At 38.4% G+C, this 144,179-nt stretch overlaps 5 protein-coding genes across 5 annotated transcripts; all 5 read right to left on the bottom strand.

Moving 5' to 3' along the window:
- Nucleotides 1-87,785: 87,785 nt before the first annotated feature.
- Nucleotides 87,786-88,710, bottom strand: LOC126184052 (uncharacterized). The gene is made up of 3 exons (XM_049926412.1): nucleotides 88,608-88,710; nucleotides 88,164-88,559; nucleotides 87,786-87,835 (listed from the first exon to the last, which is right to left on the bottom strand). Exons 1-3 carry the CDS (start codon nucleotides 88,708-88,710, stop codon nucleotides 87,786-87,788), a joined length of 549 nt encoding a protein of 182 aa, XP_049782369.1.
- A 7,429-nt stretch (nucleotides 88,711-96,139) lies between these two features.
- Nucleotides 96,140-97,022, bottom strand: LOC126184051 (uncharacterized). Its single transcript, XM_049926411.1, has 3 exons — nucleotides 96,962-97,022; nucleotides 96,518-96,913; nucleotides 96,140-96,189 (listed from the first exon to the last, which is right to left on the bottom strand). The coding sequence occupies exons 1-3, from the start codon at nucleotides 97,020-97,022 to the stop codon at nucleotides 96,140-96,142; spliced, it is 507 nt and encodes a 168-aa protein (XP_049782368.1).
- A 7,472-nt stretch (nucleotides 97,023-104,494) lies between these two features.
- On the bottom strand, nucleotides 104,495-105,419 carry LOC126184050 (uncharacterized). Its single transcript, XM_049926410.1, has 3 exons — nucleotides 105,317-105,419; nucleotides 104,873-105,268; nucleotides 104,495-104,544 (listed from the first exon to the last, which is right to left on the bottom strand). Exons 1-3 carry the CDS (start codon nucleotides 105,417-105,419, stop codon nucleotides 104,495-104,497), a joined length of 549 nt encoding a protein of 182 aa, XP_049782367.1.
- Nucleotides 105,420-112,393: 6,974 nt separating this feature from the next.
- LOC126184049 (uncharacterized) lies at nucleotides 112,394-113,318 on the bottom strand. The gene is made up of 3 exons (XM_049926409.1): nucleotides 113,216-113,318; nucleotides 112,772-113,167; nucleotides 112,394-112,443 (listed from the first exon to the last, which is right to left on the bottom strand). The coding sequence occupies exons 1-3, from the start codon at nucleotides 113,316-113,318 to the stop codon at nucleotides 112,394-112,396; spliced, it is 549 nt and encodes a 182-aa protein (XP_049782366.1).
- Nucleotides 113,319-120,280: 6,962 nt separating this feature from the next.
- Nucleotides 120,281-121,205, bottom strand: LOC126184048 (uncharacterized). Its single transcript, XM_049926408.1, has 3 exons — nucleotides 121,103-121,205; nucleotides 120,659-121,054; nucleotides 120,281-120,330 (listed from the first exon to the last, which is right to left on the bottom strand). The coding sequence occupies exons 1-3, from the start codon at nucleotides 121,203-121,205 to the stop codon at nucleotides 120,281-120,283; spliced, it is 549 nt and encodes a 182-aa protein (XP_049782365.1).
- Between the last annotated feature and the right edge of the window lie 22,974 nt (nucleotides 121,206-144,179).

Here is a 144,179-nt window from a genome sequence, read left to right as displayed (position 1 = left end):
TCCACAAGCGTGACAAGATCATCCAAATCGTGATAAGTTCTTGTGCAGTCCGAAAACAAAATTACGCCGATCTTTTTTATTAATGCCTTGTAGGATAGTTGCAACAATTTCCCATTCAGGTAGTAGCAAATTAAAGGCTACAGCAGAAGTATGGGCGTCCTGGACGGACTTAGGCAAACTCTCGTTAATCTCCTGAACATGATAGAAACGTTCGTTAACAAGGTCACTTTTGACTGTGCCCAATAGATGCTTTCTGGGTACGCGTGCACGCAATTCCTTTATGGACCCACTTTTGACAAGGACCTCCACATTTATCCCCGCCAAGGACCCTTGATACAACGGATATAGCAACAGGAAAACGGTCTCCCATCAGAGCTCGAAAACACTAACTTGCTGCTCCAACTTGACAATAAACAACAAAAACTCAACTACTTCTTCCTGGATATCGTCGCTGAGCCGCTCTATCCCACGCAACACCTGCAAGAAAGGAGTAGGTAACTTAGCGAAGGGCACGTGCGCGTCCTCCACCTCCCGATTTCCTGCTCCCGGAATAACTACCTCCCTCCCGACAACCTCAGGATCTGCCTCCCCACCAACCTGACTGCCTCACCACTCTAAGTTACTCAAACCAATTAGCAAGCTAATTATTTTTCTATGCTGTTACTTGAATATTATTTGAACTGGGATTGGTAGCAAATGTGACTAGGGCCCGTACCCTCCACAGCCAGTGCAAAATTCGAGCTCGCGTATGGTAAATCTGATGATGTAATGGAACACTATATTTTTAAAAGGTTCACATTTTTCTCAAGTTTGGATAGGGAAGTGGCCAGTGCTGCATGGTGACGCTTACCTGACTTACGAGCTCCACTGTTACATGCACCATAATACCCATCGCCGCCCGCAGTCGCACTGATAAGTCGAAAACGTCCCCATCATCCGAAAGGTTTAGGATCTTACATTCATACGGAAGATGTTCCTTTATGAAACAGACCACTCCAATTACGATCGAGGCTCCATTGAGAAGGCAATCGATCTCCAACACCAAAGCCCACAAAAAGTATCAACATTGCCTAGCTACAACCAACAATTATGCAAAGGAAAACTTGTATGAATAATGTCTAGTACCGTACAACTCTCTTATACCCAAAGACAATAATTCTCTGCTATCAAAATGTTACAGTGGTACTGTGCGGAGTTGCCTGGGAAGAAGAGGACTAGGCCAAAGTAAGGGTTGAACATCATTCATGACTAAAAGTATTTATTGAACAATGTATGCTTAAAAGATAAATCAAACCAGTTAAGGAAAATTTACTTGTAAGCTTTCAGCAAGTAATTAGAAATACGTGACGAGCAACAAAAAGCCTCAAAAGTGATAAAATTTCATAAATATGCACATCCCTGATCATGTACTACAGTGTTTACTTTGGATGCAAGTAAGACTTTAATACACTGTCACACTGACCCACATTGTATTGTTGAAAACATAGGAAACCTACAATGTAGTATATGGTTATGAAAATCTCTGTGTTCAAAGACAACACATGAGCTTTTCACTTAACTATCACATTTATGGAATTAAATACTTTCAGCAACCCACATTACACAGACAAAGAAATCTGTTGTATGTCCTTGAGAATTATAATCATTTATCACAAAGTTTCAGTTCTTATAACGACGTACCATGTAATTATTAGGGCACATAATTTTTTTTGTACAAGCTGTTGACACAAAAGAACGAAGCAAAAATTTAATACAGTATCTATACTTCGAAACGACAGCTACAAGAAGAAAAAATTGTGACAAACAATTTAGCAATTCATCTTATCGTATTTTCTGATAGTCTGTTTAATGATTTACAATTGCTTGGTATCACTGAATGTTCCTCGACACTACTGAACAAGGAAATGAAAACTTACTAAAATAATGAACTTAAAATTTACATTGTTCCCCAAAAAGACACACATATACGTTTTAAAAAATACATACTTAAAAAAAAACCAAGACAATTACAGTGTAGCGTCGAGGAATTTTTTGGGCCACAGGAGTACTGTTGATCAAGAGGCAGCGCAACCAGCGACCTCAGAAACCAACCAGATGTACCCTGGTACTTACCCAGCGTAAATCAGATGGGGACACCTCCCGCCTCGAGACAATTCATCACTTGGCGCTAGTAACAGGTAGTATAACCTGGCAAGAAAAAGTTCAACAAATAATCAGATCATAAATGATCTTTAACCCCTTAATCATGAAACTGAACACAATGTGGCTAACCAAAATCTCAACAAGGAGTAAGAAGAATGGCCTGCCAACTGCAATTCTGCAATTCAGGGGCGGCCACGCGGGACGGAAGATCAACAAAATTTGAATGGATGCATATGTTTGGCAAACGACAGTACCTTAAAATGGATGCATATGTTTGGCAAACAACCGTACCTTAAATATCAAAAATTTGCCACGAATCCTTTCCTCTGAGAATTCTAACAAGGTAATTTAAATCGAAGACCACAAAGGCAACAACACAGTACGTCTTAACGACAGAAAATCACAAATTTACGCTGGTAAAACAAGAATTTGGTAGAAAAATGTGCAAGCCTCTTCACTTCTACTCAATGCACCCACAAACAGGGCTTGAGCAAGCAGGAAGGTTGAACCAGTATTTTTATAGTTCCAATAGCAGTGAAGGTGGGTAAGGCACATATGCAGACAGCGGCGCACTGTGAAAGGCAACAAGAAGGAACATTTTGAGAACCTCACGCTGTCCCTAAATTCAGTCAACATACTTAAGGTACCATACCATAATTCTAAGACAGCACACTTCCCACTTAACCAAGTGGCCACAGCCACGGGCTTCCCCAAGAGAAATAGTCTCCGCCACCTCTTGTCCTTCGGAGCCCCCAGGATGAAAACTTATTCCCGGACAAGTGGAATACTGAAGTTCATTCGTCTGACAGAGAAATGGCATGGCTCAAATCATAACAGGCCATGCCTGAAGAGCACTTCCTGCTCTGCTGCCTGCCACCGAACAAATCACTCCTCACACTCGCTACATTTGCAAAATAGTTCAAATGGCTCTAAGCACTATGGGACTTAATATCTGAGGTCATCAGTCCGCAAAACTTAGAACTATTTCAACCTAACTAACCTAAGGACATCACAAACTTCCATGCCCAAGGCAGGATTCGAACCTCCGACCGTAGCAGCAGTGCGGTCACTTCGTTTGCATGTGACCAATCTTCCAAAAGACGAAAACCGAACTTTAGAAACCATTTTTCGCTGTCATTTTACATGTTAAGGTCTGTTGCGGATTTGCCAGCCCAGTTAAATATGGCCTCTGAAAACAGCTGATCCAGTTTCTGATTCAGTCAACACAATACTTATTTCTCTTCACTTAAATATTACAGGTAGACAGCTTCATGCTCAGTTTAACATTTGTGCTTCCCCTTCACTGCACAGTAAATCCATATTAACCGAATATTCTGAAAACAAGACGTAAGTGAACAACCCAAGCACGTTTCAAAACCGGTTCCGTTTACATGGGAGCAAAAATCGACTGCAAAATTGGAAAACCGGCAACTAGAATTGGATTTCCAGAATCAGTTTTGAAGTGTTTACATGACAGTATTGGGGCTAGGCCAGTTCTGTTCCAAAGTACCGTTATCCAAGATGACGGCCGTCACATCATTCAAGATGGCGGATTTGGGCGGGAAGTTTGAATTTTGGTGAGAAAGTGACACGCCCCCCTCCCCCAGAAAAATGGCGCGAATTTCAAATTTCAACAAGATAATGCATCACACCAAGAAAAATAGCAGGAAAAAGGGACATATCTTTATTATTTAACCAGTTTCAAGCATGTGTGTTCTCCATGAGCTCTAGAGCCCAACTGGCTTACCTGATATCGTCACCACCAGAGAGCGCCACCGTCACGTCATCCAAGATTGCTGATTTCGGTGGGAAGTTTGTATTTTGGCGGGAAAAAGGTAAATTTGGATACCTCCACTAACATAACCCCTTCCCCAATAAAAATCGCGCAAAGTTCAAATTCCAACATGATAATGCGGCACACCCAGGTAAATGACGGAAAAAATGTACTTGTCTTTATTATTTAACCAATTTCAAGCAGATGTGTTCGCCACTGAGTCTGGACTGCAACTGCCTTAGTTCATATCCATGCCATCAGAGGTCGCCACCATGACACTATGCGAGAGAGAAAGCTGGCGACCTTGAGTCATCTCCTGACGTCACAGGCCCGCGAGCAGCCAAGCGCTCCCTCCATACACGCTGTAGACATTGTATTTCCTAGATATTCTAACACTCACATCCCACATCTAATGTATGAATTACCCAAGTAGTAAATTCCACTTCAATTTTAATGTACCACTTGCATGTTCAATGAACAAATGACAAGTTTCACTTTTTCCCACTAGGGGTGCTGTGGTCCTTCATGACGTACCAGCCCCCACCCCTAGAATGCTGCTCTCCTATTCACTACTGCACTAGTCTCTTCACTCTACGTCATAGAACCTATATAAACCAGACCACAACCTAACTCGGCCTTACTCTGCTCCTATACTTGGTCCAGTGCATTTATCGTCATTAGCAAACTTTCAATATGAAGCGATCAGGATCCGCCAGTAGCACTGACAGTGCCAGTGGAAGCAGCAAAAAAAAATGGTTCTGAGCACTATGGGACTTAACATCTATGGTCGTCAGTCCCCTAGAACTTAGAACTACTTAAACCTAACTAACCTAAGGACAGCACACAACACCCAGTCATCACGAGGCAGAGAAAACCCCTGACCCCGCCGGGAATCGAACCCGGGAACCCGGGCGCGGGAAGCGAGAACGCTACCGCACGACCACGAGCTGCAGACTGGAAGCAGCAAAGGATCCCACTTAGAAGAACTTACATTACTTGGTAAGTACGTTTTCAGTGGTCCGATATCTGTACTCTTTAACTCTGTGTATGAGTGCTACATCCGTTTTTGATCGCTCTCTATAAAGATTGTTGCATATTTTAACGGATTGTGTGTGTTCTGTGTTATGTCCATATTCTAGTGCTCTCTATAAAGATTGAGCTTATTAGTGACGTGTGTTTCTATGTTCTGTGTTGCCTTGGACCGCATTCTGTACAAAATGCTGTGTCATTTAACATATTCTTTGTTTGTGCGTCTCTATCTTGTATATCTGTATTGTAGCCCATTCTACCCAGATTGATGTGTCATTTAACAGATTTTGTCTTACTTGTTATATTTGTTTTGTAGTGCTCTCTATAAATGTTTCATTTGTTTCCTTCTTTGCCTATATGTTCTGGTCTGCTGCTTTCTGTAGCACATTTTCCTTTCCATACTCGATATTATACTCAGTCTTTTCCATCTTTCTAGATTTCATCCCTCAACTGCTTGCTGCTCTAGACCAGCAGCTCGAGATGGAGAGGGCAGAAGCACAGATCGAATGCAAGTACATTTCTAATAAAAACGTAGTTCTTAGATCAAAATAATTTAATCTAATTTGTATATATATATATATATATATATATATATATATATATATATATATATATATATATATATATATTGGTATACATTCAGTCTTTAGAGGAAGAGGAAGAGGAGTTCGACCTACCTGACTGGTTTGGGGGCCTCGTTGAATGTGGCAATGAGTTGCTCAAACCATGGAGCCAGAGCGGAGAAGGTGAATAGTTTTGAAGATTAACATTACTGCAGATAATTACCATTATTTACTCTTATTATTATTTATCGCTCTTTTAAATCTAACTCATTAAAGTAATTTTTTTTTCTTATTTATGTTACTGGTATATCACACGGTGTAGTCTGTGTACCTTGAGCTGCGGTTACGAGGGCGGGAATCCAGGGCGCACAGCCTCAAAGACACACGGTGCCTTGTATAGCCCAGATCAGGGCTGCGCAAGATGCGGCTGAAGGCATGAAAGCTCCGCCCCCAGCACCGGCACTGCCCCTCTGGTGTCCGTGGGCAACTCAACAGGTTTACTGCGACCGAGAAGAAGAAGAACAACAACAGTCCCCCACGCCACAGGCAGGTAGCGGCAGCAGCAATGCAGCCCCATAAGCCGTCGCCCCAGCTCGGCCCTTCGAGTCGGCTGTCGCCACCTCCTCTTACCAAACCAGCTCGCCTCCATTGTCCTCCCAAGTACGCGTTCCTACACGTATTCTCCCCCCCCCCCCCCTGCAAATGATGACGACGCACCATTGCCAGCCCCTTCATCTACCGGATGGACCCCTAGCTGTAGTGGTAGTAATAGTAATTATCCTGTGGCTCGCGGTAGTTCTCTCCCCCGTCCTATCGATAATGATTTGGATCAGAATCACATAATGACCCCCTTAGAATATTCACCAGTAGCTAGGGCTTTTGAAGGGTGAATCTCATCACTAGAATTTAGAATCTGGGCGGAGGTATCGCGACCCTGTTGGGTTTTTACAAGTGTGCCTCTCTGTCTTGGAGACCAAGCTCCTCAAAGTCCTACAAGATCCGGGAATTAGCGCCATTAAATGCACTACAGTGTTATGCTGTGAATTGAGTCACCCATCTAAACATCAAGGTGACGTGGAGACAAGGACTCTGCACTGTATATGGGGTGATAATGGCGTTATTTCTTGGAGCACATTGATTGCTGAGTGGTAGCGAGAATCCACCTTGAGCACTATTATGGCCCTATTTTCCGAGATGGGAGTACGTGGGTCTGCTAACGCGCTTAGCAGTGTACCACACCTCTACATCCATATACACCCATATCCAATAAATGGAGGGTACAGTTATATTAAACTTCCTAATGATATTGAGAAAAAACATGCGTGCATTAATGTTCAAAATCAGCATGATAATGCTTGTTTTGCATGGTCAGTTCTGGCTTGTCAGAGAAATTACAATTACAAACATCATCCCGAGCATCCGGGCAGTTACAAAGTCAAAGATACTAACAGACAGTATAACTTTGATGGAATAGAGTTCCCTGTAATGATCCAGGACATACATAAGTTTGAGGCTCAGAATACCAGGATATCGGTCCACGTTTATGGCCTGGGGATAAAAAGGACAAGTCAGACGAACAGGACAAGCATACAGTAGTAGGTCCCCTCCATTGCTCAAAATTTGCAGGTGAGCGAGAACAGCATGTAAACATGCTGCTCTTCTCTGAAGGTGATAATTACCACTACATGTGGATCAAAGACATGTCCCGACTCCTCTCCACCCAACTATCAAAAATTTACCATAAAAGCATATTTTTTAAGGTGTTTGTATTATTTTTCATCTGAACAGTTCTTAGTGACACATCTACTAGACTGTGCTTCCAAGGATGCGGTACGTGTGATTATGCCCACTGAAGAACATAATTCCATTAAATTTCAAAATGCTCACCACCAGCAGCGTTGTCCTTTTGTTGTGTACGCCGATTTTTAATACTTGTTGGCTCCTATTACTCATTGTGAAGGAAACACCATAGCCTCACACACAAATTTCACACAAAACATGAACTGTATGTGGCAGCGTTCCAAGTTGTATGTAGATATGATTCTAAACTTAACCGCTATCAGTCTTATGTAGGTAACGATCCAGTGGTTTGGCTTCTCACTGAGCTTGAAAAACTTTCATGGGAAGTTGACAGGCTCTACAGCACCAACATTCCCATGATAAAATCAAAGGAAGATGATGAAATGTATGAAAAGGCTGGTCTTAGATAGAAAACCGGAAACTCCTCGTAGAGACCACTGTCATCTTACGGTTAAGTTCCGCGGTGCAGCTCACAACGAATGCAACTTGAGGTATCAGTTACCTCGACACATACCCGTCTTTTTTCATAATTTGAGCTGGTATGACGCTCATTTTCTCGTTGAGCACTTGGCTACGTTCGGTATGAAGAATGATCGAGTCAGTGTCCTTCCTCAAAGTGTTGAGAAGTACATATCTTTTTCAAAACAAAGGCCGCCAAAAATTACGCTCTGCTTCCTTGACTATTTATGGTGTATGCAGACTTCACTCCAGAAACTGGTTGAGACTTTACCTCAGAATGATATGCATATCACTCGATCTGCATTTTGCTATGAGGAAAAGTTCCAACTTGCGACTAGGAAAGGAGTTTTCCCATACGAGTATGTTGATAGTATGGCAAAACTCAATGAAACCAGGCTTCCCGACATATCTGCTTTTACCAGTTCTCTTACAGTCGATGCCATAACCACTTCAGATTATGAGCATGCTGTAAATGTCTCGCGGGAATTCAACATCCCCAATTTGGGAGAATTTCCAAGGTTATATATGGACACAGATGTGCGTTTGCTTGCAGATGTTTTCGAAAAGTTCCAGAGTGTATGTATGACCATGTACTCTCTGGACCCTGCCTTTTATTACATGTCACCTGGGTTGTCCTGAGACGCTATGCTCCAAAAAACGGGCCGCAGCATTGAACTTTTGACAGATCCTGCAATGCTTCTATTCTTTGAGCGAGGGATGCCTGTGGGACTTTGTCAATGTGTTCACATACACGCCAAGGCAATTAACCCACAGATGGGTCGCGAGTTCAACGCATTCCTTTAGTCTAGTTACATTTTGTACTTCAATGTTAACAACTTATATGGGCACGCCATGATACAACCACTGCCGGTTGGTGGGTTTAGATGGCTGTCCTAAGACGAATTGAAGGGATTAGGTGGACAAATAATGGGTCTTGCAGCTGATTCTGATGTAGGGTATGTGCTTGAGGCAGACATCGGACATGCTAATAATTTGCATCTCGTGTTCTTATGGTCGAGGACTATTTGCAATGCCTATATAGTCACAGCATTGAAAGTGCTCGTCCACACATGGTTCAACAAACTAGCATTCGATCACGAGCTCATGAGGTGTACACTGTGCTACAGTCTAAAGTCGGATTGTCTCTTCATGACGATAAAAGAGTCATTTGTGAGGATGGGGTGGAAACCCACCCATAATCACACTATTTACTTGAAACGAAGTAGGGGTGGGGGACTCTGGATGACAGATAGAGAGGGAATGAGCATGTGAATGCTGTGAATGGGGGTTATGCATGGTAATAGTATGGCTCTTTTTATCAAAGTGTAAATATTGGATGAGAGTGTTGATTAGTGTGTAGCACTTTGCATGCTTCTGTGTATCTCTGAGTGTACGAATGAGTGTGGGCGCCTGTGTACCTTTTATGTGTATGTAAATATATATGTTAATTATTTTTGAAAGAAAAATGATAAAAATGAAAAAAAGAATTAAAACTGAAAAAAAGTATATTTATGTAAATATTTTTTGACCAGCATTAGTACGTAATATATGAAGAAAAGGTAAATTTTCCCACTTGACTTGTACCTCCTATATGAAGAAAAAGTAAACTTTTCGCACTTCATATGTGCTTCCATTTGAGTGGTTATGGAGATCAGATTTTAGTTTGTAAGCTTCACCTACTGCTAGCCATCCAGTCAGACCTAGTTATAAGTATGTGAGTTCCACCAAATAAATTTTTTATATATGTTCACTTGCTTGTTGTAGTGGAAAAATGTTTAGAGGCATCGAGTTCAATGAAAAATATACATATTTTCACCTCACTCTTGTAGCGGAAAATGTTTAGAGCCACTTTCTTCAGAGAAATATATTTTCATTTGCTCGTGGTAGTGGAAAATGTTTTTCGGGTGGAACTTCACTAGCGATAGTATTTACGGTGTAAGATATGTATTATTAGGTTGCAGTACCTCTGCATTAGTTGTAAAATTATATATATACAGAGTGTTACAAAAAGGTACGGCCAACCTTTCAGGAAACATTCCTCACACACAAATAAAGAAAAGATGTTATGTGGAAATGTGTCCGGAAACGCTTCATTTCCATGTTAGAGCTCATTTTAGTTTCGTCAGTATGTACTGTACATCCTCGATTCACCGCTAGTTGGCCCAATTGAAGGGAGGTAATGTTGACTTCGGTGCTTGTGTTGACATGCGAGTCATTGCTCTACAGTACTAGCATCAAGCACGTCAGTACGTAGCATCAACAGGTTAGTGTTCATCACGAACGTGGTTTTGCAGTCAGTGGAATGTTTACAAATGCGGAGTTGGCAGATGTCCATTTGAGGTACACTTCTGTGAATGGTTCATCCAAAAATGTGTCAATCCCCATTTCAGTGCAAATGTTCTCTTTACGGATGAGGCTTCATTCCAACGTGATCAAATTGTAAATTTTCACAATCAACATGTGCCGGCTGACGAGAATCCGCACGCATTTGTGCAATCACGTCATCAACACAGATTTTCTGTGAACGTTTGGGCAGGCATTGTTGGTGATGTCTTGATTGGGCCCCATGTTCTTCCACCTACGCTCAATGAAGCACGTTATCATGATTTCATACGGGATACTCTACCTGTTCTGCTAGAACATGTGCCTTTACAAGTACCACACAACATGTGGTTCATGCACGCTGGAGCTCCTGCACATTTCAGTCGAAGTGTTCGTACGCTTCTCAACAACAGACTCGGTGACCGATGGATTAGTAGAGGCGGACCAATTCCATGGCCTCCACGCCCTCCTGACCTCAACCCTCTTGACTTTCATTTATGGGGGCATTTGAAAGTTCTCGTCTACGCAACCCCGGTACCAAATGTAGAGACTCTTCGTGCTCGTATTGTGGACGGCTGTTATACAATACGCCATTCTCCAGGGCTGCATCACGCATCAGGGATTCCATGCAATGGAGGGTGGATGCATCTATCCTCGCTAACGGAGTACATTTTGAACATTTCCTGTAACAAAGTGTTTGAAGTCACGTTGGTACGTTCTGTTGCTGTGAGTTTCCATTCCATGATTAATGTGATTTGAAGAGAAGTAATAAAGTGAGCTCTATCATGGAAAGTAAGCGTTTCCGGACACATGTCCACATAACATATTTTCTTTCTTTGTGTATGAGGAATCGTTCCTGAAAGTTTGGCCATACATTTTTGTAACACCCTGTATATACACTGCCGGCCTTAAAATTGTTACACCACCAAGATGACGTGCTACAGACGCCAAATTTCACCGACAGGAAGAAGATGCTGTGATATGCAAATGATTAGCTTTTCAGAGCATTCAGACAAGGTTGGCGCCGGTGGCGACACCTACAATGTACGGACATGAGGAAAGTTTCCAACCGATTTATCATACACAAACAGCAGTTGACCGGCGTTGCTTGGTGAAGCGTTGTTGTGATGCCTTGTGTAAGGAGGAGAAATGCGTACCATCACGTTTCCGACTTTGATAACGGTCGGATTGTAGCCTATCACGATTGCGGTTTATCGTATCGCGACGTCGCTCCTCGCGTTGGTCGAGATCCAATGACTGTTAGCAGAATATGGAATCGGTGGGTTCAGGAGGGTAATACGGAACACCGTGCTGGATCCCAACGGCCTCGTATCACTAGCAGCCGACATGACATGCATCTTATCCGCATGGCTGTAACGGATCGTGAACCCACGTCTCGATCCCTGAGTTAACTGATGGTGACGTTTGTAAGACAACAACCATCTGCACGAACAGTTAGACGACGTTTCCAGCAGCATGGACTATCAGCTCGCAGACTATGGCTGCGGTTACCCTTGACGCTGCATCACAGACAGGAGCGCCTGTGATGGTGTACTCAACGACGAACCTGGGTGCACGAATGGCAAAACGTCATTTTTTCGGATGAATCCAGGTTCTGTTTACAGAATCATGATGGTCGCAGTGAACGCACTTTGGAAGTGTGTATTTGTCATCGCCATACTGGCGTATCACCAAGCGTGATGGTATGGGGTGCCGTTGGTTACATGTCTCGTTCGCCTCTTGTTCACATTGATGGCACTTTGAACAGTGGACGTTACATTTCAGATGTGTTACGACCCGTGGCTCTACCCTTCATTCGAGCCCTGCAAAACCCTATATTTCAGCAGGATAATGCACGACCGCATGTTGCAGGTCCTGTACCGACCTATCTGGATACAGAAACTGTTCGACTGCTGCCCTGGCCAACTCATTCTCCAGATCTCTCACCTACTGAAAATGTCTGGTCAATGGTGGCCGAGCAACTGGCTCGTCACAATACGTCAGTCACTAGTGTTGATGAACTGTGGTATCGTGTTGAAGCTGCATGGGCAGCTGTACCTGTACACACTATCCAAGATCTGTTTGACTCAATGCCCAGGCGTTTCAAGGCCGTTATTACAGCCAGAGGTGGTTGTTCTGGGTACTGATTTCTCAGGATCTGTGCACCCAAATTGCGTGCAAATGTAATCACATGTTAGTTCTAGTATAATATACACTCCTGGAAATGGAAAAAACAACACATTGACACCGGTGTGTCAGACCCACCATACTTGCTCCGGACACTGCGAGAGGGCTGTACAAGCAATGATCACACGCACGGCACAGCAGACACACCAGGAACCGCGGTGTTGGCCGTCGAATGGCGCTAGCTGCGCAGCATTTGTGCACCGCCGCCGTCAGTGTCAGCCAGTTTGCCGTGGCATACGGAGCTCCATCGCAGTCTTTAACACTGGTAGCATGCCGCGATAGCGTGGACGTGAACCGTATGTGCAGTTGACGGACTTTGAGCGAGGGCGTATAGTGGGCATGCGGGAGGCCGGGTGGACGTACCGCCGAATTGCTCAACACGTGGGGCGTGAGGTCTCCACAGTACATCGATGTTGTCGCCAGTGGTCGGCGGAAGGTGCACGTGCCCGTCGACCTGGGACCGGACCGCAGCGACGCACGGATGCACGCCAAGACCGTAGGATCCTACGCAGTGCCGTAGGGGACCGCACCGCCACTTCCCAGCAAATTAGGGACACTGTTGCTCCTGGGGTATCGGCGAGGACCATTCGCAACCGTCTCCATGAAGCTGGGCTACGGTCCCGCACACCGTTAGGCCGTCTTCCGCTCACGCCCCAACATCGTGCAGCCCGCCTCCAGTGGTGTCGCGACAGGCGTGAATGGAGGGACAAATGGAGACGTGTCGTCTTCAGCGATGAGAGTCACTTCTGCCTTGGTGCCAATGATGGTCGTATGCGTGTTTGGCGCCGTGCAGGTGAGCGCCACAATCAGGACTGCATACGACCGAGGCACACAGGGCCAACACCCGGCATCATGGTGTGGGGAGCGATCTCCTACACTGGCCGTACACCACTGGTGATCGTCGAGGGGACACTGAATAGTGCACGGTACATCCAAACCGTCATCGAACCCATTGTTCTACCATTCCTAGACCTGCAAGGGAACTTGCTGTTCCAACAGGACAATGCACGTCCGCATGTATCCCGTGCCACCCATCATGCTTTAGAAGGCGTAAGTCAACTACCCTGGCCAGCAAGATCTCCGGATCTGTCCCCCATTGAGCATGTTTGGGACTGGATGAAGCGTCGTCTCACGCGGTCTGCAGGTCACGAACGCTGGTCCAACTGAGGCGCCAGGTGGAAATGGCATGGCAAGCCGTTCCACAGGACTACATCCAGCATCTCTACGATCGTCTCCATGGGAGAATAGGAGCCTGCATTGCTGCGAAAGGTGGATATACACTGTACTAGTGCCGACATTGTGCATGCTCTGTTGCCTGTGTCTATGTGCCTGTGGTTCTGTCAGTGTGATCATGTGATGTATCTGACCCCAGGAATGTGTCAATAAAGTTTCCCCTTCCTGGGAAAATGAATTCACGGTGTTCTTATTTCAATTTCCAGGAGTGTATGATTATGATGAATCGAGGTGCTTCCAACTGCACTGGTGTTTTGGTAGCCCAAGTATGTGTGATGCTGTAGGTAGGACTGGGTATTCAAAAAGTTCCCATGATCAGAATGTTAGTGGTAGATAGCTGCCGGCATTCAGAACTTTTAAGAGCTTCAAGCGTTCCTCGTCAGCAACAGTGATGTGAGGCATTTTCCATACTATACTATTAATCTTGATTTGAACATTCTCTGCAGCTGTTTGAAAGAATGAATTCGTATCACTTGCACTCCACACCAAAATAAGCTCCTGCTTAGCTTTCATAATAATTCAATGCACGTCCTCAAAATAACCCTTAAGCATTTTAGTGGCACGCACGCGGTAAATCTGCTGTATCCCCCCCCCCCCCCCCCACGCCGCCATCCGGCGCATCTATGAACCATCCCGCATTTTCCAAGCTGTTTGAATCACAGGCTGAGGCTGAAACGTATGTTTTAAGAGTTGACATTATGCCGACATTGTGTGTGTGTTCGCTTTCGATACCGTTAAGTTCATACCGTATCTTTTGAAACAGGAATGCTAGAGCATTTCGTGTGAACTTCGAGAGCATTACCACAGTGCCGTCAGCTTTCTTAAATGTACAGTCCAGATACAGGAAGCTCTTGCAAGGCAGTGTTACGGCGTCCTTATGCTGGAAAACAATCCTAATTTCATCATTTTTGTTAAATGTGCTTGAGGCGTACGATTTGTGTGAGTGGTATTCATCACGTATAATCCGATCATCATACTCTACTGACTGAGTTACGTTGAGCGACGTCATTTTGCGGTTTGAAACCTGCTGAAATAAGGAATCCGTAATTAAGGCGTGTTATCACCTTGCGCTTCCGTGATACACTGACGGGTTGTGAGCTCGGTGTGCTAGCTTTATACCTTACTCCCATCCCGCCTTAGATGCAAGCGCACAATGATCTCTTCTCCTCGAAAGTTAACAAGCTGATTATTCTGGATAACGGTACTCAGTTATAGGTAATCCAATGTCTGAACTGTCACCGGGGGATATATAGCGTTTGTAGGGGCTTGAACTATTTTATACCCAGTACCGACTGTAGGGAAGAATTCGTAAATTGAGTGAATCAAGTTATCTGTGAGGTATAAGTTTGCGGCAATATTGCATTCAACGTAGATTGTGCTGACTGGAAGTATATCTACAGCTTGAACCGATGCGTAAAATTTACTGGTGTCCTTCACCAAAACACAATCCCTTGCAAAACCTAGCAGTGGACCTATTGAATCTCTCTGTCTAAAGTCGATCGTACCACTCTCTGTCCGTATTTCAGTTTTAAGGGTATTAATGTTTGCCTGTAGTTCAATACCTTTTCCTGACTGTTTTAAGACTTCGTATAAATCATCAGTATCGTAGGCACCATGTTTATTTGTAGAATCTCCTTCCGACCTTCAATTTCCAGATGCAGTTTATTGACGCTCTTTGTGATATTTGGAATGCTGTTATACGTCTCCAGACCAATCAGCGCAATACTCCAGGCCCCTGCACTTATATCAATCGGTGGAAAGTAACTTGCACGTAATACTGATCCTCACTCTTTTAAAGTCAGAGTGTATGACATTGCATGTAAACCTCAAATGATGGGCGTGTGTTCAATGATGACTCTTTTATATGTGTGAATGTTTGCACACCAGTTATGACGAGGATAGGAGAAAGCGCACATTCCAGACTTCTCACCGCTCGGACTAAATATAGCGCACATTCCAGAGGTTCGCTGATGTGGGCGAAGGCTAATTTGCCATGGCTGATGAGGGACATAACGCAGAGATGCCCAGACATGTATGCGTTAAAGCCCTGATATCGCCAGAAATTGTAGAAGACACGTCTTTTGCTGGTGAAGTAGCGTCGTAATTCTTCAGCCGGCTGTAAATCTCCAAATAAATCGAAATATTGTACTGTATTTGCAGTTTTCTTAACATACGCCACCGAATGGGTCCCTGGACCCGCAGCAACATCTAAATTTACAATTCCGCACTCAATAGTCCACCACATGGTTTTCGGTAATGTATCCCGCATAAAGACCCCACAGAATCGAGGAATGTGAAGTTTTTCTTTAACAATATTAACCAGATCTTTATTCGTGAGCGCTCGATCGGGTAGGATAACTAACTGACTTTTTTTTATTTATGAAGAGACCTAAGCCGGGTTCACATACGCAACGAAAGTATCGCCACAAGTCAAGTCATTCTGAAGTGGCGCTGTGAGCTACCGTTCACACAGGACGCCACAAATTCTTCGTAATTGTGCAGTTTGCAAAATGGCGTCACCTGTCTCAGCTGATTAAACGGCTGTACATATTACTAAATAAAATGTTTTGGAAACATAATAAATGTAAAATATTACTTACCAAAGTGTTTCTCGTCTCTCTTGTCTCGACTACATGTTTTAAGAACCGTTCTGCAGCTTCAAACCAAGCAAGGCTGGGTTTATAAATACCGTCTGTAGACGCACCACTCTTAAGTGACTTCAGTGCTTTTTTATGTTCATTCATGTAAGCATTTAGAATGCTTCGAATTTTTAATTTTGTTGTAGCTACATCAATTCCAGGTACATATTCACGCACACTGTTTACTATTTAAATTAATGCAGCATCTCTCAAATTTCTTTCTTTGTATGATTCGCTTTTGTGGTTCCAAAGGCATTCTCGTTCTTGATACACCTCCAAGAATCTCATAATTGTCGCTGTTGACCACTTTTTCGACAAACGCACAAACAAAAGCACTATCTGCGAACGAATACGCACTAAAAAGGTTTGAATCCAGCCGCGAGGTAGCAATAGAACGACGTTATTCGATTGTGGAGAAGGCAAAATGGCGCAACAAAGTAGAACCAAGTTCAACTTTTTGTGGCGTGACAAAAGTTGAGCTTCTTAAATGGCGCCACCGAAAACTAGGTGTTCACACATGCATCTACAAAGGAACTGCAGTTCGCCATTAGCAGTGGCGATACTTTTGTTGCCTGTGTGAACCCGGCTCTAGTCATTTCCTGTATGGTTTCGAGTAGAGACCCTTTCCGATAGATGCTGCTTCCATGGCCCGATTATGTCTTCTGGCTTCCTTTAGTAGTGCTTGTGCATTCTGCGCGTTTTTTGACCGTTTTGGCTACAGCTGCAGCCCCACCTGTAAGGAACCTACCGCCGACAGAGCTGCAAGTGCTTGAATGAGGGACGGAATAATTCCACCTGATGTCTTTGGTAGTGGTAGGACCCTAGTTGATTTAATTTCAGTCTTCTTCTTCTTCTTGTTCTTCTTCCTCCCCTTCGACACACGTATAGCTGCACACATCGAAGTGAGAATACAGTTTTTCAAACAACCGGGTTTCTTCTTCTTCGTCCTAAAAGCTGTTCGCGCTGCATTCTTAATACGTTTGAAATGCATCACCCCCAATCCAAACTCAATTTTTCCACGCATCGTTTTATCAACTACGAATGCAGCAACGCGCTGACCTATTCCGAGATCTTTTCTTCGTCTTATTTGCTTAGCTTTATCGGGTAATATTCGATCGGCAACGTGGCTTGCTGGGAGATCTTTATTTGCAGCGTATGCGAGGTCGTGTTTAAGGCAGGCTTCATCTAGTAGGTTAATACCTTTATCACCGCGTGCCAGGCGTTTCTGAAGCTTTGTTCCAGGCCCAGAGATGTTATATCCGGGAATGTGCAATTCAACAGGCAATTTGTCTATGATACCACCTCCACCTCTTATTATGGTGTGCCTGATATCATGCATGGTACGCTACTGATGAGATAGAGGTCTACACGCCCTGTTATATACTAACTCGTCAGCGTCAATCCAACTGTTTTCTGATGATGGAAATCCTAACCATTTAACTAGCGTTCTATTCCTGAGACGTCTTATCACGCGTTCGATGGGAAATACATCTGGTTCAGAGCTCTTCTGCAATTCCTCCGTGTAAAAGCATCCTGCAATTTTTTCACCCTTGCCGTCCTTTAAGATATATGTCCTAGGGTTGGTTCTCTGCACTTTGGATACTGTGAATATCTCCGCTGACCAAATTTGGTAAGTACGATTTCTCGAATGCTGTCTCGTGTTTTGAAATACGTACTATGTCACCTGTTTGCAGGGGTCCAGCATTTTAATGCTGGAATATACTGTGCCCATGAGTGAATTATCGCGAACATCGATCGGTCTCATTTTTATTGTACTATGTTTGGTTCGATTATACCATACAATTATCTGTGGAATGATATGTAGCCACTTGTACGAACCGCTAAGATTAAAACGCATCCACATTTGGGCTTTGACTGTTCTGTTCAAACGCTCCACGAAATTAGCTTTCAGGTGGGTAAACGTGGAGTAGTGGTGTATCCCGTTCTGCTCCATCACAGTCGTGAAATGTTCATTGTAAAACTCACCACCATGATCGGTTTGAAGACTGTTCGGGCATTGATTCGTTCCTGTCTGCAGCAAACGCTCAAACACTACAGCAAAATCTCTACCCGTTTTGGTTTTGACAGGTAATGCCCATGCGAATTTAGAGTATGTATCAATAACCATTAAAATGTATTTGAATCCATTATTCTCATCTGAATATTGACTCATATCTACAAGGTCGGCTGCCACAAGTCATCCAGCCCTTTTATCATAACATGCCTGCGAGGGTATGTTTTGCGTGCTGGCTTGTGAAATTCTCGAACTACCGCCTCCATACTTATTCGATGATACCTCTCTCTCGAAGCTCAGAGATTATCGAAACAACCTCATTCGAATGAGCCGTATTGCTCGCAGCAGCCGAAGCCATCAACAGTCGAAGTCTGTCAATTAGTTCATCTGGCTCATCGTAATGTATATACTGTGGGAGTTGATTGCTCACGCCTTTATGCTGAAAGTCTACACCCTCACCAATGCTTTTAGGTTGCTCATTGTGAAAGATTGTGTATTTAGAGTTTTGCGGGTTTTTCAGTGTTCCGTCAGGATTTTTATAAAGCTCAGTCAATTGTAGTATTTCACTATACACTTTGCGATCATTGGTAGAGTATTTTGAGTTTTTTGAGGGCCTTAGGAAGATTAGATTCATTAAGCCAGGTGTTCTTTTAAACTCTGTATCCCTGATGTGTATCCGATAAACTTATAGTTTGAGAGCCTAGCATGTACGGTCTCTCCCTGCTGACACCAAATGTTCTATCTATCTTACCCACCCCACACTGGTTGGTGAACTCTGTGATTGGATCATTATTACGCGAGGCCATCTTACTGATAGATTCGGTAACAGGTTTAAAAGTTTCTCTTAGTGTTTACTCGCGATCCATATGTCCTAACCTCATCAAACGTAATTTCTCTCGAACTGTTTTGCGCGCCTGAATGACTTTATGTTTTTTGTCGAGGTCTCAGAGCATACCAATCAGAGCTCTGCATATCTCGTGGTTTTATATATGCTTTGTTGTTGTTCTTCTTCTTGTTTTCTACACCTCCTTCTTCAATAACAACAACCTCAGCTTCTATCTTCCCCTCAGTTGCGCTAATTCTATTCTCTAGACGATTTTGGTTAAGTGCAAGAAGTTTCTGAGTGTCCTTTAATTCCCTTACAACCTTACTGAGTCTTCCCTGAAGATTCTTAAACTTCATATCGGTGTACATGCGAGCATTCTGCCTATGCACACCTAACCTCTCAGACTGAGCGTCCGCCATGAGTGCGAAATTGTCCATGGTGTAGTGTCTACTGGCGCACTCAGCTATTTTGTACGTTTATATATGGAGAAATTCCTGGTAGTTCTGCCTATACCTACCGTCATAGAGTTTCCGACTTTTATCAATAACGAGAAACCCGTATTGTCAGTGGTTCCAACAATCAGCACATATATTTACAAATTCATTGTATGACATGTCGGTCTCTACTTGAGCCTGGTAAATGTGTTTTAAATTGAGATTGTCTTGTTTGAAGGCTATAATGAGGTTGGCGTTATCCCTCACCAACTGTTTTGGGATCCTGGAATATGTCTGACTCAGATAAAATACAGCAACACCCATGTGACGACCAAAGCAGAAATGTCTAAGGATTTGATCCTGCTTTTCAACAGCCACATCGTCAAATATGAAGACATTGTTAGGCTTTACCTCTTCAGGTAGGAGGATGTCGTCGCTTTCACTGAATGCTCTGTACGTTACACCATCTACCGCCTCTAATATTTTCTGCAGTAAATGGTACTTGGGTTGAAAGAGTGTTTTGGAGAAGGCGAAAAGGTGCTCGAAGCAGACTCCGTCTATGTGCTTTAACAGAGCCATGAGGACATTTGTCTTACCACAGTTGGGAGGACCTACAATTATTGCTCGTATGCTGTCAGGAAGGAGTGCTCCATTCTTCTTCTTCTTATTGGTCTTCTGGTCTTGGACATCTTCACAGGACCAGTCACATACAACAAAGTCCTCGCGGCGAGGGTGCTTCACCCAGCCTGCCATGATACCTACTGTGCTAGGTACTGGCGTGCAATAGGCTTTTATATGACAAATAATGTGTGTGTGTAGCCACTATAGTGCAGTCACCTTACCAACTGAGCTACAACGGCTACACAACAGAATGAACTCCAAGTGATATATTTAAAGGGAAGAGTGTCACATACATTTATGTACATAAACGTATACTAATGTGCATTAACATATGTAACATTTGTTGTCTAGAGAAATAAGAAAGGCAAACAGAAATTTAAATTTATAAATATATTTATTTATTCAAGATATACAATTATGATCGGAATGGAAAACAATAAGTTCATTCTTTTTTAAATGGTGCAGCAGAAGTACAGTATTTCGAAAATAGATGCTTCTTATATCCCTCAAATTCAGCACATATATCTCGTAAAGTTATAGGCGCATTGCAGTAGTCTGGTATTCCATCAGTAAATTTGAGTTCAACATTTTCAACACCTATTCAAGGAATAGCACAAGACTTCGACAGCACTGCAGTTATACAGGTACAAAAACAATGATCTATATCTTCTATGTGAAAGCTACATGTGTGAAGCGAGTTAATGATGTCACTGTATACAGCTTGAGCATATGGGCGCCCTCTATTTAGTCTCTCTATTGTTCTATTTACTGCCATGTCTAGATTAAATAAGTTATCAATAGCCGAGTGCTGCATGAAAATACTATGACCCTCAGCACTTTTAATTCTTAGCGTAGCTTCATCATACATTGATAGAATATTCACAGTTAGACTGCAGCAGTACATGTCCTGCTAGGAGTGGGATGGAGCGTATTTGGTAGTCATGTGCTTCTTGATGTATGTTTTTAGACGATAGAGTTCATCCCATTTGTAGTCAGAAAACCTAACTTTAATATTTTTGGGTACGATTTCGAGCACTAACACAGTTGACAGCCCACCGTCTTGTGAAACTTCAAGTCCTACATGAAGATGCTTTGAACCACTAAATGTTAACACATAGCATGAGATTAACAGTAAAGGCTGTGGTGCACTGGAGGTCGGTGTCTTTTCATCCACAACATCTACACCAGCACGGTTAGCCTGCTGTTCTTGCACCGATGGTTGTATGTCTCTTATGTGATGATCAATGGACGGCATGTACAAAGGAGTCCAGTACTGTGAAGCCGCCTCAAACGCAGTTTCTTGCACTGGCATTAGCACCTCGCTATCCTGCTCCAGCATGCTGAGAAACTGTACTACAGGATCCTGCGTGGAAGAGTTTGAGGTCACCACATGTGCGGGCCCCGACAGGTTGGAAACTGCTAATGATGATGTCATGGGTGAAGCTAGCGGATAAAGAAGAATATTCATAAGCATAATATTCTGCTGCTACAGAAATAATAATAATAATAATAATAGTAATTTTGCGAAATAGATACCTACTTTTCTGCTGCTTCCTCCTCCTATTCTGCTGCTGGTGCTTATGCTGTGGTGACTGACGCTTCATCTTGACTAACTGACTGATCTGAACAGAGATCGAGCAGCTGCTGAGTCCTCCTTATATACTATCCACCTATGTCGTCACGATGCCGTGTTCATATTGGCTGAATCGTGTGATCACATAACCTGTCGAAGTGCCCTCTAGTGGGAGCTCATGAACTAGATCAGTTCTTCGGTCTGCTGGATTGGAGGCAGTCATCTCTTGTGGCCTGGGAGCTTTTATGGTGCTTTTAGAAAAGGCAGACAGTTCCAACAATAGCAGATGTTTCCATCTTTAATGCATCTCACTGCAACGCATTCATTTGCAGGACTGTATTCTTCCTCTTCATATGTTCGAGCATTAATGTGCACTTCCATTCCGCGTGTATTAGGCTATGCGGGCAGTCTTCGACTGTATGCTTACAAACAACATAGCTGTTAAACTCATCCCGCTCAAACACCAATAACTCTTCGATATAACACGATGGTCATGAGGATGGGGGAGGTGGGGGGGGGGGGGGTGAGCAGATGATCATAAACGGTAGACTGAAGTGAATTGACATCAATTGGACGTCTCTTCCGTTTTGGAAGAGTAAATGCTTCATGATGAATATCTTGGCAGTTTGCGCATGCGCATGAGCATGTGCTGGTTACGATATGCATCCAGGCTCCATCCCTCTGCATTGCCGAAATCTGCTGAACAGAAGTCTTGTACTTATTCCTCCTACACTCCTCCATTATCATACTCTTCCATACATGACGTAGTGAACTGTGGCTACAGTCCTCCCTCGAATGTCTACATGTAATGCAGCTATTGACAGCTGTCTACATGTAATGCAGGTATTGACAGCTGCTCTATCCTCCACATTCATCTCGATGACTGAACTCATGACAACTGTTTGATAACGACAATTCAGCAAAGACTGAATGTGCACCACCAATTCCAGTCATCTGAGTGGATAAGAAAAAATTGTCTCCATCTTGGATAACAGTACTCACATCATTAGCTGACATCAAGACAAAATCCTCTGTGTACCAAGCCATGTGGTGGATACACTGGGTGCAGTCATCTTGAATAACGGTACTTGTGTCACGATCTGACGCCACAGTGGCGCTCTCTGGTGGCCATGATATGAACTAAGCCAGTTGTAGTCCAGACTCAGTGGCGAACACATCTGCTTGATATTGGTTAAAGACAAGTCCATTTTTCCCTCCATTTACCTAGGTGTGATGCATTACCATGTTGGAATTTGAAATTCTCGCCATTTTCTGATGGCGGAGGGAGGGGTGTTTGGTTAGTGGAGGTAGCTCAAGTGTCGTATCTTCCTACCAATACCCACCATCTTGGATGACGTCATGGTGGAATTATCTGGTGGCGACGATATCAACTAAGCCAGTTGGGCTCTAGAGCTTGGAATTTGAAATTCGCGCAATTTTTCATGAGGGAAGGGAGGCGTGGCACTTTCAAGCCAAAATTCAAGCTTCCCACCAAAATCCGCCATCTTGAATGATGTCACTGCCGCCATCTTGGATGACGTCATCGCAGCCATTTTGGATAACGGTACTTTAGAATAGAAATGGCCTAGCCCCAATACTCATGACCACCCAGAAACGGTACTGGGAAATCGGTTTACGTAATACGGTTTTGGGAGCCTCATATAAATGGGGTAAATGTCACTTACTTACATCAAAACAGCACGCCCTCCATTAGAGGCAAAGATGGCGTACGTAAGATTTACCGCGAACTAACGACATGGTACGGCTCTGTCGTCACTAAGCAAGGTGAATGTGGGAGAAAGTAGTACATCGTCTCACTCCTCTTCAGTAGTAAACTCCCTGCGGTGGACAACGCCTCTCATGTAATGTTTGAAAATGGAATTCTGAGCATTTCAGTAACGTAATCGAGCTGATCCATCGATCCGTGACGAAAGGCGCAGATCCTTTTTCCATCTTCTCTGTCTCTTTACCAGTTCCACCTGGTAAAGATCCAATGGACAGTCTTCAAGAATCGGTACAACAAGTTACTTATGTCACTTCCTTAGTCGATGAGTTACATGTTCTTACGGTTCTTACTGTGAATCTCAGCCTGGCATCTGCTATTCCAACTATTTGTCTTATGTGGTCATTCCACTTGAGGTCGCTCTGGGTGGTTACTCCTTGTTATTTTACAGTAGATACTGTTTCCAGCAGATTTTTAATCAATAGTATAGTTGTAGAGTAGTGGCTTTTTTCCTATGTATGCACAATATTTTACGTTTATTTACCTCCAGGGTCAACTTCCAGAGCCTGCAACGTTCACCAATCCTCTACAGGTCATTCTGCAAATAGATATTATCTTCTGGCGTTGCTACTTTGTTGTAGACAACGGCATGATCTGTGAACAGTTTTAAAGACCATCCGATGATTTCTACTAAATTATTTACATAGATTGTAAACAGCAACGGTCCTATCACACACCCTTAGGGTACTGCGGAAATTACCTTTACATCCGTCGATTTTGTTCCGTTAAGAGCGACGTGTTGAATTATTTCTGTAAAGGAGTTTTTAATCCAGTCTTAAATCTGTTCCGATAGTCGATAAGCTCGTATTTTATCCACTAAACAGCAGTGCAGGACGGTGACAAGAGCCTTCCTGAAGTCAAGGAACACGACATCAACTTGAACGCCGTTGTCTACAGCGCTATGAATCTCATGGAGGAACACAGCGATCTGAGTTTCGGGAGATCTCTGTTTGTGGAACCCATGTTGGTATGTACAGAGGAGATTTTCATTCCCCAAAAACGTCAGAGTTCTTGAGCAGACAACACATTCCATAGTTTACAACAGATTGACGTGTACGCTGTAGGGCTAGAATTGTGTGCATCTGTCCTACAGCCCATCTTGAAAATGGGCAATTAGCAGCATTTTTTTCTAATCACTAGGTACCCCTCCGTTGTCCCAGTATCCCGCGTTGAAACAGTTTCGGAAATCCGAATTCAGTATTTCGGCCTTGTTTTATTTATCTTTCGTTTCGGTGCAGTGTGGTCTCTCAGTGAATGAAGCCGACTCACAAGCGCCTGGAGAGGAGCGTCGCGCCGCGGCTAATGTTTGGAAGCGCCTTTTTGAGTACACTTTTTGAGAATACAGACAGGCCGTGGTATAGGGGGAAAGGGGCTCGACAAGGATGGCCCCAAGCGGCACCGCTGGGTGTTGCGCAACGACATCCACGGCATCACGAAGCCGGCGATCTACTGCCTGGCGCAAAGAGGCGGCGTGAAGCGCATCTCCGGTCTAATCAACGAGGAGGGCCGTGGAGTGCTGAAGTTGTCCCTGGAGAACGAAGTCACCATACAGTACGCCAAGCGAAAAACGATCACCGCAGTGGAACAGGCGTACGCCCTGAAGAGACAGGGCCGCACCCTGTACGGTGTCGGCGGTTATACGTTGGTGCTCTGTGGCTCTTCCACTACCAAACTGGCCTTCACACTCGACATTTGGCGGAGGTGGTGCTTTTGGCTGGAAAGAGGAGACGATTTCGAACAGCTTAGTGATTATACCTAGGACGAAGACCTCATAGGGTTTTTACTCAGATCGGCTGACAAAATTTTACTTTCAAAGTTACTGAATGCTACTCTCGTTGTTCTCCTTAAGGGGGGTAGGAGGTCAAACCATCCAACTAGGAGCAGGAGAGGAATCTCAGGACTTTTTATTTTCTACTGTCTATACTTTTACAAATAAATTCTTAAGACTTTGTCTGCATGACCAGGAAAGATTCAGAATTCACACTCATAACAGTGGAAGTGCAAAAACATAACGAAATAAATTTTTTTAGATATGAAGTTTCATCATTTTCTCACATACTGTTGGCTGCATTTGTTGCTATAGGTACATTTTTCTTTAGAAGTAAGAGAGATTCCTTGATGAATTTTGCACAGCATACAAACCATACTTCCAGGTGTATGAAACTCTAGAATTTTCCAAATCTATTAAAAACTGTAGTAAAAATTGAGATAATTAACTACAAAATTTGATTTATTTCTAAAAATAAAGTTTAAAACGTAACAGCTCATTAATTTTTTCATAAATTAAATACACTCCTGGAAATGGAAAAAAGACACATTGACACCGGTGTGTCAGACCCACCATTCTTGCTCCGGATACTGCGAGAGGGCTGTACAAGCAATGATCACACGCACGGCACAGCGGACACACCAGGAACCGCGGTGTTGGCCGTCGAATGGCGCTAGCTGCGCAGCATTTGTGCACCGCCGCCGTCAGTGTCAGCCAGTTTGCCGTGGCATACGGAGCTCCATCGCAGTCTTTAACACTGGTAGCATGACGCGACAGCATGGACGTGAACCGTATGTGCAGTTGACGGACTTTGAGCGAGGGCGTATAGTGGGCATGCGGGAGGCCGGGTGGACGTACCGCCGAATTGCTCAACACGTGGGGCGTGAGGTCTCCACAGTACATCGATGTTGTCGCCAGTGGTCGGCGAAAGGTGCACGTGCCCGTCGACCTGGGACCGGACCGCAGCGACGCACGGATGCACGCCAAGACCGTAGGATCCTACGCAGTGCCGTAGGGGACCGCACCGCCACTTCCCAGCAAATTAGGGACACTGTTGCTCCTGGGGTATCGGCGAGGACCATTCGCAACCGTCTCCATGAAGCTGGGCTACGGTCCCGCACACCGTTAGGCCGTCTTCCGCTCACGCCCCAACATCGTGCAGCCCGCCTCCAGTGGTTTCACGACAGGCGTGAATGGAGGGACGAATGGAGACGTGTCGTCTTCAGCGATGAGAGTCGCTTCTGCCTTGGTGCCAATGATGGTCGTATGCGTGTTTGGCGCCGTGCAGGTGAGCGCCACAATCAGGACTGCATACGACCGAGGCACACAGGGCCAACACCCGGCATCATGGTGTGGGGAGCGATCTCCTACACTGGCCGTACACCACTGGTGATCGTCGAGGGGACACTGAATAGTGCACGGTACATCCAAACCGTCATCGAACCCATCGTTCTACCATTCCTAGACCGGCAAGGGAACTTGCTGTTCCAACAGGACAATGCACGTCCGCATGTATCCCGTGCCACCCAACGTGCTCTAGAAGGTGTAAGTCAACTACCCTGGCCAGCAAGATCTCCGGATCTGTCCCCCATTGAGCATGTTTGGGACTGGATGAAGCGTCGTCTCACGCGGTCTGCACGTCCAGCACGAACGCTGGTCCAACTGAGGCGCCAGGTGGAAATGGCATGGCAAGCCGTTCCACAGGACTACATCCAGCATCTCTACGATAGTCTCCATGGGAGAATAGCAGCCTGCATTGCTGCGAAAGGTGGATATACACTGTACTAGTGCCGACATTGTGCATGCTCTGTTGCCTGTGTCTATGTGCCTGTGGTTCTGTCAGTGTGATCATGTGATGTATCTAACCCCAGGAATGTGTCAATAAAGTTTCCCCTTCCTGGGACAATGAATTCACGGTGTTCTTATTTCAATTTCCAGGAGTGTAGATTATAGAGTTTCAGACACCTGTAAGTATGGTTTGTATGCCGTGCAAAATTCATCGAACAGTCTCTCTTACTTATGAAGAAAAGTGTACCTATAGCAACAATAGCAGCCAATAGTAAGTGAAAAAATGATGAAATTTCACACGTAAAAAAATTATTTTGTTATGTTTTTGAACTTCCGCTGCTGCGAGTGTGAATCCTGAATCCTTCCTGGTGATGCTGACGAAGTTTTATGAATTTGCCTGTAAAAGTATAGACAGTGGAAATTAAAATGTCCTGTGGTGCCTCTCCTGCTCCAAGTCGGCGCGTTTGACGTCCTACCCCCGTTAAGCTCATTTTCGCTTCGTTCGGCGTTCTTTTGTCAGGAAGGTTTCGACTTCCCTTGAATCTGAAAGGAAGCTCTCTTTGTTTACTTAGCAGTTTTCTAACGCCGCTATTACACCACAATGGTCTTTCTCATCTCTTAAGACCTTGCTCGGAACAGCCTTGTCTAAGGCATATTGAATTATGGTTTTGATTTTTTTTCTATTTGTGGCCCATATCTTCGTCCGCATCACTTAATATTTGATGCTGACTGCTCAGATACTCCGCAGTTTGTATCCTTTCGCTCTTGCTAAGCAAAAATATTTTTCGACCTTTCTTATCATTCTTTGTACAGTCCATACAATCTTAGCACCTACACAAATTGTGTAAATGATTGTGTTGATTAAGTTTATCCAATTTATTTCGTGCAGAAAGTCAGACTATAATAAGAAACACTTTTAGGTATATCAATAAGAGAGCAGAAACGTGGCGGCGCACCTACTCGGACCGCGGCTGGCGTTCGGCGGCCGGTGACGGGTGGCAGATGGTCTGTTGCCGTTGGCAAGTGGCTGCTTTAGGGCGAGGAAACTCTCGAGCATGAACTGTTATGATCTTGACGCAACCACGATCTCTTCCACACAACCGCCTGAAGCACAGGCTGCTTGTTCCACTTGTCAGTGTAATGATAAAAGAGCGAGTGACGGAAGGACATGTACTTTGTCACCTTTTCCGTGGTTTTCCTAAATCACTTGAGATGAATGCCAGGATGGTTTCTTTGCAAAGGTCACGGCGCATTTGCTTCCCCATGCTTTCCCTGTCCTAATAACTTCGTTGTTGATGGAACGTAGAACTTTAATCTTTGTTTCTCTCCATTTTAGTCTGCATGTCGCTTTCAGTGTCTCTATAAGATTCTTTCAAGGCTAAAACTTTTTGTCAACAATACTCATGTTGATCTAAAGTTGAGAAATAACGCTATTCGTTTTCCCTTTTCTGAGATTCTTCCTTCTAATTTAAGCTATACTTTCACACGTAGTTACTGGGATTATTTTAATACAGCATTGTACGCTTCTACAATTGTCTTAATATCGTGTACGACAAGATTAAATGAATGAAGTGATACCGCACTAGTAATCGATGTCTTTCCATAGTGCGGAAGTTTTCGAATTTTCAGTTGATTATTTCCCACTAAGATTCGAGATTGGAGTTACCACGATTCGTGTACTCGCAAGGCAATCCTTATATTCTTTATTCTGTTTGTCTTAGGTCACAAAATTAAGTACGCTCACTCTGTTAATAATAAACTATCGATTGCAAATAGATGATATAAAGAAAGAGGCTTTCAGAGTTAACAATTGTAGCCAACGAATGTAAGTAATAGCGGGTGACGTATTTTCAGTCAAACATTATTATCTTTGCCAATCACGTGGACAACGTTAAACAATTTGTATTTAACGGCGTTTAGTGACGAATGCATCCACTAAGCTGTGTAAGTAATTCGTTAATACTTTCTTTCAGTGAAGAGTCTTCAGAAAGATTTCTTTTACCAGACATTAGTGGAGCTGAAATGGCGCGTTCCAGTTGGCTCATGTTTTTCTAGCGGCAACGACAATTTTGTAAGTAACGAAGCGTGCACTAAGCTAAGGAATCGGTTTAAACATTTCATTTATCACATGCAAACCGTAACAAATTATCTATTACGGTGTGTTTATTTCATGCTGTTCCTAAATTCCTGAGGCGTAGTGTCCGATGATAATACGAAAGTTATCTTTTTTATATTGAAAGTGTCTCCGAATTGTATTCCATTGTTCCGCCATATTGTATCTGACTGGTTGGTTTGTCTCTTTTTTTGTAGGCTTGCGTACATCTGTTATAAGTAGTAATGAATGTTGTTTTGAGTTAGTTCTTCCATTCTCAGTCAAGTCTTAACTGTCCGCATGTCGAAGTTCATATTTGAAAATAATAATTTTCATGTTTAGATAATGAACATTGTTTTTCTCTCAGGGGCACTTATCGAGTTTAGGGGGACAAATTTTTCGAAAATATTTTTTCTCACTTTTTGATCAGTTAGACTATATTGATCTCGAAGATGTTATTTATTTCCTTCCCCGATGAAAACTTATTAACATATCGAGAGAAACAAAATTTTTAATGAAAGTTTTTTTTCTCATTTTTTGACCGGACCACGAATATGTTATTTGCAAACGTCATTGAAGCTTTGGATCAAACCCATTTCACAATTTGATTGCAGTGTAACTCTGTTTGAGCATTTCAGACGAAATTCCGAAAGTTACTTTTGATAGAGAGTAACAATGTATTTTGTTACGAGAGGCCAGAGACTTCCTAAATGAAAAGTAAAGGTTTTAGTTATTAGTTACCAAAAAATTTCTCAGTATTTCTGACCTAGCTGCACTGTTGCTGACTATAAACTGTTAACAGAGCAGCAACTTGAATTGTAAGGTGCTGGTAGCCATCATGGCGGTTTGCAGAACATCACCAATCGTTCTTACATTCAAATACCGTAATTCATGCCTTCATTATTATAGTTTAAAGCAAAATACGCACGGCTTTACTTATTGTAGATAATGGCCTTAGCGGTAAAGAGAAGAACATTTATGAGGTTTACCGCAATTTATAGGATACATGTGCTCATGGCGTGTTTCTTCGTGACTTGGGAAATAATAATAATAAAAATTTTTTTGTCATTCGGCTGTCGATGATAACAAGTGGAAAAGTTTTTCCTCATACTCTCCGCAATTTTTGTTACTGTATCTATTGTTAACATAAAAACGATAATAATACAACTATATTTCCGTCCAGAGCATCGCGGTACTATTCAGTTGTTTCGCTAGCTTTCGATGGCTGCTTTTCTCGATTCAGTGGCAAAAAAATTGGTCTAAACACAATCCAAATAAATAAATGGTTCATTTACTGTATATTTTGTTGCATAGACCCCATAATGTGATATAACTCTTGGGGATACGAAACTAATCAAAATGAACATCACAAACGGGCTTTCACGATCAGCTAACGATTAACTGTAGCAAGTCATTTACCCTACTTTGCTACATACGTGGAAATGCTGTAAACGTAATATTCATTCATTTTCTCGCTTCTTTTTTTAACGTGAGGTGTCTGAGACAAGAAGATAAAGCATTTGTGATCACAACCCCCAGCGAGTCTTTTACGTATATTATATGCATCCTTAACTCCACTTAGTCCCCATCTGTAGCTGAGTGGTGCCGGCACGGTAGCTCAGCGTGTTTGGTCAGTGTGTTGGTTGGCCTCTGTAATAAAAAAACTGAGTGAAAGGATCAACAACGACGTTCGCAACGAAATAAATAAAAATTTTTTTAAAAAATGCTACCATGGGGACGATCCAGGTTCGATTCCCGGTACTGCCAAGAATTCTTCCTTGACAGGAGCACTCGTTCGTAGTACACGCAGCCTTCTGATGCGATTGACGAGTAGCGGCTCCAAGATCTGGAAAGTCGGAAAAATGGCTACGAGAGTGGTGTACTGACCATATGCCACTCCATACCACGTACAATCGGCATACCTTGGGATTTCAGGGCCGATATGAGGAACTCGTTTATTAACTCTTATTAAATCTTTTGGTACATATCTCCAGTACTCTAATGATGCATGTCCTGCAGTGCTTTCTATTATGAGAAAATGCCTGCTCCTCTCTACTTTTCACTTTTTCTGAAAGCTCCTTGATAGTGGACATTCTCTCTAGATAGCTGTTTGAGTCCATTATGAGATGTATGGAAAAGGCAGCTGTATGTTGAAGATGTATGCGGTGGATAACTGTCTGTAACTGGACTCTATGCAGTGTCTCAATTGTGTTCTGGAGCATCCGGATTAAGCTTCTCTGCTGTTTCCTGAAGCCAGCTCAGTGAGCCTTAATGACGATTTCTAGAACTGCTGTCTATTTTCTTCTGTCTGTTTTCTGCTCCAGTCTTAGCCAATGTGGAGTTGTGCTTTGTCACTTATGACCTCGTTATCTACAGAACATTCAAACGTAGACCAATCTTCCTGCTACAGGTGTTCGAGACAGGGCATGAATACTTGTTTTGTTTGTGGTACTTAAAATTTTTGCACTTCTCAAATATATTCATCAAGTCTGCTTACCATTATTGTGAGCAGAATATCAGAGGTGCAATCGTCTCTATGTAACCATGACTGTAAACATTGTATGTGTCTGTTGGCAACAGTTTCTACATATGTGCATTCTAGAGCCCAATTTTTTTTGGTAGGTTTGGAGGAAAAATTTTAAATAAAAGCCAACAAGGATTTAGTAATTTTTCACGTTATTCAAATATGAGAAATAATTTGGAAAGGCATGTATTGAAAAGAAGTATACAGTTAATTTAATTACGGTTTTCTCTTACAATTATTGTTGCATTAATTAATTATACAACTATTGTTTGCATGAAGTGTTTGTATGGCAAGGTCTGTGTGTAGGAAACGGCAGCAAAAGTTTTTGCACCACTGGATATTGAATCCAGACTTCCCCCTACTTCAGCCCTGAGATGACAGACTGGCTAAAGTATTTTGGCTCCATGTTTACATTTGACATGAACTTTTAATTGTATAATATATTTCAAAGTTACTATTTCTGGATTCACATGTGCAGGATTTTCTTTCAGCATAAGCTCACATTCCTTCTGTTGATGTCTTTGTCAAAATTTGTGAAAGATCAAATGTCACACATCCAAGTATGATAATGAAACTGAAGACACATATGAATTTTCATTACACATTTCTTATGTAAGCATACATATGTGATAGATTCTCCCAAAAAGGTATACCCTAAAAATTGTTATTTATTAGCTGATAGTCATTCGGATAGAAGTCTGTAGACTAAGAAATAATCCTGTTCTTTGATAATTTGATTGTATGTGTAAAGATATCCATTATGTTTCTGTTGGTTATAGAAGAAATTTGGTTGTCTATAAGTATTTATTTCTGAGCGTTCTATCCAGAGCTGGAAGTGTAATAATTCCTGTACAGTAGATGAGAAATAAAAATTACAAAAATTAAGGAAATGGCACAAGAGGAGTTAACATTTTCATTTTGAATTGTGACATGAATTACAGATTATTCTGTGCACACAAAATTTTATATCATAATTTGACTGTATGAGTCTAACATTACTGAGTGTTTGAGGTATTCATATGTATACCTTACATGAACAGGAAGATAATAGTGCTGTGACAAAGAATATCATTCTTGATTCAGCATAAAGTTGGGAGACTTATAGTACCCACTCAAAAACTGTTTATTTATTTTGAGTAGGAATATGTAAATTTTTGAATTGAGAATACTACTTGTAGTTATTAAAACTGTCAATGAGATGAGACATTTAGCATCTAACATATATATCTAAAAGTTATTTCAGTTTTCAGGTGTTTCAGCACCACCAACCCTTTCAAAGTGAGTCTTTGAAATGGGTTATAGCTGTTGCCATGCTAGAATAGCATTTGACCTGAAAGTCAGTGATGTGGGACAAATTTAACTGAAGATAGTATATCAGGTGTACCTCCTAAGACTATCAGGTGTGTTTTCTCTGATGTTTCTGCAGATGTTTGCAGTTTAGTGTTTGCAATGTTTAGCTAGATTCAGCCCAAACAAATACTGCTCATCACGTCCTTCATGTAATGCTCAGTAAAGCATTGGTGTGTTTCCTATTACAAATAAAACTGTTTTTAAAGTGGAATTTTATGTTACAATTCAACAGAGTGGACACAATTAGTCTAGTGTGGTATTTGTTTTAGCAGTACATATTAACAGCAACAGTAAAACCAGTACTTGAGCGCTACTCCTGACCTGCGCTGACTGTCATCATCGCGCATGCTTCTCAGTCGTTGCTGTAGTACTGAATCTTCATGTTTTACTGTCCACCTTGGTACTTTTCACTAAAACAAATGTTGCACTAGACTAATTTGGTACTGTTCTACTGAACTGGCATGTAAAATTCCACTTTAAAAATAGCTTTGTTAGTATTGGAAACCAGTTGACACTGGGTGTTGCACGAAGGATATGATGAGCAGTATTTGTTTAGGCTAACTCCAGCTACACATTGAAAAAAGGAAATTCAAATATCTGCCAAAAGATGTGAGAAAATGCACTTTATGACTGTTAGGAGGTGCACTCTGTTAGTAATTAAAGGATGTGAATGCTGCAACAGAAAACCTAGATGTACAAGTCAATTATGCTGGCATAATGTATTGTCTGTTACTCATTGTCCTTGCCACACTCCCCTACCGTGAACTAACAATGAACTACTACAGAAGGGCAGTGACAAATATTTTGTTGTTTTCACAGTAATTGTTTGAAATGACCAATGAAAATGCAATAACTGTTGTGTACTAAAGAACACAAAGAGCTATATTTTCAATAACACCAACAGCAAAGAAAGCAGCTGAGTGCATACTAAATCCAATTTTCATGTTGTTCTTAGTGTTCTCAAAGTCTATCCATATCACACCATATGTTAATGACTGAATTTTCAAAATTTTTAGTTACTTCTAACTTTATTACAGTGTTTGTTATGTACCTACTAGAACTATTCTCTGATGATACTTGTTTGTCTAAGGTATCACCTAATGTAACGATTGCTCTGTATGAGCAGTCATGACAATTTGGCACTGATTCTCTGTGGTAGAGTGTGCAACAATATACATTTAACTACTGTAAGATCAAGTTAGTAGATGCAGAAAGATGGTTGAAAAGTTCACGTATTTTATTGAGATACAATCTTAAAATAATACACAGTTAAGCTATGAGAATTAATTGGTTTCTTTTAATATATGCAGATAGTGGTGTATCTATTTGGTCTCTTTTTTTATTATTACATATACTTTAAGTCCAGTGTTGCTTTGCCACCAGCTTTTCTTTCTTTTATTCCAATATACATATTTGGATGATGCGCCTTCCACTGTGTAGATGCTGAGGTCAATCAGACCAAGTTTTTTATGGTTGTTTTGATCTTATGAGATACTGAAACTTATTGGCTGATCAGTAATTGACACTTTCACTTGTGCTTATTAGATTATGTGTACAAATTATGCATAGCAACTGCACATTACACCATATGCAGTTATCAGATACAGCCACATCTTAGCTACATGGTTAATTCCAAAGCCAAATAAACGCCAACCAACTTATGTTGAGTGTGGAATACAGAACACTCAAATTTTGTGACCACCTGTTTAACAGTTGCATAGATTAAAAACTTAAGGAATGGCCATAGTCCTTAGAAAATCTACTCAGTGTTCAAGCTGCATCAATTCAAATACAGTTCTTGAGCTTTTAATGGATATCTCCACCTTCATCATCAGGGTTAAAACGACTGACTGCTAGGGCTGGCATGGTTTTTCACTTACATAGCCATGACTGTAATCTCAGGCACCAATCAGAGATTGCCAACATGATGTGTGTGTGGAAGGTGAGTTGGACAGGTCATAGCAGCTACGGCCTGCCGTGGGACCGAGTTATGCAAGACAGGATGAGGGCCTGACGCCACATTTGAAACTCTTGCTCCCATCTCCCTACAAGCTTCAAGCAACCATCATTGCTTCCTTTTGACATCCACAGTCCACCCCAATGCCCTACTGAGTGCATACCCATGGTCTCTGTTAAAAATGTTGCTGTTCATTCAAATCTCAGTCTTTTCTATTATAACAGAATCCCAATATGTTGACACATGAGCCAAGACTCTCATGTTTTCAAATGGTATTTGGTGTCCGTTTTCCAGGCAATGCTTACATGTGGCCAACTTGTCAATCTGCCTGTGTTTAGTATGTCACTTGTGCTTGGAACAATGCTCTGCAACTCTGTGAATCGTCTGACCTATATAGATGTTGCACACTTTCATTTGTCAGTGCCATTTACCATGGCAACATTGCATTTCTGGACATATGTTCATAGAATCTTTTTTCCTCAATTTCCAGTCAGTAATCCATCCATAGATTTTGTCAGTTTTATTAATGTTCTCCCTGTATACTGTGAGAAAGGATATATAGTGCACAAATAATTTGTGTACTGTTTTAAATGCCCTGCTAGCATAGTAAAATGTGGCTGCGACAAAGAAAACAGAGCCACAGTTTTACAGCAGACCACAGCATAGCATTTTCTTTCTCAAAGTCAATACTAAGAAAAAAAGCTTTACATTGTTGTTTAAAAAAATATGTAACTTATATTCATCTGAATGTTTTTTAGAGAACTGTTTAAAAATTTGAAGTAAATTGATTAAGAACTTTTCCAGACTATTGTAAACAAAGTTTCCCAATTTTTATATGTAGCCTATGTTTGTCTGAGTGTATTGCAGTGACATGTAAAAATTTGAAGTAAATCGGTCAAGAACCTTTTGAGATTTTTCATAACAATCTTTACCATTTATATATTACATATATATTTGTATATTATACAGGATGAGTCACCTAACATTACCGCTGGGTATATTTCATAAACCACATCAAATACTGACGAATCGATTCCACAGACCGAACGTGAGCAGAGGGGCTAGTGTAATTGGTTAATACAAACCATAAAAAAATGCACGGAAGTACGTTTTTTAACACAAACCTACGTTTTTTTTAATTGGAACCCCATTAGTTTTGTTAGCACATGTGAACATATAAATAAATACGTAATCAGTGCCGTCTGTTGCACTGTAAATTGTTAATTACATTCGGAGATATTGTAACCTAAAGTTGACGCTTTAGTACCACTCCTCCACTGTTCGATCGTGTGTATCGGAGAACACCAAATTACTTAGGGATCCAAAGGGAACGGTGATGGACCTTAGGTACAGAAGAGACTGGAACAGCACATTATGTCCACATGCTAACACCTTTTTATTGGTCTTTTTCACTGACGCACATGTACATTACCATGAGGGGTGAGGTACACTTTCGGCGGGCGTTTCATAGGACGTGGAGGACGCATAAATTTGCCAGCCCATTCTCCTGATCTTACACCTCTGGACTTCTTTCTGTGGGGTACGTTAAAGGAGAATGTGTACCGTGATGTGCCTACAACCCCAGAGAATATGAAACAACGTATTGTGGCAGCCTGCGGCGACATTACACCGATGCAATCTCTGGTGTAATGAATGTCATACACGCAACAGTACAATTGTGTGCAGCAAATGATGGCCACCACATTGAACATCTATTGGCCTGACATGTCGGGACACACTCTATTCCACTCCGTAATTGAAAATGGAAACCGCGTGTGTACGTGTACCTCACCCCTCATGGTAATGTACATGTGCGTCAGTGAAAAAGACCAATAAAAAGGTGTTAGCATGTGGACATAATGTGCTGTTCCAGTCTCTTCTGTACCTAAGGTGCATCACCGTTCCCTTTGGATCCCTACGTAATACGGTGCTCTCCGATACACACGATCGAACAGCGGAGGAGTGGTACTCAAGCGTCTACTTTAGGGTACAATATCTCCGGATATAATTAACATTTTACAATGCAACAAACGGCACTGATTACGTATTTGTTTATATGTTCAGATGTGCTAACAAAACTAACGGGGTTCCATTTAAAAAAAACGTAGGTTTGTGTTAAAAAACATACTTCCGTGCATTTTTTTATGGTTTGTATTAACCAATTACACTAGACCCTCTGCTCACGTTCGGTCTGTGGAATCGATTCGTCAGTATTTGATGTGGTTTATGAAATATATCCAGCGGTAATGTTAGGTGACTCACCCTGTATATATCAAAAATATGATAGCCTATGTCTGTCTGAATGTTCATTAGGGTACTGTAAAATACATGGTTTGTGAAATACAGAGTTCTCAAAAATACCAGCCACAAAATGCAACCTTCAGCAACTTGAATTGTTTGTTCATTGAGGTTTTGTTGCCTTTCATGTGAAAAATTGTTCATGCCATCAACATTATTTCAGCTGAACCAGTTACTAAAAATAATGAGGAGACTGAATGACAGGATGCAACCAAAGATAAAGTGTCCACCACCATAACAACCTTGCTGGTGAACAGGCCCCAATTTTCACCCCCCTTACTCACCACCCACATCGTGCTGCTGCACAAGAAAATCATCCCTACATAGTTGTAAAATACAGTGGGAAGTTATATCCTGGGCACAAGCTTTCCACTCTTGATGAGACAGGTGAAGCACCAGTATGAACCATGAGCAAAGTAGAAAAATTATAGGCGTAGTCAAATCCTTCTGATATTGGATTTTATAAGGCACATGAAATTGCTCATCATAAGGATCCATCATGAGATGTCTTTGTTGCTGATCTGAAGCAAAGAATTTCCTTGTTCTGGCCCCTTACTTTTATGTATGTGTTCATGTGTATTTTTTTTTTTTTTTTATAAGAAACATTTGATCTGTTTTTGACATTTTTATGTGAAAGTTTGTTTTTTGAAGTGTTGTGTGTTAAAATTGATAATTTGTAGCAGGTAAAATATGTCGGTTCCATTAAAGGCATTACAACAGTGTGACACATCCACTATGGATAGGTTTATACGTAAACTGAGGAGTGTCACATTTTTGTAAGACTTTCAGTCCCAACACAGTGACACAAAACCAATTCTCCATCCCCATCTATAAGACATAGATATTTTGAAAAGAAGAAATTCAAAAGAAGAGATTTGTAGCTGTGTTGAGTAAAATTCTCAGCCTTCCATGTGAAATATATGGGTGTATATTTTGTCCATTGTCCAAAGCAATTTTTCCCAAAAAAGTCAGTTGCTTGACATAGGTATTCTGTGTGAATCATGTGGTATTAATAGTTTCTGTAACTTGTGAAATGAACTACATTTCATGATATGAGGAGTATCAGTACGATACTTACACATTTCAGGTCAGTCACAGTTGCTGCCTGAGATACTGCTCTTCATAATTCAGTACTCTAAGACAAATTTAACTCTGAAATGCTATATAGACATTATGTTGAAGTATGTAAATTATGCCCATTGTAATTTGTGATGCACTATGATGTCTCTTTTGTACTCCAGGAGATAAAGGGTGGCATTGTTGGTTATGCTAAAATGAAAATATTTAACTAACTACAACTTCAGCCAGATTTTAATACATTTGCAAGTTTTCCCAAAAGTTATGTGGCATTGCACTTAGGATCCATTATTCCTGAAAATAGTACATAAATTTCATAATTTTCATACCATTTGTAAGACAGGAATTTTCCTTAGTTTTTATGTGACTGTATAGTTGAAGTGTGGGCACATTTGTCTGTGAGAGATGATGTATGTATCCAAGAATAATATAGTTTTGCTTTATAATCTTCCAGGGAACACTAGGATCTGTAAAAGAACATAAAAACAGCAAAACAATATATAAATGACATCTACAGGGATTGAAATTCACTTTCATTTCAGTTAAAAGTTGAAATACATTGTTATAGTGCCTACACATAGTCATAGTCTTTTTAATCTATGGGTATGGATTTGTGAAGTTTTGCCTCTAATTTACCATTGTATCACATTATACATTTTCAATTAACACAGTTACCTTCAGATTGTTGGGACGGTTACTCTTAACTTCAAACTCATAATTTCAGTTTTGTGGTTGGTACTCACCCATGACACAGTCACAGTGCAAAATTGCAGGGGGTTGTGACAGGTGATATGTTAAGGCTACTGTACACGGGGCCAGAAGTGGTAGACAGTTCTGGCGATCAGAAGTGGATGCCACCAGTTTTGCCGGCCAGTAAGCTTACACACAAAACCAATAATGGCTTCCAATATTTTCTCATCTGTGGCCACCAGTGTGCCATCACAGGTGGTAGAGTAAACATTGTTAAGTGTTCCTTGGTGAAAAATATGGAATGTGACAGTGATAGCGAGTTTGAGGAGGCTTTTAACGAAGTGGTGGATGAAATAGTTGTAACTTTAAGTGAGGAGGTGAGAACCGTTTTAAATCAACATAGAGTGTGGGTAAAAGCCTGGGTAGGTCGAAGATAAACCCTTGGAGTGTCATCCACTTTGTTTCGTGAACTGTCAGTGGAAGATCCTTTAGAATACAAGAGACAATTAAGAATGACTGTTGAACAATTTAATGAGCTTTTGAGCATAATTGAACCACAGGTAGCCAAGAGAGATATTATTATGAGAAATGAAATAACCCCCAAACAGAAACTATAGGTTACGCTGTGGTATTTAGCAACTGACAATAGTTTTCAGTCTCTAGCATTATTATTTCACATACCAGCCACCACAATTTCAAGATTCATTCCTGAAGTTCTCCAGTCAATCATAAGTGGATTGCAACACTATTTAAAGGTGAGTTTTACTGGTTGATTATTGTATAATTTGATAAAAGTAGAATTTTAGAAAGTCGTCTAGGCATACCTTCTATTAATTATGTAATTATTTTAACTGATTATTTTATCAGTATTATTTAGAAACAAAAAAATCTTTATCCATAATCTACTATTACTATACTTTGTCAAGGTAAATAAAAAGTTCATCCATTTTTCCTAAGGTATTATAATTGACCCAAAATTTTTTACAAGTGAAACATTACTTTATATAAGCATTAACTCAGTCTGTATTTCTGGACAAGTTACTGAAGTTTTCTGTATAGCATATCATCATCTGTGAATAGGTCTGAGTCCAAACTGGAAAGGTCTTCCTCTTCATCTGACACATGAGAAGAAGTACTTCCATATGGTGATGCAGAAGTAAATAGTGAATCTGGCAGCAAGTATTTTAGCTTCTCATTGGTGATAAGGCTCTGGAACTTTTCTTGCAAGATTGCAGAGCTTCTGGCAGGAAGTGTTCTCAATTGGCCAGTAATATGTTGGCCAAACAGTTCATACTCATCCACAACTGTTTTTGAAGATGATGATGATGATGAGCGTTTGGCGTCATTGGCCGGGAGGCCCCTCGCGGGGCAGGTCCGGCCGCCTTGGCGCAGGTCTTATTACATTCGGCGCCACATTGGGCGACCTGCACGCCGGATGGGGATGAAATGATGATGAACACAACACAACACCCAGTCCCTGAGCGGAGAAAATCTCCGACCCAGCCGGGAATCGAACCCGGGCCCGGAGGACGGCAATCCGTCACGCTGACCACTCAGCTACGGGGGCGGACTTTTTGAAGATGATGGTCAATCTATTGCAATTTTTTGTAATTTGTTAATTGCACTTCCAGTTTCGGAAAGTTTTGAAATGCGTCTTTTCTTTGCACCTGGCATCACAAATTGGTTCTCTTGCACTGACGTTACAGTTGCTTTTACTGTGCTCTTCAGTATTTTCTTCTCCATTTTCTTGAGGCTCAGTAAGGACACTAATGAGTTCCTGTTGTCCATCATCACATTCTTCAGTGGGGCTTTTCTGAAAAATACAAATGTAACATTAAAGAAATTTTGTGATGGTTTGCAAATTTAAATAGTATATTGTTTGGTTTTGGCATAGACTAACAAATCAATAAATTATATTTTAATGTTTATTTATTTATTTTTTTGAAGGTACCTCAAACTTTAGAAGAGTAGAGACACATACAAAATAGTTTTGAGGTCAAATGGAATTTTCCATCCTGTTGTGGTGCATTGGATGGTAAACACATAGCCATCAAACGTCCACCTGGAAGTTGTGCAGAATTTTACAACTACAAAGGGGGTTACAGCATAATACTGTTGGCTTTGGTTGATGCTGATCATTAATTCATTTATGTAGATGTGGGAACAAATGGAAGGGCTAATGATGGAAGTCTGTTTAGGCTGTCTACTTTGAAAGCAGCCATTGACAAAAATAGCCTGAATTTTCCTCAAGAATTTGTTATTGCCGCAGATGACGCATTTTCCCTGTATACAAATTTGTTGAAACCATTCTCAAGAAGAAACTTGTCCTTAGAAGAACGCATATTCAACTACCTTTTATCAAGAGCACAAAGAGTTGTTGAGAACGCTTTCGGCATATTAGCAGCTAGATTTAGAGTATTTCGAAAAGACTTTGAAGTTAATTCATCCACAATTGATGTAATTGTGCAACTGCATGTACGATTCACAACTGGTTATGTACAGTATTACCAGGTTTGTACAATGAAATGGGATGGGCTCATTATGAAGACACAGAAACAGGGGTGCTGCATCCAGGACTATGGCTCACACCTGGAATGGAGCTACCATCCATAAGCAGTGTTTGTACAGCAAATGCCTATTCAAAGCAGGCATCAGAAAAGAGGAATAAGATGGCTGCTTACTTCAACGAAGGAGGACAAGCCCCTTGGCAAATGAAGGCCATGGGAATGTAAATATGGTGGAAGATGTTAAGTAATTAAAACTTCTGATTTTACCTACTTTTGTACAACGACTTAGCTCTTTTACTCTTACAAAATTAGAATTTTAATTATTTCTAATAAACAGTTCAATCTCAAGGTATAGAAGCTTGTAAATACTTTTTAGTAAATAATGAATAAAAAATTAGTTATCAAATTATTTAAAAAATTGTTTAATTTTACCGTTGGAAGTTTTTGCTTACATTGGAAAATACAATTAAACATTTCCATGTATTAACAATTTTAAAAAGCCAATTTTTAGCTATTTTCATATTTAGTAATTTTCAAGCCATGAACTTAGAATAGAATATGTTAACTTACCAAATTTGGTTGAGAGTCTTACAACGACACTGTTTAGAAACATGTCAGCCATTTTGAACCAAGGTAGCTTCAGTGTATAAACATCATCAGCTCCAGCTCCGCTACTTTTTGACATGGTAACTTTTAGTAACTCACTTCTGTATGTTGTCTTGATAGTCTTTATTCTAGCTCTCAAACACGCAACATCGGGAACAACTACATCCTGACATTCAAGGTCTTCTTTCAGTTTCAAAATACTACTTTCCCTTTTTGTTTTGTTGGAGTAATCTTCATGGTGTATATTCCACGGTAGTTCATAGTTTTGGAATGTTTCTAAAAATGTTTCAATATTATGAGGCCCCCACTTCACGTTATTCTTAGTATCTCTCTTTGCTTTTGAACAAGACATAACAAGTCACTACATGACAGCACGGCACAACTGCTTGCTCTAGGCTCAAAAACAACGGCACAGCTCCTCACATGACGGCTGAATCAGCTCTACTGGCGGCCACTACACTTAAGAACTGTTCAATAATGGCTGCCGGTAGATCACGTGACCTGCTACTGGCCGCCTCATCGGCCACTAAAATCAAACATGTTTGACTTTACTGGCCGCCACTTGCTAATGGCCGTGGAAGGCGCCAGTACCCCTATACACAAGGCCAGTAGCACCATAATTGGTGGTGGCCAGTACTGACCAGTTATAGTGGACGCTACTACTGGCCCTGTGTACAGCATCCTTTAGAATAACATTTTATTGTGAGAGGCAGTGGTGTGAGATAGGTTCAAGCTACTGGAAATGGATTACTTGCTAGTATCATATATTTATCAGAAGGTTGATTTACAGTGTGAAAAGCTTTCATGTATTTAAAACTATTGAGTTAATACATTGTCTCCCAGTATGAATCACCACCATACATCTAGCTTATTGCATAATTATGCAGTAATGCAGATGTGCAATAACAGTCATTTTTCTTCTTGTTTTTAGTGGAGTTATTATTCCAGTTGACCAATGTTACAGGTATTTCAATGCACTGAGACCAATGTACTCCAGAACACAAGGTGGTATGCAGATAGTATATTGTGGCAGTCAGCTGCAGCCATAAAAATGATAAATTAGACTGTTTGATGAGAGAGGAATGGTGTGGGGGAATAAGCCCTGCCTCCCTTCCAAAGGGCTGCCATTATACATCTGCATTCTATGCTTCCACTAAAGCAGAATGGACATAATTATCATAGTTCTCGCTGATTACTTTTCTTGTGAGAGTCTCAGTTGAATCACTTTATGCACCAGGATTAGTCCCTCCATTCATTGAAAAATAAGAAAAGAAAACAAGCAGCCCACAACATGGAACACACAAAGCATTTGATAGTGGCTACAGCATAGTCATTTCCTGCAGCTGACAGTCGTAGTTCAGGCTTGACCTCTACCAATATCTTAAACAGCGACAGTTCAAAACATTACCCACCTAAAACTGCCATACATATTTAACAGTGCAGGCATTAAATGGGGTTGCTGTGTACACATTGAACCAGATTTAGATGTTGTTCTCAGTTTTCCCAACAGTCCAGCCATGTTGCATTGGTATTTGTGATTTTAACATTTAGGTTATTACAATATTCTAAGCATGATACATATTCAATCCTCTGTTGGGAGTGTTGCAGCATATACAGCACAAATTTTAGTTTTCTGAGTGTCCACTGTCTGGTGATAGTAGGAGTTTTCTATGGTACCTAGTATGCGATTGTCATCATAGATGAGGAGTGTGTGACCTCATTTGAAACCACAGGTATCTATTGTTTAGTTACATCTTTATTAACTTCAGTTCAGTCTTTGTGGTGCGTTTGCTACTGAGTGACTAATCATGTAAGTATTTCTGAACTTTATGTGCTTATTATTTGTTACACATATTTTCTGTATTTATTATTATTTATGGTTATAATTGGTTGTCCTACGGGTACATTTATTTTGAGATAGAGTGATACTGTAGGAGATGCTGAAGACACCCTATGAATACTAGAGGAAATTTCAAAAGATGAGTTGATGTGTGATGAGTGTGGTGATGATCTTGATATGGACGAGGGTATTGAATCTGATAAGCATGGTAGTGAATATGAACAGCGACAGGTGCCAGATGAGAGTCAGAAAACTGCTGCACATGAAGTTACAGCAGGTACCTACAAATTTTATATTGGAAGAGTCAATGAAACTCTTTGGATTAGTCAGCTCCTATCTGCAGGAAAGTAAGTGCTAAAAACATTATTAGAATTTTACCAAGGCCAAAAAGGACTGTCAAAAATGCACTTTAACATCTAGATGCAATTCACCTGTCCATCAATTTGTATCTCATACTAACAGATGGATTGGAAAAAAATATAGCAATACCAACTATTTTTCAGCTTGCAATTGTAAATAAACTACAGTAGGAGAAATTCATGCACTTTGTGTTGTGTTGTTCTTAATTGGCATAAAGAAAGGATATCATGCAAATTTCTGTAAACTGTGAGCATCCGATGGCACTGGTATGACTATCTTATTATCACTTTTCAGTTGCAAATGTTTCCATTTTCTTCTTGAAGCAATTAGGTTTCACAATATAGTAACTAGAACTGAACAAAAATCTCTTCATGAGTTTCATCAAAAATTTGTAACTAACTGTACTAATGTTAGCATGTTTGATGAAATGGCCGCTTTTAGAGGCCATTGTACTTAGATACACTACATTCCAAATAATGTATAAAATGCATGTTTGACCATCAGCTGTTTTTATTTTAAACCCAAATATCGACTGGTTTCAGTCATGAGCCATGGTCACAGATAAGAGTTAAAATGGTTTAAGCCACAATATCAAATTTGTCATTACTTAAATAAAGTGTGCAGCATTCCCTGAATATCAGTATAGAACACAGGAATTTTAGAAGCAAACATTCTAATACCAAGTGTTCACAAAGTGGTTTATTAATGTGCTGTGAACAATCTACACTGTATGTTATGCTATCAGTTATGAAATATTTCCTGTGCTCCTTTATATTTTCATAAGAGATCTTATCGTTGCTCAGTTGAAGGAATCATGATGCTCAATACTGTTTTGTCTTGTTGTATACACAGAAATGCTATGCAATAAGGTTAAAAACACAGAAAAGTGACAGAGAGACAAAAAATTGTCATTCCAATTTGTATAGCTTGCATTGACGTGCACTGATATAGTAAAAGCCATGTGCTGTGGTGTATAAAAGCAAAACTCCATTCAAACAGGCCTTGGAGGCCCGCTGGTACCAACTGACTGCTGTGTCATCCTCAGTCTATAAACATCACTAAAGGTGAAAATGTAGGTTTAAGTGGTCAGCACAATGTTCCCCCATCAGCTATCAGGTTATGAGACTGGAGCCTGTCGGTCCCAATCAGAGCTCGACAGACCTGAGCAATCACCTATCCATCCGGTGATCTGACAGGACCAGGTGTTCCCACTGTAGCAGGGCCACTGGCACACTGTGGTATGCAGTTGACTTCTTTAATGCATCTAGGCAGGAGTCTATAGCTTGGGTTTGCAAGTCAGTGGACTCTTTTGTAATACAGTTTGGTTGTGCAATCAAGTTTTGACTACCTTTTATTTTGTTAGGACTGTAGGATAATACACCTTGTAAGGAAAATATTATTGATGCTGTTTTCAATGACAAGTATTTTTGTTTGTTTTCTACATTGATAAAACAAATCTTATTGCCTCAAAGACAGCAACTGAATAATTGATGTACCTACAAGTACAATGTTAGTTGTGAATATCATGTACATGATAAGCTTGCACTGCAGAAAAGCAAGGCATAAGTTACATTTGAAAATAGTGCATTAGATGTTGTGCACTTCTCAAATACTTCGCCAGGAATATTACATGAGTAATCCCAAAAGCCAGTTGTTGCCAGCTGATATGGAGCATATTTACCTGATTAATTTTGAATATGAAACAATAAAAATATTATCATTATATGTTTGCATCCTGCAGAGCTTGAAAACCCTTACAGTGCATTTCTTTTTCATGGAGCAGACAACTGTGAGATTTGCAAATCACTTACGATCACTTTAAAATACATTGGCTGTTGCAATCTGAATTATTGTTTAAGAATTGTGGAAAATGATTAGCAGTAAAACAAAGTGACTTTTTTCATCCATTGTAAGTTCTGAGTGTGTAACATCCTCCTGCTACGGTAATATTTAATATTGCATGATAGGTACTAAAAGGCTTACTGTTGCTAAGTTAAGTTTGATACACAGTTCTTATGATATGAGATTTATCTAACAAAAAGGAATAGTATGAGAATTAAATAAGTTTACTATTAAAATGTAGTCTTTAAGATGCTAATTTTAATGAAGGGGAAATTTGAGAGCCACACTCACCGTGTCCTTTCTGTGTACAGTTCTGTATTTGCATAGTAATTTGTGCTTTTTTGTCATAAGACTATAGCATAATGTTAACAAGTGCATCAGTAAAGGGGTGCTGCTTATGGGATAGTACGTGTACTAAGGAACATCTCTTATGTTTCCCTGATGGCACATTGGTATGTGTTTACAGGTAATGACATCATTCCCAATAAATCCTACAAGTTGTAGAACAATGTGCATGCCAGAGCCTTTGTCAAAACTACCCTTTAACACAGAAGTTAATTGTTTGAAGTATGTAACCTGAGTCATGCCCAAAGGTTATATGTTTTTGTCTTATAATATGATACAGAATATTTAGCAACTGTATATGAACATTAGACGAAACAGCTGAACAATACCTCTAAGAAGTGTTTCCCAAATGTGGAAAATGACATCATACGAAAGAAGCAGGTTAACTGCAAGATCATTTTAGGAGTCCATATGTGTACATTACTTCCCTAAGGAATGAATTCACTTTCATTTCAGCTCAAAGTTCAAATAGTTCCTTATAGCATCTACACAGAATCATAGTGCTTTTATTCTTTGGATATGGCTCTGCAAGGTTTTGCCTCTGGTTAAACTTGCTGACTACCACATGATATGCTTTTAATTAACACAAATACCACAAAATTGTCTGCAATGTCTCTCTTACCTTTTGCCCAAGATTTCAGTTTTGTTGTTGGCAGTTGCCCATAAGAAACTCATAGTGCAACATTATTGTGGGGTTTTAACTGTTAACTTTTTAGAATAAAATTTGAATGTGAAAGTCAGCGGAGTGAGGTAGTTTCATGCTGCTGGACATAGATTATTTGTTGGTGTCATGTTGTTGTTGTTGTGGTCTTCAGTCCTGAGACTGGTTTGATGCAGCTCTCCTGTGCAAGCTTCTTCATCTCCCAGAACCTACCGCAACCTACATCCTTCTGAATCTGCTTAGTGTATTCATCTCTGGGTCTCCCTCTACGATTTTTACGCTCCATGCTGCCCTCCAATGCTAAATTGGTGATCCCTTGATGCCTCAGAACATGTCCTACCAACCAATCCCTTCTTCTAGTCAAGTTGTGCCACAAACTTCTCTTCTCCCCAATCCTATTCAATACTTCCTCATTACTTATGTGATCTACCCATCTAATCTTCAGCATTCTTCTGTAGCACCACATTTCAAAAACTTCTATTCTCTTCTCATCCAAACTATTTATCATCCATGTTTCACTTCCATACATGGCTACACTCCATACAAATACTTTCAGAAATGACTTCCTGACACTTAAATCTATACTCGATGTTAACAAATTTCTCTTCTTCAGAAACGCTTTCCTTGCCATTGCCAGTCTACATTTTATATCCTCTCTACTTCTACCATCACCAGTTATTTTGCTCCCCAAATAACAAAACTCCTTTACTACTTTAAGTGTCTCATTTCCTAATCTAATACCCTCAACATCACCCGACTTAATTCGACTACATTCCATTATCCTCGTTTTGCTTATGTTGATGTTATATCCTCCCTTCAAAACACCATCCATTCCGTTCAACTGCTCTTCCATGTGCTTTGCTGTCTCTGACAGAATTACAATGTCATCGGCGAACCTCAAAGTTTTTATTTCTTCTCGATGGATTTTAATACCTACTCCGAATTTTTCTTTCGTTTCCTTTACTGCTTGCTCAAGATACAGATTGAATAACATCGGAGAGAGGCTACAACCCTGTCTTACTCCCTTCCCAACCACTGCTTCCCTTTCATGTCCCTCGACTCTTATAACTTCCATCTGGTTTCTGTACAAATTGTAAATAGCCTTTTGCTCCCTGTATTTTACCCATGCCACCTTCAGAATTTGAAAGAGAGTATCCAGGTCAACATTGTCGAAAGCTTTATCTAAGCCTACAAATGCTAGAAATGTAGGTTTGCCCTTCCTTAATCTAGCTTCTAAAATAAGTCGTAGGGTCAGTATTGCCTCACGTGTTCCAACATTTCTACGGAATCTAAACTGATCTTCCCCGAGGTCAGCTTCTACTAGTTTTTCCATTCGTCTGTAAAGAATTCGCATTAGTATTTTGCAGTTGTGACTTATTAAACTGATAGTTCGGTAATTTTCACATCTGTCAACACCTGCTTTCTTTGGGATTGGAATTATTATATTCTTCCTGAAGTCCGAGGATATTTCACCTGTTTCATACATCTTGCTCGCCAGAAGGTAGAGTTTTGTCAGGACTGGCTCTCCCAAGGCTGTCAGTAGTTCTAATGGAATGTTGTCTACTCCGGGGGCCGTGTTTCGACTCAGGTCTTTCAGTGCTCTGTCAAACACTTCACACAGTATCGTATCTCCCATTTCATCTTCATCTACATCCTCTTCCATTTCCATAATATTGTCCTCAAGTACATCGTCCTTGTATAGACCCTCTATATACTCCTTCCACCTTTCTGCTTTCCCTTCTTTGCTTAGAACTGGGTCTCCATCTGAGCTCTTGATGTTCATGCAAGTGGTTCTCTTATCTCCAAAGGTCTCTTTAATTTTCCTGTAGGCAGTATCTATCTTACCCCTAGTGAGATAGGCCTCTACATCCTTACATTTGTCCTCTAGCCATCCCTGCTTCGCCATTTTGCACTTCCTGTCGATCTCATTTTTGAGACGTTTGTATTCGTTTTTTCCTGCATCATTTACTGCATTTTTATATTTTCTTGTTTCATCAATGAAATTCAATACTTCTTCTGTTACCCAAGGATTTCTACTAGACCTCGTCTTTTTAACTACTCGATCCTCTGCTGCCTTCACTACTTCATCCCTCAGAGTTACCCATTCTTCTTCTACTGTATTTCTTTCCCCCATTCCTGTCAATTGTTCCCTTATGCTCTCTGTGAAACTCTGTACAACCTCTGGTTTAGTCAGTTTATCAGGGCCCCTCTCCTTAAATTCCCACCATTTTGCAGTTTCTTCAGTTTTAATCTACAGATCATAACCAATAGATTGTGGTCAGAGTCCACACCCGCCCCTGGAAATGTCTTACAATTTAAAATCTGGTTCCTAAATCTGTGTCTTACCATTATATAATCTATCTGAAACCTTTTAGTATCTCCAGGCTTCTTCCATGTGTACAGCCTTCTTTTATGATTCTTGAACAAAGTGTTAGCTATGATTAAGTTGTGCTCTGTGCAAAATTCTACCAGGCTGCTTCCTCTTTCATTTCTTAGCCCAATCCATATTCACCTACTACGTTTCCCTAACTCCCTTTTCCTACAACCGAATTCCAGTCACCCATGACTATTAAATTTTTGTCACCCTTCACTACCTGAATAACTTCTTTTATTTCATCATACATTTCCTCTATTTCTTCATCATCTGCAGAGCTAGTTCGCATATAATCTTGTACTGCTGTAGTAGGCATGGGCTTCATTTCTATCTTTGCCACAATAATGCGTTCACTATGCTGTTTGTAGTAGCTAACCCACATTCCTATTTTCTTATTCATTATTAAACCTACTCCTGCATTACCACTATTTGATTTTGTGTTTATAACCCTGTAGTCACCTGACCAGAAGTCTTGTTCCTCCTGCCACCAAACTTCACCAATTCCCACTATATCTAACTGTAACATATCTATTTCCCTTTTTAAATTTTGTAACCTACCTGCCCTATTAACGGATCTGACATTCCACACTCCTATCCATATAACTCCAGTTTTCTTTCTCCTATTAATGACATCCTCCTGAGTAGTCCCCGCCCAGAGAACCGAATGGCGTACTATTTTACCTCCAGAATATTTTATCTAAGAGGACGCCATCATCATTTAACCATACAGTAAAGCTGCATGCCCTCGGGAAAAATTACGACCGTAGTTTCCCCTTGCTTTCAGCCGTTCGCAATACCAGCACAGCAAGGCCGTTTTGGTTAGTGTTACAAGGCTAGATCAGTCTATCATCTAGGCTGTGGCCCTTGCCACTACTGAAAAGGCTGCTGCCCCTCTTCAGGAACCACACGTTTGTCTGGCCTCTCAACAGAAACCCCTACGTTCTGGTTGCACCTACGGTATGGCTATCTGTATCGCTGAGGCACCCTCCCCACCAACGGCAAGGTCCATGGTTCATTGGTGGAGGGGGGTTGGTGTCATAATGTTATCAAAACGTACATCTTGTTATAGCTATTGAGTCAATACGTAGTCTCTTAGTCAGGTTCATTGCCAGACATCTAGCATATGCTATAGTTATGCACTTCTGTGTATGTGGAGTAGGAGGATTCTTTTCTCTTGTTTTTAGTGTAGTTATTTTGTCAATTGGCAAATGATACAACTGTGGGAATGCCCTGAGAGCAATGTACTCCAGAAGATAAGGACATATGTATTTCACAGTGCAGACATGGGGAAGCTGAGTAGATTTTGAACCAGATTTTAAAGATATTCAAGTACATTTGGAAATAAATTTTAAAGATGTTCTCAAAATTCCCAACAGTCCAGCCTCAATGCACTAGTTTTTGTGAAGTTGATTTTTGGTTTATTAATGTGTGGTGAACAATCTACATTGCATATTATGTTATCAATTCCGAACTGTTTCCGGTGCTTCTGTATGATTTCATAAGAGATCTTATATGATGATTGCTCAGTTGAAGGAGTCATGGTGCTCAATACTAATTTCTCTTGTTTCAGTGAAGCCATGCAATAAGTTAATAATCACAGAAAAGTGACTGGTAGACAACAAATTGGCATTCCACCTTGTATAGCTTGGACTGAGGAGCACTTCTATGTTAAAAGTTACGTCCTGTTGTGTATAACACCTAAACTCTATTCAAATGGGCCTTGAGGGCCGAGTGGTATCTTCAGTTCATAAGCATCACAAGGTCCAAAAATGTGGGTACATGTGTGCAGTACACTGCTCTCCCAGCCAACCTCAGGTTACAAGACAGGAGCCTATAGTTCTCAATGCAGTAGCTGATAAATGTGCATCTCAAGGGCTGGACACGCCTCCTTTGCCAAAAGGGCTCAACAGACCACAGTGATCGGAATGCAGCATTTTTGGAGCAATGTAGATCTGAAAAGATGAGTATGTTCCATAGCTTTTAAAATTCTTTCCTGTAGTTGAAATGAGGACTCATTTATCTGCAAGAATTGTTTTTGCTATAAAGAAATGCACCCTTTTGCTCTGCAATCACAAATTGTAAATAGCCTTTCACTCCCTGTATTTTACCCCTGCCACCTTCAGAATTTGAAAGAGAGTATACCAGTCAACATTGTCAAAAGCTTCATCTAAGTCTACAAACGCTAGAAACGTAGGTTTGCCCTTCCTTAATCTTTCTTCTACGATAAGTCTTAGGGTCAGTATAACCTCGCGCGTTCCAACATTTCTACAGAATCCAAGCTGATCTTCCCCAAGGTCGGCTTCTACTAGTTTTTCCATTCATCTGTAAAGAATTCGCGTTAGTATTTTGCAGCTGTAACTTATTAAACTGATAGTTCAGTAATTTTCACATCTGTCAACACCTGCTTTCTTTGGGATTGGAATTATTATATTCTTCTTGAAGTCTGAGGGAATTTCGCCTGTCTCATACATCTTGCTCACCAGATGGTAGAGTTTTGTCAGGACTGGCTCTCCTAAGGCTGTCAGTAGTTCTAATGGAATGTTGTCTACTCCCAGGGCCTTGTTTCGACTTAGGTCTTTCAGTGCTCTGTCAAACTCTTCACACAGTATCATATCTCCCATTACGTATTCATCTACATCCTCTTCCATTTCCATAATATTGTCCTCAAGTACATCGCCCTTGTATAGACCCTCTATGTACTCCTTCGACCTTTCTGTTTTCCTTTCTTTGCTTGGAACTGGGTTTCCATCAAAGCTCTTGATATTCATGCAAGTGGTTCTCCTTTCTCCAAAGGTCTCTCTAATTTTCCTGTAGGCAGTATCTATCTTACCCCTCGTGACATGAGCCTCTATATCCTTACATTTGTCCTCTAGCCATCCCTGCTTAGGTATATTGCACTTCCTGTCGATATCATTTTTGAGATGTTTGTACTCCTTTTTGCCTGCTTCATTTACTGCATTTTTTTATTTTCTCCCATCATCAATGAAATTCAATATTTCTTCTGTTACCCAAGTATTTCTACTAGACCTCGTCTTTTTACCTATTTGATCCTCTGCTGCCTTAACTATTTCATCCCTCAAAGCTACCAATTCTTCTTCTACTGTATTTCTTTCCCCCATTCCTGTCAATTGTTGCCTTATGCTCTCTCTGAAACTCTCTGCAACCTCTGGTTCTTTCAGTTTATCCAGGTCCCAACTCCTTAAATTCCCACCTTTTTGCAGTTTCCTCAGTTTTAATCTACAGTTCATAACCAATAGATTGTGGTCAGACTCCACATCTGCCCCTGGAAATGACTTACAATTTAAAACCTGGTTCCTAAATCCGTGTCGTACCATTATATAATGTATCGGATACCTTTTAGTATCTACAGGGTTCTTCCATATATAAAACCTTTCATGATTCTTGAACCAAGTGTTAACTATGATTAAGTTATGCTCTGCGCAAAATTCTACCAGGCAGCTTCCTCTTTCATTTCTTAGCCCCAATCCATATTCACCTACTATGTTTCGTTTGCTCCCTTTTCCTACTCTCGAATTCCAGTCACCCATGACTATTATATTTTCATTTCCCTTCTCTACCTGAATAATTTCTTTTATCTCCTCATACATTTCATCAATTTCTTCGTCATCTGCAGAGGCAGTTGGCATATAAACTTGTGCTACTGTAGTACGTATGGGCTTCGTGTCTATCTTGACCACAATAATGTGCTCACTGTGCTGTTTGTAGTAGCTTACCCATACTCCTATTCTGTTATTCATTATTAAACCTACTCCTGCTTTATCCCTATTTGATGTTGTATTTATAACCCTGTATTCACCAGACCAAAAGTCTTGTTCCTCCTGCCACCGAACTTCACTAATTCCCACTATATCTAACTTTAACCTCTCCATTTCCCTTTTCAAATTTTCTAACCTATCTGCCCGATTAAGGGATCTGACATTCCACGCTCCGATCCGTAGAATGCCAGTTTTCTTTCTCCTGATAACGATGTCCTCTTGAGTAGTCCCTGCTTGGAGATCCGAATGGGGTACTATTCTACCTCTGGAATATTTTACCCAAGAGGACGCCATCATCATTTAATCATACAGTAGAACTGCATGCCCTCAGGAAGAATTACTGCATGTCCTATCCTACAAGAAGCTCTCTTCACTCACGCACTAAATAAATTATCTTTTACTGTCATGACAGGAAAACAGAATTTACTATCGAAACAGAGAACCTTACACAGCATGGACACTATAGGAATGGAACTAAAATAGCCAATTACATTAAAATCATCATCTACTGAAAGAAATCATCTTCTTCAATGATGATGTTTTAATAAAGAACATATTTAATTCTCAATCACATCATTTTTGCAGAAGATGCTGTCATTTATTATCTAGTAAACTCACAGATGATCTAATCAAATCCGAAAACAATATAGAAAAGATGTAATTTACACATATTAATGCCTAAAATACTGCTGCACTCCATGATAGTAGGCTCATCACAGCAAATGATTGTATAAAATTAGTTCATTAGCAACAATGTGAAACTCTGGATTCATGTACAGCATACTGTGGGACACTTCTTGTTGCAAATGTTCATCTATTGTTAGTCAGTGTTGTATATAAGAGTACAAAACACAAGGATTAATTCCTGGAAATGTGTGAGAAATCTTACTCACATCTGACACCACATTTCAACTACAGAAAATAATTTTTAAAGCTATGGAACACACCTATCTTTTCAGCTCTACATTGCTCCAACAATGCCTCATTCTGATCGTTGGGGACTGTTGAGCACTTTTGGCAAATGGGGTGCATCTGGCCCTTGAATGTCATGTTGGTCATCTACTACACTGAGAACCATAGGCGTCAGTCTCATAACCTGAGAGAGGCTCTGAGAGGTGTGTGCTGAACACATGCTCCCACATTTTCACACTTTGTCATGCTTATGGGCTGAAGGTGATAAATAAGTCAGTAGGTACCACTTGGTCCCCAAGACTCAATTGAATGTTGTTTAGCCTTTATACACAAAAGGATATCACATTTATCATACAACTGTGCTTCAATCCAAGCTATACATGTTAGATTGACAATTTTTTCTCTTCATGTCACTTTTTGTGTTTGTAACCTTATTGCACATCATCTCAGTGTATATGACTTTTCACTGCAAAAAGACAAATCAGTAATGAGCAACATGACTCATCCAACTGAGCAATCATCATTTAAGATCTCTTATGAAAAGATAAGGAAGCACAAGTGACATTTTGGAATTGATAGCATAATATACACTGTGGATTGTTAACCACATTTTAATAAACCAAAAATTAACATCACAAAATTCAGGACATTGTTGCTGGACTGTTGGGAATACTGAGAATGTCTTCAAAATAACTGCACTAAAAAACAAGAATGAAAAGGCCTCTTACTCCACATATGTAGAAGTGCATAACCTAGCACAAACTATGTGTCTGCAAAAACAACTGAGTAAGCCACAAAGTATTAACTCAGTAGCTATAACAAGGTGAAAGCTTTACTCAATACAAATCAAAACTTTTGATAACATTTATGATACCAACAAATAATGTATTTGCGGAAGCTTAAAACAACCTCACACCAATTCTAACATATCCCCAGATAATGTAATTCACACTAATGGACACCTAAAATATTCCTGCGCTCAATAACAGTAACCTCATAAAATCAAATATAAAACTAGTCCACTAGCAACAATGTGCTTCCCAGGATACATCTACAACATATCATGTGGCACTTCTTGTTGCAAAATGTTCTTCTATAGCTTCTCACTGTTCTCTATAAGATTACAAGGCAAAAGAATTGATTCTTGGATATGCACAACACATCTTCCTAACAAATGAGACCTCATTTCAAATACACAAAGGTATTTTAAAGGATATGGGAAATTCCCATCGTTTCAGATCTGCATTGTACCAACACTGCTAAATTCTCAAGAGCAGTAAACAAGGTACAATTTTAACTGTCCAAAAACCTACAGATACAAATAGAGTACTCTTCATCTCAGAAACTCCAAACACATCACAAGTTACATAAACTATAATACCACATGACTCGCATAAAATACCTACCTCAAACAATTGCTTGCTATGGAAAAAGCTACTTTTGACAAAGGCCCTGGTGTGTACGTAGTACTACAACTATGAGGATCTATTGGGAATGACATCATTACATGAAACAGAAATCAATGTGCAATTAGCTAAACATTTGAGAAAGTTCTTACTGTATGTCCTGTCCTACAAGAAGTGTCTTCACTCACACACTTATTAAAATTATCTATTACTCTCACCCCCCCCCCCCCCCCCAAGAACCATGGACCTTGCTGTTGGTGGGGTGGCTTGGAGGAGTATCTGTTGAGAGGCCAGACAAACGTGTGGTTCCTGAAGAGGGGCAGCAGCCTTTTCAGTAGTTGCAGGGGCAACAGTCTGGATGATTGACTGATCTGGCCTTGTAACATGAACCAAAACGGCCTTGCTGTTGTGGTGCTGCGAACGGCTGAAAGCAAGGGGAAACTACGGCCATAATTTTTCCCAAGGGCATGCAACTTTACTGTGTGATTAAATGATGATGTTGTCCTCTTGGGTAAAATATTCCTGAGGTAAAATAGTCCCCATTCAGATCTCCGGGCGGGGACTACTCAAGAGGACCTCGTTATCAGGAGAAAGAAAACTGGTGTTCTACGGATCGGAGCGTGGAATGTCAGATCCCTTAATCGGGCAGGTAGGTTAGAAAATATAAAAAGGGAAATGGACAGGTTAAAGTTAGATATAGTAGGAATTAGTGAAGTTCGGTGGCAGGAGGCACAAGACTTTTGGTCAGGTAAATACAGGGTTCTAAATACAAAATCAAATAGGGGTAATGCAGGAGTAGGTTTAATAATGAATAAAAAAATAGGAATATGGGTAACCTACTACAAACAGCATAGTGAATGCATTATTGTGGCCAAGATAGACATGAAGCCCATACGTACTACAGTAGTACAAGTTTATATGCCATCTAGTTCTGCGGATGACGAAGAAATTGATGAAATGTATGATGAGATAAAAGAAATTATTCAGGTAGTGAAGGGAGACGAAAATTTAATAGTCATGGGTGACTGGAATTCGAGAGTAGGTAAAGGGAGCAAAGGAAACATAGTAGGTGAATATGGATTGGGGCTACGAAATGAAAGAGGAAGCCGCCTGGTAGAATTTTGCGCAGAGCATAGCTTAATCATAGTTAACACTTGGTTCAAGAATCATGAAAGAAGGTTGTGTACATGGAAGAACCCTGGAGATACTAAAAGGTTTCAGATAGATTATATAATGGTAAGACAGAGATTTAGGAACCAGATTTTAAATTGTAAGTCATTTCCAGGGGCAGATGTGGAGTCTGACCACAATCTATTGGTTATGAACTGTAGATTAAAACTGAGGAAACTGCAAAAAGGTGGGAATTTAAGGAGATGGGATCTGGATAAACTGAAAGAACCAGAGGTTGTACAGAGTTTCAGAGAGAGCATAAGGCAACAATTGACAGGAATGGGGGAAAGAAATACAGTAGAAGAAGAATGGGTAACTCTGAGGGTGGAAGTAGTGATGGCAGCAGAGGATCAAGTAGTTAAAAAGACGAGGTCCAGTGGAAATCCTTGGGTAACAGAAGAGATACTGTATTTAATTGATGAAAGGAAAAAATACAAAAATACAGTAAGTGAAGCAGGCAAAAAAGAATACAAACGTCTCAAAAATGAGATCGACAGGAAGTGCAAAATGGCTTAGCAGGGATGGCTAGAGGACAAATGTAAGGATGTAGAGGCTTATCTCATGAGGGGTAAGATAGATACTGCCTACAGGAAAATTAGAGAGACCTTTGGAGAAAGGAGAACCACTTGCATGAATATCAAGAGCTTTGATGGAAACCCAGTTCCAAGCAAAGAAGGGGAAGCAGAAAGGTGGAAGGAGTATATGGAGGGTCTATACAGGGGCGATGCTCTTGAGGACATTATTATGGAAATGGAAGAGGAGGTAGATGAAGATGAAATGGGAGATATGATACTGCGTGAAGAGTTTGACAGAGCACTGCAAGACCTAAGTCAAAACAAGGCCCCGGGAGTAAACATCATTCCATTAGAATTACTGACAGCCTTGGGGAAGCCAGTCCTGACAAAACTCTACCTTCTGGTGAGCAAGATGTTTGAGACAGGCGAAATTCCCTCAGACTTCAAGAAGAATATAATAATTCCAATCCCAAAGAAAGCAGGTGTTGACAGATGTGAAAATTATCGAACTATCAGTTTAATAAGTCACAGCTGCAAAATACTAACGTGAATTCTTTACAGACGAATGGAAAAACTGGTAGAAGCCGACCTCAGGGAAGATCAATTTGGAGTCCATAGAAATGTTGGAACACATGAAGCAATCCTGACACTATGACTTGATTAAGGAAAGGCAAACCTACGTTTCTAGCATTTGTAGACTTAGAGAAAGCTTTTTTGTGTAGCTGAAATGAGGTGTCATTTGTAGTTAGAATTGCATTGCGTATCAGAGAATAACTCCATTTGCTGTGTAATCTTGTGGAGAACACTACATAGCTATAAAAAAACTTTTGCAAGTAGAAGTGTCAGATGGTATGTTGTAAATGGACCAGTTTTATGTAGTCATTAATTTTATGTACCTACTGCTACAGAGTGAGGGAATATTTTAGGTGTTTGTCCATTCACAGGGAATGCAATGCACATTCATTTTAGCTGATAGTGGAAATGGAACTTGTATCAAGAAAGGTTTTTTGCATGACTGATAAAGAGGGAAAAATATAAGAGGCGTGTTTTTAAGAAAGTAGTGTTTTGAAATTAAAAAAAAAAAGACGTGCTAAGATATCTCAATAATTTTATTTTTACTTGAAAGCTTATACCTTAATCTACTTTTCTACATAATTTTCATCAATATTGAGGCACTTGTCATAACTTTGTGCCAGGTTTGAATACCCTCCTCATAGTAGTCTGCCACCTAACTTGTTAACCACTGCATCACCACTGTTTTGACCTCGTCATTGTCTTGAAGACGCTGACCGCCGAGGTGTTTCTACAAGTGCAGGAACAGATGGTAGTCACAGGGCACAAGATCGGCGCTGTACGGAGAATGATCTAGACTTTCCGATTGAAAAGATGCGATGAGATCTTTGGTCTGATTTGCCACATGCAGACAGACATTGTCTTGCAACAAAACGATGCCCTTGCTCAACTGCCATGGACTGTTGCTTTGATTCTGATGTGAGGTAGGCCACCCATGTTTCATCACCCATAACAATTTGGCTTAAGAAATAATCTCTGTTGTTGTGGTACTGCTGAAGGAAAGTCAATGCACTGTCTAAACATTTTGTTTCGTGGACATCCGTCAACATTTTCAGTACCCAACATGCGCACAATTTTCGGTAATTCAAGTGCTTGGTCACAATGCCATACAAAACACTACAAGAACATTAGGAAGTTCATCCTGCAAGGAGGAAATTGTAAAGCGTCTGTTGTCTCTCACCTTATTGCCCACTTCCTGCACCAAACTGTCATTAACAACCAAAGGACACCCACTCCATTATTCATCATGCACATTTGTGTGGATATCTTTAAATGCTGTCACCCACGTTCTTACCATTCCATCAACTGCACAGATCTCACGATGAAGATCGATCGCTTTTAGGGCTTTTGCACTAATAAACCTTATAACAGCCTGTACTTCACAGTCGGCGTGACTCAACGATTATCGGAGGCATCTTAAACACTTATTACACAATGTAAACAAGGAAGAATCCATCTGTAATGTCGTCAGTGCATAGATTAATGTACAGGCTTTCATGTAAAAATAAAATTATTGAGATATCTTAGCACGTCTTTTTTAATTTCAAAATGGTACTTATTAAAAAAAAAAAAGAAAAAAAAGCACGCCTCATATTTACAAATGTTTATTGGAAAATTTACATAGATTCACTGTCTATTTCCTAACATTGTCACCTACATTGTTGAGGTGTTTTTCATAACTCTACACAGTTAGTTGTCTGGCTCATGACATAGAAGTGATCTGCTAACATCCAATGCCACTAAGTGTCTTCAGTCGGCACGTCAACTTCATTGCGTAAATGGATTGCTGCCAAAACCAGCTCATGAAATGGAAGAGATGACAGTCAGATGCACCACATTGGGAGCTATAGGGCAGGTGGTTAAAGATATTGGATCCTAACAGATTAAGTAATATTGTGTGATGTTTTTGCTTTACAATATGGCACAGAATATTTAGTAGCTGTATATGAACAATTGTAAAATCAGCTAAAGAACACCTCGATGAAGTGTGAAAAACAACATTATCTGATGTAAGCAGTTTAACTTCATTATTGCAGTCACTATAACAAAAAGTGTGACGTGTTAAGATCTAGATGTATGCTGAGTTCCTTACTGTTGCTAATGATGTTATTTCGTAAGATCATTTATCTTTCAGTGCGTTATGTTAGAAAGTGCAAGATCGTTTTAAGGGTCTATATGTTTACCTTACTGCCATAGGGAATGAAATTCACTTTCATTTCAGCTGGAAGTTGTAATAGTTTCCAACAGTATCCCCACAATTGTTAGTGTTCCTATTTTGTTGGTGTGGATCTGTGAAGTTTCACCTACAATTAAAATTCCTGTCTACCACTTGATTAATTTTCGATTAACGCAAATACGATCACATTGTTTGCAAAGTCTCTCTTGCTTTATGTCCATGTTTTGAGATTAACTGTTGGTAGTTAAGCATGAAAAAGTCACAGCACAAAATTTTTAGTGGGTTGTAAGTGTTGACATGTTAGAATAAAATTTAATTGTGAAAGTCTTTGGCGTGCTGCTCACTAATAAAGTCACACAGTCTTTGCACATTTTAAAACCAGGAGCATGGTCTTCTGCTTTTGACGCCTGGCTTTTTGTTGGCAATGACCCAAAATTAAGGCCAGTCTTGTCAGTGTTATAAATTTGTTGGGGGGAATATTTTCCCTGTCTTATCATTTTTTCAAACTCGCCCAATTATTCCTTTACTGCGTCACTATCAGAAGAAAGCTTCTGTCCAGTAATTGTTAGCTGACGGATTCCATGACATTTTTTGAATCTGTACAACCAACCCATATTCGCACTAAAAGACTCATCACCATTCATTAACATGTTCAGGTAAACAGCCTTCTCCTGAACCAGTGCTCTACTCGAAGGAATTCCCCTTTCTCTTTCCTGGATAAATAAAGGAAAAGAGCTTCATCCTCTTTACTGAACTGGGACTGTTTCAATGTCTGCCAAATTTCTATTGTTTTTGCCGAAGACATTGCACAGGACTGTTCAAGTTTACTCGGTTCTTCTTGCAATCACAAATGGTTGCTTTACCAACATCCATTTCTGTTGCCAGTTTAGATATATTCGCACCATTGTCTATCCGCATAAAACCATTCATTTCTTCTTTGAGAGTTAACGTTATGTGTTTCCATTTACTCATGATGAAAATACTGTACACAACTACACCTGAACAAATACAGTACAACTGTTAAACAGGCCAGCAATTGATAACTAACATAACCAAGCACTTTGTGAGCCAACTGGCAGTGCACTGACCTCAGGCACTACAAAGGTCTCAACAATGCACAACAACAAGGGCATGGAGTGACAGTGAGCCATTGCTCCCACACTTGTTCCACTTTGTTACCAAGGTGTACCCATTTACTTCTTTGGTATACTTCAAGCAACATCCGGTCCCAGTTACTTTGGATTAACGGGACTCTACTGTAATATGTATTAGGAAGATATTTCATTTTCTTTTATATATATTGAGTTATTACTGTGCCTCTTACTCAAATACATCTAGCTTATGATATAATTATCCACTTATGTGTACAGTAGGGGACTTTGTCTTGGTTTTAGTGGTGTTATTTTGTCAGTTGTACATTGATACAACTGTGGGAGGCTCTGAGAGCTGTGTATGCCAGAAGATCAAGAAGTACATATCCCACAGGGCAGAGATTAAATGGAGCAGCTGAGTACATTCTGAAACAGATTTTAAAGATATTCTCAGTATTCCCAATGGTGCAATCTCATTGTACTGGTTTATTGAATGTAATTGTTTTCTTTTTGAATGTCCTGAAAGTCATCTGCAATGTATTTTGTGTTACCAATTATTAAATGATTCATGTGCTTCTTTTGTATTCCCAAGAGTTGTAATAATATGATTGCTCAGTTGAAGGAGTCATGATGCTCAATACTGATTTGTCTTATTGTAGTGGAATGTCATTTTAGAAGAAATACCTTCAAACTGTTTACAAATCTCTCTTACTTTATACTCACAGGTACAGTTTTGTTGTTGGTATGTACTTATAAGAAACTTACAGTTCTAAATTGAAGGATAGTTATAAATGTTGATATGTTAGTATAACATTTTATTGTGGTGTGAGGCACTTTGAGACAACATGTTGACATCATATATATTATCAAAAGGTGTGAATTCTATTGTGGAAAAGCTTTCATGCTCTTATAGCTATTGACTTAATACTTTGTGTCTTACTCAATTTTATTGCCAGACATCTAGCTTATGGTATAATTATGCATTTCTGCATATGAGCAGTAGCAAGTTTTTTCATTCTTGTTATTTAGTGGAGCTACTTTGTCAGTTGGCAAGTTATACAACCCTGTGAATCCATTGAGGGTAAAGTAATTTTCTTCAAAATGTGGTTAGCTTCTCCATTTAATGTCTGCGCTGTGAAGTATGTACTGCCTTAAAATTTGGATGGTTAATGTACTCCGAATTTTAAGGAAGTACATACTTCACAGTCCAGACATTAGATGGAGAAGCTAAGCATATTTTGAAGGAAATATCAAAGACGTTTTCAGCATTGGTGTATATATGATGATTGCCCAGTTGGAGGAGTCATGATACTCATTACTGATTTGTCTTGTTGTCTTATAGAGTCACATACAATTAGTTGCTATGCAGTAAGGTTAAAAACAAATATATGTGCCTGTGAGAAAAAAATTGTCAATCCAATTTCGATAGCTTTTATTGGTGCACAATGTTGAAACAAAAATGATATGCGGTAATGTATGAAAATCTAAGTCCATTGAAACAGGCTTTGGAGGACCACTGGTACCAACTGACTGCTGTATCATCCTCAGATTACAAGCTTCACTAAAGGTGTAAGTGGTGAGCAAACTGCTCCCCCAGCAGCTATCACGTTATGAGACCAGAGCCTATAGTTCTCAATGATGCAACTCCCTTCTTGCATCTCAATGTCTGGGTGCACGCAATCTGCCAACAGTGCTGAAGGGATGTGGGCAGTCACCCATCCAGCTAGTGGCCAAGGTCCGCAATGCTATACATTGGTGAACTGTCAAAAACTGGTGCACCCAATGTGGGAAGGCCATTGGTATGCAGTTGAAAACCTTAACACATCTAGCCAGGAGTGAATTCCTTGGTTTTCCAAGTTAGTGGACTGTTGTGTATTCCAGTATGGATCTGAAATCAAGAATCAGTACCTTTTATTTTATTATGTTTGGACTGCAGGATAATACACCATGTAAAGAAAATACTATTGATTGTTATTTCAGTAGTAGTAAGTACTTTTATTAGTTTCTATATTGATAAAAGAAATTTTACTGCCTTAAAGACTGCGACTGAATAAATGGCATACCTAGAAGTACAACGTTACTTCTGAATCTTGTGCACATGTTGTGCTTGCATTGTGGAAAAGCAAGGCATAAGTTACATGTGAAAATAGTGCATTAGATCTTGTGCACTCCTCAGGTACTTCATCAACAAAATTACATATGTAACCTCAAAGGCTAATTGTTGGCAGCAGATGTGGAGCATTTAACACAATGAATTTTAAACACAGAGCTTGAAAACCCTAACATTGGACAACTTTCTCAGGGAATAGAAAATTGTGAGATTCACAAATCGCTTATGACCATTTTAAAATGTATTTCCAGCTTCAGTCGGAATTATTGTTTGAGAGTTGTGGAGAATAAGCAGCACTAAAAGAAAGTGACATTGTTATCCCTTTGTAAGTCCTGAGATCATAACATCCTTCTCTTACACTAATGTTGAACAAGGCATGGTAGGTATATGAGACTTACTGTTCTTAAGTTATGTTTAATACATGGTTGTTATTTGAGATTGATGTATTAAAAAGGAATGAGATGTGAATTAAATAAGTTAACTATTTACACCTAGTAATGAGGATGCTAATCTTTTGGGGTAGATTGTCATTTTGGTGGAGGGTAATTTCAGAGCCACCCTTATACAGTCTGTTTTTGTATGTGCATAATAATGCGAGATTTTTTATCAGGAAAGTAATGCAAATGTTAATGAGTGTGTGGGTGAAGGGTTCTGCTTATGGGATAGTACATGTACTAAGAAACTTCTCATACGTTTCACTAAAGGCACATTGGCTTGTATTTACAGGTAATGACATCATTCCCAATAGATCGTCTGAGTTGTAGTAGTAGGTGCAAACATGGCATTTGTCAGAGGTACCTTTTCCCACAGACAACAATTGTTTGAGGTAGGTCTGTTTTATGATATTAGTATTAGTAATTCCTGTAACTTATGCAAGGCATTGCGTTTTATGACATGAGGGGTATTTGCACTCATCAGTGCTATATCTGTATGTTTCTGGTTAGGCACAATTGTTGCCTTTGATACTCCTCTTGAGAAGTTGATGCTGTTGGAGCAATCTGAAAAGATAGTAATTTTCCATAGCTTTAAAATTCTTATGTGTAGTCAAAAATAGGTCTCAATTGTCAGGAAGATGTATTGTTCATATCCAAGAATAAATCATTTTGGTTTGTAATCTTATAGAGAACAGTGAATATCTATATACGAACATTTCTTGACAAGAAGTGTCACATGGGTTGCACATTGTTGCTAATTGACTATATTTATACTGCCATTTGATTTTCTGAACCTACTGTACTGAGTGCAGGAATATTTTAGGTGTTCATACGGATAAATTACATCCACAAGGAATGTAACGCGCTTTCATTTCAGCTGATAGTGTAAATATAAGTTGCAACAAGAAAGCAAGTTTTGCTGACCAAAAAAGAAAGGAAAAATGTATTTAGAAATATTTATTGCAATATTTATATTGATTGACTGGCTATTTCATAACGTAGTCTCCAACATTGTTGAGGCATTTTTGAAACAGTGCACCGTCAGTTGCATGCGTATCTCATAGGAGTCAGCAGCCAACATCCAGCACCACAAAGTCCCTTCAGTTGGCACCTCAGCTTCACTGTGGAAATGCACTGCTGCCAAAAAAAGAATAAATGGGATGAAAAAGATGACGGTCACTTGGGCCAAGATTGCAGCTGTAGGGCTGGTGGTTGAAGATCTCCCATCGAAACTGATTCAGAAAATTTTGTGTGGCATTGGCTGTATTATGGTGTCTTGCAGTGCCCTGTGTGCAAGATAAGAATTTTCATAGCTTTTAAACTGGCTTTGCGCAGTTAAGTAGTGGAATCATTAACTGCTTCATTTCAACCACTACAATATGAAGTGTGACATGTTAACAAGGTAGATGCACCCTGAGTTGCATATTGCTGGTAATGAGCTAGTTTTAAACCATTATGTGTGTTTAGTGCCTAAAGTTACTGAGTACAAGGTTAGTATATGATTCAGTGTGTATAAATTACTTCCATAGGGGATGAAATTCACTTTCACTTCAGTTGAAATTAGAAATACATTTTTACAATATCTACACCGAATCTGGGCCTTCTTATTCTTTGTGTATGTATCTGTGAAATTTTGCCTGTATTTAACCTTTATGACTATGACATGATACACTTTCTGTCATTACAAACTGTTTGCAAAGTCTCTCTTACTTTATACTCACAGGTTCATTTTTTTGTTGGCAGTTGCCTATAAGACACTGACAGTTCTAAATTGGAAGGAGGTTATAACTGTTGATATGTTAGAATAACATTTTATAGTGAAAGTGTGTGGTGTGAGGTGCTTTCAAGCTACTGTAAATAGATTACTTGTTGGTATGATGTATGTTACCACAAGGTGTGCATTGTATTGTGTAAAGCTTTCAGGTTCTTATAGCTATTGTGTTATAGCTATTGTGTTAACACTTTGTGTCTTACTCAAATCTATTGCCAGACTTCTAGCTTATGGTATAAGTATGCACTACTGCTTATATGGACTAGGAGGTTTCTTTGTTATATAGTTGTTTAATTTTGTCCGTTGTTCAGTTATACAACTATGTGAATGCACTGAGGGTAATGTACTCTGAATTTTGAGGAAGTACTTACTACACAGTGCAGACATTAAATAGGGCAGCTGAGCACATTTTGAAGCTGATTGCAAATATGTTTTCAGCATTCCCAACAGTTCTGCCACATTTCACTGTTTTTTGTGACTTTAGTTGTTGGTTTATGAATATACTGTAGACAGTCAACATTGTATGTTGTATTAGTTGAGATATTATATGATGATTGCTTAGTTGATACTCAGTACTAATTTGTATTGTTTTAGTGTAGAGTCGTATACATTTAGTTGCTAAGCAATAATGTTAAAAACACAGAAATGTGACTGTGATAAAGAAATGATCATTCCAGTTTCTATAGTGTTTATTGATGTCCACTGTTGTAAAGAAAAAAAAATGTGGTAATGCATAAAAACAAACTCCACTGAAACAGGCATTGGAGAACCACTGGTAGCAACTAACTGCTGTATGATTCTTTGTTTGTAAGTCACTAAACGTTAAATGTAGGTGTAAGTAGTGAGCAAACTGCTCCCATAGCAGCTACCAAGTTATGAGACCAGAGCCAGTAGTTCTAGGTGAATTATTTCCCTTCTTGTATCTAAAGGCTAGGTGCACCCCATTTGCCAACAGCGCTGAACAGATGTGTTCGATCATCCATCCAGCTAGTAGCCAAGGACTACAATGCTAAACATTGGTGACCTGGCATGAACTAGTGTTGCCAATGTGGGAAGGCGATTGGCACACTGTGGTATGCAGTTGAATTCTTTAATTCGTCTAGCTGGGGGTGAATTCCTTGGTTTTGCAAGTTAGTGGACTGTTGTGTAATCTGGTTTGGCTCTGCAATCACGAATGGGTACCTTTCATTTTATTATGTTAGGACTGCAGGATAATACACCATGTAAAGAAAATACTATTGATGGTGATTTCAATTTTTGTTTGTTTTTTATATTGATAAAAGAGATGTTATTGTCTTAAGGATTGCAATTGAATAATTTTCATTCCTACAAGTGCAATGTGAGTACTGAATCTCATGTACACTCCCTGCTCACACTGTGGAAAAGCAAGGCATAAGTTACATATTAAACTATTGCATCATATCTTGTGCACATCTCAGTAGATTTATTTACCCCATGAATTTTAAACACAGAGCGTGAAAACACTAACAACGACCAGCACTTTCAAGAAATAGAAAACTGTGATATTCATAAATCGCTTATGATCATTTTAAAATGTATTGCTTGCTTCAATCGGAATTATTGTTTGAGAGTTTTGGAAAATCAGTAGCACTAAAGGACATTGTCTTTGTTATCCCTTTGTAAGTCATGAGAACGTAACAGTCTTCTCTTACACTAATGTTGAATAAGGCATGTTAGGTATGTGACTTACTGTTCTTAAGTTAAGTTTAATACATGGTGTTATTTGTGATTGATGTACCAAGAAGAAATTATATGAGAATTAAATGAGTTTACTATTGAAATTTAGTAATGAGGATGCTTGTCTGTTGGGGTATATCGTCATTTTGATGGAGGGTAATTTCAGTGCCACTCTGATATAGTCCGTTGTGTTTATGTTTCATATTTGCATAGTAATTTGTGATTTTCTGTCATAAAAGTGATGCAGATGTTAATGAGTGTGTGAGTGAATTGTGCTGCTTTTGGTATATTACATGTACTAAGAAAAATCTCACATTTTGGTAATGACACATTGATTTGTATTTACAGCTAATGACTTCATTCCCAGATTGATGTAGCAAGTCAAATGATATGGGAATTAAATAAGCTTACTATTTAAATTTAGTAATAAAGATACTAATCTTTTGGGGTAGATTGTCATTTTGATGGAGGATAATTACAGAGCCCCTCTTACATAGTCTGTTGTGTTTATGTTTCTGTATTTGCATAGTAATTGGTGCTTTTCTGTCATGCACGTAATGCAGTTGTTAATGAGTGTGTGAGTGAAGGATGCTGCTTATGGAATAGTAAATGTACTACAAAATTTCACATACGTTTTGCTAATGGCACATTGATTTGCATTTACAGTTGATGACACCATTGCCAGTGGATCGTCAGAGTTGTAGCACTAGATGTACACCATGGCCTTTGTCAGAAGTACTTTTCCCACAGATGTCAATTGCTGGAGGAGGTATGCTGTGTGATATTAGTATTTGTAGTTCCTATAACTTGTGCAATGCATTGCAATTTATGATGTGTGGGCTATTTGCACTCATCAGTGTTATATCGGTATATTTCTAGTTAGGCACAATTGTTGCATTTGATACTCCTGTTAAGAAGTTGGCATTGTTAGAGTAATGTAGATGTGAAAAGATAGGAATTTTCCATAACTTTTAAAATTCCTATGTATAGTCAAAAAGAGGTCTGATTTGTCAGTAAATATTGTGGTTTGTAATCTTATAGAGAACATTGAGTATCTATATAAGAACATTTCTCAGCAAGAGGTATAACATGGTACGTTGTGGATGTATCATGGGTTGCACATTGTTGCTAATTGACTATATTTATATTGTCATTTGATTTTCTGAGCCTACTATCACAGAGTGCAGGAATATTTTAGGTGTTCACATGTGTAAATTACATCCACAGGGAATGTAATTCACTTTCATTTCAGGTGATAGTGTAAATACAAGTTGCAACCAGATGACCAATAATGAAAGGAAAAATGTATTTAGAAATATTTATTGGAATATTTACATTGATTCACTGGCTACTTCACAACATAGTCACCGACATAGTTGAGGCAGTTTTGAAACAGTGCAGCTTCAGTTGCATGCACATCTCATAGGAGTCAACTACCAACATCTAGCACCACAAAGTCTCTTCAGATGGCACCTCATTTTCATTTTTGAAATGTATTGCTGCTTCAGTGTGGAGATGTATTGCAGCAAAAAAGAATTCAAGAGATGGAACAGATGGCACTCACTTGGGCCAAGTTCGCATCTGTAGGGCTGATGGTCTGAGATTTCTTATCCAAACTAATTCAATAAATTTTGAGTGGTGTTTTCTGTACGGAGTCTTACACTATAGTGTGTGTATAATAAGAAATTTCATAGCTTTTAATTGAGGCTTTGCAAAGTTATTTAGTGGGCTTATTAACTGCCCCATTTCAATCACTACAATAGTAAGTGTGACATGTTACAAGGTAGATGCATCCCGAGTTGCATATTGCTGGTAATGAACTAGTTTTAAACCATTATTTGTGTTTAGTGCATGAAGTTAGCGAGGGCAAGATTGGTTTATGATTCAATGTGTATAAATTACTTCCATTGGGGATGAAAGTCAGTATCACTTCAGCAAAAAAAGTTGAAATGCTATTTTACAATGTCTACACAGAGTCTTGGCCTTCGTATTCTTTGTTTATGTATTTATGACATTTTGCCTGTAGTTACCCTTCCTGGCTACCACATGATACACTTTCTATCACCACAAATACCTGCAATTGTTTGCGAAGTCTCTTACTTTATACTCACAGTTTCAGTTTTGTTGTTGGTAGCTGCCATTAAGAAATTCACAGTTCCAAATTGAATGTTGTAACTGTTGATATGTTAGAATAACATTTTATTGTGAAAGTCTATGGTGTGAGGTACTTTCAAGCTATTGGAAATAAATTACTTGTTGTTGTAATATATGTTTCCAATTTAAATACTTCTATATTTGAAAAAGCTTTCATATTCTTATAACTATTGATATAACAATTTGTGTGTTGCTCAACTTTATTGCCAGACATCTAGCTCTTTTGCACTACTGCATTCATGGACTAGTAGGTTTCTTTGTTCTTGCTATATAGTGGATTAATTTTGTTAGTTGGTCAGTTATATAACTCTGTGAATGCACTGAGGGTAATGTACTCTGAATTTTGAGGAAGTACATACTACACAGTGCAGACATTAAATGGGCAGCTGAGTACATTTTGAAACAGATTTCAAATATGTTTTCAGTATTCTCAACATTTCTGCCACATTGCACTGGTTTTTGTGACTTTAGATGTTGGTTTATTATCATACTGTAGACAATCAACACTGTATGTTATGTTATCAATTACAAAATGTTTTCTGTGCTTGTGTATGTTTTCTTTGAGATCTTTTATGATAATTCCTCAGTTGGGGGAGTCATGATACTCAGTACCAATTTGTTTTGCTTTAGTGTGGATTCATATACAATTATTTGCTAAGCAATAAGGTTAATAACACAGAAACGTGACTATGAGAAAGAAATTATCATTCCAGTTTATATAGCTTTTATTGAGGTGCACTGTTGTAACAAAAATTATATGTGGTAATGTATAATGTGGGTTGAAACAGGCATTGGAGTACCACTGGTAGCAACTGAACTTTTTTTAATTTAATTTTTTATTACCTCCTGCTGTTACATCCTCAGTTCATAAGCATCACTAAAGGTTAAACGAATGTTAATGTGGTGAGCAAACTGCTCCAATTGCCACTATCAAGTTATGAGACTACAGCCTTTAGTTCTCGATGAAGTAGCTCCCTTCTACATCTACATCTACTACATCTACATCTACATTTATACTCCGCAAGCCACCCAACTGTGTGTGGCGGAGGGCACTTTACGTGCCACTGTCATTACCTCCCTTTCCTGTTCCAGTCGCGTATGGTTCGCGGGAAGAACGACTGTCTGAAAGCCTCTGTGCGCGCTCTAATCTCTCTAATTTTACATTCGTGATCTCCTTGGGAGGCTGGACTGCAACCCGTTTGCCAACAGTGCTGAACAGATGTGGACAATCACCAATCCAGCTTGTGGCCAAGGCCCACAATGCTAAACATTGGTGACCTGGCAAGAACTGGTGTTCCCATTGCAGGAAGGCCATTGGCACACTGTGGTATGCTGTTGTATTCTATAATGCATATAGCCAGGAGTGAATTCCTTGGGTTTGCAAGTTATTGGACTGTGTTGTAAAGCAGTTTTGCTCTGCAATCAGAAATGAGTATCCTTAATTCTATTATGTTAGGACTGCAGAATAATAAACCATGTAAAGAAAATACTATTGATGGTGATTTCAATGGCAGCAAGTATTTTTGTGTGTTTTTTATATTGTTAAATGTTACTGCCTTAAGGAATGCAGCTGAGTAACTGACATTCCTGCAAGTACAATGTCAGTGCTGAATCTTATGTACACTCTGTGTGTGCTCTGTGCAAAGGCAAGGCATAAGTTACATGTGAAACCTGTGCATCAGATCTTGTGCACATCTCACGTACATCATCAGCAAAATTATAAGTGTAATTTCAAAAGCCAATTGTTGGCACCATATTTGGTGAACCTTACCCCATCAATTTTAAATACAGAGCTTGGAAACCCTAATGATGCACAAGTTTATCAAGAAATAGAAACCTGTGAGATTCATAAACTACTTATGCTTCTATCGAAATAATTGTTTGAGAGTTGTGGAAAATGGACAGCACTAAAAGAAGGAGGCTTTATTATCTCTTTGTAAGTCCTGAGATCATGACACCCTTCTCTTACAATAATGTTGAATAAGGCATAGTTGGTAATGGGGACTTACTGTTATTTAAGTTAAGTTTGATACACTGTTGTTGTTTGAGAATGATGTGGCAAAAACAAATGATATGAAAATTAAATAAGTTTACTATTTAAATATAGTAATGAAGATGCTACGATTTTGGGGTAGAATTTCATTTCGATGGTGGGTAATTTCAGAACCATGGTCATGTAGTCTTTTCATTTCTGTACTTGATTAGTAATCTGTGCTTTTTTGTTATGAATTTGTCCACATGTTAATTAGTGTGTGAGTGAAGGGTGCTGTTTATGGGATAGTACATGTACTAAGAAACTTCTCATATGTTTTGTTAATGGCACCTTGATTTGTATTTACAGGTAATAACATCATTCCCCGTTAATCATCAGAGTTGAAGTACCGGGAGTACACTATGGTCTTTGTCAGAAGAACCTTTCCCCATGGATGACCATAGTTTGAGGTAGGTATGTTGTGTGTTATTAGTGTTAGTAGTTCCTGTAACTTGTGCAATGTATTGCATTTTATGATGTGGGGGGTATTTGCATTCATCAGTGTTATATATGTATATTTCTGGTTAGGCACAATTGTTGCCTTTGATACTCCTTTTGCGAAGTTGGCATCGTTGAAGCAATGTAGATGTGAAAAGATAGTAATGTTCCATAGCTTTTAAAATTCCTATGAGTAGTCAAAAAGTGGTCTCATTTGTCAGTAAATGTGTTGTGCATATCCAAGAATAAATCTCATTTTTGTTGTTGGTAGTTACTGCGAAGCCCCCTCTCCCCTTCTGTTGTTGCTGTTGATGTTGAGCTGCTACTGCTACAGCTCAGTCGGTGGAATGGAGAAGCATCACCCAGTGATCGTTGTCCTGGTCAGATAATGTGGAGCAGCGGCTGCAAATCTCTAAAGAAAATTGTTCCTTGCATAATGTACGAAAGTCCGTCTGCGAGTCCGCATATTTCTCAGCGATGCAAACTGATGATTTTAATTGTCTGTTATGGTTTTAAGATGATTTTTTAGGCCCGGTTAGTTAGTTATTGCAGTATTGAGTGAATCGTTCATCACCGGCATCATTTCACACCACTGAAGTGAGGAAAAATTCATTTGCTGTTCATTACCAGTAGTTGTTGTTACGGTGCTAGGGAGAATTGTTCACTACGGCATGATGCAAATCTAGAGATTATCTGTAATGCTATCTTTCTTTTGTGCATCATAATATTATTTCGGCAAAACATTCCTTTCAATGTTCAATGAGGCTGTGTCAGCACTGGACCATGTGAGCTGCGAAACATGGGCAAGTTCGAAGCCCATTTCTTTTTCTCCAAATCCCTGGCCAAGCTGCCATGGCATCAGATCATGCCAAGCAGTGATTACGATCTGATTGTTTCTGTTGATTGTTGACCTTTGTTGTGAAGTGGTGTCGCCCCTGTACTAAGGACTCAGCCTGATGGTCCGCATCACCTATGTTGTGGATCTGTAACACTTAGTTCACACTTCTCTCTCTTGTGTACTCATAGGACACTACCCGTTTACTGGTTCCTACCAAAATTTAGTTTTTGGGTTTATATAATAATATTATTTATTACTCTGAATAATCTTTGACATTTCATACGAGTCTCATTAGTCTATTAACACACAGACCGTTCAACACTACCGTCACTTTATTGCTGCTGTCCTGTCATTCAAATGCTTCTCCCTCCATTTTTCCCTCATTAGTTTCTTTGTCTCTCTTCTTTACGATTTTTCACATGCTCTCCCTCAAAATAAGTGATCTTTCTTTTACATCAATCTTCTATCCGAACTGATTCTGATTATATTTTTCAGTGTGCTTGCATGTACATGAGTGTGATGCCTCTTTTATAACATAACATGTGGAGGTTTATTAACATAAATATTTTAATAAAACATTTTTAATTAATCTATAATAAATACATAATTATTTAACAAAACTCCAACAATTCTTGATGGCTCTTGCAACAATTTAATGAAACTCATAGTAATTAGTTGAGCCTTTGTGAAATCTATCGTCTTGTTGGATGACTCAATTTAACTGAACTATCAAAATAATTTTTATTACTAAGCACTTCTTTACTAAATCTAGATAGAAAGTTGATACATTGTTAATCTTCTCTAGCTTCACAATGGATCCTGTCATATAAAAATATGAATTCTGGCTTAACTAAAATACTTTTTTAATTCTATGTGAGGATACACTCCTTTTATTACCTTCTGTTCTTTGTTCTCTAGAAGGTAACTTCCAGTGTGTGGTATTTTGACAACTCAGTATGGTCCCTTATATAGACTACACAATTTTCGGCATAGTTTCTTTTTCTCTGATGATTCTGGATGATTTTTTAACAATACAGAGTCACCAACTTATAACTAATTACGACACCTATTTTCTTATGAAATTGGTTTTTTCGTATATTAGCTTTATGTTTTAACCGTAAATAAGTTTTACATATAGCCCCATTGTGATCTATTTCCTTATTCTGTATATATGGTAAATTACCAAGCCATTCATCACCATATTGTTTATTGAATAGAATTTCTTTAGGCGCATAACCAGTCAACGTATGTGTTAAATCACTGTACACTAATTCAAAACTTTCAATTAACTCCAGCTTCTGAGGTCCAGGGAGGTCAGGAAAACCACCCAATGAAATTCCTGGCCGGGTTCTTCTAGATTTTCTGGTCGAGTCCTTAGAGGCTTAATAATTTTGTTGATATCTCGAGCATCTAAGACTAATTGTATATCACCATTAGGCTTAGTTAATGCTAATAGTGTGCTAGAATACTGGGATGTTGAGGTCTTGATAATTCCCCAGTCCAACATCTTTTTTATATCCTTAGTTACCGCTTTCCTTTTTGACCACGGACCTCAATACGTTGTTTTACAAAATGTGGTATGCGGGTAAGTTTCAATATTATATTCGAAGTTTTTATCACACCTGGTTTTTTATTGAATACTGGTAAATATAATTTTACAATGTCTCGTAATTCTATTTGTTGTTGTGTAGATAAATATTCTGATTCCCGGACTTTCTCGTCAATGCTCGACATATCGGCCTCAGCATCAGTTGTCTTAACACGGTCATTATTCAGACAATGTAAAGCAATGCGAACTGCTGATTTTAATTGTCTGTTATGATTTTAAGATGATTTGTTATGCCCGGTTAGTTAGTTATTGTGGTATTGAGTGAATCATTCATCACCGGCATTATTTCACACCACAGAAGCAAGGAGAAATTCGTTTGTGGTTCAATATCAGTAGTTGTTACGTTGATAGGCAGAATTGTGCACTATAGCACAATGCCAATCCAGAAATTATTTATAATGCTATCTTGCTTTTGGGCGTCGTTATATTATTTCGACAAAGCACTCCGTTCAATGCTCAATGTTCACCAAGTCAGTCTTTCAATCAAAATGTTCACAGTTAATTAATTTTGATCATCAACTATCACACAGTTCAATTAATGATGGAGCCAACAGGTGAGATTTCCATTACTAAGGAACAATTTTTATTGTTCCTTCTTAGCAGTTAGTTTATAATCATCACACTGCACACACACCGATGGATTGGATCAATTATGACTCTTTTCAGTTCAGTGATTGTGACAATTACGACAACGTTTGCAATCGGCTTATTTGTATTATCTTCATATGGTCGTATTAATGTTTCCTACTCGAGGCTAATAAGGTACTGCAGTCTTCGATACTATGTCCACTCTTCATTGCAACTGTTCACTTTGATGAAGGTTGAGTCCAGCAATAATATCTCCAATAATAAAGAGTTCATTAACTCGTCATACACTATCAGAATATCACTTAAGTTCAAGTTCTCAAGTCAGAATAACTGAGAACAAAGTCCACGCATCTCTATCATGCAATAGTACGTTTTTTGAACAGAAACAATCTCGTAGCATTCCATTTGTAGTTCTATAACAAACGGTGCTCACTCATGACCTGATGGCAAGCAAGCTAGCAAGCTTCTAACATTTCCATGATCGAGCATTGTAGATGCATTGAACTTCCTTATTGCCATATTTACTACTCTCTTTCAAAATTGATGTTATCTCTGACCGACATATTACTTCGGACTTAACTTTCATCATACTAATTTGCAGTTATTACTGAGATGTTAGATAGCTAATTAAAAATAACCTTTCTTTCTTTATACCTTTATATCATGACATTCTCAATAATTATTGAAATTGGTGTTCATCATAACTTTAAGGTGTTATATTATAGTCAAAGTTGTTGTAGCTGTCAGGATAACACTGTTCCCTACTTTAAATTATCATGACATTCTTATATGGGTTTTTTGGTTTCTTGGGGTCTTACATTACCCATAAGAAACTCACAGTTCTAAATTGGAAGGAGGTTATAACTGTTGATATATTTGAATAACATTTTATTGTGAAAGCCTGAGGTGTGAGGTACTTTCAAGCCACTGCAAATAAATTTCTTGTTGGTATCATATATGTTACCAAAAGGTGTGTATTGTATTGTGAAAAGCTTTCATGTTCTTATAGCTATTGACTTTACACTTCGTGTCTTACTAAACTTTATTGTCAAACATCTAGCTTATTTTATAATTATGAACTACTGCATACTACTCAAGAGGACGTCATTATCAAGAGAAAGAAAACTGGCATTCTACAGATCGGAGTGTGGAATGTCAGATCTCTTAAACGGGCAGGTAGGTTAGAAAATTTAAAAAGGGAAATGGATAGGTTAAAGTTAGATATAGTGAGAGTTAGTGAAGTTCGGTGGCAGGAGGAACAAGACTTTTGGTCAGGTGAATACAGGGTAATAAATACAAAATCAAATAGGGTTAATGCAGGAGTAGGTTTAATAATGAATAAAAAAGTAGGAGTGTGGGTAAACTACTTCAAACAGCATAGTGAACACATTATTGTGGCCAAGATAGACACAAAGCCCACGTCTACTACAGCAGTACAAGTTTATATGCCAACTAGCTCTGCAGATGATGAAGAAATTGATGAAATGTATGAGTAGATAAAAGAAATTATTCAAGTAGTGAAGGGAGACGAAAATTTAATAGTTAAGGGTGACTGGAAATTGAGAGTAGGAAAAGGGAGAGAAGGAAACGTAGTAGGTGAATATGGATTGGGGCTAAGAAAGAAAAGAGGAAGCCGCCTGGTAGAATTTTCCACAGATTATAACTTAATCATAGCTAACACTTGGTTCAAGAATCATGAACGAAGGTTGTATACATGGAAGAACCCTGGAGATACTAAAAGGTTTCAGATAGATTATATAATGGTAAGACACAGATTTAGGAACCAGATTTGAAATTTTAAGACATTTCCAGGGGCAGATGTGGACTCTGACCCACAATCTATTGGTTATGAACTACAGATTAAAACTGAATAAACTGCAAAAAGGTGGGAATTTAAGGAGATGGGATGTGGATAAACTCAAAGAACCAGAGGTTGTACAGAGTTTCAGGGAGAGCATACAGGAACAATTGACTGGAATGGGGGAAAGAAATACAGTAGAAGAAGAACGGGTAACTTTGCGGAATGAAATAGTGAAGGCAGCAGAGGATCAAGTAGGTAAAAAGACGAGGGCTAGTAGAAATCCTTGGGTAACATAAGAGATACTGAATTTAATTGATGAAAGGAGAAAATACAAAAATGCAGTAGGTGAAGCAGGCAAAAAGGAATACAAACATCTCAAAAATTAGATCGACAGGAAGTGCAAAATGGGTAAGCAGGGATGGCTAGAGGACCAATGTAAGGATGTAGAGGCTTATGTCACTAGGGGTAAGATAGATACTGCCTACAGGAAAATTGAAGAGACCTTTGGAGAAAAGAGAACCACTTGCATGAATATCAAGAGCTCAGATGGAAACTCAGTTCTAAGCAAAGAATGGAAAGCAGAAAGGTGGAAGGAGTATATGGAGGGTCTATACAGGGGTGATGTTCTTGAGGACAATATTATGGAAATGGAAGAGGATGTAGATAAAGATGAAATGGGAGATACGATACTGCGTGAGGAGTTTGACAGAGCACTGAAAAACCTAAGTCGAAACAAGGCGCCTGGAGTAGACAACATTCCATTAGAACTACTGACAGCCTTGGCTGAGCCAGGCCTAACAAAACTCTACCATCTGGTGAACAAGACGTATGAGACAGGCGAAATTCCCTCAGACTTCAAGAAGAATATAGTAATTCCAATCCCAAAGAAAGCAGGTGTTGACAGATGTGAAAATTACTGAACTATCAGTTTAATAAGTCACAGCTACAAAATACTAACGCGAATTCTTTACAGATGAATGGAAAAACTGGTAGAAGCTGACCTCTGGGAAGATCAGTTTGGATTCCGTAGAAATGTTGGAACATGTGAGGCAATACTGACCCTACGACTTATCTTAGAAGAAAGATTAAGAAAGGGCAAACCTACATTTCTAGCGTTTGTAGATTTAGAGAAAGCTTTTGACAATGTTGAGTGGAATACTCTCTTTCAAATTCTAAAGCGGCAGGGGTAAAATACAGGGAGCGAAAGGCTATTTACAATCTGTACAGAAACCAGATGGTAGTTATAAGAGTCGAGGGACATGAAAGGGAAGCAGTGGTTGGGAAGGGAGTGAGACACGGTTGTAGCCTCTCCCCAATGCTATTCAATCTGTATATTGAGCAAGCAGTAAAGGAAACAAAAGAAAAGTTTGGAGTAGCTATTAAAATCAATGGAGAAGAAATAAAAACTTTGAGGTGTGCCGATGACATTGTAATTCTGTCAGAGACAGCAAAGGATTTGGAAAAGCAGTTGAATGGAATGGACATTGTCTTGAAAGGAGGGTAGAAGATGAACATCAACAATAGCAAAATGAGGATGATGGAATGTAGTTGAATTAAATCATTTGATGCTGAGGGAATTAGATTAGAGAAGTAGTAAAGGAATTTTGCTATTTGGGGAGCAAAATAACTGATGATAGTCAAAGTAGAGAGGATATAAAATGTAGAATGGCAATGGCAAGGAAAGCATTTCTAAAGAAGAGAAATTTCTTAACATCAAGTATTGATCTAAGTGTCAGGAAGTCGTTTCTGAAAGTATTTCTATGGAGTGTAGCCATGTGTGGAAGTGAAATGTGGGCAATATATAGTTTAGACAAGAACAAATGTGGTGCTACAGAAAAATGCGGAAGATTAGATGGGTAGATCACATAACTAATGAGGAGGTATTGAATAGAATTACGGAGAAAACGAGTTTGTGGCACAACTTGATTAGAAGAAGGGATCGGTAGGTAGGACATGTTCTGAGGCATCAAGGGATCACCAATTTGGTACTGGAGGGCAGCGTGGAGGGTAAAAATTGTAGAGGGAGACCAAGAGATGAATACACTAAGCAGATTCAGAAGGATGTAGGCTGCAGTAGGTACTGGGAGATGAAGAAGGTTGCACAGGATAGAGTAGCATGGAGAGCTGCATCAAATCAGTCTCAGGACAGTGAAACCACAACAACAACAACAACAACAACAGCATATATGGACTAGGAGGTTTCATTGTTCTTGTTATATAGAGGATTAATTTTGTCAGTTGGTCAGTTATATAACTCTGTGAATGCACTGAGGTAATGTACTACGAATTTTAAGGAAGTACATAAAACACAGTGCAGAAATTAAATGGGGCAACTGAGTACATTTTGAAGCAGATTACAAATATGTTTTCAGTATTCCCAACAGTTCTGCAAATTGCACTGGTTGTTGTGACTTTAGTTGTTAGTTTATGAACGTACTGTAGACAATCAACATCGTATGTTCTGTTATCAATTATAAAATGTTTCCTGTGTTTCTTTATGTTGTCATTGAGATCTCATATGATGATTGCTCAATTGGAGGATTTGTGATACTCAGTACCAATTTGTCTTGTTTTAGTGTACAGTCATATACAATTAGTTGCTAAGCAATAAGGTTAAAAACATAGAAATATGACTGTGTGAAAGACATAGACATTCCCGTTTCTATTCGTTTATTGATGTGCACTGTTGGAACAAACATTATATGTGGTAACATATAAAAACAAATTTGATTGAAACAGGCATTGGAGGACCTCTGATAGCAACTGTCTGTTGTATCATCCTCAGTTTATAAACATCACTAAATGTTAAACGAAGGTGTAAGTGGTGAGCAAACTGCTCCCATTGCAGCTATCTCGTTATGAGACTAGAGCCTGTAGTTCTCAATAAAGTAGCTCCCTTCTTGCACCTCAGTGGCTGATGGCAACCCATTGGCCAACAGTGCTGAAAAGATGTGGGCAATCAAGAATCCATCTAGTGACCAAGGCTCACAATGCTAACCATTGGTGACCTGGCAAGAATTGGTGTTCCCAATGCAGGAAGGCCATTGGCGCACTTTGGTATGGTGTTGAATTCTTACCGTATCTAGCCAGAAGTGAATTCCTTGGGTTTGCAAGTTAGAGGACTGTTGTGTAATCCAGTTTGGCTCTGCAATCAAGAATGAGTAATTTCTATTTTATTATGTTAGTGCTGGTGAATAGAACATCACTTAAAGAAAATACAGTTGTGGTGATTTCAATGGCAGCAAGTAATTTTGTTTGTTTTGTATATTGATGAATGTTATTGCCGTAACTACTGCAACTGAATAATTGGCATTCCCACAAGTACAAAGTCAGTTCTCAATGTCATGTACACTGTATGCTTGTACTGTGGAAAAGCAAAGCATTAGTTACATGTGAAACCAGTGCATCAGATCTTGTGCTCATCTCATGTACTTTAACAGCAATATTATATGTGTAATGCCAAAGGCCAATTGTTGACAGCAGTTTTTAAGCATTTTACCCCATGAATTTTAAATACAGATCTTGAAAGAACACTAACAATGTATAACATTTTCAAGGACTCAAAAACTTTATCGATAAATCAGTTTTGATCAATTCAAAATGTATTGCCTGCTTCAATCGGAATTATTGTTTTAGAATTGTGGAAAATGAGCAGCGCTTAAGTAAAGTGACTTTGTTATCCCTTTGTAAGTCCTGAGATCATAACATCCTTCTCTTATACTAATGTTGAATAATGCATGGTAGGTATAAGTGACTTAAGTTAAGTTGGATACATGGTTGTTATTTGAGATTCTCCTTGCTATATCAATCTTAATTAACAACCTTGTAATAAACTTAACTTAATAACAGTAAGTCCCATTTTCCTGTAATGCTTTATTCACATTAGTGTAAGAGAAGGATATTATGATCTCAGCAGTTACAAAGGTATAAGAAAGTCACTTCCTTTTAGTGCTGCTCATTTTCCACAACTTGGAAACAATAATTTCGATTGAAGCAGGTGGCCAAGCGGCTATAGGCACTTAGGTCCGGAACCGTGCGACTGCCTCGGTCACAGGTTCGAATCCTGCCTTGGGCATGGATGTGTGTGATGTCCTTAGGTTAGTTAGGTTTAGGTAGTTCTACATTCTGGGGGACTGATGACCTCAGATGTTAAGTCACATAGTGCTCAGAGGCATTTGAACAATTTTTTTGACTGAAGCAGACAATACAATATAAAATGATCCTAAGTGATTTGTGAATCTCACAGTTTTCTATTCCATGAAAAAAATGTGCAATCTTAGGACTTACAAGATCTGTTTGTAAAATTCATAGAGTAACATACTTCAATACTACAATACACACCTTTTGATAACATTTATGATACCAACAAGAAATCTATTTCCAGTAGCTCAAAAGTACCTCACACCGCACACTTTCACAATAATATGTTATTATAACATAACAACAATTTAGAACTTTGAGCGCCTTATGGCAACCAACAACGTCAAAACTGAAGCTGTGAGTACAAAGTAACAGAGGCTTTGCAACAGTTTCAAAGTATTTGTATTAATTGAAAGTGTATCATGTGATGGTCAGAAAGGTTAACTGCAGGCAGTACTTAAAAGATACATACCCAAAAAATAAGAAGGCCCATACTCTGTGTAGACACTACAAAAATGATTTCAAAATTCTGCTGAAATTAATGTGAATTTCAACTCCCTATGGAAGTAACAGCTACACTTCGACTCATAAACTAACCTAATCCTCAGTGACTTTAGGCACCGAACACAAATAATGGTTTAAAACTAGTTCATTAATAGCAATATGCAACTCAGAATGCATCTATATTGTAACATGTCATACCTCATGTTGTACTGATTGAAAAGAAGCAGTTAATGAGTCCAAAAGATAACTGTTCAAATCCACAATTAAAGGCTACAAAAATTCTCATCTTGCACACAATATTCTCAGCACACCACAAAGCCAATGTCACATGAAATTTCCTGAATCTGTTTGGATGGGAGAAGTTCAACCACCTGCACTACAGCTGTGAACTTGATCCGAGTGGCTGTCATCTGTTCCATCTCATGAATTCCTTTTTAATGCAATACATCTCCACAATGATGCTGAGGTGCCAACTGAAACAACGTTGTGGTGCTGGATGTTAGCGGCTGGCTTCTATGAGATGAGCATGCAACAGAAGGTGCACTGTTTCAAAAATGTCTCAACAACGTTGGTGACTATGTTGTGAAGTAGCCACTCAATCAATGTAAGTATTCCAATAAATATTCCTAAATACATTTTTCCTTTCTTTATGCTTTCTTCAAATGGTTCAAATGGCTCTGAGCACTATGCGACTTAACTTCTGAGGTCACCAGTCGCCTAGAACTTAGAACTAATTAAACCTAACTAACCTATGGACATCACACACATCCATGCCCGAGGCAGGATTCGAACCTGCGACCGTAGCGGTCACGCAGTTCCAGACTGAAGCGCCTTTAACCGCGAGGCCACACCGGCTGGCCTTTATGCTTTCTGGTTGCAACTTGTATTTACACTATCAGCTGAAATTAAAGTGAATTACATTCACTGTGGATGTAATTTATACATATTAACACCTAAAATATTCCTGCACTCTGTAAAAGTAGGCTCAGAAAATAAAATGGTATTATAAATATAGTCCATTAGCAACAAGGAGCAACCTATGCTACATCCACATCATGCCAGGTGACACTTGTTGTTGAGAATGTTCTTATTTGCATACCCATGTTCTCAATAAGATTACAAAACAAAACAATTTAATTTTGTATATGCAAAACTCAATTACTGACAATGAGACAACTTTTTGACTACACATAGGAATTTTAAAAGCTATGGAACATAACCACCTTTCACATCTACATTGCTCCAACAATGCCAATTTTCAAGAGCTGTATCAAAGGCAACAATTGTGCCTTACCAAAAATATACAGATATATCACTGGTGAGTGCAAATACCCCTCACATCATAAAATGCAATGCTTTGCACAAGTTACAAGGACTACTAATACTAGTATCTGCCATCCAGACTGATTCAGTAAATTTCATGTGGCATTGGCTGTACGGTGTCCTGAGTATCCTGTATGCAAGATAAGAATTTTTGTAGCCTTTAATCGTGGCTTTGCACAATTACCTAGTGGACTCATTAACTGCTTCATTTCAATCAGTACAACATGAAGTATGACATATTACAGTATAGATGCATCCTGAGTAGCGTATTGCTGGTAATGAACTAGTTTTAAACCATTATTTGTGTTCAGTGCCTAAAGTTACTGAGGACAAGGTTAGTTTATGAGTCGATGTGTAGCTGTTACTTCCATAGGGCAATGTAATTCACATTTACTGCAGCAGAAATTTGAAATACATTTTTATAGTGTCTACACAGAGTATGGGCCTTCTTATTTTTTGGGTATGTATCTGTTAAGTATTACCTGCAGTTAACCTTTCTGACTATCACATGATACACTTTCAATTAATACAAATACCTTGAAACTGTTGCAAAGTCTCTGTTACTTTGTACTCACAGCTTCAGTTTTGATGTTGTTGGTTGCCATAAGGAGCTCACAGTTCTATATTGGAAGGAGGTTGTAACTGTTGATATGTTAGAATAACATTTTATTGTGAAAGTGTGTGATGTGAGGTACGTTTGAGGTACTGGAAATAGATTTCTTGTTGGTATCATATATGTTACCAAAAGCTATGTATTGTATTGTGAAAAGCCTTGGTGTTCTTATAGCTGTTGACTTAACACCTTGTGTGTTACTGAACTTTATTGCCAGACATCTAGCTTATGGTATAATTATGCACTACTGCATATATATGGACTAGGAGGTTTCTTGGTTCTTGTTATATAGTGTATTAATTTTTGTCAGTTTGTCAGATATATAAGTTTGTGAATGCACTGAAGGTAATGTACTCCTAATTTTAAGGAAGTGCATGAAACACAGTGCAGACATTAAATGGGACAACTGAGAACATTTTGAAGCATATTTCAAATATGTTATCAGTATTCCCAACAGTTCTACCATATTGCACTGGATTCTGTGACTGTAGTTGTTGGTTTATGAACATGCTGTAAACAGTCTATGGTGTATGTTATGTTATCAATTATAAAACATTTCCTGTGCTTCCTTATATTTTCATTGAGATCTGAAATGATGATTGCTTAGTTGGAGAAGTCATGATTTTCACTACTAATTTTTCTTCTTTTATTGTTGAGCCATATACAATTAGCTGCTAAGCAATAAGGTAAAGACATCGAAATCTGACTGTGAGAAAGAAATTGTCATTCAAATTTCTATAGTTTTTGATGATGTGAACTGTTGTAATAAATAGTATGCAATAATGTATAAAAACCAAACTCCATTGAAACAGTCCTTGGATGACCACTGGTAGCAACTGACTGCTGTTTCATCCACAGGTTATAAGCATCACTAAAGGTGAAATTGTACGAGTGAGTGGTGAGCAAACTGCTGCCCCACCAGTTATCAAGTTATGAAACCAGAGCATGTAGTTCTAATTGAAGTACCTCCGTTCATTCATCTCGATGGCAGAGTGCAACCCATTGGCCAACAGTGCTGAACAGATGTGGCCAGTCACCCATACAAGTAGTGGCCAAGGTCCACAATGCTAATAATTGGTGACCTGGCAAGAACTGCTGTTCCCAATGCGGTAAGGCCATTGGCACACTGTGGTATGCAGTTGAATTCTTACCGCATCTGGCCAGGAGTGAATTCCTTGGGATTGCAAGTTAGTGGACTGTTCTGTAATCATGTTTGCTCTCGAATCGAGAATGAGTACCTTTTACTTTATTATGTTAGTACTGGAGAATAAAAAAAACACCACTTAAAGAAAATACTGTTGATGGTGATTTTAATGGTGTCAATTAATTTTGTTTGTTTTTATATTGAAAAAAGAAATGTTTGTACCTTAACTGCTGCAACTGAATAATTGGCATTCCCTCAAGTACTAAGTCACTACTGAAAGACATGTACACTGTCTGCTTGTACCATGGAAAAGAAAAGCATACGTTACATGTGAAACTAGTGCATCAGATCTTGAGCTCATGTTGTGTACTTCAACATCAAAATTGTACGTGTAATGCCAAAGGCCAATTGTTGGCAGCAGATTTGAAGCATGTTATGCAACAAATTTTAAAAACAGATCTTGAAAACCCTAACAATGCCCATCTCTTTCATGGAATAGAAAACTGTGAGATTCACAAATGACTTATGATTGTTTTATATTGTCTTGTCTTCTTCAGTTCAACTTATTGTTTGAGAGTTGTGGAAAGTCAGCAGCACTAAAATAAAGTGTTTTTGTTATCCCTTTGTAAGTCCTGAGATCATAACATCCTTCTCTTACAATAGTGTTGAATAAGGCATGGTAGGTATATGAGACTTCTTGTTATTTAATTTAAGTTTGATACGCAATTGTTGTTTGAGATTGATGTCACACAAAGAAATGATACGAAAATGAGATAAGTTTACTATTTAAATACAGTAATGGAAATGCTACTATTTTGGGGTAGTTTCTCATTTTGATGGAGGGTTAATTTCAGAACCAGTCTCAAGTAGTCTGTGCTATGTACATTTCTGTATTTGATTAGTAATCTTTGCTTTTCTGTTATGTAAGTTACGCACATGTTAACTAGTGTGTGTGAAGGATGCTGTTTAGGGGATAGTACATGTACTAAGAAAATTCTGATATGTTTGGCTAATGCCAAATTGATTTGTATTTACAGGTAATGACATCATTCCCAGTTGATTGTCAGAGTTGGAGTACTAGGTCAGAAGTATCTATTCCCACGGACGACATTTGTTTGAGGTAGGTATGTTGTGTGACATTAGTATTAGTAGTTCCTGTAACTTGTACAATGCATTACATCTAATGACATGACAGGTATTTGCACTCACCAGTGATATATCTGTATATTTTTGGTTAGGCAAAATTGTTGCCTTTGATACTACTCTTTAGAAGTTGGCATTGTTGGAGCAATGTAGATGCGAAAAGATAGTAATTTTCCATAGCTTTTAAAATTCCTATGTGTAGTCAAGAGTGGTCACGTTTGTCAGTAAATGCATTGTGATTATTCAAGATTAAATAATTTGGTTTGTAATCCTATAGTGAACAGTAAATATCTATATTACAACATTTCTCAACAAGAGGTGTCACATGGTATGTTGTGAATGTATCATGGGTTGCACATTGTTGCTAATGGAGTAAATTTATACTGTAATTTTATTTTCTGAGCCTACTGTTACAAAGTGCAGGAGTATTTTGGGTGTTCATATGTGTAAATTACATCCGCAGGGAATGTAATTTACTTTCACTTCACCTGATAGTGTTAAAACAAGTTGTTACCAGAAAGAAAGTTTTTATGGTCTATAAAGAAAGGAAAAATGTATTTAGTAACATTTATTGGAATGTTTACATTAGTTGAGTGGCTACTTCACAACATAATTACTGACATTGTTGAGTCATTTTTGAAACCATGCACATACAAGTGCATCCACATCTCATAGGACCCAGCTGCCAAAATCCAACACCATAATATCCTTCCAGTTGGTACCTCAGCTTCAGTGTGGAAATGTTTTGAACAAAACAGAAATCATGACACGGAATAGATGACAGCCACTTGACCCAGTCCACAGCTGTAGTGCTGGTGATTGAAGTTCTCGCATCAAAACTGATTCAGTAAATTTCATGTGGCATTGGCTGTATGGTGTCTTGAGTATCCTGTGTATGAGATAAGAATTTTCGTAGCCTTTAATCATGGCTTTTCACTGTTAAGTAGTAGACTCATTACTGCTTCATTTCTATCACTACAACATGAAGTATGATGTGTTCAATATAGATGCAGCCTGTGTTGCATATTGCTGGTAATGAACTATTTTTAAACCATTATTTGTGTTCAGTGGCTAAAGTTACTGAGGACAATTCTAGTTTATGAGTCCATGTGTGAAAGTGTGATGTGAGGTACTTTTGAGCTACTGGAAATAGCTTTCTTGTTGGTATCATATATGTTACCAATAGGTGTGTATTGTATCATGAATAGCTTTGGTGTTCTTATAGCTATTGACTTAATAGTTTGTGTCTTACTCAACTTTATTGTGAGACATCTAGCTTAGGGTATAATTATACGCTACTGCATATATGGAATAGGAGGTTTCTTTGTTCATGTTGTATAGTGTATTAATTTTGTCTGTTGGTCAGATATACAACTTTGTGAATGCACTGAGGATAATGTACTTCGAATTTTAAGGAAGTACATTAAAAACAGTGCAGACATTAAATGGGATAACTGTGTACATTTTGAAGCATATTTCAAATATGTTTCCAGTATTCCCAACAGTTCCGCTATATTGCATTGGTTTCTGTGGCTTTAGTTGTTGGTGTATGAACATACTGTAAGCTGTCTATGTTTTATGTTATGTTATCAGTTACTAAACGTTTCCTGTTTTTGCAATTATCAGTGTTATATCTGTATATTCCTGGTCAGTCAAAATTGTTGCCTTTGATACTGCTCTTGAGAAGTTGGGAATGTATATGTGAAAAGATAGGAAATGCCCATAGCTTTTGAAGTTATTAGATGTAGTCAAAAAGTGGTCTCATTTATCAGTATATAAGCCCAAGTGCCTCTCCGCGCGAGCTCCTAAATTGCGCCCCCCCTCTTTTTTATGCAAAATGTTTGTGGAATTTCTTTGGCTTGTCTCAAAGCTGTTAATATGTGCTTTTATGTAAACCGTCATGTTAACAGTTACACTCAGCGTTACGGTATAGATGTAAACATAACTCCAAGCACTGAGAATAGCTACACTGTGAAACAATCTATGTAGATCTGGGAAATAGAAACAAAAATTGCCACTGGTTGGTGACATTCTCTACAGATTTGTACAAAACAGTTGCTGGGCACTAGCTCTAAAGTGGAATCAGATCTGATTGAATAAATCAAGCTAATTTTTATAAGCCTTGTGTATTTACTCAATTGTCCAAATGTGTGTGAAATCTAATGGGGCTTAACTGCTAGGGTCATCACTCTGTAAGCTTATTCACTACTTATCCTAAATTATCCCGAGGACAAATACACACAGCCATGCCCGAGGGAAGACTCGAACCTCCGCCAGGGCCAGCCACACAGTCCATAACTACAGTGCCTTAGACTGCTTGGCTAATCTTGCGTGGCTTGAACTTACAGTTAACGTAAATAAACATTTTTCAATGGTTGTGAACTTATAATGTATTCAACTGAAAACAAAATATATTTACAATTTAATGATAATTTGGTTTGAACAATAATATTTACGATAACTATTTAATGTTGAACAAAATAATAAACAACACAGTAAATAACCAAGACACTGATCATAATATAAAAATTTAAAAAAATACTAGACAAATCGAACCTTCTTAGCTTTTGCTTGCGCAAACTCCTTCACATGATCTGTGTAATGTAAGTCCTCCATCAGCTCATTCTCAATCAATATTGTTGCAAGATCATTCAAATGAATTTTGTTCATCATTGATCAGAGGTATGTCTTTATCAATTTCAGTTTTGAGAAACTCCTCTTTCCACTCGCAACTGTCACTGAGAGTGTTAGGGGAATTCTCAGAGCAATGTTAACATTCGGCCAAAAATTATGTCTTCCCATAAACTTCAGAATCTCTTTTGGACCTATTCCAGGTTTCAACAATGTTGAAAGCACTTTTAGTTCATCTCTAAACTCCAGTGCATCAATGTCGCTTGACTCATGATCTTGCAAAATCGATGAGAGGTTTCTACACTTTGTGTCCAGGCTGTCAGGAGGTGTATTCTTCAGCTCGTCAATGTCATAGAGAAAATCAAAATAATCACAATGAGCTTTCAGTTGACTGAATCTGTCATCCAAAGATGTGATTACTATATCCAAACGATAATAGTAGAATTCAATCTTATTTCGTTTTGTTGGGTCATCTATTGTCTCATCCCTTCCTACATAGGTAAAGTGTATTGGCTTCTTACTTCATTACCAGGAAACACTTATCCATGGTAATATCAGATCTTCTAGCTGTAATTCTTTAGCCAATTCCTTGGAATCCATCAAGAAAGACACAAAACTTTTCTTCTGTTCTGCAGGCCTCATTTTATGCTTTCGTATTCCAAGCGTTTCCACAGTCTCAGAAACGGTTATGTCAATGGTCTGGAGGGTCTTACCGACTGCACTGATGTGAAGGACAATGTCATATCAGATTACCAGAGAAGTGAGAAAGGTGTAATTTTTTATTTGATTCACAAGTGACGTTGTTTCGTGAGCGGTCATGCCATTGAATTTTTCTGATATCTGAACCAGTGCATCAAAAACGTCTCCAATTTGAAACCTCAGCGGAGTAAGGTCATTGATGCTACTTTCCCACCTAGTATTGCTCAGTGGCTTCAGCGACAGGTTAGGCAGATACTTCTTCAAGACATCCCAAAGTCAAACGGAGGACGAGAAGAAAACATACAAGCTTTTCACTGTCGAAAACATGGAAACAGCATATTTAGAAGACTAGCAGCATCATTTACATCAGGATTCAATGAGTGACTCCTACATGGTACATAAAATGATCTCTTGTTCATATCTGAAATTCATTTCTGGAGATCAAACTTCTTTCTTGCCATCTCGTATTACACAATAGGATTTTTTTATCTTCCAAGAACTTGAGTACAACCTGCATCAAAGTGAAGCATAAAGAATCAGGCACTGGAAGAAATCCCAGTTAATGAGTCCAAAAGATAACTGTTCAAATCCACAATTAAAGGCTACAAAAATTCTCATCTTGCACACAATATTCTCAGCACACCACAAAGTCAATGTCACATGAAATTTCCCAAATCAGTTTGGATGGGAGAAGTTCAACCACCTGCACTACAGCTGTGAACTTGATCCGAGTGGCTGTTATCTGTTCCATCTCATGAATTCCTTTTTAATGCAATACATCTCCACAATGACGCTGAGGTGCCAACTGAAACAACGTTGTGGTGATGGATGTTAGCGGCTGGCTTCTATGAGATGAGCATGCAACAGAAGGTGCACTGTTTCAAAAATGTCTCAACAACGTTGGTGACTATGTTGTGAAGTAGCCACTCAATCAATGTAAGTATTCCAATAAATATTCCTAAATACATTTTTCCTTTCCAGAATGAGATTTTCACTCTGCAGCGGAGTGTGCGCTGATATGAAACTTCCTGGCAGATTAAAACTGTGTGCCAGACCGAGACTAGAACTCGGGACCTTTGCCTTTCGCGGGCAAGTGCTCTACCAACTGAGCTACCGAAGCACGACTCACGCCTGGTACCCACAGCTTTACTTCTGCCAGTACCTCGTCTCCTACCTTCCAAACTTTACAGAAGCTCTCCTGCGAACCTTGCAGAACTAGCACTCCTGAAAGAAAGGATATTGCGGAGACATGGCTTAGCTTCTGTAAAGTTTGGAAGGTAGGAGACGAGGTACTGGCAGAAGTAAAGCTGTGGGTACCGTGCGTGAGTCGTGCTTCGGTAGCTCAGTTGGTAGAGCACTTGCCCGCGAAAGGCAAAGGTCCCGAGTTCGAGTCCCGGTCGGGCACACAGTTTTAATCTGCCAGGAAGTTTCACATTTTTCCTTTCTTTATGCTTTCTTCAAATGGTTCAAATGGCTCTGAGCACTATGCGACTTAACTTCTGAGGTCACCACTCACCTAGAACTTAGAACTAATTAAACCTAACTAACCTAAGGACATCACACACATCCATGCCTGAGGCAGGATTCGAACCTGCGACCGTAGCGGTCACGCAGTTCCAGACTGAAGCGCCTTTAACCGCACGGCCACACCAGCTGGCCTTTATGCTTTCTGGTTGCAACTTGTATTTACACTATCAGCTGAAATGAAAGTGAATTACATTCACTGTGGATGTAATTTATACATATTAACACCTAAAATATTCCTGCACTCTGTAAAAGTAGGCTCAGAAAATAAAATGGTATTATAAATATAGTCCATTAGCAACAAGGAGCAACCTATGCTACATCCACATCATGCCAGGTGACACTTGTTGTTGAGAATGTTCTTATTTGTATACCCATGTTCTCAATAAGATTACAAAACAAAAACAATTTAATTTTGTATATGCAAAACTCAATTACTGGCAATGAGACCACTTTTTGACTACACATAGGAATTTTAAAAGCTATGGAACATAACCACCTTTCACATCTACATTGCTCCAACAATGCCAATTTTCAAGAGCTGTATCAAAGGCAACAATTGTGCCTTACCAAAAATATACAGATATAACACTGGTGAGTGCAAATACCCCTCACATCATAAAATGCAATGCTTTGCACAAGTTACAAGGACTACTAATACTAGTATCTGCCATCCAGACTGATTCAGTAAATTTCATGTGGCATTGGCTGTACGGTGTCCTGAGTATCCTGTATGCAAGATAAGAATTTTTGTAGCCTTTAATCGTGGCTTTGCACAATTACCTAGTGGACTCATTAACTGCTTCATTTCAATCAGTACAACATGAAGTATGACATATTACAGTATAGATGCATCCTGAGTAGCGTATTGCTGGTAATGAACTAGTTTTAAACCATTATTTGTGTTCAGTGCCTAAAGTTACTGAGGACAAGGTTAGTTTATGAGTCGATGTGTAGCTGTTACTTCCATAGGGCAATGTAATTCACATTAACTTCAGCAGAAATTTGAAATACATTTTTATAGTGTCTACACAGAGTATAGGCCATCTTATTTTTTGGGTATGTATCAGTTAAGTATTACCTGCAGTTAACCTTTCTGACTATCACATGATACACTTTCAATTAATACAAATACCTTGAAACTGTTGCAAAGTCTCTGTTCCTTTGTACTCACAGCTTCAGTTTTGATGTTGTTGGTTGCCATAAGGAGCTCACAGTTCTATATTGGAAGGAGGTTGTAACTGTTGATATGTTAGAATAACATTTTATTGTGAAAGTGTGTGATGTGAGGTACATTTGAGGTACTGGAAATAGATTTCTTGTTGGTATCATATATGTTACCAAAGGCTATGTATTGTATTGTGAAAAGCCTTGGTGTTCTTATAGCTGTTGACTTAACACCTTGTGTGTTACTGAACTTTATTGCCAGACATCTAGCTTATGGTATAATTATGCACTACTGCATATATATGGACTAGGAGGTTTCTTGGTTCTTGTTATATAGTGTATTAATTTTTGTCAGTTGGTCAGATATATAAGTTTGTGAATGCACTGAAGGTAATGTACTCCTAATTTTAAGGAAGTGCATGAAACACAGTGCAGACATTAAATGGGACAACTGAGAACATTTTGAAGCATATTTCAAATATGTTATCAGTATTCCCAACAGTTCTACCATATTGCACTGGATTCTGTGACTGTAGTTGTTGGTTTATGAACATGCTGTAAACAGTCTATGGTGTATGTTATGTTATCAATTATAAAACATTTCCTGTGCTTCTTTATATTTTCATTGAGATCTTAAATGATGATTGCTTAGTTGGAGAAGTCATGATTTTCACTACTAATTTTTCTTCTTTTATTGTTGAGCCATATACAATTAGCTGCTAAGCAATAAGGTAAAGACATCGAAATCTGACTGTGAGAAAGAAATTGTCATTCAAATTTCTATAGTTTTTGATGATGTGAACTGTTGTAATAAATAGTATGCAATAATGTATAAAAACCAAACTTCATTGAAACAGTCCTTGGATGACCACTGGTAGCAACTGACTGCTGTTTCATCCACAGGTTATAAGCATCACTAAAGGTGAAATTGTACGAGTGAGTGGTGAGCAAACTGCTGCCCCACCAGTTATCAAGTTATGAAACCAGAGCATGTAGTTCTAATTGAAGTACCTCCGTTCATTCATCTCGATGGCAGAGTGCAACCCATTGGCCAACAGTGCTGAACAGATGTGGCCAGTCACCCATACAAGTAGTGGCCAAGGTCCACAATGCTAATAATTGGTGACCTGGCAAGAACTGCTGTTCCCAATGCGGTAAGGCCATTGGCACACTGTGGTATGCAGTTGAATTCTTACCGCATCTGGCCAGGAGTGAATTCCTTGGGATTGCAAGTTAGTGGACTGTTCTGTAATCATGTTTGCTCTCGAATCGAGAATGAGTACCTTTTACTTTATTATGTTAGTACTGGAGAATAAAAAAAACACCACTTAAAGAAAATACTGTTGATGGTGATTTTAATGGTGTCAATTAATTTTGTTTGTTTTTATATTGAAAAAAGAAATGTTTGTACCTTAACTGCTGCAACTGAATAATTGGCATTCCCTCAAGTACTAAGTCACTACTGAAAGACATGTACACTGTCTGCTTGTACCATGGAAAAGAAAAGCATATGTTACATGTGAAACTAGTGCATCAGATCTTGAGCTCATGTTGTGTACTTCAACATCAAAATTGTATGTGTAATGCCAAAGGCCAATTGTTGGCAGCAGATTTGAAGCATGTTATGCAACAAATTTTAAAAACAGATCTTGAAAACCCTAACAATGCCCATCTCTTTCATGGAATAGAAAACTGTGAGATTCACAAATGACTTATGATTGTTTTATATTGTCTTGTCTTCTTCAGTTCAACTTATTGTTTGAGAGTTGTGGAAAGTCAGCAGCACTAAAATAAAGTGTTTTTGTTATCCCTTTGTAAGTCCTGAGATCATAACATCCTTCTCTTACAATAGTGTTGAATAAGGCATGGTAGGTATATGAGACTTCTTGTTATTTAATTTAAGTTTGATACGCAATTGTTGTTTGAGATTGATGTCACACAAAGAAATGATACGAAAATGAGATAAGTTTACTATTTAAATACAGTAATGGAAATGCTACTATTTTGGGGTAGTTTCTCATTTTGATGGAGGGTTAATTTCAGAACCAGTCTCAAGTAGTCTGTGCTATGTACATTTCTGTATTTGATTAGTAATCTTTGCTTTTCTGTTATGTAAGTTACGCACATGTTAACTAGTGTGTGTGAAGGATGCTGTTTAGGGGATAGTACATGTACTAAGAAAATTCTGATATGTTTGGCTAATGCCAAATTGATTTGTATTTACAGGTAATGACATCATTCCCAGTTGATTGTCAGAGTTGGAGTACTAGGTCAGAAGTATCTATTCCCACGGACGACATTTGTTTGAGGTAGGTATGTTGTGTGACATTAGTATTAGTAGTTCCTGTAACTTGTACAATGCATTACATCTAATGACATGACAGGTATTTGCACTCACCAGTGATATATCTGTATATTTTTGGTTAGGCAAAATTGTTGCCTTTGATACTACTCTTTAGAAGTTGGCATTGTTGGAGCAATGTAGATGCGAAAAGATAGTAATTTTCCATAGCTTTTAAAATTCCTATGTGTAGTCAAGAGTGGTCACGTTTGTCAGTAAATGCATTGTGATTATTCAAGATTAAATAATTTGGTTTGTAATCCTATAGTGAACAGTAAATATCTATATTACAACATTTCTCAACAAGAGGTGTCACATGGTATGTTGTGAATGTATCATGGGTTGCACATTGTTGCTAATGGAGTAAATTTATACTGTAATTTTATTTTCTGAGCCTACTGTTACAAAGTGCAGGAGTATTTTGGGTGTTCATATGTGTAAATTACATCCGCAGGGAATGTAATTTACTTTCACTTCACCTGATAGTGTTAAAACAAGTTGTTACCAGAAAGAAAGTTTTTATGGTCTATAAAGAAAGGAAAAATGTATTTAGTAACATTTATTGGAATGTTTACATTAGTTGAGTGGCTACTTCACAACATAATTACTGACATTGTTGAGTCATTTTTGAAACCGTGCACATACAAGTGCATCCACATCTCATAGGACCCAGCTGCCAAAATCCAACACCATAATATCCTTCCAGTTGGTACCTCAGCTACAGTGTGGAAATGTTTTGCAACAAAAAAGAAATCATGACAAGGAATAGATGACAGCCACTTGACCCAGTCCACAGCTGTAGTGCTGGTGATTGCAGTTCTCCCATCAAAACTGATTCAGTATATTTCATGTGGCATTGGCTGTATGGTGTCTTGAGTATCCTGTGTATGAGATAAGAATTTTCATAGCCTTTAATCATGGCTTTTCACTGTTAAGTAGTAGACTCATTACTGCTTCATTTCTATCACTACAACATGAAGTATGATGTGTTCAATATAGATGCAGCCTGTGTTGCATATTGCTGGTAATGAACTATTTTTAAACCATTATTTGTGTTCAGTGGCTAAAGTTACTGAGGACAATTCTAGTTTATGAGTCCATGTGTGAAAGTGTGATGTGAGGTACTTTTGAGCTACTGGAAATAGCTTTCTTGTTGGTATCATATATGTTACCAATAGGTGTGTATTGTATCATGAATAGCTTTGGTGTTCTTATAGCTATTGACTTAATAGTTTGTATCTTACTCAACTTTATTGTGAGACATCTAGCTTAGGGTATAATTATACGCTACTGCATATATGGAATAGGAGGTTTCTTTGTTCATGTTGTATAGTGTATTAATTTTGTCTGTTGGTCAGATATACAACTTTGTGAATGCACTGAGGATAATGTACTTCGAATTTTAAGGAAGTACATTAAAAACAGTGCAGACATTAAATGGGATAACTGTGTACATTTTGAAGCATATTTCAAATATGTTTCCAGTATTCCCAACAGTTCCGCTATATTGCATTGGTTTCTGTGGCTTTAGTTGTTGGTGTATGAACATACTGTAAGCTGTCTATGTTTTATGTTATGTTATCAGTTACTAAACGTTTCCTGTTTTTGCAATTATCAGTGTTATATCTGTATATTCCTGGTCAGTCAAAATTGTTGCCTTTGATACTGCTCTTGAGAAGTTGGGAATGTATATGTGAAAAGATAGGAAATGCCCATAGCTTTTGAAGTTATTAGATGTAGTCAAAAAGTGGTCTCATTTATCAGTATATAAGCCCAAGTGCCTCTCCGCGCGAGCTCCTAAATTGCGCCCCCCCTCTTTTTTATGCAAAACGTTTGTGGAATTTCTTTGGCTTGTCTCAAAGCTGTTAATATGTGCTTTTATGTAAACCGTCATGTTAACAGTTACACTCAGCGTTACGGTATAGATGTAAACATAACTCCAAGCACTGAGAATAGCTACACTGTGAAACAATCTATGTAGATCTGGGAAATAGAAACAAAAATTGCCACTGGTTGGTGACATTCTCTACAGATTTGTACAAAACAGTTGCTGGGCACTAGCTCTAAAGTGGAATCAGATCTGATTGAATAAATCAAGCTAATTTTTATAAGCCTTGTGTATTTACTCAATCGTCCAAATGTGTGTGAAATATAATGGGGCTTAACTGCTAAGGTCATCACTCTCTAAGCTTATTCACTACTTACCCTAAATTATCCCGAGGACAAATACACACACCCATGCCCGAGGGAAGACTCGAACCTCCGCCGGGGCTAGCCACACAGTCCATAACTACAGCGCCTTAGACTGCTTGGCTAATCTTGCGTGGCTTGAACTTACAGTTAACGTAAATAAACATTTTTCAATGGTTGTGAACATATAATGTATTCAACTGAAAACAAAATATATTTACAATTTAATGATAATTTGGTTTGAACAATAATATTTACGATAACTGTTTAATGTTGAACAAAATAATAAACAACACAGTAAATAACCAAGACACTGATCATAATATAAAAATTTAAAAAAATACTAGACAAATCGAACCTTCTTAGCTTTTGCTTGCGCAAACTCCTTCACATGATCTGTGTAATGTAAGTCCTCCGTCAGCTCATTCTCAATCGATATTGTTGCAAGATCATTCAAATGAATTTTGTTCATCATTGATCAGAGGTATGTCTTTATCAATTTCAGTTTTGAGAAACTCCTCTTTCCACTCGCAACTGTCACTGAGAGTGTTAGGGGAATTCTCAGAGCAATGTTAACATTCGGCCAAAAATTATGTCTTCCCATAAACTTCAGAATCTCTTTTGGACCTATTCCAGGTTTCAACAATGTTGAAAGCACTTTTAGTTCATCTCTAAACTCCAGTGCATCAATGTCGCTTGACTCATGATCTTGCAAAATCGATGAGAGGTTTCTACACTTTGTGTCCAGGCTGTCAGGAGGTGTATTCTTCAGCTCGTCAATGTCATAGAGAAAATCAAAATAATCACAATGAGCTTTCAGTTGACTGAATCTGTCATCCAAAGATGTGATTACTATATCTAAACGATAATAGTAGAATTCAATCGTATTTCGTTTTGTTGGGTCATCTATTGTCTCATCCCTTCCTTCATAGGTAAAGTGTATTGGCTTCTTACTTCATTACCAGGAAACACTTATCCATGGTAATGTCAGATCTTCTAGCTGTAATTCTTTAGCCAATTCCTTGGAATCCATCAAGAAAGACACAAAACTTTTCTTCTGTTTCTGCAGGCCTCATTTTATGCTTTCGTATTTCAAGCGTTTCCACAGTCTCAGAAACGGTTATGTCAATGGTCTGGAGGGTCTTACCGACTGCACTGATGTGAAGGACAATGTCATATCAGATTACCAGAGAAGTGAGAAAGGTGTAATTTTTTATTTGATTCACAAGTGACGTTGTTTCGTGAGCGGTCATGCCATTGAATTTTTCTGATATCTGAACCAGTGCATCAAAAACGTCTCCAATTTGAAACCTCAGCGGAGTAATGTCATTGATGCTACTTTCCCACCTAGTATTGCTCAGTGGCTTCAGCGACAGGTTAGGCAGATACTTCTTCAAGACATCCCAAAGTCAAACGGAGGACGAGAAGAAGACATACAAGCTTTTCACTGTCGAAAACATGGAAACAGCATATTTAGAAGACTAGCAGCATCATTTACATCAGGATTCAATGAGTGACTCCTACATGGTACATAAAATGATCTCTTGTTCATATCTGAAATTCATTTCTGGAGATCAAACTTCTTTCTTGCCATCTCGTATTACACAATAGGATTTTTTTATCTTCCAAGAACTTGAGTACAACCTGCATCAAAGTGAAGCATAAAGAATCAGGCACTGGAAGAAATCCCAGTTAATGAGTCCAAAAGATAACTGTTCAAATCCACAATTAAAGGCTACAAAAATTCTCATCTTGCACACAATATTCTCAGCACACCACAAAGTCAATGTCACATGAAATTTCCCAAATCAGTTTGGATGGGAGAAGTTCAACCACCTGCACTACAGCTGTGAACTTGATCCGAGTGGCTGTTATCTGTTCCATCTCATGAATTCCTTTTTAATGCAATACATCTCCACAATGACGCTGAGGTGCCAACTGAAACAACATTGTGGTGATGGATGTTAGCGGCTGGCTTCTATGAGATGAGCATGCAACTGAAGGTGCACTGTTTCAAAAATGTCTCAACAACGTTGGTGACTATGTTGTGAAGTAGCCACTCAATCAATGTAAGTATTCCAATAAATATTCCTAAATACATTTTTCCTTTCCAGAATGAGATTTTCACTCTGCAGCGGAGTGTGCGCTGATATGAAACTTCCTGGCAGATTAAAACTGTGTGCCAGACCGAGACTAGAACTCGGGACCTTTGCCTTTCGCGGGCAAGTGCTCTACCAACTGAGCTACCGAAGCACGACTCACGCCTGGTACCCACAGCTTTACTTCTGCCAGTACCTCGTCTCCTACCTTCCAAACTTTACAGAAGCTCTCCTGCGAACCTTGCAGAACTAGCACTCCTGAAAGAAAGGATATTGCGGAGACATGGCTTAGCTTCTGTAAAGTTTGGAAGGTAGGAGACGAGGTACTGGCAGAAGTAAAGATGTGGGTACCGTGCGTGAGTCGTGCTTCGGTAGCTCAGTTGGTAGAGCACTTGCCCGCGAAAGGCAAAGGTCCCGAGTTCGAGTCCCGGTCGGGCACACAGTTTTAATCTGCCAGGAAGTTTCACATTTTTCCTTTCTTTATGCTTTCTTCAAATGGTTCAAATGGCTCTGAGCACTATGCGACTTAACTTCTGAGGTCACCACTCACCTAGAACTTAGAACTAATTAAACCTAACTAACCTAAGGACATCACACACATCCATGCCTGAGGCAGGATTCGAACCTGCGACCGTAGCGGTCACGCAGTTCCAGACTGAAGCGCCTTTAACCGCACGGCCACACCAGCTGGCCTTTATGCTTTCTGGTTGCAACTTGTATTTACACTATCAGCTGAAATGAAAGTGAATTACATTCACTGTGGATGTAATTTATACATATTAACACCTAAAATATTCCTGCACTCTGTAAAAGTAGGCTCAGAAAATAAAATGGTATTATAAATATAGTCCATTAGCAACAAGGAGCAACCTATGCTACATCCACATCATGCCAGGTGACACTTGTTGTTGAGAATGTTCTTATTTGTATACCCATGTTCTCAATAAGATTACAAAACAAAAACAATTTAATTTTGTATATGCAAAACTCAATTACTGGCAATGAGACCACTTTTTGACTACACATAGGAATTTTAAAAGCTATGGAACATAACCACCTTTCACATCTACATTGCTCCAACAATGCCAATTTTCAAGAGCTGTATCAAAGGCAACAATTGTGCCTTACCAAAAATATACAGATATAACACTGGTGAGTGCAAATACCCCTCACATCATAAAATGCAATGCTTTGCACAAGTTACAAGGACTACTAATACTAGTATCTGCCATCCAGACTGATTCAGTAAATTTCATGTGGCATTGGCTGTACGGTGTCCTGAGTATCCTGTATGCAAGATAAGAATTTTTGTAGCCTTTAATCGTGGCTTTGCACAATTACCTAGTGGACTCATTAACTGCTTCATTTCAATCAGTACAACATGAAGTATGACATATTACAGTATAGATGCATCCTGAGTAGCGTATTGCTGGTAATGAACTAGTTTTAAACCATTATTTGTGTTCAGTGCCTAAAGTTACTGAGGACAAGGTTAGTTTATGAGTCGATGTGTAGCTGTTACTTCCATAGGGCAATGTAATTCACATTAACTTCAGCAGAAATTTGAAATACATTTTTATAGTGTCTACACAGAGTATAGGCCATCTTATTTTTTGGGTATGTATCAGTTAAGTATTACCTGCAGTTAACCTTTCTGACTATCACATGATACACTTTCAATTAATACAAATACCTTGAAACTGTTGCAAAGTCTCTGTTCCTTTGTACTCACAGCTTCAGTTTTGATGTTGTTGGTTGCCATAAGGAGCTCACAGTTCTATATTGGAAGGAGGTTGTAACTGTTGATATGTTAGAATAACATTTTATTGTGAAAGTGTGTGATGTGAGGTACATTTGAGGTACTGGAAATAGATTTCTTGTTGGTATCATATATGTTACCAAAAGCTATGTATTGTATTGTGAAAAGCCTTGGTGTTCTTATAGCTGTTGACTTAACACCTTGTGTGTTACTGAACTTTATTGCCAGACATCTAGCTTATGGTATAATTATGCACTACTGCATATATATGGACTAGGAGGTTTCTTGGTTCTTGTTATATAGTGTATTAATTTTTGTCAGTTGGTCAGATATATAAGTTTGTGAATGCACTGAAGGTAATGTACTCCTAATTTTAAGGAAGTGCATGAAACACAGTGCAGACATTAAATGGGACAACTGAGAACATTTTGAAGCATATTTCAAATATGTTATCAGTATTCCCAACAGTTCTACCATATTGCACTGGATTCTGTGACTGTAGTTGTTGGTTTATGAACATGCTGTAAACAGTCTATGGTGTATGTTATGTTATCAATTATAAAACATTTCCTGTGCTTCTTTATATTTTCATTGAGATCTTAAATGATGATTGCTTAGTTGGAGAAGTCATGATTTTCTCTACTAATTTTTCTTCTTTTATTGTTGAGCCATATACAATTAGCTGCTAAGCAATAAGGTAAAGACATCGAAATCTGACTGTGAGAAAGAAATTGTCATTCAAATTTCTATAGTTTTTGATGATGTGAACTGTTGTAATAAATAGTATGCAATAATGTATAAAAACCAAACTTCATTGAAACAGTCCTTGGATGACCACTGGTAGCAACTGACTGCTGTTTCATCCACAGGTTATAAGCATCACTAAAGGTGAAATTGTACGAGTGAGTGGTGAGCAAACTGCTGCCCCACCAGTTATCAAGTTATGAAACCAGAGCATGTAGTTCTAATTGAAGTACCTCCGTTCATTCATCTCGATGGCAGAGTGCAACCCATTGGCCAACAGTGCTGAACAGATGTGGCCAGTCACCCATACAAGTAGTGGCCAAGGTCCACAATGCTAATAATTGGTGACCTGGCAAGAACTGCTGTTCCCAATGCGGTAAGGCCATTGGCACACTGTGGTATGCAGTTGAATTCTTACCGCATCTGGCCAGGAGTGAATTCCTTGGGATTGCAAGTTAGTGGACTGTTCTGTAATCATGTTTGCTCTCGAATCGAGAATGAGTACCTTTTACTTTATTATGTTAGTACTGGAGAATAAAAAAAACACCACTTAAAGAAAATACTGTTGATGGTGATTTTAATGGTGTCAATTAATTTTGTTTGTTTTTATATTGAAAAAAGAAATGTTTGTACCTTAACTGCTGCAACTGAATAATTGGCATTCCCTCAAGTACTAAGTCACTACTGAAAGACATGTACACTGTCTGCTTGTACCATGGAAAAGAAAAGCATATGTTACATGTGAAACTAGTGCATCAGATCTTGAGCTCATGTTGTGTACTTCAACATCAAAATTGTATGTGTAATGCCAAAGGCCAATTGTTGGCAGCAGATTTGAAGCATGTTATGCAACAAATTTTAAAAACAGATCTTGAAAACCCTAACAATGCCCATCTCTTTCATGGAATAGAAAACTGTGAGATTCACAAATGACTTATGATTGTTTTATATTGTCTTGTCTTCTTCAGTTCAACTTATTGTTTGAGAGTTGTGGAAAGTCAGCAGCACTAAAATAAAGTGTTTTTGTTATCCCTTTGTAAGTCCTGAGATCATAACATCCTTCTCTTACAATAGTGTTGAATAAGGCATGGTAGGTATATGAGACTTCTTGTTATTTAATTTAAGTTTGATACGCAATTGTTGTTTGAGATTGATGTCACACAAAGAAATGATACGAAAATGAGATAAGTTTACTATTTAAATACAGTAATGGAAATGCTACTATTTTGGGGTAGTTTCTCATTTTGATGGAGGGTTAATTTCAGAACCAGTCTCAAGTAGTCTGTGCTATGTACATTTCTGTATTTGATTAGTAATCTTTGCTTTTCTGTTATGTAAGTTACGCACATGTTAACTAGTGTGTGTGAAGGATGCTGTTTAGGGGATAGTACATGTACTAAGAAAATTCTGATATGTTTGGCTAATGCCAAATTGATTTGTATTTACAGGTAATGACATCATTCCCAGTTGATTGTCAGAGTTGGAGTACTAGGTCAGAAGTATCTATTCCCACGGACGACATTTGTTTGAGGTAGGTATGTTGTGTGACATTAGTATTAGTAGTTCCTGTAACTTGTACAATGCATTACATCTAATGACATGACAGGTATTTGCACTCACCAGTGATATATCTGTATATTTTTGGTTAGGCAAAATTGTTGCCTTTGATACTACTCTTTAGAAGTTGGCATTGTTGGAGCAATGTAGATGCGAAAAGATAGTAATTTTCCATAGCTTTTAAAATTCCTATGTGTAGTCAAGAGTGGTCACGTTTGTCAGTAAATGCATTGTGATTATTCAAGATTAAATAATTTGGTTTGTAATCCTATAGTGAACAGTAAATATCTATATTACAACATTTCTCAACAAGAGGTGTCACATGGTATGTTGTGAATGTATCATGGGTTGCACATTGTTGCTAATGGAGTAAATTTATACTGTAATTTTATTTTCTGAGCCTACTGTTACAAAGTGCAGGAGTATTTTGGGTGTTCATATGTGTAAATTACATCCGCAGGGAATGTAATTTACTTTCACTTCACCTGATAGTGTTAAAACAAGTTGTTACCAGAAAGAAAGTTTTTATGGTCTATAAAGAAAGGAAAAATGTATTTAGTAACATTTATTGGAATGTTTACATTAGTTGAGTGGCTACTTCACAACATAATTACTGACATTGTTGAGTCATTTTTGAAACCGTGCACATACAAGTGCATCCACATCTCATAGGACCCAGCTGCCAAAATCCAACACCATAATATCCTTCCAGTTGGTACCTCAGCTTCAGTGTGGAAATGTTTTGCAACAAAAAAGAAATCATGACACGGAATAGATGACAGCCACTTGACCCAGTCCACAGCTGTAGTGCTGGTGATTGAAGTTCTCGCATCAAAACTGATTCAGTAAATTTCATGTGGCATTGGCTGTATGGTGTCTTGAGTATCCTGTGTATGAGATAAGAATTTTCATAGCCTTTAATCATGGCTTTTCACTGTTAAGTAGTAGACTCATTACTGCTTCATTTCTATCACTACAACATGAAGTATGATGTGTTCAATATAGATGCAGCCTGTGTTGCATATTGCTGGTAATGAACTATTTTTAAACCATTATTTGTGTTCAGTGGCTAAAGTTACTGAGGACAATTCTAGTTTATGAGTCCATGTGTGAAAGTGTGATGTGAGGTACTTTTGAGCTACTGGAAATAGCTTTCTTGTTGGTATCATATATGTTACCAATAGGTGTGTATTGTATCATGAATAGCTTTGGTGTTCTTATAGCTATTGACTTAATAGTTTGTGTCTTACTCAACTTTATTGTGAGACATCTAGCTTAGGGTATAATTATACGCTACTGCATATATGGAATAGGAGGTTTCTTTGTTCATGTTGTATAGTGTATTAATTTTGTCTGTTGGTCAGATATACAACTTTGTGAATGCACTGAGGATAATGTACTTCGAATTTTAAGGAAGTACATTAAAAACAGTGCAGACATTAAATGGGATAACTGTGTACATTTTGAAGCATATTTCAAATATGTTTCCAGTATTCCCAACAGTTCCGCTATATTGCATTGGTTTCTGTGGCTTTAGTTGTTGGTGTATGAACATACTGTAAGCTGTCTATGTTTTATGTTATGTTATCAGTTACTAAACGTTTCCTGTTTTTGCAATTATCAGTGTTATATCTGTATATTCCTGGTCAGTCAAAATTGTTGCCTTTGATACTGCTCTTGAGAAGTTGGGAATGTATATGTGAAAAGATAGGAAATGCCCATAGCTTTTGAAGTTATTAGATGTAGTCAAAAAGTGGTCTCATTTATCAGTATATAAGCCCAAGTGCCTCTCCGCGCGAGCTCCTAAATTGCGCCCCCCCTCTTTTTTATGCAAAACGTTTGTGGAATTTCTTTGGCTTGTCTCAAAGCTGTTAATATGTGCTTTTATGTAAACTGTCATGTTAACAGTTACACTCAGCGTTACGGTATAGATGTAAACATAACTCCAAGCACTGAGAATAGCTACACTGTGAAACAATCTATGTAGATCTGGGAAATAGAAACAAAAATTGCCACTGGTTGGTGACATTCTCTACAGATTTGTACAAAACAGTTGCTGGGCACTAGCTCTAAAGTGGAATCAGATCTGATTGAATAAATCAAGCTAATTTTTATAAGCCTTGTGTATTTACTCAATTGTCCAAATGTGTGTGAAATATAATGGGGCTTAACTGCTAAGGTCATCACTCTCTAAGCTTATTCACTACTTATCCTAAATTATCCCGAGGACAAATACACACAGCCATGCCCGAGGGAAGACTCGAACCTCCGCCAGGGCCAGCCACACAGTCCATAACTACAGCGCCTTAGACTGCTTGGCTAATCTTGCGTGGCTTGAACTTACAGTTAACGTAAATAAACATTTTTCAATGGTTGTGAACTTATAATGTATTCAACTGAAAACAAAATATATTTACAATTTAATGATAATTTGGTTTGAACAATAATATTTACGATAACTATTTAATGTTGAACAAAATAATAAACAACACAGTAAATAACCAAGACACTGATCATAATATAAAAATTTAAAAAAATACTAGACAAATCGAACCTTCTTAGCTTTTGCTTGCGCAAACTCCTTCACATGATCTGTGTAATATAAGTCCTCCATCAGCTCATTCTCAATCAATATTGTTGCAAGATCATTCAAATGAATTTTGTTCATCATTGATCAGAGGTATGTCTTTATCAATTTCAGTTTTGAGAAACTCCTCTTTCCACTCGCAACTGTCACTGAGAGTGTTAGGGGAATTCTCAGAGCAATGTTAACATTCGGCCAAAAATTATGTCTTCCCATAAACTTCAGAATCTCTTTTGGACCTATTCCAGGTTTCAACAATGTTGAAAGCACTTTTAGTTCATCTCTAAACTCCAGTGCATCAATGTCGCTTGACTCATGATCTTGCAAAATCGATGAGAGGTTTCTACACTTTGTGTCCAGGCTGTCAGGAGGTGTATTCTTCAGCTCGTCAATGTCATAGAGAAAATCAAAATAATCACAATGAGCTTTCAGTTGACTGAATCTGTCATCCAAAGATGTGATTACTATATCCAAACGATAATAGTAGAATTCAATCTTATTTCGTTTTGTTGGGTCATCTATTGTCTCATCCCTTCCTACATAGGTAAAGTGTATTGGCTTCTTACTTCATTACCAGGAAACACTTATCCATGGTAATATCAGATCTTCTAGCTGTAATTCTTTAGCCAATTCCTTGGAATCCATCAAGAAAGACACAAAACTTTTCTTCTGTTCTGCAGGCCTCATTTTATGCTTTCGTATTTCAAGCGTTTCCACAGTCTCAGAAACGGTTATGTCAATGGTCTGGAGGGTCTTACCGACTGCACTGATGTGAAGGACAATGTCATATCATATTACCAGAGAAGTGAGAAAGGTGTAATTTTTTATTTGATTCACAAGTGACGTTGTTTCGTGAGCGGTCATGCCATTGAATTTTTCTGATATCTGAACCAGTGCATCAAAAACGTCTCCAATTTGAAACCTCAGCGGAGTAAGGTCATTGATGCTACTTTCCCACCTAGTATTGCTCAGTGGCTTCAGCGACAGGTTAGGCAGATACTTCTTCAAGACATCCCAAAGTCAAACGGAGGACGAGAAGAAGACATACAAGCTTTTCACTGTCGAAAACATGGAAACAGCATATTTAGAAGACTAGCAGCATCATTTACATCAGGATTCAATGAGTGACTCCTACATGGTACATAAAATGATCTCTTGTTCATATCTGAAATTCATTTCTGGAGATCAAACTTCTTTCTTGCCATCTCGTATTACACAATAGGATTTTTTTATCTTCCAAGAACTTGAGTACAACCTGCATCAAAGTGAAGCATAAAGAATCAGGCACTGGAAGAAATCCCAGTTAATGAGTCCAAAAGATAACTGTTCAAATCCACAATTAAAGGCTACAAAAATTCTCATCTTGCACACAATATTCTCAGCACACCACAAAGTCAATGTCACATGAAATTTCCCAAATCAGTTTGGATGGGAGAAGTTCAACCACCTGCACTACAGCTGTGAACTTGATCCGAGTGGCTGTTATCTGTTCCATCTCATGAATTCCTTTTTAATGCAATACATCTCCACAATGACGCTGAGGTGCCAACTGAAACAACGTTGTGGTGATGGATGTTAGCGGCTGGCTTCTATGAGATGAGCATGCAACAGAAGGTGCACTGTTTCAAAAATGTCTCAACAACATTGGTGACTATGTTGTGAAGTAGCCACTCAATCAATGTAAGTATTCCAATAAATATTCCTAAATACATTATTCCTTTCTTTGTGCTTTCTTCAAATGGTTCAAATGGCTCTGAGCACTATGCGACTTAACTTCTGAGGTCACCAGTCGCCTAGAACTTAGAACTAATTAAACCTAACTAACCTAAGGACATCACATACATCCATGCCCGAGGCAGGATTCGAACCTGCGACCGTAGCGGTCACGCAGTTCCAGACTGAAGCGCCTTTAACCGCACGGCCACACCGGCTGGCCTTTATGCTTTCTGGTTGCAACTTGTATTTACACTATCAGCTGAAATTAAAGTGAATTACAGTCACTGTGGATGTAATTTATACATATTAACACCTAAAATATTCCTGCACTCTGTAAAAGTAGGCTCAGAAAATAAAATGGTATTATAAATATAGTCCATTAGCAACAAGGAGCAACCTATGCTACATCCACATCATGCCAGGTGACACTTGTTGTTGAGAATGTTCTTATTTGCATACCCATGTTCTCAATAAGATTACAAAACAAAACAATTTAATTTTGTATATGCAAAACTCAATTACTGACAATGAGACAACTTTTTGACTACACATAGGAATTTTAAAAGCTATGGAACATAACCACCTTTCACATCTACATTGCTCCAACAATGCCAATTTTCAAGAGCTGTATCAAAGGCAACAATTGTGCCTTACCAAAAATATACAGATATAACACTGGTGAGTGCAAATACCCCTCACATCATAAAATGCAATGCTTTGCACAAGTTACAAGGACTACTAATACTAGTATCTGCCATCCAGACTGATTCAGTAAATTTCATGTGGCATTGGCTGTACGGTGTCCTGAGTATCCTGTATGCAAGATAAGAATTTTTGTAGCCTTTAATCATGGCTTTGCACAATTACCTAGTGGACTCATTAACTGCTTCATTTCAATCAGTACAACATGAAGTATGACATATTACAGTATAGATGCATCCTGAGTAGCGTATTGCTGGTAATGAACTAGTTTTAAACCATTATTTGTGTTCAGTGCCTAAAGTTACTGAGGACAAGGTTAGTTTATGAGTCGATGTGTAGCTGTTACTTCCATAGGGCAATGTAAGTCACATTAACTTCAGCAGAAATTTGAAATACATTTTTATAGTGTCTACACAGAGTATAGGCCTTCTTATTTTTTGGGTATGTATCAGTTAAGTATTACCTGCAGTTAACCTTTCTGACTATCACATGATACACTTTCAATTAATACAAATACCTTGAAACTGTTGCAAAGTCTCTGTTACTTTGTACTCACAGCTTCAGTTTTGATGTTGTTGGTTGCCATAAGGAGCTCACAGTTCTATATTGGAAGGAGGTTGTAACTGTTGATATGTTAGAATAACATTTTATTGTGAAAGTGTGTGATGTGAGGTACGTTTGAGGTACTGGAAATAGATTTCTTGTTGGTATCATATATGTTACCAAAAGCTATGTATTGTATTGTGAAAAGCCTTGGTGTTCTTATAGCTGTTGACTTACACCTTGTGTGTTACTGAACTTTATTGCCAGACATCTAGCTTATGGTATAATTATGCACTACTGCATATATATGGACTAGGAGGTTTCTTGGTTCTTGTTATATAGTGTATTAATTTTTGTCAGTTGGTCAGATATATAAGTTTGTGAATGCACTGAAGGTAATGTACTCCTAATTTTAAGGAAGTGCATGAAACACAGTGCAGACATTAAATGGGACAACTGAGAACATTTTGAAGCATATTTCAAATATGTTATCAGTATTCCCAACAGTTCTACCATATTGCACTGGATTCTGTGACTGTAGTTGTTGGTTTATGAACATGCTGTAAACAGTCTATGGTGTATGTTATGTTATCAATTATAAAACATTTCCTGTGCTTCTTTATATTTTCATTGAGATCTTAAATGATGATTGCTTAGTTGGAGAAGTCATGATTTTCTCTACTAATTTTTCTTCTTTTTTGTTGAGCCATATACAATTAGTTGCTAAGCAATAAGGTAAAGACATCAAAATCTGACTGTGAGAAAGAAATTGTCATTCAAATTTCTATAGTTTTTGATGATGTGAACTGTTGTAATAAATAGTATGCAATAATGTATAAAAACCAAACTCCATTGAAACAGTCCTTGGATGACCACTGGTAGCAACTGCCTGCTGTTTCATCCACAGGTTATAAGCATCACTAAAGGTGAAATTGTACGAGTAAGTGGTGAGCAAATTGCTGCCCCACCAGTTATCAAGTTATGAAACCAGAGCATGTAGTTCTAATTGAAGTACCTTCGTTCATTCATCTCGATGGCAGGGTGCAACCCATTGGCCAACAGTGATGAACAGATGTGGCCAGTCACCCATCCAAGTAGTGGCCAAGGTCCACAATGCTAATAATTGGTGACCTGGCAAGAACTGCTGTTCCCAATGCGGTAAGGCCATTGGCACACTGTGGTATGCAGTTGAATTCTTACCGCATCTAGCCAGGAGTGAATTCCTTGGGTTTGCAAGTTAGTGGACTGTTCTGTAATCGTGTTTGCTCTCGAATCAAGAATGAGTACCTTTTACTTTATTATGTTAGTACTGGAGAATAAAACACCACTTAAAGAAAATACTGTTGATGTTGATTTTAATGGTGTCAATTAATTTTGTTTGTTTTTATATTGATAAAACAAATGTTTGTACCTTAACTGCTGCAACTGAATAATTGGCATTCCCTCAAGTACTAAGTCACTACTGAAAGACATGTACACTGTCTGCTTGTACCATGGAAAAGAAAAGCATACGTTACATGTGAAACTAGTGCATCAGATCTTGAGCTCATGTTGTGTACTTCAACATCAAAATTGTATGTGTAATGCCAAAGGCCAATTGTTGGCAGCAGATTTGAAGCATGTTATGCAACAAATTTTAAAAACAGATCTTGAAAACCCTAACAATGCCCATCTCTTTCATGGAATAGAAAACTGTGAGATTCACAAATGACTTATGATTGTTTTATATTGTCTTGTCTTCTTCAGTTCAACTTATTGTTTGAGAGTTGTGGAAAGTCAGCAGCACTAAAATAAAGTGTTTTTGTTATCCCTTTGTAAGTCCTGAGATCATAACATCCTTCTCTTACAATAGTGTTGAATAAGGCATGGTAGGTATATGAGACTTCTTGTTATTTAAGTTAAGTTTGATACGCAATTGTTGTTTGAGATTGATGTCGCACAAAGAAATGATATGAAAATGAGATAAGTTTACTATTTAAATACAGTAATTGAAATGCTACTATTTTGGGGTAGTTTCTCATTTTGATGGAGGGTTAATTTCAGAACCAGTCTCAAGTAGTCTGTGGTATGTACATTTCTGTATTTGATTAGTAATCTTTGCTTTTCTGTTATGTAAGTTACACACATGTTAACTAGTGTGTGTGAAGGATGCTGTTTAGGGGATAGTACATGTACTAAGAAAATTCTGATATGTTTGGCTAATGCCAAATTGATTTGTATTTACAGGTAATGACATCATTCCCAGTTGATGGTCAGAGTTGGAGTACTAGGTGTAAACCATTTCCTTTGTCAGAAGTACCTATTCCCACGGACGACATTTGTTTGAGGTAGGTATGTTGTGTGACATTAGTATTAGTAGTTCCTGTAACTTGTACAATGCGTTACATCTAATGACATGACAGGTATTTGCACTCACCAGTGATATATCTGTATATTTTTGGTTAGGCAAAATTGTTGCCTTTGATACTGCTCTTTAGAAGTTGGCATTGTTGGAGCAATGTAGATGCGAAAAGATAGTAATTTTCCATAGCTTTTAAAATTCCTGTGTGTAGTCAAGAGTGGTCACGTTTGTCAGTAAATGCATTGTGATTATTCAAGATTAAATAATTTGGTTTGTAATCCTATAGTGAACAGTAAATATCTATATTACAACATTTCTCAACAAGAGGTCTCACATGGTATGTTGTGAAAGTATCATGGGTTGCACATTGTTGCTAATGGAGTAAATTTATACTGTAATTTTATTTTCTGAGCCTACTGTTACAAAGTGCAGGAGTATTTTGGGTGTTCATATGTGTAAATTACATCCGCAGGGAATGTAATTTACTTTCACTTCACCTGATAGTGTTAAAACAAGTTGTTACCAGAAAGAAAGTTTTTATGGTCTATAAAGAAAGGAAAAATGTATTTAGTAACATTTATTGGAATGTTTACATTAGTTGAGTGGCTACTTCACAACATAATTACTGACATTGTTGAGTCATTTTTGAAACCATGCACATACAAGTGCATCCACATCTCATAGGACCCAGCTGCCAAAATCCAACACCATAATATCCTTCCAGTTGGTACCTCAGCTTCAGTGTGGAAATGTTTTGAACAAAACAGAAATCATGACACGGAATAGATGACAGCCACTTGACCCAGTCCACAGCTGTAGTGCTGGTGATTGAAGTTCTCGCATCAAAACTGATTCAGTAAATTTCATGTGGCATTGGCTGTATGGTGTCTTGAGTATCCTGTGTATGAGATAAGAATTTTCGTAGCCTTTAATCATGGCTTTTCACTGTTAAGTAGTAGACTCATTACTGCTTCATTTCTATCACTACAACATGAAGTATGATGTGTTCAATATAGATGCAGCCTGTGTTGCATATTGCTGGTAATGAACTATTTTTAAACCATTATTTGTGTTCAGTGGCTAAAGTTACTGAGGACAATTCTAGTTTATGAGTCCATGTGTGAAAGTGTGATGTGAGGTACTTTTGAGCTACTGGAAATAGCTTTCTTGTTGGTATCATATATGTTACCAATAGGTGTGTATTGTATCATGAATAGCTTTGGTGTTCTTATAGCTATTGACTTAATAGTTTGTGTCTTACTCAACTTTATTGTGAGACATCTAGCTTAGGGTATAATTATACGCTACTGCATATATGGAATAGGAGGTTTCTTTGTTCATGTTGTATAGTGTATTAATTTTGTCTGTTGGTCAGATATACAACTTTGTGAATGCACTGAGGATAATGTACTTCGAATTTTAAGGAAGTACATTAAAAACAGTGCAGACATTAAATGGGATAACTGTGTACATTTTGAAGCATATTTCAAATATGTTTCCAGTATTCCCAACAGTTCCGCTATATTGCATTGGTTTCTGTGGCTTTAGTTGTTGGTGTATGAACATACTGTAAGCTGTCTATGTTTTATGTTATGTTATCAGTTACTAAACGTTTCCTGTTTTTGCAATTATCAGTGTTATATCTGTATATTCCTGGTCAGTCAAAATTGTTGCCTTTGATACTGCTCTTGAGAAGTTGGGAATGTATATGTGAAAAGATAGGAAATGCCCATAGCTTTTGAAGTTATTAGATGTAGTCAAAAAGTGGTCTCATTTATCAGTATATAAGCCCAAGTGCCTCTCCGCGCGAGCTCCTAAATTGCGCCCCCCCCCCCTTTTTTATGCAAAACGTTTGTGGAATTTCTTTGGCTTGTCTCAAAGCTGTTAATATGTGCTTTTATGTAAACCGTCATGTTAACAGTTACACTCAGCGTTACGGTATAGATGTAAACATAACTCCAAGCACTGAGAATAGCTACACTGTGAAACAATCTATGTAGATCTGGGAAATAGAAACAAAAATTGCCACTGGTTGGTGACATTCTCTACAGATTTGTACAAAACAGTTGCTGGGCACTAGCTCTAAAGTGGAATCAGATCTGATTGAATAAATCAAGCTAATTTTTATAAGCCTTGTGTATTTACTCAATTGTCCAAATGTGTGTGAAATATAATGGGGCTTAACTGCTAAGGTCATCACTCTCTAAGCTTATTCACTACTTATCCTAAATTATCCCGAGGACAAATACACACAGCCATGCCCGAGGGAAGACTCGAACCTCCGCCAGGGCCAGCCACACAGTCCATAACTACAGCGCCTTAGACTGCTTGGCTAATCTTGCGTGGCTTGAACTTACAGTTAACGTAAATAAACATTTTTCAATGGTTGTGAACTTATAATGTATTCAACTGAAAACAAAATATATTTACAATTTAATGATAATTTGGTTTGAACAATAATATTTACGATAACTATTTAATGTTGAACAAAATAATAAACAACACAGTAAATAACCAAGACACTGATCATAATATAAAAATTTAAAAAAATACTAGACAAATCGAACCTTCTTAGCTTTTGCTTGCGCAAACTCCTTCACATGATCTGTGTAATATAAGTCCTCCATCAGCTCATTCTCAATCAATATTGTTGCAAGATCATTCAAATGAATTTTGTTCATCATTGATCAGAGGTATGTCTTTATCAATTTCAGTTTTGAGAAACTCCTCTTTCCACTCGCAACTGTCACTGAGAGTGTTAGGGGAATTCTCAGAGCAATGTTAACATTCGGCCAAAAATTATGTCTTCCCATAAACTTCAGAATCTCTTTTGGACCTATTCCAGGTTTCAACAATGTTGAAAGCACTTTTAGTTCATCTCTAAACTCCAGTGCATCAATGTCGCTTGACTCATGATCTTGCAAAATCGATGAGAGGTTTCTACACTTTGTGTCCAGGCTGTCAGGAGGTGTATTCTTCAGCTCGTCAATGTCGTAGAGAAAATCAAAATAATCACAATGAGCTTTCAGTTGACTGAATCTGTCATCCAAAGATGTGATTACTATATCCAAACGATAATAGTAGAATTCAATCTTATTTCGTTTTGTTGGGTCATCTATTGTCTCATCCCTTCCTACATAGGTAAAGTGTATTGGCTTCTTACTTCATTACCAGGAAACACTTATCCATGGTAATATCAGATCTTCTAGCTGTAATTCTTTAGCCAATTCCTTGGAATCTATCAAGAAAGACACAAAACTTTTCTTCTGTTCTGCAGGCCTCATTTTATGGTTTCGTATTTCAAGCGTTTCCACAGTCTCAGAAACGGTTATGTCAATGGTCTGGAGGGTCTTACCGACTGCACTGATGTGAAGGACAATGTCATATCAGATTACCAGAGAAGTGAGAAAGGTGTAATTTTTTATTTGATTCACAAGTGACGTTGTTTCGTGAGCGGTCATGCCATTGAATTTTTCTGATATCTGAACCAGTGCATCAAAAACGTCTCCAATTTGAAACCTCAGCGGAGTAAGGTCATTGATGCTACTTTCCCACCTAGTATTGCTCAGTGGCTTCAGCGACAGGTTAGGCAGATACTTCTTCAAGACATCCCAAAGTCAAACGGAGGACGAGAAGAAGACATACAAGCTTTTCACTGTCGAAAACATGGAAACAGCATATTTAGAAGACTAGCAGCATCATTTACATCAGGATTCAATGAGTGACTCCTACATGGTACATAAAATGATCTCTTGTTCATATCTGAAATTCATTTCTGGAGATCAAACTTCTTTCTTGCCATCTCGTATTACACAATAGGATTTTTTTATCTTCCAAGAACTTGAGTACAACCTGCATCAAAGTGAAGCATAAAGAATCAGGCACTGGAAGAAATCCCAGTTAATGAGTCCAAAAGATAACTGTTCAAATCCACAATTAAAGGCTACAAAAATTCTCATCTTGCACACAATATTCTCAGCACACCACAAAGTCAATGTCACATGAAATTTCCCAAATCAGTTTGGATGGGAGAAGTTCAACCACCTGCACTACAGCTGTGAACTTGATCCGAGTGGCTGTTATCTGTTCCATCTCATGAATTCCTTTTTAATGCAATACATCTCCACAATGACGCTGAGGTGCCAACTGAAACAACGTTGTGGTGATGGATGTTAGCGGCTGGCTTCTATGAGATGAGCATGCAACAGAAGGTGCACTGTTTCAAAAATGTCTCAACAACATTGGTGACTATGTTGTGAAGTAGCCACTCAATCAATGTAAGTATTCCAATAAATATTCCTAAATACATTATTCCTTTCTTTGTGCTTTCTTCAAATGGTTCAAATGGCTCTGAGCACTATGCGACTTAACTTCTGAGGTCACCAGTCGCCTAGAACTTAGAACTAATTAAACCTAACTAACCTAAGGACATCACATACATCCATGCCCGAGGCAGGATTCGAACCTGCGACCGTAGCGGTCACGCAGTTCCAGACTGAAGCGCCTTTAACCGCACGGCCACACCGGCTGGCCTTTATGCTTTCTGGTTGCAACTTGTATTTACACTATCAGCTGAAATTAAAGTGAATTACAGTCACTGTGGATGTAATTTATACATATTAACACCTAAAATATTCCTGCACTCTGTAAAAGTAGGCTCAGAAAATAAAATGGTATTATAAATATAGTCCATTAGTAACAAGGAGCAACCTATGCTACATCCACATCATGCCAGGTGACACTTGTTGTTGAGAATGTTCTTATTTGCATACCCATGTTCTCAATAAGATTACAAAACAAAACAATTTAATTTTGTATATGCAAAACTCAATTACTGACAATGAGACAACTTTTTGACTACACATAGGAATTTTAAAAGCTATGGAACATAACCACCTTTCACATCTACATTGCTCCAACAATGCCAATTTTCAAGAGCTGTATCAAAGGCAACAATTGTGCCTTACCAAAAATATACAGATATAACACTGGTGAGTGCAAATACCCCTCACATCATAAAATGCAATGCTTTGCACAAGTTACAAGGACTACTAATACTAGTATCTGCCATCCAGACTGATTCAGTAAATTTCATGTGGCATTGGCTGTACGGTGTCCTGAGTATCCTGTATGCAAGATAAGAATTTTTGTAGCCTTTAATCATGGCTTTGCACAATTACCTAGTGGACTCATTAACTGCTTCATTTCAATCAGTACAACATGAAGTATGACATATTACAGTATAGATGCATCCTGAGTAGCGTATTGCTGGTAATGAACTAGTTTTAAACCATTATTTGTGTTCAGTGCCTAAAGTTACTGAGGACAAGGTTAGTTTATGAGTCGATGTGTAGCTGTTACTTCCATAGGGCAATGTAAGTCACATTAACTTCAGCAGAAATTTGAAATACATTTTTATAGTGTCTACACAGAGTATAGGCCTTCTTATTTTTTGGGTATGTATCAGTTAAGTATTACCTGCAGTTAACCTTTCTGACTATCACATGATACACTTTCAATTAATACAAATACCTTGAAACTGTTGCAAAGTCTCTGTTACTTTGTACTCACAGCTTCAGTTTTGATGTTGTTGGTTGCCATAAGGAGCTCACAGTTCTATATTGGAAGGAGGTTGTAACTGTTGATATGTTAGAATAACATTTTATTGTGAAAGTGTGTGATGTGAGGTACGTTTGAGGTACTGGAAATAGATTTCTTGTTGGTATCATATATGTTACCAAAAGCTATGTATTGTATTGTGAAAAGCCTTGGTGTTCTTATAGCTGTTGACTTAACACCTTGTGTGTTACTGAACTTTATTGCCAGACATCTAGCTTATGGTATAATTATGCACTACTGCATATATATGGACTAGGAGGTTTCTTGGTTCTTGTTATATAGTGTATTAATTTTTGTCAGTTGGTCAGATATATAAGTTTGTGAATGCACTGAAGGTAATGTACTCCTAATTTTAAGGAAGTGCATGAAACACAGTGCAGACATTAAATGGGACAACTGAGAACATTTTGAAGCATATTTCAAATATGTTATCAGTATTCCCAACAGTTCTACCATATTGCACTGGATTCTGTGACTGTAGTTGTTGGTTTATGAACATGCTGTAAACAGTCTATGGTGTATGTTATGTTATCAATTATAAAACATTTCCTGTGCTTCTTTATATTTTCATTGAGATCTTAAATGATGATTGCTTAGTTGGAGAAGTCATGATTTTCACTACTAATTTTTCTTCTTTTATTGTTGAGCCATATACAATTAGCTGCTAAGCAATAAGGTAAAGACATCGAAATCTGACTGTGAGAAAGAAATTGTCATTCAAATTTCTATAGTTTTTGATGATGTGAACTGTTGTAATAAATAGTATGCAATAATGTATAAAAACCAAACTCCATTGAAACAGTCCTTGGATGACCACTGGTAGCAACTGCCTGCTGTTTCATCCACAGGTTATAAGCATCACTAAAGGTGAAATTGTACGAGTGAGTGGTGAGCAAACTGCTGCCCCACCAGTTATCAAGTTATGAAACCAGAGCATGTAGTTCTAATTGAAGTACCTCCGTTCATTCATCTCGATGGCAGAGTGCAACCCATTGGCCAACAGTGCTGAACAGATGTGGCCAGTCACCCATACAAGTAGTGGCCAAGGTCCACAATGCTAATAATTGGTGACCTGGCAAGAACTGCTGTTCCCAATGCGGTAAGGCCATTGGCACACTGTGGTATGCAGTTGAATTCTTACCGCATCTGGCCAGGAGTGAATTCCTTGGGATTGCAAGTTAGTGGACTGTTCTGTAATCATGTTTGCTCTCGAATCGAGAATGAGTACCTTTTACTTTATTATGTTAGTACTGGAGAATAAAAAAAAACACCACTTAAAGAAAATACTGTTGATGGTGATTTTAATGGTGTCAATTAATTTTGTTTGTTTTTATATTGAAAAAAGAAATGTTTGTACCTTAACTGCTGCAACTGAATAATTGGCATTCCCTCAAGTACTAAGTCACTACTGAAAGACATGTACACTGTCTGCTTGTACCATGGAAAAGAAAAGCATACATTACTTGTGAAACTAGTGCATCAGATCTTGAGCTCATGTTGTGTACTTCAACATCAAAATTGTATGTGTAATGCCAAAGGCCAATTGTTGGCAGCAGATTTGAAGCATGTTATGCAACAAATTTTAAAAACAGATCTTGAAAACCCTAACAATGCCCATCTCTTTCATGGAATAGAAAACTGTGAGATTCACAAATGACTTATGATTGTTTTATATTGTCTTGTCTTCTTCAGTTCAACTTATTGTTTGAGAGTTGTGGAAAGTCAGCAGCACTAAAATAAAGTGTTTTTGTTATCCCTTTGTAAGTCCTGAGATCATAACATCCTTCTCTTACAATAGTGTTGAATAAGGCATGGTAGGTATATGAGACTTCTTGTTATTTAATTTAAGTTTGATACGCAATTGTTGTTTGAGATTGATGTCACACAAAGAAATGATACGAAAATGAGATAAGTTTACTATTTAAATACAGTAATGGAAATGCTACTATTTTGGGGTAGTTTCTCATTTTGATGGAGGGTTAATTTCAGAACCAGTCTCAAGTAGTCTGTGCTATGTACATTTCTGTATTTGATTAGTAATCTTTGCTTTTCTGTTATGTAAGTTACGCACATGTTAACTAGTGTGTGTGAAGGATGCTGTTTAGGGGATAGTACATGTACTAAGAAAATTCTGATATGTTTGGCTAATGCCAAATTGATTTGTATTTACAGGTAATGACATCATTCCCAGTTGATTGTCAGAGTTGGAGTACTAGGTCAGAAGTATCTATTCCCACGGACGACATTTGTTTGAGGTAGGTATGTTGTGTGACATTAGTATTAGTAGTTCCTGTAACTTGTACAATGCATTACATCTAATGACATGACAGGTATTTGCACTCACCAGTGATATATCTGTATATTTTTGGTTAGGCAAAATTGTTGCCTTTGATACTACTCTTTAGAAGTTGGCATTGTTGGAGCAATGTAGATGCGAAAAGATAGTAATTTTCCATAGCTTTTAAAATTCCTATGTGTAGTCAAGAGTGGTCACGTTTGTCAGTAAATGCATTGTGATTATTCAAGATTAAATAATTTGGTTTGTAATCCTATAGTGAACAGTAAATATCTATATTACAACATTTCTCAACAAGAGGTCTCACATGGTATGTTGTGAAAGTATCATGGGTTGCACATTGTTGCTAATGGAGTAAATTTATACTGTAATTTTATTTTCTGAGCCTACTGTTACAAAGTGCAGGAGTATTTTGGGTGTTCATATGTGTAAATTACATCCGCAGGGAATGTAATTTACTTTCACTTCACCTGATAGTGTTAAAACAAGTTGCTACCAGAAAGAAAGTTTTTATGTCCTATAAAGAAAGGAAAAATGTATTTAGTAACATTTATTGAAATGTTTACATTGGTTGAGTGGCTACTTCATAACATAATCACTGACGTTGTTGAGTCATTTTTGAAACCGTGCACATTCAGGTGCATCCACATCTCATAGGACCCAGCTGCCAAAATCCAACACCATAATATCCTTCCAGTTGGTACCTCAGCTTCAGTGTGGAAATGTTTTGCAACAAAAAAGAATTCATGACAAGGAATAGATGACAGCCACTTGACCCAGTCCACAGCTGTAGTGCTGGTGATTGCAGTTCTCCCATCAAAACTGATTCAGTATATTTCATGTGGCATTGGCTGTATGGTGTCTTGAGTATCCTGTGTATGAGATAAGAATTTTCATAGCCTTTAATCATGGCTTTTCACTGTTAAGTAGTAGACTCATTACTGCTTCATTTCTATCACTACAACATGAAGTATGATGTGTTCAATATAGATGCAGCCTGTGTTGCATATTGCTGGTAATGAACTATTTTTAAACCATTATTTGTGTTCAGTGGCTAAAGTTACTGAGGACAATTCTAGTTTATGAGTCCATGTGTGAAAGTGTGATGTGAGGTACTTTTGAGCTACTGGAAATAGCTTTCTTGTTGGTATCATATATGTTACCAATAGGTGTGTATTGTATCATGAATAGCTTTGGTGTTCTTATAGCTATTGACTTAATAGTTTGTGTCTTACTCAACTTTATTGTGAGACATCTAGCTTAGGGTATAATTATACGCTACTGCATATATGGAATAGGAGGTTTCTTTGTTCATGTTGTATAGTGTATTAATTTTGTCTGTTGGTCAGATATACAACTTTGTGAATGCACTGAGGATAATGTACTTCGAATTTTAAGGAAGTACATTAAAAACAGTGCAGACATTAAATGGGATAACTGTGTACATTTTGAAGCATATTTCAAATATGTTTCCAGTATTCCCAACAGTTCCGCTATATTGCATTGGTTTCTGTGGCTTTAGTTGTTGGTGTATGAACATACTGTAAGCTGTCTATGTTTTATGTTATGTTATCAGTTACTAAACGTTTCCTGTTTTTGCAATTATCAGTGTTATATCTGTATATTCCTGGTCAGTCAAAATTGTTGCCTTTGATACTGCTCTTGAGAAGTTGGGAATGTATATGTGAAAAGATAGGAAATGCCCATAGCTTTTGAAGTTATTAGATGTAGTCAAAAAGTGGTCTCATTTATCAGTATATAAGCCCAAGTGCCTCTCCGCGCGAGCTCCTAAATTGCGCCCCCCCTCTTTTTTATGCAAAACGTTTGTGGAATTTCTTTGGCTTGTCTCAAAGCTGTTAATATGTGCTTTTATGTAAACCGTCATGTTAACAGTTACACTCAGCGTTACGGTATAGATGTAAACATAACTCCAAGCACTGAGAATAGCTACACTGTGAAACAATCTATGTAGATCTGGGAAATAGAAACAAAAATTGCCACTGGTTGGTGACATTCTCTACAGATTTGTACAAAACAGTTGCTGGGCACTAGCTCTAAAGTGGAATCAGATCTGATTGAATAAATCAAGCTAATTTTTATAAGCCTTGTGAATTTACTCAATCGTCCAAATGTGTGTGAAATATAATGGGGCTTAACTGCTAAGGTCATCACTCTCTAAGCTTATTCACTACTTACCCTAAATTATCCCGAGGACAAATACACACACCCATGCCCGAGGGAAGACTCGAACCTCCGCCGGGGCTAGCCACACAGTCCATAACTACAGCGCCTTAGACTGCTTGGCTAATCTTGCGTGGCTTGAACTTACAGTTAACGTAAATAAACATTTTTCAATGGTTGTGAACATATAATGTATTCAACTGAAAACAAAATATATTTACAATTTAATGATAATTTGGTTTGAACAATAATATTTACGATAACTGTTTAATGTTGAACAAAATAATAAACAACACAGTAAATAACCAAGACACTGATCATAATATAAAAATTTAAAAAAATACTAGACAAATCGAACCTTCTTAGCTTTTGCTTGCGCAAACTCCTTCACATGATCTGTGTAATGTAAGTCCTCCGTCAGCTCATTCTCAATCGATATTGTTGCAAGATCATTCAAATGAATTTTGTTCATCATTGATCAGAGGTATGTCTTTATCAATTTCAGTTTTGAGAAACTCCTCTTTCCACTCGCAACTGTCACTGAGAGTGTTAGGGGAATTCTCAGAGCAATGTTAACATTCGGCCAAAAATTATGTCTTCCCATAAACTTCAGAATCTCTTTTGGACCTATTCCAGGTTTCAACAATGTTGAAAGCACTTTTAGTTCATCTCTAAACTCCAGTGCATCAATGTCGCTTGACTCATGATCTTGCAAAATCGATGAGAGGTTTCTACACTTTGTGTCCAGGCTGACAGGAGGTGTATTCTTCAGCTCGTCAATGTCATAGAGAAAATCAAAATAATCACAATGAGCTTTCAGTTGACTGAATCTGTCATCCAAAGATGTGATTACTATATCTAAACGATAATAGTAGAATTCAATCGTATTTCGTTTTGTTGGGTCATCTATTGTCTCATCCCTTCCTTCATAGGTAAAGTGTATTGGCTTCTTACTTCATTACCAGGAAACACTTATCCATGGTAATGTCAGATCTTCTAGCTGTAATTCTTTAGCCAATTCCTTGGAATCCATCAAGAAAGACACAAAACTTTTCTTTTGTTCTGCAGGCCTCATTTTATGCTTTCGTATTTCAAGCGTTTCCACAGTCTCAGAAACGGTTATGTCAATGGTCTGGAGGGTCTTACCGACTGCACTGATGTGAAGGACAATGTCATATCAGATTACCAGAGAAGTGAGAAAGGTGTAATTTTTTATTTGATTCACAAGTGACGTTGTTTCGTGAGCGGTCATGCCATTGAATTTTTCTGATATCTGAACCAGTGCATCTAAAACGTCTCCAATTTGAAACCTCAGCGGAGTAAGGTCATTGATGCTACTTTCCCACCTAGTATTGCTCAGTGGCTTCAGCGACAGGTTAGGCAGATACTTCTTCAAGACATCCCAAAGTCAAACAGAGGACGAGAAGAAGACATACAAGCTTTTCACTGTCGAAAACATGGAAACAGCATATTTAGAAGACTAGCAGCATCATTTACATCAGGATTCAATGAGTGACTCCTACATGGTACATAAAATGATCTCTTGTTCATATCTGAAATTCATTTCTGGAGATCAGACTTCTTTCTTGCCATCTCGTATTACACAATAGGATTTTTTTATCTTCCAAGAACTTGAGTACAACCTGCATCAAAGTGAAGCATAAAGAATCAGGCACTGGAAGAAATCCCAGGAAATGCTCCCAAATTTGGACATCATATATGCCATGGAGTCTTGTCTCCTGGGCGAAACGTACCACAACTGTCATCTGCTCAACTTTTGAAATATCTTGTGTGCAGTACAGAATTATACTGTAATACTTTGCAGATTTTATCATTAATAGAATGTTGTTGAATATAATAGAGGGAAACATTCCACGTGGGAAATGTCTGCTTGTGTCTGTGTATATGCGGATGGATATGTGTGTGTGCGCGAGTGTATACCTGTCCTTTTTTCTCCCTAAGGTAAGTCTTTCCGCTCCCGGGATTGGAATGACTCCTTACCCTCTCCCTTAAAACCCAAATCCTTTTGTCTTTCCCTCTCCTTCCTTCTTTCCTGACAAGGCAACCGTTGGTTGCGAAAGCTAGAATTTTGTGTGTATGTTTGTGTTTGTGTGTCTATCGACCTGCCAGCGCTTTTGTTTGGTATAGAATGTTGTTGGTTATAGATGATCCAATAAGATGAATTATTTGATTCTTTGTTTGTTTTCCAAGATAATGATGACCCTTGTTCTCACCTTGCTTTGTTCTTTGCAGGTGCTCCATCATCACAGTGTCGAACTTTCCGAATAATTCAACAAGTTTCAAGAAGTTTCTGTTGTCAGCCTGAAAGAGTGTATCTGTACTTCCTCTCAGAGGCAGACAGTGCTGACCCAGGAAATGAATTACTGCTATTAAATGCTCAGTTCCATTTTTCCAATGTTCGCTTTCAGTATTCAGAAGCCTTTGAGGATGGGCATTGACAGTTCATGACTTTTTCAGTCCCTCGGAAAACAGGATCGACTTTTTATGTGAATTCAAATCCTCGGTAGACTTCTTTGACTTTCGAGGTATGATGTAAGGTGCCACCAGTAGCTTATACCGTTCTTTGCAATTTTTACTGTAGATGACAAAATAAGCTTGCAACCAAAAAGCTTGCTCTTTGAGTAAACCAACGAATGTCTATCTGCTTCTTCTAAATTCTTCAAAGAATAGCTGTAGTGCACAGGGCTGAAACTCCGGTTGTCCGCGTTTTTAGAACATTCTTCAGTTTCTCTAATGCGCTTGGGGGACCTCGCATGACCAAAGTCGTTCGAATGCAGTTGGTAATAATTTCCAGCCATCTTCCAGGATATGAGTCGATTGTGTCTTTCAGTTTAGGCTCGCCTTAAATCTCTTTTCCAGTGGTGAGTACCTTGGCTGATGTTCGTCTGGTATTTTGCGAATAGGGTTGCCTAATTTCAGTTCTGCCTGATGTTTCAATCTTGAAGCTTTCATCACAAGGCAGGTCTTGAGTCCAGACAAGGTCTGTTGAACATGTTGTGGATGGTCCACCGTCAGCATTGCTACTGTATGCAGTGATTGCAGTACTGTGTTTGTCAAACTTTCTGATCATGTTCTGAAGATAAAGATGTAGCTGCAGTACCTCCACTAGGATCTGTACTTTCAGGATCTATTTTTCCACCCTCACTGCTGCTAGGTCATTCTCTCTTTGGCTTGAAATATCGTTGTAGTGCATCCGTTTCCTTCTTATCATCATCTTCCTTCATCACCTGTCTTTTCTATATTCACTGCCAGGCAGTCTTTTTCTACTGTCGGACATGTTTCGATCCAGCCTGCAAAGAATGATTACATGAAACTGACTGTTGCTGTCAGTGTACTAACTTTGTTTGCAACACACTTTGCAGACAATTTCCTGATATTCCACTGCACATAAATGGAAAATTATATTACTGTTCAGGAGATGAAGTCATAGGAATTGAGCCGCATGAAATTTAATTTCATAACAAATTTCACTACAGACGCAGGTGAAACAGTCAAAGAGTGGGACAGAAGACAATGGAGAAAGGAAGAATAAGTAGATGGAGTAGCATAATAATGCCATAAATACACAGCCGACCAGCGGCGGGTACTAATGCTACTCAAAATATATAAATTTCACAGGACTGCAGTTGTTCTGTTCAAATAACTGACACTCAACATCTGTCATAATTTCCAAGTACCACTTCTTTCATGTCTGATTATGGAATAAGGGGTAACAAATTAGTCATCACCGTCTCACTTCACTTTTCTTTGATTTATATTTATTCTAGCTATTCGGACGATGCATGCTTATTTGCCAACTTGCTAATTTTTGAAGTAACAGATCATAAGAAAAATAAATTTTCCTATTCTGCAATCATGAAGGAGAAAAATTCTAACTTATGAGTAATGTGCATGTGCATTTCTAATTGTATGTTACATGAAAAGTACTTACCTATTACATCCCAAGCTGCAAGAAATTCGAACTTACCAATTGTCCTGTTCTTACGAAATGCAATGAAGGAGCTTCTGACCAATCGACTCCCTTGGCCATCTACTGAAACGAATCCTGTAGTTTTAGTTGTAGATGATGCAACAATACCTATTGCCTGGAAAGGTGAAGTGGTGACTTGGCAGTGCCAGGAACTAGGTACCGTGACGAGATACAGCAAGGCTACGGTTAAACTAGTGCCCAAGAAGAAGAAGCAAGAAGCTCACAGTAGGTATTGACAGATGATATGGATAAATGTGTTATCAGGCAGCAATTTCTATGGCATTATGGACAATAGAAAGAAGTATGAAATCTGAGAAAACTGCACAACTTTTTTCAAACAGAAACGAGCTTCAAAGCCAGCAAGGAAATGGTTAGAAGCAATGTTCTGTCTATGGATTTTCATTTTAGAAGGTGTCAAAATTAACGTTTTGTTTTGTGCGAACGAGAAGGCATTGTTGCTAAAAGACCAGACTTTCTTATGTTTTCATTAGAATCGAAGTGACCATTAGTTTACTAAGATGAAACATGGATTCACATGCATTGTGCAATAAATAAATGTTGGCAAAGTAATAGTGTGAGAGTAGTATTGTCAAACAAAAGTGCTGGTCAGAGTTTAATTGTTGTTCATGCAGGTGGAGACAGGTTTTTCATGGCTCAAAAACCAAAACGTCTATCATTCAGAAACAGATAGCAAAAATTTCCAAAAATACATGAAAACCCAACTAATGCCAGGCTTATTAGCAATGTCTTTATCCCTTGTAATTACTTGCAGAGTATTTACCCATTCGGAATACTTCTAGCCATTGTAGGTGTTGGACATGTTTTACTGTAGTAATGTTCAACCATTTTCTCCATAATGCAGGAAGAATGAGACACTCAGAAACTGCCATTGTAGTGCTTAACAAAATTGCTTCAGACATGTAACCACAGTATCGAACATTGTATTCGAATTTCCAAATTAGATTTCGTCTTCTGCAAAATTAGTTGTGAGTAAACGCACAGCGCGTCACAGGCTGGCAGCACTCCACTCATAAGAATACTGGCTTGTGCATCAGACTGCTTTCCCCTCTCTGTTCCTCCAGTGAAAACATGACGGTGCTGCCACAGTGGCAAGGAAGAAATTAGCACTCCTCCCTCCCCTTGTTCAACAGGGGCAGCCGGCAGGTAGTCAAGACGCCATACTACAGTTCCCACCAAGTTTTGGTATCGAATCCCCTGTTGGGCATGAATGTTGAGTTTGTCCTTTAAAAAAAGGGGGGGTGGGTGGGTGGCATATTTGTTGCCATTCTGAAAGTGCCGCCCTGTGGCTCGCACTTTTCGCACATGCCTTGTGCCGGCCCTGGCTGTGCAATCCAAGAATAAATCCTTTTGCTTTGTAATTTTATAGAGAACAGTGTGTGTCTATACAAGAACATTTGAAACAAGACGTGGCATATCGTATGTTGAAGATGTATCGTGGGTTGCACATTGATGCTAATGTACTATATTTGTACTGTTGAGCCTACTGTTACTGAGTGCAGAAATAGTTTAGATGTTCATATGAGTAAATTACATCAACTGGGAATGTAATTCACTTTCATTTCAGTTGATAGTGTAAATACAAGTTGCAACAAGAAAGCAAGTTTTGACAACTGATAAAGAAAGAATAAATGTATTTAGAAATATTTATTGGAATATTTACATTTTTTGACTGGCTACTTCCCAACATAATCACCGACATTGTTGAGGCATTTTTGAAACAGTCCACCTTCAGTTGCATGCACATCTTATAGGAGTCATCCACCAACATCCTGGACGCAAACTTCCTTCAGTTGGTCCCTTAGCTTCAGTGTGCAAATGTGATGCTGCCAAAAAAGAAATCATGAGATGGAATAGATGACAGTGACTTCGGCCAAGTTCGCAGCTGTAGGGCTGGTGGTTTAAGTTCTCCCTTCGAAACTAATTCAGTAAGTTTCGTTTCACATTGACTGTATGGGGTCTTGCAGTATCCTGTGAGTAAGATAAGAATTTTAGTAGCTTTTAATTGTGGACTCATTAATTCTTCATTTCAATCATTACAACATGAAGTGCGACATGTTACAATTTAGATGCATCCTGAGTTGCATATTGCTGGTAACGAACTAGTTTTAAACCATTATTTGTGTTTAGTGCCTAAAGTTACTGACGACAAAGTTAGTTTATGAGTCGATGTGTATCAGTTACTTCCATAAGGGATGAAATTCACATTCACTTCAGCTGAAAATTGAAATTCTTTTATACAGTGTCTACACAGAGTCTGGGTTTTCTTATTCTTTGGGTATGTATCTGTGAAGTATTGCCTGTAGTCAAACTTTCTGATAAACACACAATACACTTTCAATTAATACAAATACCTCAAAACTATTTGTAAGGTCTCTCTTACTTTATACGCACCACTTCAGTTTTGTTGTTGGTTGTTGCCCATAAGAAACTCACAGATCTAAATAACTGTTGATATGTTAGAATAACATTTTATTGTGAAAGTCAGTGGTGTGAGATACTTTGAAGATGCTAGAAATAGATTACTTGTTGGCATCATATGTGTTACCAAAAGGTGTCTTGCATTGTGAAAAGCTTTCATGCTCTTATAGCTCTTGACTTAACACTTTGGGACTTACTCAACTTATTGCAAGATATCTAGCTTATGGTGCATTACTGCATATATGGACTAGGAGGTTTCTTTGTTCTTGCTATATAGTGGATTAATTTTGTCAGTTGGTCAGTTACAACTCTGAGAATGCACCGAGTGTAATGTAATCCTAATTTTACTGAAGTACATACTACACGGTGCAGACATTAAATGGGGCAGCTGAGTATATTTGGAAGCAAATGTCAAAAATCTTTTCAATATTTCCAACAGATCTACCACATTGCACTGGTTTTTGTGACTTTAGTTGTTGGTTTATGAACATACTGTAAATAATCTACATTGTTTGTTGTGTTATCAGTTATGTAATGTTTCCTGTGCTTCTTATGCTTTTGTTGAAATCTTATATGATGATTTCTCAGTTGGGGGAGTCATGATACACAGATCTTATTTGTCTTGTTTTAGTGTATAATCATATACAATTAGTTGCTACGGAATAAGTTTAAAAACACAGAAATGTGACTGTGAGAAAAAAGTCGGCATTCCATTTGCTATAGCTTTTATTGCTGTTCACTGATGTAACATAAGTGGTATGCTGTGTAAAAAAAAAAAAAAAAAAAAAAAAAAACAAAACATACTCCATTGAAACAGGCCTTGGAAGGCCACTGGTACCAACTGACTTCTGAGATATCCTAAGTTTATAAGCATCATGAAAGATGAAACGTAGGTGTAAGTGGTGAGCAAACTGCTTCAAAAGTAGCTATCAAGTTATGAGATCAGAGCCTTTAGTTCCCAATGAAGTAGCCCCCTTCTTGCATTTTCCTACAAGTACAATGTTAGTTTTGAATCTCATGTACACTATGTTCTTGCACTGCGAAAATTCATGCCACAAGTTACATTTGATACTAGTGCATCAGATCTTGTGCATGTCTCAAGTACTTCATCTGCAAAATTACATGTGTGATGCCAAAGGCCAACTGTTGGCAACAGACTTGAAGCATTTTACCCAATGAATTGTAAATAGAGAGCTTGAAAACCCTAACAACACACAACTTTTGCATGGAATAGAAAACTGTGAGATTGACAAATCACTTATGATCATTTTAAACTGTGTTGCCTGCTTCAGCGGGAAATATTGTTCGAGAGTTATGGAAAATTGGGAGCACTAAAAAAACTTGACTTTGTTATGCCTTTGTAAATCTTGAGATCATAACATCCTTCTCTTACACTAAAGTTGAATAAGGCATGGTAGGTATATGAAACTAACCAATCTTAAGTTTGATACACAGTTGTTATTTGAGACTGATTTAGGAAAAAGAAGTGATATGAGAATTAAATAAGTTAACTATTTAAGTCTAATAGTGAGGATTCTAATATTTTGTGGTAGATTGTCATTTTGATGGATGGTAATTTTAGAGCCACTCTTATGTAGTGTGCTCTGTGTATGTAGAAACATACAACATATTTGCGTATTTATTTTTTGTTTTTCTGCCAATAAAGTATTGCATAATGTTAATAAGTGCATCATGGAGGGTGCTGGTTATGGGATAGTACATATACTAAGAACATTCTGTTATGTTCCACTATGGCACATTGATCTGTATTTACAGGTAATGACATCATTCCAAGCGGATCATTAGATTTGTAGTACTAGGAGCTCACCATGGTCTTTGTTAGAAGTACCTTTTCCCACAGATGGCAGTTGTTTCAGGTAGGAATGTTGTGTGATAGCAGCATTAGTAGTTCCGCAACATGTGCAATACATTGCATTTTATGCCATGATGGGTATTTGCATTTACCAGCGTTATATCTACATTTTTCTCCTCAGTGTATTGTCGTCTTTGACACTGCCCTTCAGAAGTTGGCATTATTGCAGCAATGTATATCTGAAAAGATAGGAATTTTCCACAGCTTTTAAAATTCCTGTGTGTAACTAAGAAGACACCTCATTTGTCAGGAACATGTGTTGTTCATATCCAGGAGTAAATAGTTTCGCTTTGTAATCTTATAGAGAACAGTGAGTAGCTAAGTAAAAACACTTGCAATAAGATGTGTCACATGGTGTGATTTAAATGTTGCAATTGTTGCACATTGTTTCTAATGGACTAGTTTAATGCTGTCTTTTGATTTTCTGAGCCTACTGTTACTGAGTGCAGGAATATTTTAGGTGTTCCTATGTGTAAATTACATCCACAGCAAATGTAAGTCACTTTCATTTCAGCTGATAGTGTAAATATAAGTTCCAACCAGAAAGCAACTTTTGATGGCCGATAAAGAAAGGAAAAATATATTTAGATATATTTATTGGAATATTTACATTGATACACTGGCTACTTCACAACATAGTCACAGACATTAATGGGGCATTATTGAAACAGTGCACCTTCAGTTGCATGCACGTCTCATAGGAGCCAGCACAACAAAGTCCCTTCAGTTGGCACCTCAGCTTCATTGTGGAAATGTATTGCTGCCAACAAAGGAATATAGAGGATGGAACAGACGACGGTCACTTGGGCCAAGTTCACAACTGTAGGGCTAGTAGTTGTATTTCTCCTATTGAAACTGATTCAGTAAATTTCATGTGGCATTGATTGTACGTTTTAATCTGTTATTCGTGGTAAGTGCCTAAAGATGTATACTTCATGAGTCCATGTGTATCAATTACTTCAGTAGGGGATGAAATTAAATTTCACTTCAACTGAAAGTTGAAACACTTATTTATAGTGTGCACAGATTGTGGGCCTTCTTATTGTTTGGGTAATATCTGTTTACAGGAATGACCTCTTCATAATTCATCGTAACTGTTGTGCTACTAAGTGCATAAGATATGCATTGTGAAGAGTTATTTTCTGCATAGAAGTAATAATTTGAGGTAGGTATATTGTGTGAATCAGGTGGTTTTAACAGATAGTATAACATGTGAAATAACTTGAATTCTATATCATGAATATTATGTGTACAGATCGATGATACCCAAACAGAATTCCCATTGGTCCATACTAAAGCCTTGTACAGTGGTCATGAAAAGCAGTCTTCTTGGACTACAGTGTGATTGAAAAAGTACATTATTTTTATATTGAGGTAAGTGATTTATTGTTCGTAGTTTTGAATCCAATTATTGATGCTCTGGGTTGTGTGTTATACATTTCAGGAGTTCAAGTGTAGCACTGTTAGTAATGCAGGAATGAGAATAATAATAAATCATAAGTGCTGTATTTGAGTGTCTGATTGTCAAGAATAGTACATGCATTACACATTTGCACACAATGTGAATGAGATGGGGATATTTCATAGATTTCATCATGGCTCTGTACAGTAGGAATGTGGACTCTTTGGTCAGGAAGAGGTGTCTTAATATTATCCATTACAAATTTCTACTCTGTGCACTCTCCCTAATTCTTATTCAAGTGATGAGGGTAAGGATATATGGTAATACCAGTTAATACGCTTCTGTTTTAACGAAGGAAATGCAATGTGACATCGCTTTGACGGCTTTGTTTTCTGTTACTCTGGTTTTGATACTACATTTGATGCTTGATTACAATTGCTTTTTATGCTTTCTGTATTGCACTTCTTAAAATAGGAACATAGTTGAAGTAGAAGCTTCTTCTTGCATTCTTAACAAAGCCGAAACTGTTTCCATTTGTCTTCTTTTCTCTTTGTGGGTGCTGAAACTGATGCAGTGATTTGTTGATTTTTCATTTATGATGAGTAATTAAATGTATCCTCTCTTTTACAATGTACTGAGTGTCAGACGATGGTGGTTTTCCTCTATCCTCAGAATCTGTATTTCTCACCTGACCGGATAGCTGACTGTATAGGTTTTTTGTGAAGGAAATGTGAGTCTGCAGTTGTTCTCGACATTCATTTTTGTTTATTGAGTAGAGAATATAATTCTTCATTATAGCCACTTCAATGATCCACAGGAATAATTATTGCGCCACTTGTAGTGCTTCCTTGTAAACCATGGCAACCACAGCAGCAATCAGCCCTGTCCACTCCACCGACCAACTCCAGATGTTCCAAAACAACAGTGTTTTTAGCAACTGCACAGGCTCTTTGTTACTTTTGGCAGTCATGAAATGAGTCTGATGATGAAAAAAGTATCCAATATAGTCAGCAACCATTTGTGAAGGAAAGAAAGATACACAATTAGCATCTCAGTTTGATAGGTTCAATACTCATTTTCATCAAGTTTTGTCTAGTTCAAATAACATGGAGAATCCTTTTGCAAAAGTCACAGCTGTACCTATTAGATGAAATTCCATTTTGGGCAATTCCCAAGCTAGTTGAGGGCTGGCGTAAAAGCTGACAGTAGAAATGTGGTAACCAAGACCATCTGTATAAACAAGCAATTGCTGTGCCAAAAGAACCACTGATGGGGTGCTAAAGGTAAATCAGGATGAATAAGAATTTCTGTATGTGCCTTTTCATAGCATGGATTGTGAGGTAAAACAGAATCGTCTTATGATTCACATTCTTAAGCACCCCTGTCTGCTCTTTTGGATTGTAGCACTTGAACAGATTTCTTCCTTGGTAATACTGTGCTCTGATCTGCTACCACATTTATTTTTATGGTGTAAAGTTCTTTGCTTCTACTGTAAGTATACTCAGTAAAGTTCATCACCTTGCTCTGTTCGATACGCTGAAGACTCTGAGGTATTGTAGATGTAACTAAATGCTGCATGAAGCACCGTAGAAAGAAACAGAGATGAGATGAAATATCCTTGGAAAATGCACTTGACTCTAGCTAGTCTTGTGTAAAATATTTTTCTAACTCCGCCTTCAAATCATTTTCAATATTGCTGTCAAGAAAAGCCTTCAGTTCTTCTAATGTGACATCTCTCCGCAAGTGAGACATTATGTGTTTTGCATGTGTTGTGCCTTCCTGTATCTTTTCTTTTCTATACATATGTGTTGTATTCACAAATTGTCAAACAAAATTGTCAGTGAATGACAGTTGGAAATATACAAAATAGGCTTTTGGTAGAACAGGCTGAGGAAAGATAAAACCTTTTATAGGACATAAAAAGGAAACATCTACTGATTACAATGGCCATCATGATAAACTTTTTTTTTATTATTGTAATGTTTGAGTTATTATTTATTTAATACATTTGTTGACACTGTGGCCTTGAACGAGCTTCAGGGCACTGCCGCTAGGCAGAGCTGGCGGCTCTAATTACAACAAGCCGCCAACCGCGCGAAAGAGGTACGTCATCGCTACCGACGAGGCTTCTATATTGGCAGGTGCCCATAGATGGATGGGTTTCGTTGCAAGATTTAATTTGGCTATGTCAGTTCAAGGCACAGGTAATGGTTGGATTACCATTGCAAATATATTGCTTGTTGTTATTATATAGTGTTTGGAGACATTTTGATAGAAGTCACATTAAATGTTAAATGTGATTTGAGAGGCATTTTAAGAGGCGACAAAAAGCAAGACTTAGTAGTTCCATAACAATAGTTCTTTTCTGGCCTGATAGCAACACACAATGTTAATAAGGGTGTTATATATGATAGCTGGTTGTTGGGTGTCATGTTTATTAACCTTCACTGTATTATATGTTTGCTAATAACACATTAATGTCTGTTTACAGGTAAGACATCATTTCCAATAAATAGTCTTTGTTGTGGTGTTAAGTGCATAAGATATGCATTGTGAGGACTTATTTTCTGCACAGAAGTAATGTTTTGAGGTAGGTATATAGTGTGAATCATGTGATATTACCAGATAGTGTAACATGTGAAATAAGCTGTGTTTTGTGAGTATTGTGTCTTCCTGTATCTTTTCTTTTCTATACATATGTGTTGTATTCACAATTTGTCAAACAGAATTGTCAGTGAAGAATAGCTGGAAATATACAAGATTGGTTTTTGGTAGAACAGCCTGAGGAATGATGATACCTCTTATAGGACAGAAAAAGGAATCTTCTACTGATTACAATGGCCGTGATGATAAACTTTACAGGTATTTGCCAGAGTGTATGTCTTTTCATTTCTGTCCACTCCACCACTAGATTCTGATCCATTGGAACTTAAATCAGTGCCCACAGGACATGTTTCTTATCAGTCACTTTCATCACTAAATTATCCTTCATCCTCAATGCCTTTGCGAAGCTACCTGACCAAATCTTCTACTGTTTTGTCTGAACAAGAGACAGACAGGGCAAAAGCACCACAGGCACAAGGATGCAAGCTGGTGCCACTGCCATAGACTCCCTACATGCAGATGTTTTTACAGTGCGACGAGCAGTCCTGAGGATGATGGTATCAACTGCACCTCAGCGAATTGGCGGCTGAGTAGAATCCAGCAGTTAATGGACGATAATGGACAGAAAGCCACTCGAAAGATAGAAGAGCAGCTGTTACACTTAGTTAAAGATTATTGTCCAGGGCTGACTTAGTCAGGGAACATCATTTAGTGAACTGTTAGAAGTGAACAGACAGTTGCTGTAACTTGTGTCTGGTACGTACTTTGAAGATATTTATAATTATTTGCACTCAGGCATCAAGGGACTTTTTTGGACTTTTTTGATTTATATTACAAATGGTGTGGCAGGCTTCAGTATTCAACTAGTCGCAAGGATAAATAACACTTAAACACATTTGCGTTACTTTGTTCCTAATTTGATGGAGTGTTGTAGAGTCTTATTTATCCTATCCTGTTACCTGACCCTGGTACATAGCTGTTCAGTAGTGGCAGAGTAAATTGTCTTAGCCATGTTCTGTACCAGAAGCTGTTTGACAAACCCACAAGCTGGGACTACCATACTGACAGTGGATACTAGGCATCCACATCAGTGGATCCAAGGGCTTTTGAAAACCAGTGATGAGGCTATACAAAATGTTCATCACACATCTGTTTTCCACCAGTCGGTACTGCGCTATAAACATATGAGCACAATATTTTCATACTAAGTGCTGCCATGCACCACACGATTTCCATTTGTGGTGGGGATTGGAAGCATTGGATTGGAAAAATGTCAGACATTTTCTGACATGAGAGCCATAGTTGAAAATTGTAATGTCAGACATAGTTCGACAGTGGATCAGAAAGGATCAAAGGTATCAGGATACCATCTTCTGTCTTCATGAAGTTGTGAGGGACACTGAGTTGCTGTAAAAGTGGATCAGATGAAACAACTAAATAGTGATCAAAAGTAGTGTGGCACAAATTTCAAACATGATTTGATAAGAAAGCAGATGGTAAAATGTATAGTTTTATTTAAATTTACTGTTTGTGATATAGGTATGTCTTGAGATGCAAAGTCTTACTAATTCAGTAGCTTCATTCTTCCATTTGACGGTATGAACACAAAACACCTGGGTACTGAAATATTTTGAATGGTAATAGATTTAAATTGCAGGCGCTGGGAGTGAAATTCACTTTCATATGAGCTGAAAGTTGTTGTGCATTAGTGTCGAGTATACATGGACTCTAGTTAATGCTTCTGTCTATAGCAGCATAAGCCTCGCAGTTATCACAAATATTGTAGAATTGTGCTACTGGACAATGATAGGATACATTTTCTTAAAATATATGATACGTATAGTGCAAGGCTTAGATCAGGGTAGATGTGCTGTGTTAATACATAGAATCTTATATTTATTGATTGTCAGACCTCTGGTTGATGGTAACATTATGTACTATTGCATATGTCGAAGACCATTGTTTCTTGGTCTTGTTTCTAAAATAACTATTGTTTAAATAGGCCAATGATGTAAGTGTTCAAGTGCGCTGACACCGGTGTAGTCCAGACGATATGGACATACATACATACCAGCGCACATATTAAAGGGAGCTGCTGTGTGCACATTGAAACATATTTTGATGTTGTCCTCAGCATTCCCAACAGTCCAGCCATAATGCATAGGTGTTTGTGAATATAGTCTTTTAACTACTACTATTCTGTATTTTGTAAGTAGTGTATGGATGTGAGCAATTATGAAACGGTTCCAGTGTTGTTTATATGTTGTAAGAGGTCTTACACACTTTTAGATTGATATCAGTCACATGTACTAGGATTGATTTGTTGTGGTGTGGTGGAAAATAAGGCCTCTATGGATTGAGATACTGTGCAATAAGGTTTCAAACACAAAAACATGAATGAAATATCAAATACTCAGATTTCACCTTGTAGAACTTGTATCAGGATGTATTTGTGTAAATACTGTAATGGACTGCGGTCTTCAATTTATGACATTAATGCATGTAGACTGCAGTCTATCATTTGAGTTTGCAGCTTACAGCTTGGCTTTGCAATAAAGTGTGGCAGTCTTATGTTGATGATGTTAGTAGTTCCACATCACATACCATGCAAAGAATAAGTAGTTGAATCTTAGGTCAATCAGAGTAATTGTTTTTGGGGGTTGTTTTTGACATGTGTGTGACTGAAATTGACAACTACAAGGAATGTGATTTTATAATTGATGTTTCTACTTGTCCTAAGTCAGTCGTCTACATGATGTGCATGTTCTGCTTATACAGAGGAAAGGCAAGGTATGAGTCACACCTATAAACTTTGGTTTAGACTGTGTGCAATTCTCAATTACTTTATCAGCAAACCTACATGTGTAATTACAGGGGCCCAATTGTTGCTTTATTATTACAAGGTTTGCTTGTGATGTCAGTTGAATACTGAGCTATGAAATAGTGACCAGTATCACCTTCAGCAAGGCATAGATTAAAAATTTCGACAGTGAACAATTTTGTTATAGTATAGAGAACTGTAACATTCAATGGTTACTTTTGAGTACTCTAAAACATATTGGCTCTTCATTTTAGAATAATTGATTGAGAGATGTGCAATGTAAGGAGCCAGCTATATACACACAGCGTGTTGGATTTTCAACATCCTGTGTTATGTTACTGGGTAGTAGTTAATTTCAAAAATTGGTGATTTAGTGTTGTTGCGCTAAAGTATGATGCATAGCTATAATTTGTGGCCTATGTTTCAAAAAATAAAAGTATAAGAGTTACAATTGCTTGTTATTATTATATAGTGTTTGGAGACATTATCTTTTAGGATGGAATTCACATTAAATGCTAAATCTGATTATAGAGGCATTTTAATAGGTGACAAAAAGCAACACTTAGTAGTTGCATAGCAATGGTTCTTTTCTAGAATGATAGCAACACACAATGTTAATAAGGGTGATAGATATGATAGCTGGCTGTTGGATGTAATGTTCATCAACCTTCACTCTGTTATATGTTTGCTAATAACATATTAATATCTTTTTACAGGGAAGACATCATTTCCAACAAATTGTCATTGTTGTGGTACTAAGTGCATAAGATATGCATTGTGAAGAGCACAGAAGTAATGTTTTGAGGTAAGTATATTGTGTGAATCATGTGATATTACCAGATAGTGTAACATCTGAAATAAGCTGTGTTTTGAGAGTATTGTGTCTTCCTGTGTCTTTTCTTTTCTATACATATGTGTTGTATTCACAATTTGTCAAACAGTATTGTCAGTGAATAACAGTTAGAAATATACAAAACAGGCTTTTGGTAGAACAGGCTGAGGAAAGATAAAACCTTTTATAGGACAGAAAAAGGAATCTTCTACTGATTACAATGGCCATCATGATAAACTTTACAGGTATTTGCCAGAGTGTATGTCTTTTCATTTCTGTCCACTCCACCACTAGATTCTGATCCACTGGAACTTAAATCAGTGCACACAGGACATGTTTCTTATCTGTCACTTTCATCACTAAATTTTTCTTCATCCTCAATGCCTTTCCGAAGCTACCTGACCCAATCATCTGTTGTTTTGTCCGAACAAGAGACAGACAGGGCAAAAGCACCACAGGCACAAGTATGAAAGCTGGTGGCACTGCGATAGACTCCCTACATGCACACGTTTTTACAGTGCGACGAACATTGCTGAGTAGTAAGGTATTAATTGCGCCTCAGCGAATTACCGGCTGAGTACAATCCACCAGTTAATGGACAATAATGGACAGGAGGTCACTCAAAAGATAGAAGAACAGCTGTTACACTTGGTTAAAGATCGTTGTCCAGGCCTGACTCAGTCAGGGAATGACATTTAGTGAACTGTTAGAAGTGAACATTTCGTTGCTGTAGGTTGTGACTGGTATGTACTTTGAAGATATTTATGATTATTTTCACTCAATCTTTAAGGGACTTTTTTGGAATTTTTTGATTTATATTACAAATGGTGTGGCAGGCTTCAGTATTCAACTAGGCACAAGGATAAATAACACTTCAACACATTTGTGTGACTTTGTTACTAATTTGTTGGAGTGTTGTAGAGCCTTATTTATCCTATCCTGTTACCTGACCCTGGTACATAGCTGTTCAGTATGGCAGAGAAAGATTGTCTTAGCCATGTACTGTACCAGAAGCTGTTTGACAAACCCTCAAGCTCGGACTACCTTACCAACAATGGCTATTCAGCATCCACATCAGTAACAACAAGGGCTTTTGAAAACCAGTGAGAGGCTATACAAAATGTTCATCACACATCTGTTTTCCACCAGTCGATACTGCGCTATAAACGTATGAGCACAATATTTTCATACTAAGTGTTGCCATGCACCACACGATTTCCATTTGTGGTGGGGATTGGAAGCATTGGATTGGAAAAATGTCAGACATTTTCTGACATGAGAGCCATAGTGGAGAATTGTAATGTAAGACATAGTTCGATGGTGGATCAGAAAGGATCAAAGGTATCAGGATACCATCTTCTGTCTTCATGAAGTTGTGAGGGACACTGAGTTGCTGTAAAAGTGGATCAGATGAAACAACTAAATAGTGATCAAAAGTAGTGTGGCACAAATTTCAAACATGATTTGATAAGAAAGCAGATGGTAAAATGTATAGTTTTATTTAAATTTACTGTTTGTGATATAGGTATGTCTTGAGATGCAAAGTCTTACTAATTCAGTAGCTTCATTCTTCCATTTGACGGTATGAACACAAAACACCTGGGTACTGAAATATTTTGAATGGTAATAGATTTAAATTGCAGGCGCTGGGAGTGAAATTCACTTTCATATGAGCTGAAAGTTGTTGTGCATTAGTGTCGAGTATACATGGACTCTAGTTCATGCTTCTGTCTATAGCAGCATAAGCCTCGCAGTTATCACAAATATTGTAGAATTGTGCTACTGGACAATGATAGGATACATTTTCTTAAAATACATGATACGTATAGTGCAAGGCTTAGATCAGGGTAGATGTGCTGTGTTAATACATAGAATCTTATATTTATTGATTGTCAGACCTCTGGTTGATGGTAACATTATGTACTATTGCATATGTCGAAGACCATTGTTTCTTGGTCTTGTTTCTAAAATAACTATTGTTTAAATAGGCCAATGATGTAAGTGTTTAAGTGCGCTGACACCGGTGTAGTCCAGACGATATGGACATACATTCATACCAGCGCACATATTAAAGGGAGCTGCTGTGTGCACATTGAAACATATTTTGATGTTGTCCTCAGCATTCCCAACAGTCCAACCATAATGCATAGGTGTTTGTTAATATAGTTTCTTAACTACTACTATTCTGTATTTTGTAAGTAGTGTATGGATGTGAGCAATTATGAAACGTTACCAGTGTTTTTTATATGTTGTAATAGGTCTTAAGCACTTTTAGATTGATATCAGTCACATGTACTAGGATTGATTTGTTGTGGTGTGGTGGAAAATAAGGCCTCTATGGATTGAGACACTGTGCAATAAGGTTTCAAACACAAAAACATGAATGAAATATCAAATACTCAGATTTCACCTTGTAGAACTTGTATCAGGATGTATTTGTGTAAATACTGTAATGGACTGTGGTCTACAATTGATGACATTAATGCATGTAGACTGCAGTCTATCATTTGAGTTTGCAGCTTACAGCTTGGCTTTGCAATCAAGTGTGGCAGTCTTATGTTGACTATGTTAGGAGCTCCACATCACATACCTTCCAAAGAATAAGTAGTTGAATCTTAGGTCAGTGAGAGTAATTATTTTTGGGGGTTGTTTTTGACTTGTGTGAGACTGAAATTGACAACTACAAGGAATGTGATTCTCTAATTGATGTTTCTACTTGTCCAAAGTGAGTTGTCTACATGATGTGCATGTTCTGCTTATACAGAGGAAAGGCAAGGTATGAGTCACACCTATAAACTTTGGTTTAGACTGTGTGCAATTCTCAATTACTTTATCAGCAAACCTACAAGTGTAATTACAGGGGCCCAATTGTTGCTTTATTATTACAAGGTTTGCTTGTGATGTCCGTTGAATATGGAGCTATAAAATAGTGACCAGTATTACCTTCAGAAAGGCATAGATTAAAAATTTTGACAGTGAACTAGTTCGTCATAGTATAGAGAACTGTAACATTCAACGGTTACTTTTGAGTACTCTAAAACATATTGGCTCTTCATTTTAGAATAATTGATTGAGTGACATGCAATGTGAGGAGCCATCTATATACACACAGTGTTGGATTTTCTACATCCTGTGCTATGTTACTGGGTAATAGTGAATTTGAAGAATTTGTAATCACAAATTCTTGTTGTGTTGTTGTGTTGTTGCACTAAAGTATGATGCATAGCTATAATTTGAGGTCTATGTTTCAAAAAACAAATATATTAAATAAATAATTTATTAAACTCAAACATTACAATAATAAAACGTAACATCACCTTGCACTACACAATCATTACCTAAAGAACCGCCACTCTTACACCATACAAAAACATGTTCAGAACTTTCAATTTTGCGAAGAAGAGTTCTTTGGATTCATTTGCTACACATGATGTGATTGCTTGGAAGACATTTAATATTATTCATCAGTCTAAAGAACCGCCACTCTTACACCATACAAAAACATGTTCAGAACTTTCAATTTTACGACACACATGACTCCGTAGCACTAAAGGTTCATCACTTGACAGGTAGCTCCCTCCATACGCCTTATTAGACTGATGAATAATACTAAATGTCTTCCAAGCAATCACATCACGTGTAGCAAATGAATCCAAAGAACTCTTCTTCGTATCACTCATACGAACAAATGCAATGGTAATCCAACCATTACCTGTGCCTTGAACTGACATTACCTAAAGAACCGCCACTCTTACACCATACAAAAACATGTTCAGAACTTTCAATTTTATGACAACACGACTCCGTAGCACTAAAGGTTCATCACTTGACAGGTAGCTCCCTCCATATGCCTTATTAGACTGATGAATAATATTAAATGTCTTCCAAGCAATCACATCACGTGTAGCAAATGAATCCAAAGAACTCTTCTTCGCATCACTCGTATGAGCAAATGCAAATTTCTGAACAAGTTTTTGTATGGTGTAGGAGTGGCGGTTCTTTAGGTAATGATTGTGTAATGCAAGTTGATGTTATGTTTTATTATTGTAATGTTAGAGTTATTATTTATTTAATATATTTGTTGACACTGTGACCTTGAACGAACTCGGGGCACTGCTGCTAGGCACGGCGCTGGCGACTCTAATTACAACAAGCCGCCAACCGCGAAAAAGAGGTACGTCATCGCTACCGACGAGGCTTCTATATTGGCAGGTGCCCATAGATGGATGGGTTACGTTGCAAGATTTAATTTGGCTATGTCAGTTCAAGGCACAGGTAATGGTTGGATTACCATTGCAAATATATTGCTTGTTGTTATTATATAGTGTTTGGAGACATTTTGATAGAAGTCACATTAAATGTTAAATGTGATTTGAGAGGCATTTTAAGAGGCGACAAAAAGCAAGACTTAGTAGTTCCATAACAATAGTTCTTTTCTGGCCTGATAGCAACACACAATGTTAATAAAGGTGTTATATATGATAGCTGGTTGTTGGGTGTCATGTTTATTAACCTTCACTGTATTATATGTTTGCTAATAACACATTAATGTCTGTTTACAGGTAAGACATCATTTCCAATAAATAGTCTTTGTTGTGGTGTTAAGTGCATAAGATATACATTGTGAGGACTTATTTTCTGCACAGAAGTAATGTTTTGAGGTAGGTATATAGTGTGAATCATGTGATATTACCAGATAGTGTAACATGTGAAATAAGCTGTGTTTTGTGAGTATTGTGTCTTCCTGTGTCTTTTCTTTTCTATACATATGTGTTGTATTCACAATTTGTCAAACAGAATTGTCAGTGAAGAATAGCTGGAAATATACAAGATTGGTTTTTGGTAGAACAGCCTGAGGAATGATGATACCTCTTATAGGACAGAAAAAGGAATCTTCTACTGATTACAATGGCCGTGATGATAAACTTTACAGGTATTTGCCAGAGTGTATGTCTTTTCATTTCTGTCCACTCCACCACTAGATTCTGATCCATTGGAACTTAAATCAGTGCCCACAGGACATGTTTCTTATCAGTCACTTTCATCACTAAATTATCCTTCATCCTCAATGCCTTTGCGAAGCTACCTGACCAAATCTTCTACTGTTTTGTCTGAACAAGAGACAGACAGGGCAAAAGCACCACAGGCACAAGGATGCAAGCTGGTGCCACTGCCATAGACTCCCTACATGCAGATGTTTTTACAGTGCGACGAGCAGTCCTGAGGATGATGGTATCAACTGCACCTCAGCGAATTGGCGGCTGAGTAGAATCCAGCAATTAATGGACGATAATGGACAGAAAGCCACTCGAAAGATAGAAGAGCAGCTGTTAAACTTAGTTAAAGATTATTGTCCAGGGCTGACTTAGTCAGGGAACATCATTTAGTGAACTGTTAGAAGTGAACAGACAGTTGCTGTAACTTGTGTCTGGTATGTACTTTGAAGATATTTATAATTATTTGCACTCAGGCATCAAGGGACTTTTTTGGACTTTTTTGATTTATATTACAAATGGTGTGGCAGGCTTCAGTATTCAACTAGTCGCAAGGATAAATAACACTTAAACACATTTGCATTACTTTGTTCCTAATTTGATGGAGTGTTGTAGAGTCTTATTTATCCTATCCTGTTACCTGACCCTGGTACATAGCTGTTCAGTAGTGGCAGAGTAAATTGTCTTAGCCATGTACTGTACCAGAAGCTGTTTGACAAACCCACAAGCTGGGACTACCATACTGACAGTGGATACTAGGCATCCACATCAGTGGATCCAAGGGCTTTTGAAAACCAGTGATGAGGCTATACAAAATGTTCATCACACATCTGTTTTCCACCAGTCGGTACTGTGCTATAAACATATGAGCACAATATTTTCATACTAAGTGCTGCCATGCACCACACGATTTCCATTTGTGGTGGGGATTGGAAGCATTGGATTGGAAAAATGTCAGACATTTTCTGACATGAGAGCCATAGTGGAGAATTGTAATGTAAGACATAGTTTGACGGTGGATCAGAAAGGATCAAAGGTATCAGGATACCATCTTCTGTCTTCATGAAGTTGTGAGGGACACTGAGTTGCTGTAAAAGTGGATCAGATGAAACAACTAAATAGTGATCAAAAGTAGTGTGGCACAAATTTCAAACATGATTTGATAAGAAAGCAGATGGTAAAATGTATAGTTTTATTTAAATTTACTGTTTGTGATATAGGTATGTCTTGAGATGCAAAGTCTTACTAATTCAGTAGTTTCATTCTTCCATTTGACGGTATGAACACAAAACACCTGGGTACTGAAATATTTTGAATGGTAATAGATTTAAATTGCAGGCGCTGGGAGTGAAATTCACTTTCATATGAGCTGAAAGTTGTTGTGCATTAGTGTCGAGTATACATGGACTCTAGTTAATGCTTCTGTCTATAGCAGCATAAGCCTCGCAGTTATCACAAATATTGTAGAATTGTGCTACTGGACAATGATAGGATACATTTTCTTAAAATATATGATACGTATAGTGCAAGGCTTAGATCAGGGTAGATGTGCTGTGTTAATACATAGAATCTTATATTTATTGATTGTCAGACCTCTGGTTGATGGTAACATTATGTACTATTGCATATGTCGAAGACCATTGTTTCTTGGTCTTGTTTCTAAAATAACTATTGTTTAAATAGGCCAATGATGTAAGTGTTCAAGTGCGCTGACACCGGTGTAGTCCAGACGATATGGACATACATACATACCAGCGCACATATTAAAGGGAGCTGCTGTGTGCACATTGAAACATATTTTGATGTTGTCCTCAGCATTCCCAACAGTCCAGCCATAATGCATAGGTGTTTGTGAATATAGTCTTTTAACTACTACTATTCTGTATTTTGTAAGTAGTGTATGGATGTGAGCAATTATGAAACGGTTCCAGTGTTGTTTATATGTTGTAAGAGGTCTTACACACTTTTAGATTGATATCAGTCACATGTACTAGGATTGATTTGTTGTGGTGTGGTGGAAAATAAGGCCTCTATGGATTGAGATACTGTGCAATAAGGTTTCAAACACAAAAACATGAATGAAATATCAAATACTCAGATTTCACCTTGTAGAACTTGTATCAGGATGTATTTGTGTAAATACTGTAATGGACTGCGGTCTTCAATTTATGACATTAATGCATGTAGACTGCAGTCTATCATTTGAGTTTGCAGCTTACAGCTTGGCTTTGAATCAAGTCTGGCAGTCTTATGTTGATGATATTAGGAGCTCCACATCACACACCATGCAAAGAATAAGTAGTTGAATCTTAGGTCAATGAGAGTAACTATTTTTGGGGGTTGTTTCTGACTTGTGTGAGACTGAAATTGACAACTACAAGGAATGTGATTTTCTATTTGATGTTTCTACTTGTCCAAAGTCAGTTGTCTACATGATGTGCATGTTCTGCTCATACAGAGGAAAGGCAAGGTATGAGTCACACCTATAAACTTTGGTTTAGATTGTGTGCAATTCTCAATTACTTTATCAGCAAACCTACAAGTGTAATTACAGAGGCCAATTGTTGCCTTATTATTACAAGGTTTCCTTGTGGTGCCAGTTGAATACCGAGTTATTAATTGATTGAGAGATGTGCATGTGAGGTGCCATCTATATACACACAGTGTGCTGGATATTCAACATCCTGTGTTATATTACCAGATAATAGTGAATTTGAAAAATTTGTGAAGTAGTGTTCTTGGACTAAAGTATGATACATAGCTATAATTTGAGTTTTATCTAACAAAAAAGAAAGGTATAAGAGTTACATTTTCTTGTTATTTTGATATAGTCTTTCACGCAGATTCCATAGTTTGCCTAATGTTCTCGATTGCCCAACCTCTGATAATAACTCTTCCCTTAATATCAGTAGGAGATATATCAATGATGCAGTCATTGTAAGACAGGGAATACTCCATTATACAGGGTGTTACAAAAAGGTATGGCCAAACTTTCAGTAAACATTCCTCAAACACAAATAAAGAAAAGATGTTATGTGGACGTGCGTCTGGAAACGCTTAATTTCCATGTTAGAGCTCATTTTAGGTTTGTCA

Source organism: Schistocerca cancellata, chromosome 4 (assembly GCF_023864275.1).
Source record: "Schistocerca cancellata isolate TAMUIC-IGC-003103 chromosome 4, iqSchCanc2.1, whole genome shotgun sequence".
NCBI classification, from domain to species: domain Eukaryota; kingdom Metazoa; phylum Arthropoda; class Insecta; order Orthoptera; family Acrididae; genus Schistocerca; species Schistocerca cancellata.
Note: the sequence above shows the minus strand (reverse complement) of the source record. Positions and strands in the feature narration are given on the sequence as shown.

Bases quoted from the DNA above. Each gene is read 5' to 3' on its own strand.
- LOC126184050 (XM_049926410.1), bottom strand. From the start codon at position 105,419: ATGAGGCCTGCAGAACAGAAGAAAAGTTTTGTGTCTTTCTTGATGGAT. The intron at 105,269-105,316 runs GTGTTTCCTGGT...TTACCTATGTAG, and splicing joins TCTGATATTACCATGGATAA to GAAGGGATGAGACAATAGAT. The intron at 104,545-104,872 runs GTGGAAAGAGGA...TTTTGTTTTCAG, and splicing joins ACTCTCAGTGACAGTTGCGA to TTGAATACATTATAAGTTCA.
- LOC126184051 (XM_049926411.1), bottom strand. From the start codon at position 97,022: ATGGATTCCAAGGAATTGGCTAAAGAATTACAGCTAGAAGATCTGACA. The intron at 96,914-96,961 runs GTGTTTCCTGGT...TTACCTATGAAG, and splicing joins TCTGACATTACCATGGATAA to GAAGGGATGAGACAATAGAT. The intron at 96,190-96,517 runs GTGGAAAGAGGA...TTTTGTTTTCAG, and splicing joins ACTCTCAGTGACAGTTGCGA to TTGAATACATTATATGTTCA.
- LOC126184052 (XM_049926412.1), bottom strand. From the start codon at position 88,710: ATGAGGCCTGCAGAACAGAAGAAAAGTTTTGTGTCTTTCTTGATGGAT. The intron at 88,560-88,607 runs GTGTTTCCTGGT...TTACCTATGTAG, and splicing joins TCTGATATTACCATGGATAA to GAAGGGATGAGACAATAGAT. The intron at 87,836-88,163 runs GTGGAAAGAGGA...TTTTGTTTTCAG, and splicing joins ACTCTCAGTGACAGTTGCGA to TTGAATACATTATAAGTTCA.
- LOC126184048 (XM_049926408.1), bottom strand. From the start codon at position 121,205: ATGAGGCCTGCAGAACAAAAGAAAAGTTTTGTGTCTTTCTTGATGGAT. The intron at 121,055-121,102 runs GTGTTTCCTGGT...TTACCTATGAAG, and splicing joins TCTGACATTACCATGGATAA to GAAGGGATGAGACAATAGAT. The intron at 120,331-120,658 runs GTGGAAAGAGGA...TTTTGTTTTCAG, and splicing joins ACTCTCAGTGACAGTTGCGA to TTGAATACATTATATGTTCA.
- LOC126184049 (XM_049926409.1), bottom strand. From the start codon at position 113,318: ATGAGGCCTGCAGAACAGAAGAAAAGTTTTGTGTCTTTCTTGATAGAT. The intron at 113,168-113,215 runs GTGTTTCCTGGT...TTACCTATGTAG, and splicing joins TCTGATATTACCATGGATAA to GAAGGGATGAGACAATAGAT. The intron at 112,444-112,771 runs GTGGAAAGAGGA...TTTTGTTTTCAG, and splicing joins ACTCTCAGTGACAGTTGCGA to TTGAATACATTATAAGTTCA.